Below are 132024 nucleotides of genomic sequence, written 5' to 3'. Positions count from 1 at the left end.
TCCAGGTATTGAGGTCATCTCAGACTGTGTCCGATACTCAAAACGTATGGGTATTTCCCTTTCCTCAGTCCATAGCCATCTGAGTAAATGATCATATGTCTTATTAGAGAATGGTCAAGGGAAACATTACAGTATCTATTTGCCATGGTGTTACTGGTATACTTCCTTTTAGGGAACCATCTACCTCTGTAGCCAATAGTTCTTGGGTATGAAAACTGGCTCAGGGGGTGCCTGGGTGGCTCAGTCAATTGAGCGTCCAACTTTGGCTCAGGTCATGATCTTGTGGTTTGTGAGTTTGAGCCCTGCATCGGGCTCTGTGCTGACAGCTGGGAGCCTGGAGCTTGCTTTGAATTCTGTGTCTCGCTCTCTCTCTGCCCCTCCCCTGCTCACACCCTATCTTTCTCTCAAAAATACACGTTTTTTAAAAAAAAAAAGAACACTGGCTCAGGTCAAGAAATTGAGCAACGTTCATGACTTCCTATTGGGGTGACCCTCAGCGTCCTGCTTATCCAGTCTTGCTTCTTTGATTGTGTATAATAAGTAGCACCGTCCTTATGTGCCTATTTTGTTCCTAGGGATATCGTGTTCTACTAAACATCTCCACAGCTTCTTGTGGGTCAGGCTGCCTTGGGTTCCTTTCTAATTTTATTGGCTGTGATGGTAATATGAGGGCCCCCTCATTTCTGGCAATTAAACACCACCACCTGGACTCTGTTGCTTTGAGTCCTCATCATTCTCACTGTTATTAATAAGCCAGGTTCTGTGACATATTTCCAACAGTCAACCCTAACCTGTAGAAGAAAACCACCACTGAATGTCTTAGTGATGCCAAGACCTGTCCCATCAGCACATCCCCGATGGCCTTGGGGAATAGTGTGTTCTCTTAGTCCTTCCACTGAACAAAATCTCTGATGGGGCTTTTCTCCGCATGTAATATATCTGATCCAATATGCCTCCTTTCCTGGGCCATTTAATCCCACTGTCTTCTATGGCATCTCAGGCATTACCACTTTGGTGTGCCCACACCCAAGGGTTCTTGCCAGGGCATTAAATCCCATGGCCTTGAAGAGTACTCCCAAGTAAGTGAATTTGTGCTTATCTTTTCCTGTGTTCTGTACTCCACCATGAGGGACCCTCGCAATCCAATCCAATGGGTACTTCTGTTGCTACAGGCTAACCAATTCTTACAGATCCACTGGGATTTGTCCTTTTGTTTCTTTATCAGACCCATCACTTCCTGAACTGGAATTTAAATCTAGCTATTGACCTGGCAGTGAGGACAGGTCTCGGGGCAAAGTCTTGAGGAAGACACCTGTTGTCTTGCAGTGGCCAGGCCTATGCTATATCTTCCCACAGAAGGGAGTTCTAGCCCTTCTAGGGACTACAGATCCATCCATCTCTGTAGGCCTGGAAGATTCAGGGGGAGTCAGTGGAACCTCAGTCTTTGGGAGCATCCATCTAGATGACTCAATCTTATGTTTAGGAGTTCACGTTTTTCCAGCCAGGGCCCTGATTTTAGCATAGTAGATCTGCTTTGATTAACCATCCAGCTCTCTTTGAAGCTTGGTGACAAAAAATATCAGAACCTGAGTTTGCTCCTCAGCTGTGTCCATTCTCCTGCAGGAGCTACCTAAGAGGACCGTTGTCTTTCACGAATAATTTTTAAGTCTGTTAATTGCCCTTAGTTTCTCATGATCCCTCTGTAGGCATCCATTCAGCTTAGTAATCAGCTGTTTCCATTGACCTTAAATGTGTTAATCCTCCATGATCAGAGGCCCGAATCATCATGGCAGCCAAGACTTTCCCCTCCCCCAGGATGTTCTTTTAAGTAACCACCTGTGAAATTTTTAGCAATTGGATTGTCATCCAGTGGTCATGCCAGGAAGTATCTGTGCCCCCAACACCATTTGGGATGGAGTCTTCTTTGCCAGCTGTGTGGTGAGTGAGGTGGAACCCACACCCGACCTTACCACCTCCTTTTTTTTCGGTCATTCCTGGTACCAGTTGCGTTGGTGGGTTCTCTAAGAAACAGACACCAAGCAGAATTAGAAGTGCAAGACAAATTGTTGGCGGTGAGGCCTGTGAAAAATAAATGGGAGAGGGGAGCAGAGTAGGCAGGGAGTGCTCTGCTGGTCTGACACTAAAAGGCAAGGGGAAACAAAGGAAGATTGAGGAAGATACAGCTGACTTGGGTAGGACCTGGATGAGAGCCTCAGACTGACACAGCTCTCAGGACTTTTTAGCCAGCCCAGTCGGGGCCCTAGTGTGAATATCACCTAAAGAGAAGTCCTGCATTGGGTAGAAATGCCAGCTCCCGTACCCTCATGGACCAGAGGCCGCCTGGGCATAGCACGGCCTCAATTCAAAGGCTAGAATTAGGGGCGGGTCCACACATACCCCCAAATTGTAGACAAGAATCAATATGTGTATATTTTGCTAGGACCTATAGCTTGTCACTAAATTCTCAAAGGATTTTCAATGCCCAGATGGTAATGTGATATTGTTATCAAGCTTCACTTGGTCATACCAACATTTTCTCCTGGTCTCTTTCATGCCCCCTCTTGTTAAAAGGGTTGGGCGTGTGCTTGTGTACCTGCTACCCTGGCTTTCCCTGTGTTCCGCACACAGGCGAGGCTCATTCCCACCCAGGGCCTTGGCACTAGCTGTCCTCTCTGCCGGGCACGCCCTTGCCTCAGATGCTCCCATGGCACTTTCCTTCGGGCTCGAAGTGTCACCTTCTCAGGAAGGCTTGTCCTGATTCCTTCCGCAGTCACTCCGTGGCGTACTTCTCTGCTTTGTTTCTAGCATGGCAACTCTCACCCTCTGATCTCCTTCGCTGCTTATATGCCTTTGCCCCATTGTGTGGAAGCTCCGTGAAGCAGGAATCATTCTGTCTTGCTCACCAAGCTGTCCCTGGTACCTAGAATGTGCCTGACACATAGGAGAGACTCCAAATGTTTCCCTAGACTGAAGAGTAAGTGCCTGCCTGCTCTGTCAGAAAATATTTTCCTATGTCCCCCTTTTATATCTCCCTATTGCGCCTTCTTTCTAGCACTATAAAATAGAGATCTACTTATCAACAATTCAAACATATCAAAATTTTTCAGAAAATAACAGGTACCTATGGGTTCTCCTCAAAAGATAAACCGATATTTACATTTTGCTCCCAATTGCTTCAGATTTGTCTTTCGCTTCCTTTGTATTTTAGCTACAATTGCATGCCCCGTGTTTTGTGACACCCTTCATTTTCAGTGATAACTGCTGTCTTGGAGGTAGTGTATGTCACTTCTGCATACGATTTAACCATTTAATGATTTGCATTTGTATTCATAAACCGTATATGCTATTTTTATGTGTCCTGGGATTTTTATATAATGGCTCTCGTGCCGTGCAACAGCATTGTTGTTGAGCCACAGAATTAAGTAACACTGAAGCTGCCCTACCTGTGGACTTCTTGCTATACAGGGTCGTAAAATACCCTATTGTCTACGCCACATGCATTGGTTTGTTGTTCCGTGCTGCTGACAGCCTCTGCGCTGTGGGGGTCTCATTCCACGGACACTTCTCACAGTGGCATCCTTAAGCCGGGGCTGGCTAGCAGTTTCCCTTTGGTCACAAGTGTACCAGGGTATAGACGGGTTTAGTTCCTCCTTTAACCCGGATTACCCAATTCAGAAACCTCTTGTATTGGTACCTGATTGCTGTGTAACAAATTTAGCAACTTAATACTACACGGTCGATGATCTCATCCAGTGTCTGAGAGTCACGAGTCTGGGAGCACTTAGCTGGGTGGATCTGGCTTGGAAGGTTCTCCTGAGGTTGCAGTCAAGTGCCGGCTGGAGCCGCAGCCATCCGGAGGGCTGGAGGGGCTGCTTCCAAGCTCATTCTCACCGCTGTTGCCAGAAGTTTCGCTTCCTTTCCATGTGAGACTCTCCAGAGGGCTGCTCTCACACAACATGGCGGCTGGGCACTTCTCCCAGAGCAAGTGGTCTGAGAGTGAGAACGAGGGGGCTTCTCCAGCACAGCCCCCTTGCACACCCCAGCATCCACGTGGTCATCAGCCGGGAGTCATCCTTGACTGCTGTCTCTCCGTTATTCTCCACGTACATCAGAATCACGGGCCCCATCTGGTTGACCTCCGCAGTGCCTCGCACACCTCCCACTGGTGCAGGCAGAGTCAGAGGTACAAACCTGATCCAGTCACTGGCCCTCAAACTGGTTCCCATTGCCCTTAGGATAAAGTTCACGGTTTTCATAGCCGGCCTGCATCTCTAGCCTCCTTATGACATGACCCTCCTCAGACCTTGTCCTCTCCTGTCCCTACCCTCTATTTTTCTTTAGATCTGAAGCTCAAAGGCACTTCCTCAGGGAAGCTTTTCTGACCCTCCAGCAAGATTCCCCTCTGCCTCTGCCAGTTAACATGCTTCTAGAATGTTCCATTCTTACACGTGCTGCTTTTCACATTTGCTCCACGTCTCATTGCTTTCGGGTCTGTAAATCCACAAGGGAGGGACCACACTGGTTTTGTTCAGAGCCATATTCCAAGGATTTGAAATGATGACTGGCACATAGCAGACAGGCAATAAACTGAACTGAATAAGGGAGCAAATGCTTTTTATCTGGTAAGTATTTGGGCTTTCTCCTTTGCTTCCTTCCATGGAAGAAGTCAACTTGCTTTACATACAAATCCTATTTATCCTAATGAACAATGTAGCAAGATTGAACCAGATAGTCAATGCACAGATCCCCCCCCCCCCCCCCGCCCACCCAGGCTTTTTTCTGGGTTCTGTGACAAAGACTGTTTCCTTAACCAAACCCTTTTTTTTTTCTCTTTTACTAGACCTCACCCGTGGGCCTTGTCCTCAAGAGCAAGAATCCCAGCTTAGTGAAAATCTCCCAACCTTGGTATCTGATCACCCAGGCCTACCTTCAGCAAGAATCCTGTCAAATTGGTTTAGCCAGAATATCCCCCTCTTATCCCTGAGTTTCCCCTTGATAATTTTCCATCCACTGATTTCTACCCTGTTCCTTGGCTATAAATCCCCACTTTTCCTTGTTGTATTCACAGTTGAGCCTGGTCTCTTCCGTCTACGGCAAAGCTCTATTGCAGTGGTCCCTTGAGTAAAGTCTTCCTTACTGTCTTTAACAAGCGTCAGAATACATTTTCCCCTAACGCTTGGATGGGGTCCATTCAGGTCGGGCCTCTCAACTTGTCTTCAAACAAATGCACCCCCTGTCCCGAGACCTCCAGCTGGAAGCAGAAATGTACAAGGCAATATATTTTTCAGACATGAATTTCTTTCAAATTAATATAGGAACATAACTGACGTCACTAGACCTGAGGAAAATGGTAGCTATTTAATTTCAGTTACATTTCTGAAGGGAGGGTTTTTTGAAAACTCTTAAGATCAGATGTCCACACATAGTTATAATAATAGTCACCACTAATTGAGCTACCGTTATGTTAGCCAGCCTCATTTTAATCTTCTCACCAAAATTATAAGGTAGCTATAACCTCCTTTTTTATAGATGAGCAAACCGAGGCTCAGAGAGACCAGTGAACTAGCCCAACTTCAGCTAGCCAGTAGGTGGTAGAACCTTGATCCATACTGGGGTCTGCTGACTACAGTGCCTTTTTGGTGCCAGGGTACCCTGGTGCCTTCCCTTGGAGTTATTCATTCTGCTTTTGTCCCCTTCCCCCCTCAAAATAGCTCAACTGCACAGAACTGTGGAGCTAGCCACTTGGACCGTGGTCAGAATTTTTGCCAGTATATTCTGTATAAAGCTTTGCAGTTCAGTTGCATAGCAGACAACATTTTTTTAAAAGTGGTTTATAAATATACTCGTCGAAGTCAAGAACAGGTTTCCCCAAGTGATTCAGGAGCCCTTCAACTATGAAGGAGGGAAGCTCCCTGGCTTTCAGCAATTTGCATGAAGAATGACATAGAGCAGGAAGAATGTGGCCAGAGAAAGCACCACGCACCTACCCCCTAGCCTGGCTCCCAGTGGAAAGGGAGCAGAGCTGTGCCAGACCTGGAGGCAGAACATTATTGCTCATTGTGTAGGTGAACAGCCGGGATTCATTAGGGCTGGAGGCTCCCATGGTGGGCAGGTTCTAGCAGGCTCCGGTGGGAGGGCCCTTTGTCTTTCCCACAGACCTACCCCTCTCCGTCTCGGGCCCTGGTTGACTTGAACTTTGCGTTTCGTGCGGCGGAGGAAAACCAAACGTAATTACCCCGTCAGTCTGCGATGTTTCTTTCAGGTTTGCAGACCGTTCTACCCTAGCCGTCTTTCCTCTGGCTTTCCCACCGCGTGGTGGCTGCTGGGTGCTGATCCCAAGGTACAGCTTGGAGACCGGGGAGCTGTTGGCATTCATTCACAAGGCAGCCTTCTCAGGGGTTTCTTCCTGTGTATTCACATGCAACCAGCCTCCCTGGTGGCACTGAAAAAGGTACAGGTTTTGCTAGAGTGCCTCATCCTTTCACGTGAAAATTAGTGGGTATTGTGACTTGTAATTAAATGGGTGGCTTGACTCCTTCTACTACAGCCCATTGTTGATTTCTGAGCGCTGATTATAAGTAGATAATTCGTAATTCCAGGCGTCTCTCCCTGCTTCCCAGCATGGCAATTTGCCTTTTTGCACCCATGCCTTTTTGGCGATTTACTTCTGCCAGAAGTAGGTGTCGAAGATAAGGGCAGAAGGGGGAGATAACGGCAATAAAAATAGCTAACATTTACTGCATGCTTGGTGTATTTTAGGCACTGTGCCGAGCACTTTACTTCAACCTTCTGGGGGCAGATATTATTCTTCCCATTTAACAGATGACGAAACTAAGGCCATCACAGCTGAGAGAACCTGCCCAGGTGTACATGGGATAGTAAGTGCTCCAGCCAGACTCAACAGTAGCCAGTGATCCAAGGCAAGTGCTTTTAAGGCAGAAATCAGGGAAAAGCTAGGGGGAAGGCTGGTCCTTCAAATATCCACCGTGTAGTTTGTAGCCTAGACTCAACAATTGTACACATAAAACCACTTTCCCCAAACCCAACAAATATTTCCTCAACTTTTCAGTGTCAGCTTTTGAATACCAGTGATTCTGAAATGAGTTGGAAGTTTGTAGATCCTCTTGAGGCTTGGAAGAAGGCTATGGCTCCCTCTTACTCCAAACTGCATGCAAAATTTTGCATATAATTTGGGGAGGTTTGAAGGCCCTCCAAAAACCCCCTCCCAAGAGAGCCCATGGGATCCAGGTTAAGAAGCCCTGATTTAGGACAGTACTGAACTCTATTGCTATGAAAAGTTGAGTTGACCATAATGGGAAGAGAGGAAATTAGACTTGTGTAGGAAAAATCGAAATTTGTGTAGGGCTGTACAGCCTCAGGCAAACCACTGAGCTTTTCTGTATCATAGTCCTGGCTTCCCTCTCCCTCTATGAGCCCAGGTTTATCGTGAAGTTCAACAAGGAAATACTGGATCATGCATGGCTTTGAGTTCCCCACAGAAATGTGTCCTGCTTCTTTCTGAGAATTCCTTTCCAGACTCTGTAGCCCTAGGAAATCTGCAAACCCAAATAAGACAACAAATTAGCAGGGAGCAATTACTACTGTGGGCATTCCAGGAAGAGCAGTGAGGGCCTGTTTCCAGGTTTCTAAGCCTGGAGGAGCAAAGACCTGGCACTAGGGACTCCTTTAGGTTCATCATCTGGAGTCCTGCCCTGTGGGGGTATAGTTGCTGTAGGGGTGAGGCTGCTGGGTTATCAACCCAGGGAGGTTGAATGTGTGTGTGTGGCAGGGGTGGGGGTGGGGGGGCGGCGGCTGGAGATGCAGGATCATGGAAGAAGGAAGTGCTACTGTCAGCTGGTAGTAAGAACAGACTCTTGAGAGGCTCTAACACCTACCATTATTTGGAAACTAAGTCACCTCCTCCCCAGTCCCATCATCGAAGGACTGGGGCTGGTTGACCAGACATAAAGTGAACCTCCCCTCTTCTCACCTCCACCTTCCACCCCTTAGATATGCTGCTCTTTGGTATTTCCCACCTTTTTAAGGCTTTTTTTTTTTTTTGGTGCTTTTTTTAAAATAATTTTTTAATGTTTATTTATTTTTGAGAGCGAGAGGAAGAGAATGAGTGGGGGAGGGCAGAGAGAGACGGAGACGCAGAATCTGAAGCAGGCTCCAGGCTCTGAGCTCTCAGCACAGAGCCCGATGTGGGGCCTGAACCCAGGAGCCGCGAGATCATGACCTGAGCTAAAGTCAGACGCTTAACTGACTGAGTCACCCAGGTGCCCCGGCGCTTGTTTTAATCAGATTTCACCCGGACAGGGAAGTTGAGGGTGAGGAAGAAGGTCCATACCATAGGATTTCCTTGGTGTTAGACTCAGGCCCATAATGCAGATAATGATTACTATTTAAAAAAAAAATTTTTTTTTAGTCTTTATTTTTGAGAGAGAGGGAGACAGTGAGTGCGAGCAGGGGAAGAACAGAGGGAGAGGGAGACACAGAATCCAAAGCAGGCGCCAGGCTCTGAGCTGTCAGCACAAAGCCTGACGGGGGCTCGAACTCATGAACCGTGTGATCATGAGCTAAGCTGAAGTCAGATGCTTAACCAACAGAGCCACCCAGGCGTCCCAATGATTACTATTCATTGAGCATTTAGTATGAGGTAGGCACTGTGCTAAGGGCCTTATATACCCAGTCTCCCTAAATTCTCCCGTCTACAAAGTTTGATGATTATTTCCATTCTACAGATGAGAAGACTGAGATTCAAAGAGTCAGCTAGCTTGGTTTAGGTCATTGTATTAGGAAAAAAACCCCAAACCCCTGCCCTTCCTTCTTCTGGGTGTGTCCCCTACTCTTGGACTACTACCATAGTCATTTTGGACACTTCTGATACCAGGTATGTGTGGGTTTTCCCCGCACCACGCAAGTCTGCAACACCAGCTGGGTGTTCTATAAGTTTACTCAATCCTGACACTGCCTGGGGGGAGTGCCACATCCCACAGGTTAAGGGCTCAGTCTCATGAGACTGTCCCCCACTTCAGACATCAACCGCAAGTACTAGGTCCCCAAGTTACCCACAACTCCTGTCCCACTTGGCTGCAAATCTGGAGCGTCCCGTGACTTCCTCCTCGTTAGATTCGATTACTTGCTTGAGGGGCTCACAGAGCTCAGGGAAGCCCTTACATTTACCAGTTTATTAAAGGGTATGACGAAGGATACAAATGAAGAGATACGTAGGGGAGGTCTGGGAGGGTCCCAAGTCAGGAGCTTCTCTGCCCCCATGGAGTTGGGGTATATCATCCCCCCATGGAGTTGGGGTGTATCATCCCCCCATGGAGTTGGGGTATATCATGCTACTGGTACATGGTTGTGTTCCCCAAGCTGGAAGCCCTCCAAACCTCGTACCATTGGGATTTTTCCGGAAGCTTTGTCATTTTAGGCATGACGGGCCATTAAGTCCATTTTCACCCCTTTTCCCTTCTCAAGAGAATAGGGGGTGGGACTGAAAATTCCAAGCTTTCAGTCATGGCTTGATCTTTCTAGTGACCAGCCCTATCCTGGAGCCCACCCAGAGTTGCCTCATTAGGACCAAAGACGTCCGTATCACCCAGGAGACGCAAGGGTGTCAGCGCTCTGTGCCAGGAGCTCGGGGCAGAGACCAGCATGTATTTTGTGTGATCTCACAGACATAGAGTCAGAAAGTGGTGAATCAAGGTTTTGAACACAGGGCTCTGACTGCCGAGTTCCTGTTCACGGTCACTTCCCTGCAATAGGCCCCAGGAGCAGGGCTGGGACTTAGGAGTTTCTCTCTGAGAGGAGTGCCTGGGCCAGGCCCCTGCCTATCCAGTCTAGCCTGAGCCCTGGGGGCTCTCCCTTCCCTAAGTTTCGCCCATCCTTCTTTCCTTCCACTCCATTGCTTACTGTTTACTCCGAGTCTGTCAACAGTCTCAGATGTGCTCCCAATGCCAGCCTTGGCCTCCTCCTTCCCTCGGTCTGGATGCCAAGGTGGCTTTTCTTCCTAGAAATTTGCTTCGGGCTCAGCACCCCTGCTCCTAAACCGCCAGAGCCCCTCATTCGTTCCAGAATAAAATCCAAACACCCTAACCACTTGCTTCCTCTTTTCCTGCTCTCTGCCCCATCCACGCGACACACATTGTCTATCCTCCTGAGTTGGCTTTTGTTCTGATACTGATATTATTTATCCAAACCGTTAAAGATGTATTTTAATGGTACACATTGCCATGGATCCTTTGGGGACAAGAATAAATATAAAGTTGTACTACACGCAGGCAAATAGTGATTATTTCCCGGTGACCCTGGTCAAATTTAGTCCTTCCTCCTAGAAAGGCCTCCCCACGCCCCTGCCTGGGTTGACATCCTCCCTGTCTCCCAGGCTCTAGGCGAAGCTTCCCCGGTTCAGGTAAACCTCCCGCTGCCCTGGGCCTGAATGAACACTCACTTCTCCCAACATGGGTTCTTCATGTGAGAGTGCAAACCGGGACCAGGCATGGCCTGAAGCCCCAACGCTTCCCTGAGTTAGACCTGGCTGTGAATCCTGCCCTGCTGCTTCCGGCTGAGTGACCTTGAGCACGTCACTTCCTCTCGGAGGCTTGGGTTTCTGTGTGCGTGCTGTGTGGACAGGACCGTCTGTTGCACACGCACACAGTGCCTGCGGCACTTTAGCTCCATATTCACAGCATCCTAGGGAGTGGTAGAGCCCGACGGCTACGACTGCTGCCTTTGGACCTGGGTTCAAACCCTGGCTGTGCCACTTACCCACAGCGTGGCCTTGGATGAGCTGTTGAGTGCTCATCCACTCAGTCTGCCTCCCTGTAAAGCGGAGATGATAGGTTAATTACGAGGAATGAATGAGTTGATACGTGTAAGGTACTTAGATCCCTGGTACAGAGAGATTGATGTTAAAAATCAGCTATTGTCTAGGGGCGCCTGGGTGGCTCAGTCGGTTGGGCGTCCGACTTCGGCTCAGGTCATGATCTCGTGGTCCGTGAGTTCGAGCCCCACGTCGGGCTCTGTGCTGACAGCTCGGAGCCTGGAGCCTGCTTCCGATCCTGTGTCTCTCTCTCTCTCTCTCTCTGATCTTCCCCCATTCATGCTCTGTCTCTCTGTGTCTCAAAAATGAATAAATGTTAAAAAAAATTTTTTTAAAAAATCAGCTATTGTCTAATAAGTGTTCTTTCTCCTCATTCGAGATGTCATTTGCTATTCCTGTGTCTAGACTGCTGCTCTCACAACGGAGGCGGCAGGGTCCTCTGTGTTCTTTTATCCCTGAGCCTACTTCCCTGCCTGGCACACACTTTATGCTCCTGAACACTCCATGATTGGGCATCAGGGGAAGATGCCTGTGATGCAGAGGATAAGGTTTTCAAATTGTGATCACCTGGAGGAGCTGCTGGGGGGGAGGGAAGCAGAACTCGGGGATAGAGGTGGGTGGGGGGCAGGGTTGTCTCCCTTTCTCCCCGGTCAAGGCCGCGTTCTTAGTCAGACTGAGTCTGTAGTCCTGGCAGGGTTCCTGTGGGATGATGGTGGAGTGGGGGTGGGGTTTCGGGCCTCACCTGAGCTGCCCCACCGTCCCGCCTACCTTTACCCCCATCAGGGGTGCTACCAGCTCTCCCCCAGCATCACCCCCCCACCCCTGCCCCCGCAGCTCCAACCCGGCTCTGGGCATTCAGCCTGACTCAGGCTGGCCTCCTGCCCCGGGCGTCCCTTGGCGTGACCACACCTCCCGGGCCCCGCAAGGGTTAAGGCAGCGGAGAGGAGAGGTTTGGGCTGACGTCGCTCTGGCTGAAGGTGGTTCCCCTCGGACGAGGATGGGAGAGCCTGGCGAGCTGAAACCCGAGCTCCCGCTCAGCTGGGGCTTGGGGAGGTCCCTGTAAGAGCCGCCTGCCCCAGCCTCCCTTCGGTCCCTCCCCAGCAGTCACTCTGGCACCGGCGCGGGAACGATGGAGCTGGGCTGCTGGACGCAGTTGGGGCTCACTTTCCTGCAGCTCCTTCTCATCTCATCCTTGCCTAGAGGTACTGTGAGTAGCGTTCAGGGCCCCCCAGGGGCACTTCCCTCCTGGGTATGGTAGGGAGCCCCCCCCCGCCCCTCGGTGGGGGGGAGCCCCAAGAGGTGGTGGTGCTAGGTGGGGGACTGGGGGGAGCAGAGGCAGCGCTGGTGTAATTTGGGGGGCTTGGCTGCTGGTGCTGGAGCGTCTGTCCTCCCTGAGAATGGGGCACCGTTTTATTATCCCAACTGGTGGGACCGGACTGCCTCAGAAAGGGGTACCAGCTCCGGTGCATTTTCCTAGTTTTCATTTTATCTTCGTAAAGCACAGAAGTACCTCCGGGAATCTATCCGGTCTGATTCACCCCCTCTGACTAGCAAGAGGGAGAAGTTTCCCCTGGAAAGAGCCCCCCCAGAGGTGAAGCGGGAAGGAGAAAAACGAACCAAGAGCAAGGCTCGCAGCAAGGGTGTTCCTCCTGGTGGATGTAGCTTGCTGAAATCCTGCAGTCCCAGCCTTCAGAACAGAGCCCCAGCCTGGGAGATTCACCCACTCAGCATATATACACTTCCTTCCCATAAGAATGAGAAAGAAGAGAAAAAAAAAAAAAGCAAGCAAAAAACGGCCGGGGTTAAAAGTGCAGAATCGTTTCTGGGGACACACAGTGTTTGTTTGGAAAGAGCTTTGGCTTCTGTGTTTTTCACTATCATTTTCTGAGCCGCAAACCCCATGTAAAATGGGCTCCCGGGACAACTGAGGCTGAAATGTGACCCAGAGCTCCTGTGGGGCCTCTTGACCCCGCGAGGGAATGGCAGGCTTGTCTTGTAACTGTTCGATGGCAGGCAGAGAAGCAGGGACTTCTGGGTGCATCTGTCCTTACCTGGCTCGAGCGGGGCCAGGAGTCAGGAGGTAGGTGAGACGTCCTGAGGGAAGGGCAGGCTGACGTGTGCAGATGTGACAAAACAGGGCAGCTTGGGGAGGAACAGGGAGTGTGTGAGCATTTGCTACTCGCCTTCTGTGCTGGTTACCTGTCACCTTGCTGGTTACTTGTCACCTGTGTTCTACTTAAGAGGTGGGCGCCCCGTTGCTGCAGGTAGCTGGCGAGTGTCCGGGAATGAATCAGGGTTCAGTGGGGGTGCTGAGGGCCTAAAGTCAATAGCCTGCTGTATAGATAGGGGACTCGGCCATAGGCACGTCCCTTCATGATGAACAAAAAGCCAGGACACATGAAAAACAAACCAACCAACCATTTTGGTCAGAACTTTCCACCTGTAGCCTGCCGGCCCCAGGTGAAATCTTCCTTGGCGCTCTGCTCTCAAGCGGGGGTGTTTCATTGGAGTTTTGCCTCAGTGGCATCTGGGGACAATAAATATTGAAGGAAGAAGGAGCCCACGAGGGGCCTGATAATCCATAAACACAAGTGCTCGCCCAGGGGTAAGTCACCAACTTTCTTTTTTTTTTTTTTTTTTAATTTTTTTTTTCAACGTTTATTTATTTTTGGGACAGAGAGAGACAGAGCATGAACGGGGGAGGGGCAGAGAGAGAGGGAGACACAGAATCGGAAGCAGGCTCCAGGCTCTGAGCCATCAGCCCAGAGCCTGACGCGGGGCTCGAACTCCCGGACCGCGAGATCGTGACCTGGCTGAAGTCGGACGCTTAACCGACTGCGCCACCCAGGCGCCCCGAAGTCACCAACTTTCATTAGGATTCCTCCCTGTTCGTCTCTGCCTTTTGGTGGCCCTAGCCCAACTCCATCGGGGGGTTCCTTCCCAGAGCACCAGGGCTCCGAGGACTAGTTCCTCGTGGCTGCATCAACCCTCCCCTGCTTCCTTTTTTGTAACACAGCAGGTAAGATGGCTCAAACCCACGCCAGTTAAAAAACAAAGGTCAGCTGCCCCTCTCTTCTTGCCCGGGATCTGGAAAACCAAACCCATTTACTCCTGACCCGAGAATCTCTTTTACCTTTGGCTACGGAAAAGCTTCGGGAAGGGTGCCTGGCAGTCACGCTGTTGACGGAACCCCGTAGCACCCTCCAGCAGCCTCACGTGCGTAGTGAGGCTATTTTGGTGGTTGAACGTCCACCGTCAGAGGGGAGAGGGAGGAACAGAGTGGAGAAGGGAAATAATTCCTCAAAGAGTGAGTGAGTCCACTCCCGGCTGGAATGCTGAATCTGGCCCCGTCTAGAAGAGCCTGGAAGCAGATTTCCTCTAATTGCTTTTCTAAAACGAGCGTTTGATGAACTGTCAACATCCACTGGATGTTGTGCGGATGGCACAGGAGGTGGTTGTGGCTCATCGACACGGGACACATGCTGCAGGGTGAGAATGCAAACATTAGGCCAAGTGACAACCCAACATAAACAGCATGTGGGGGAGAAACCCGACTCCAGTGACTCCACCAGACAGCAGTGGCTTTGCCAGCAGGATTCTGCCTAAGAGGAAGAACTCATGTAAAATATGTGACTCTTGGGAATGAAACCTTAATGTGGATAATTTTGCAAGTGTTGCTTCCAAAAGACATTAGCTTGCGGAGAACGAACGTAGAAGCAACCGGGGAAGATAATTTGAAGCCCAGATATCCAGTGGGCAGGAACAACCAGCCGAGAAAGGGAATGTGGAAAGAGAGCAAGGGGAAAGGAGTGGCAAGAAAAATGAGATGTTGGTTTATGATGGGATGTGTTAGCAAACTCCAAGGAGAGAGCTTTGGAAATTGGGCCATCTGGGCTGGGGTGGATTCTCGTGGGGACCACGAAGACAGTGTTCCCCTGGTTGATAACTAAGAGCTGTGGCTTCTCCACCGGGAAAATAATTTGATGGTGGGGTCATGGATTTTTGGAGCTGGGAGCGACTTTGGAGATCACTTAGTTTTGAGCACCTTAATTTCCGACGGCAACGTGATGAAACATCTGTGGACCTTTATGTTGTGCCCAGTCTTTGAGCCAAATTCCGTGCATGCATGAATTCTCAGGCCACCCTAATAAGGTAGGGGCTGTTATTATCCTTATTTTACAAACGGGGTTTAGAGAGGTTCTGTGACCTGTTCAAGGATGCACTGGCCTGGTTTCTCAAAAAAAAAAAAAAAAAAAACCTAAACGGTTGACCCAGCAATTCCATTTCTGGGTGTATACGCAAAAGAAATGAAAGCGGGGACTCGAACAGGTATTTGTATACCAGTGTCCGTCGCAGCCTTATTTCCAATAGCCAAAAGGTGGAAACAACCCCAGATGTCCATCCACGGACAAAGTGTGGTATCTATACCCACTGGAATACCATTCAGCCTTGAAAAGGAACGAAGTGCTGACACTGACTATAGCAGGGCTGAATTTTGAAGACATTACATGCTAAGTGGAAGAAGCCAGACACAAAGGAAAAATAAATACTGTGTGGTTTTACTCATAGAAGGTGCACAGAGCAGGGAGATCCAGGAGGGGCGGGGGGGGAGGGGAGGAGAGTTGGGCGAGTTCACGTTTAGTGGGCGTGGAGTTTCACTGTGAGATCATGAAAAAGTTCTGGAGATGAATAGTGGTGTTGTTTGCACGAGCCACTGAACGGAACACTGAAAAGTGACTGAAATGGTAAATTTTGCATTACTTAAAGTTTGCTGCAATCATGATGAAAAAGACAAAGAATGCACAGGCAGATGAGTGGAGCCTGGGGTGAGCTCAGACTGTCTAATTCCTGAGCTCAAACTCGCCTGGTACCTGAGTGACTTAAATTCCCGCATCTAACGGGTGGATCGATTATGCTGACGTACGTCTCCGCTTGGCACGGCTTCAGGACCCGTGTGGTAGGGGAGAGTCCTTGCTAGCCCCAGTTTCGGTGGCACTGGTCGCCTGCGGCAAAGAGGGAGACTCGTAGAGCTGAAGGTCTGGCAGTCTTTGGGTCGAAATGCCTGCAAAAGTATTTAGGTAGGATTTGAAGGTAGGTTGGTCCTCTCTATGGCCAGACACCCCACCTTTTCAACCTACGTGTATGTTCCTGGCTACTTCCTACTGGCAAGTGAGATTTTGACTGTGTTCCTGAGAGGGGCGGGGCGGAAAGGGAGAGTGAAAGCCAGAAGGCAGAGCGCTCGGTGCTGGTTGGGGAGAAACACATGAGAGGATTGAGTAGCTTGACAGGACTCTTTTTTTTTTAATTTAATTTAATTTAATTTAATTTTTTATTTTATTTTACTTTATTTTATTTTTAATGTTTTTATGTATTTTTGAGACAGAGCATGAACAGTGGGGGGGGGGGAGGGGATGGGGGGGAGGGAAGAGGGAGACACAGAATCCAAAACAGGCTCCAGGCTCCGAGCTGTCAGCACAGAGCCTGATTCGGGGCTCCAACTCATGGACGGTGAGATCATGACCTGAGCCGAAGTAGGATGCTCAACCGACTGAGCCACCCAGGTGCCCCTTGACAGGACTTTGAAAAGAAGGAATGTGAATATAAACTTGGGGGTTTTGTAGAACATGTAGAACCTCTGTGACCACCAACACTTCAGTAAAATGTTTTATTCCCGTGAGCTCTCAAGAGTGAGCGTTTGATGGAAACAGAGGATGAAGCTGGGTAGTATGTCTGGGTCAATAAGCTGGGGACAAAACACCTTTGGACATGGGAGCCCAAAGGCAGAAGTGGCTTAAAGCATGTGAGTCTCTCAGAAATACCCAGAAGTCTTAGGGAAGGCTTTGGAATACCACTGGCATGGACTGAGGGTTTGATTTAAACTTACCTACATCTGAGTTACACTGGCTAGACAGAAATGGCTGAGATAATGGTGTCTGGGGGGATTTAGTGACTGGCCTTAGGTCAGAAATTATTTCCACCTGTCCCACGAGGAGCGGCCAATCCCCATGCAAGAGAAACGTCTCTACCTGCCTCCCCTGAGACCAGCTCTAGAAGCTGCGATTGATTTGTTGTATGTGTGGATTGGGGGAGGTGCCATTTCAGTGATAAATGAGGGAAGTTGGTGCCCCATTTCCCCCCAAATGTGGGAGGACCTGTCACCCTCACTCTGGGATATCTGAAAGTCACAAGAGCCCAGCTCCCTCCCCTCTTTTTTTTTTTTTTTTTAACTTGAGAGAAGAGGGAAATGCAGTGTTTACATTTTCCAGTTCCTGAATTCCAGGGTAAAGGGGCCAGAGGCCAGCTGGAGCTTTGAAAGCTACCAGATCAGTGGCAAAACGTCTACCAGCTTCCAAGCCTGGTCTGTGTTTAAGGAATTCTGCTTGTCAGCCATCATAAGATCTGGGCTGAGGCATTAGGTTGACAGTGAAATGTGTAGGAAAAAACAAACCTTGTACCTATAAGCAAAACTACTCAAGGAAGGCAGAGAATTAGAGTTGGTATTGTACTCTCTTAGTCAATGGGACCTTCCACTGCTCCCGGCTCAGCTCCACTCCTTTCATTTTTCTGGGGTACAGTCATCTGTGAGACAGACCCAGAGCCCGTGTGGTTGACAGCAGAGTGGGTAGGGGTTGTACCTCAAACCCTTCACCCTTGATGATGGAAGCACCAAATAGCCTCCCATCCTCTCGTGTATAAGGGACCTGACCGTAAGTTTGGCCACCCAGATAATTAATGGCGTTTGTGGTAAATACCAGGCTCTGTCCTATGTGCCTTACGTTTAATTTATTTAATGACACATGGAGGAACTTAGGTAGAGAGTACTCGCCCTGGCCACATGGCTGGACATCCATGTTGGAGCCCAGACAGTCTGGCTCCGTAACACACACTGAAGCCCTCCATGACACTGACCATGGTAGGTAGATGTGCTGGCTGTATTTTGGCTGACTCATAAAAGAACACGGTGTCAGTAAAGAAATCTGGTTATCCCTTGGGCATTGAAAGTGCTCAGAATGGCAGAAGTGAGGCCGTATACTCACCACTGCGGAGACGGAGAGGATGCGGGAGGAGGGAGAGAGGCATCAAAAGCCCCCATGGGCCCATGTGGGATCTAGGACTGGGGGGGAGCCGTTCCCTGAAGGAAACTGAGGCACTGAGCAGAGACCCAAAACTTTAACCAGTTGCTGGGAGCGCTGTCCACAAGATCATGTGTCTTATTCTGAATCGGCATAGAAAGTGAGACTTTCTTTGTCTCGTGGTTAACTTTTATCATCGGAATCATGTGTCTGTTCACAAAGGGATAGAGTTAAGGATGAGCCGTGTTTCATGTCCAGCCCTGATACTATGTAGCCTATCTCCTTTATGGATTTATTCTGTCAAGATCATCAGTGTGTAAACCCTTAATGCTTTGGAATGGGAGAAGCAGGCCTGGAATAAATAAAGGCAAGCATTTTTTCCCCTTCTTTTTTGGCATAACACAGTTGATGGATATAGCAGGGGATGGAGACACCATCCCCTTCCAGTAAAATTAAGATGGGCTTTAACCAATTCATTTCAACCATGAATAAGGATCTACTGTCTACCAGACAGTAACGTGAAACAGTTAAGAGAAGTGCCCCCATCGTCTGGGCAGCAAATGAAGACACCTATTTCTGTCACCCTTCTGCCTCTGGAGCTGGGGAAATGCCTTTATTCCTGCGGTGTGGGTGTCTGTGTCACCACCCTCCCTGAGGTTCTGGCCGTTTCAGAGGGCTGCGTTAGTGGTTTGGCAGTGAGTCTCCGTGTGAGTAGAAGTCTGGTCAGTGGGTTTGGTGATTGGAAAACCGGGGCTGCCGCCAGAACAGAGTGAGGAACGCATTCAGGCAACGTTAGCTCATGGGGAGACAAGGCAGTTGTCCTCATAAGCTGAATCCACGATTGGTTTAAAAAAAGTTTTGTCAGCCAGTTGAATGGAAAACCACTAAATGGAGGGGATGTTGACCCAGTTTGCTTCAAGTCAAATGAATCATTTGAAGACTGAGGAGCTGAAGGGTCAGTGTTTTTCAGAGCCCCCTCTCCACTTCCTTCATAGGATTCCTTTGCATGTGATCAGTGAATCGCCCTCATGCTGGGATCTTCCCTCCGGATCAGCACTGAAGGTGGAGAGCACCTGAGGTGTCCCAGGACACGTTGCCTGAGTTTAGCTTCTAGCTGGTCACTTCTACTCCCATACTTTGCCACATCCCCTTGGCTCACCTGGTTGTGAACAGAAGCGGGGGTTTGGGTGCCAGTAAAGAATGTTTGTTGCAGGATTTCTTGGTCTGGCTTTCTGCCTCCCAGTGGGTGGTTGGCTGCCTGCTTCTACGTGGTGCTCAGCCTTCCTTCTGTGCAAGCCCGGCTCCCCTGGCCAACCCACTGGTGGAACAGAACAAGCGAGCATCCCTAGTCTTTGTAGAAGTGAGATACACACTGCAGTTAACAAAGATATTCACAGTAATAGACCCAATGGATTCCTCATACTGCACCATCGAGACTCCCGTGTGACAGCAAGAGCCGTTTCTAACCTCACTCTTTGTCAGAACTAACCTTTCCCTGGGAATCACACGTGCTTCACGTGTCCACATTCAGGTATTTATTCAGCAAACTTGATCACGCACCTACCCCGGGGCCAGGCGCGATCCTAGGTACTTGGGGATGTCATGATGAACAAGACAGAGTTCTTTTCCTTAAGGCACTTGAACAATCTATCGAAAGAGCTGTTGGTCCAGTCTGACATTTTTCCAAAGTGGGTTTCATGGCACTCTAATGCTGGAAGATATTCAGCAAAAAAAACAAAAAAACAAAAAAACAAAAAAACCAAAAAAAACCAAAACAAAACCGAGGGCGTTATGATGAAAAATGTCTGGGGAATGTGGAGATTAACTGTGCACAAAGCATTTATAGACACTGCTAAGCCCTGCAATAAAGAAAGCAGTGATTAGCATTTTATAAGGTTAAGCACAGAATGTCTTTTCACACAATACCTTATACCACCAGTGGAGTTACTGCTCCTTAGAATATAGTTTGGCAAACTACTCCTTTGCCCATAAGGAACGCAACGCTGAAGAATACCTCACCATTATGGAGGATAAGGGAAGAAGGGAATTTGAAAGTCTGTAAAACAGGGGCTTCTCATTAGCCTTCTGCTGAGGGCAGGGCAGGAAGTCTGATGTCCTAGTCACTTACCAGTCCCTGAGAGAGTGAAAGAGCCATGGATTTGGCCCCGTTCATGTTGAGAAACATCCTTGCCAGCATTGACCTGCATGGTTCATTGAGAAAACTCATTTCTCATAGTCAGGTTGCCTACAGTAATGCAGTCGGTCTGGGATCATTGGACAAACTGAATCTGATTAACAGGTGCCCACGGTGACACAGCAGTTCTGGGGAGTGATGGAGCTGTGGCTTGACTCCCCAACTAGACTGTATCCTTGACTGTCACCAAGTCTCCCCTTCACAAGGATGCTACTTGAGCATCCTTCGAATCCCTGGAGGCACTGAGTCCCAGGACTGTTCATCACCAGTTACCCTCTCTTCTCCACTCCTCCTTCCCCCACCCTGCACACCCGGAGGCTTGTCTCCAATCCCTTGTTATTTACCCTGGTAGCTCGGGAATAGCCCAGTCACTGTGACCGAGATTTGCACACCCTGAAGTGGTCTGAGCTGTTTACACTGGGGCTGTATCCCAAAGAGACAGCACGTGAGTTTGAGCTGCTCATCAACCCACTGTTTGCTGCTTCTGGGAACTTCTTTGTTCCTGCCTTTGCTAAATATTGTTCTTGTTGTCATGCAACATGGCTTCTCTCTTGGCCCTAGCATTGCCTGCTCCTTCTCTCTGCCCTGACTTGTTTCAGATTGGATAACTGCAGTGGCAATGGGTAAGGGAGAAGACCTGTTGTTCCCTTAAGGGGTATCTTGCCAGAGTAGACTCAAGTCATCCATGACCTCAGCAAAGATCCAGCCTTTACTTGCCATAATTCTGGAATTCACCTTTGATGTAGATATCTTGGTATGGATGTGTCCAAGTTTGAATACACACGTACACAGAAGAGTAGAGATGTGGATGTGTGTTTGTATGAATATGTATATACACGGGGTGTAGAGTATTACGGTTTAAAGGATGGGGCAGGGTTTGAGTCCTGGCTCTGTTGTTCGTGGCTGCTTTTCTCTGGCAAGTTACTTAACCTTTTTCATGTGGCCTTACCACCTTCCAACCTGTAGACTGAGGATTGTAGTGTATTATGGGTTTATTGCAGGTGTTAAATGAGAATCTACTTAAAGTAGATTAGTGAAACGCCTCGCAAAACAGGAGTGCTCAGGAAGTGACAGTCGTCTCCTTCTCTCCCTTCTACTGTACTTCCCACCAGCACACATTTCACAGGGTATCGAGAGGAAACACTGGCGGTTCTGTGTGTAGTAGGGTGGGAGTTACAAGGTCCCCTTGAGGCCCTCTTTGCTTCAGTCCACAGTCCTATCCTCTTTCCCTGTGGCTCTGTCAGAAAAAAAAATCCCCTAAAGATTCACCGTAAGTTTCTCTCTTTGAGCCTTGCTACCTTCCCTTGGTTTTAGCATGCATCCACCTTACAACCTTAGAGGAAATGCCCTTCCGCACAGTGCCTTAGTTTCTCTGTGTTTGCACCAGGGCGAACGGTAGTTTCTTGCAGGGGCTGAGAGGTCAGTGTTTTTCAGAGCAGGTGATTCTGGATCCATAATGTTGGTGTCCCAAACAGGAGATGCTCCTGACCCCCTGTTGCCATTCGAAGGTGGAGCCAGGCAGGAAGCCTCAGGCAAAAAGAAGTTCCCCTTCTCTTGTTCTAGCCCACAGAGCTGGGAGAGGTAGCTATAATGAAGGCTAGCCTGCCTGAAGCTGCTGCCAGCTTAGGGTTCCGTGAACAGGACATACCATCATAAACGCATCATCCTCACTCAACTTCCCTCCACATTCGACCAGTGCTGTTGGCCAGCTGGCTCTGGCAGGAGGAAAATCTGGCTTCTGCCGGGCATCAGTGACCCTGGATCTGAAGACAGTAACACTAACCCTGGAAGCTATTGGCAAGGAGGGAGATGTGGCCGACCAAGACTCCTGTGTAGCCTTGACGTGCTCCGATTCAGAAAGAAGGGTTTGAAAGTGTGGAAGATTGGGGGCAGGTGGGGTGGTTGGTAGAATTCTTGGATCCAGGGAAATCCAGATTGGATTTTTAGGGTAGAGCTTAAGTTTTATTGTTTTTAACTTGGCCATTCTGATGTTTCGGTTGATGTAATAATTTGCTGAATTCGATTGCCAAGTGCTTTTAGATGCATTATTAAATTTTTTTTTTTGTAGTAGCCAATCCTACTGAGAAAATAAGACCCAGTCAGCTCGCTCGTTTTCCAACAATGGAAGTAACCCAGAAGCAGCTGTCCTTCAAGGATTTCCAGCACCACAGTTGTTGAGGATAATGGCAACTGGGGGCCCTTCCAAATGCCAGAGTTTAGGTTTTGTTCCCTTTGGCTATGGATGTCGAATTTCTATTTCTAGAAGAGAAGCAGCAGGAGGTGAGGTATGTCCTATTTAAATGGGTGTCTGAAGAGGGAGTATTAGGAAAAAGAGACGAAGAAATCTAGAAGCAAGGCAAGGAATTCAGAATGCCATGATTTAAACATGAGCCTACTGCTGAAAAATGCCATGTATGTGTGGGCCTCAGGAGAAGACATTATTACTCACCCCCTTCACTCCCTTCGCCATCTGTGTCTTAGCCAAAGACGTGATGGCTCTTTATCCTGCAGAGGATATTGGTAATGTCTTGACAAATCTGTACTTTTTCTTTCAAAGCCCTTTCTGCTCATCGCCTTCTTCCACCGCAATGACGTCGACAACACCATCGGCCTACACCTCTCCGCTTGAAGCTTTGGGGGAAGGTGTCTTGTCTGCGATTGTCCAGCAGCATAAAAGAGGGACAGATTTCAGGATTAAAAGTTGGGTGGTCTGTTTCCCAAACGTGTCCATTTCGTCACTGCCGAATTTTTAATCTGCAAAGTCAGGGGAGTGAACTCTCTAGAATGAAGCTAGTGTGTTGGAAGGAATCTGTTTCTAGGCTCCGGCTCTAGAAAGAGGTGGGTTCTGATCTTCCTTCTTTCACCTGAAAACTGTGCCGCCCGGGGCAGTTTATTTACCCTGTCTGTTCCTCAGTTTCCTCATCTGTCAAGCGAAGAAAATAATACTTACTTTGAGGGGTGGCTCTGAGGGTTCGGCGAGCTGGTGTGGGCATGCCCTGCGGGTATCGGGGCCCAGGGTGCAGAGGAGGGAATGAAGAACCACAGCGGAGAACAGTGTGCTTAATAAAGGGTGAGTAGGGACAGCTCGTGACACACTGACTTTCACCTCCCCGTCCCTCCCCATTGTGCGCATGCCTACAAACCAGATTTCTACAGAATCCCTGAGAAGTTTTCTCACTCCTGATACCCAGAGGCGGTGACGAAAACCTTGACTCCACAGCTGTCATTATCTCATTAACAAGAGGAGCTGTAAAAAGGGGCAGCCAGAGGTCACCGAGTTGGGGAACCCAGCCAGGCTGGGACCGAGGGTCTCTGGCTGACAGGTTGGTTCTCAAAGGCTTAGGAGGAGACAAGGAGTCCCCGAGGGCCCAGTCCCCTGACTCACCATCCTGCCTGCCTGGGGTTTGCCTGTCATGGATCCCGATCCCGCAAGCAGGAGCTCTGACCCTGGGGGAGTCAGGAAAGGCGTGTGCTGCCCCGAACTCAGTATGGGGAATGCAGATCGCATTTTTTAAAGTTTATTTATTTTTTGAAGGAGAGAGACAGAGCACGAGTGGGGGAGGGGCGGAGAGCAAGGGAGACACAGAATCTGAAGCAGGCTCCGGGTTCTGAGCTGTCAGCACAGAGCCCGACGTGGGGCCTGAACCCACGAGACATGAGATCATGATCTGAGCCGCAGTCAGACGCTTAACTGGCTGAGCCCCCCAGGCACCCCCGAGTTATGCGTCTTTTCTCCCCCTTCTGGTCTCGGAAGGTTTACGGAATGCAGGACAGTAAAGGCTCAGTAGAAATTTTAGTTACATGCGGTTACACGGGAGGACCTGGAGGTTTCGGGGGCCAGAAAGGAGGGCTCTAACATCAAGGAGGAGTGAGCACCTGACAAAAGTGCCTTTCTTTGCCACCTTCTGGGGTGGTCTCCACCAGGGCCTTTCGTCTGACAACTGATGTTTCCATCTTGCAAGGAACAGGCTGACCCTTGTTTTCGTGGAGAATCCTCTGGGTTTTTTCAGATGGACTTTAATGGCCATCAGTTTCAAGTTATTTCCTTAAAATGTCGTGTTGAGAACACAGTACTTGAAGGCTATGGGGACACAGTCCCCCACCATCCTGTGGAGGTTAGCACCTGCTGTTTGAGGGATTATGGGCTCTCCATCTTGTCAGCAGGAGGGAGAGATCAGAGCTGGACAGCCTTCAAGCAGACACTCAGTCTGCCGAGGGACCCTGCAAAATAACGATGGTGACAATGACATCAGCCAGCTTTCTTTCATTGATTCATTCATTCGACCTCCATGTATATGAAAGCTGAACTTGGGCCAGCTGGTCAGCATTGTCCTCATTGCCTTGGTATTCCCACTGATAGAGCAGGACTGAGAGCTCGAGTGCCTTCCATTTTCCACAGTGAGTTCTGGAAGAACCAAAGCTGGACCAAAACAATGGACTCTCTCCTCTGGATAGGAGCTGCTAGGATGGCTTATGCCTCTAAACATGGCAGCTGAGAGGACAGAGCTTATGATACCAAAGTACTTTGCAACTCTCTTGCTTTTATTTGCCCTGATTTAAAACAGAGGGGAGCAGGGGCACCTGGGTGGCTCAGTCAGTTGAGCATCCAACTCTTGATTTCAGCTCAGGTCATGATCCCAGGGTCATGGGATTGGGCCTCGTGTCAGGCTCCACACAGAGCATGGAGCCTGCTTAAGATTCTGGGGCACCTGGGGGCTCAGTCGGTTAAGTGTCGGACTCTTGGTTTTGGCTCAGGTCATGATCTCACAGTTTGTGAGTTCGAGCCCCACATGGGGCTTGCTGCTGTTAGCCTGTCGCCTGCTTTGGATTCCCTGTCCCGCTCTCTCTCTGCCCCTTTAATTAAAAAAAAAATTTTTTTTAAATGTTTATTCATTTTTTGAAAGACAAAGAGAGACAGAGCGTGAGGGGGGGAGGGGCAGAGAGAGGAAGACACAGAATCCGAAGCAGGCTCCAGGCCCTGAGCTGTCAGCACAGAGCCTGATGTGGGGCTTGAACTCACGAACCGCGAGATCATGACCTGAGCTGAAGTCGGACACTTAACTGACTGAGCCACTCAGGCGCCCCATCTGCCCCTTTAATTTTGATGAAAAAATTAAAAAAGAGGGGAGAGGGCACCAGCACACATGAGATAATTATGCAGCAATTTAAAATCACTTTTGGAGACTCCTAAGTGTCAAGAGAAGACATCCATGATTGAAGTAAAGAAAAAGAAACAGTGGTTTTTAACCGGAAACGTTATATATGTCACCAGTTTCCAGAAGACTATGTGTGCACACGTATCAGTATCTGTATGTGTATGTATATGTCCGTGGGAATAAGACAACTTGAAGCTTGCTGTCTATCCAGACAGCAAAAATATTAAAGATATTCCTCAATATTTTTCCTTCCTTTATGATTTTATTGTTGAAGCTTTCATAAGGAATCTTTGATATTAAAATGTGTAGTGTTTCATAAAAAAAAAGAGAACCGTAAATATTTTACCCAGTGGAAGAGCTCGGCATGAACAAGTGTGAGTGGCACGCAGAACTCTCGGAGCTCGATTTCGTCATGGATGTGTGTTCTCAGTGCCTTGGTTTATCCCAGGCGAGTTCTTTGTGCTTTGTGCTTCCTTCCTGGGAAGCGCTGACGGGATAAGGCGCATTTGCAGCTTATATAAGGTTTTGTTCTTAAATGTGGACGGCAGAGTAAAATTTGCTCACCTTCCGTAGCTGCTCATGCTGGGGGCGGTCCTGGCCCGTTGCCCTCTGAGCAGTGGGTTTTTCACCCCCTCCCTAGGCCCACACGTCTGTATTGGCCTCCCGTCCTCCCAGAATTAATTGCCCAGAGAAGCTTTGGCATTTCTCTTTACTTCTTCTCCTACCTAGCTCTTTTCCTCCTTTTCCTCACTGGTAAAGTGAAGAAGTGAGGCTACATCATTTTAACTTAAAAGAAAAACCTACTTCCCTGGGTCATGTTGAAGATTAAATTGCATGAACAATATAAAAGCACTTTAGGTAAACACATGCTGACATGCTTTAGTGTTCACACGTACATCCAGTAACTTCTGCTATTGGAGAGGTTTCTCTCAACCGTACTTTCTGGAACTGGCCTCTAGCACCATACTGAAATTCCCTGAAATCTATACAGCAAAAGCCAAATGACCAATATGCCTTTTCTGCAAATGTAATTCTAAGAAATGGAGGGAGGAAAAGTCCAGGAGATTGCTTTTGTCTGCTTACCGCGTTTTAAAATCTCTTCAGCTGGTCAACTTTAATTATTTCTTACAGAATATTTCACTTATCTATTTATTTCTTACACATGTATTTTGAGGGTACCTTCTCGTCTCTGTTAAAGCTGGGGAGAAAGAAGGGTGATGGATTTGCCAGACCAGAGGGAACAGGTCGAGTCACAAAACCATTAAAACCATTGCCTCCTCCGGCACTTACACGGATTTCTGAGTTCTTGGTTTTGTTTTGTTTTTTAAGATTTATTTACTCATGTATTTATTCAACCCCGAGATCAAGAGTCATATGTTTCACTGACTGATCCAGCCAGGTGCCCCTCTACCTGTGGTTGTATTTAACGTCCTCCCCCCCAGCAACCCTGTGAGCCCCATAGATTTGGTACTAATGTCCCTTCATGACCACCCATTTGTTCTCAGAGCACCCTGAAGTTTCCTTACCACAGTTAGTGATTATGTGTTTGTGAGGTCATTTGCCCTTAGTCTCCTCTTCTACAAAACAGTGACTTCTGTAAGGCTGGAAGGGTGTCTGTTTTTCTCTCCATCATGTCCCAGCACCCAGCCTCCTACAGGACACAAGCAGACACTTGGTAAACACTTGTGCAATGAAAGAATGAATTTGTCAGTTCACCCGTATTCTTGGCACTGTGTTCAGTGGGGAAACTGAGGGACGGGGTGGTTAAACCTTTATTCATTTATTTTTTCTGAGAAGACGCAGCATGTTAGTTCTGTTAGTATGTTACCGCAGTAACAAATTACCACAGATTTACTAGTAGTAACTTAGAACAGCACACCTTTATTTCTTCCAGTTCTGGCGGTCAGGAGTTTGAAATGAGTTTCCTGAGGCTAAAATCGAGGCGTCGGCCGGCCTGCATTCCTTCAGGAGGCTCCAGGGGAGGGTCTGTTCCCGTGCCTTGTCCAGCTTCCAGAAGCTGCCTGTGTTCCGTGGCTCGTCGTCCCTTCCTCCATCTTCAGAGCACGTCAGTCCAGTCTCTGCTTCTGTTGTCACATCTTTCTGAGCATCCTACCTCCCTCTTACAAGGGTCCTTGCAATGATGCTGGGCCCAGCTGGACAATCCAGCATACTCTTCCCTTCTCAAGATCCTTAAATTAGTTATATCTACAAAATCCCTTTTGCCTTGTAAGGCAACATTTTCATAGTTTTGGGGGGTTAGGATGTGGCCATCTTTGGGAGGGCCATTATTCTGTTTGCTACCCACAGAATCCTCGAAAAGGAGCAAGTTGGTGGACCTGGCAGACAGAATAGCTTCCCGGGATCATTCCCTTTGGTGAAGACGATACGGTGCCTGAGACGTTACCTATGAAGTTAATATGATGGGCTTGGGAGGGCAGAGGTGGACTTGCGCATTGAAGTTAAAAGAAATGTCAATGAAGGCATTTTAGGGAATTAATTTCTGGGTAAAAAGGAGGCCAGAATATTCCATGGCTGGGCCAGAGGTGTTGCCTGCTGCTTAGGGGGAAATGGACGTCACTCTCTGTTGGAGTAGAGCCGACCTCGCTTGGCCTTCTTAAGTTTAAAGGCTTGTAAAAGTTGCAAATTACTTTTATCCTGCCATTGCCCTCCCAGGAGTTACTCGTGCTTATAAATTCTTAGAAAAGCCTGAAGGATGTAGGGCTTACCCTAAGGTGAACAGAGGGAGGGCTAAGACACGAACCACACCCCACAGGCATATTTGCTGTTCCCGGGGATTCAGATTGTGCACAGCTGGACAAGGTGGGGGCTGGACCCAAGGCAGGCAGCCTGGACCCACTGTCCCGGGCACTTCTCTACAGATGGAAAGTGCCTTAGTTCCAACAGCAAATTATGGGATGAAGCCAGCTCCCCTGGTTTGTAGCTCCAAGCTGGACCTACTGGATGGAAATACTGGACTATTGAAGAGAGGTAGCTCGGGTGTTAAGGCGGATTCATTCAATAAGCATTTATTGAGCACCTTTTGTGTGCCAGACCCTTCCCTAGCAGCCGTGAACAAGTTAGATGTGGCTCCTACCAGCGTATGGTCATGTAAGGGATGCAGACAATAGGCAAGTAAATGGAAATGCAGAAAATGAGTATAAGTTGTGGTAAGGGCTAGACAAGGGAACACTTAGTAGAGATTATCATGGGGGGGGGTGGAGCTATGCACTTCCGGGGGAGAAGTCAGTGAGAACCTCTCTGAGCAGGTGTCATTTATCATAAGGCCTAAAAGGGTGAAATAGAGGCAGTGGGAAAAGCAAATGTGAAGGCCCGGAGGTAGACAAGAGCTTGGTGGTTTTGAGAAACTTCTAGAAAGTGGGAGACCATGGCCAAGAAAACGTTTGGAGGGGTAGGGAGTGGTGGGTTCTCAAAGGCCTGTGGGCCATGACGGAGCATTTGGGCTTTGTTCCAAACGCAGTGGGAGCCAACATGAACATTTTAAGTAAGGAACTGGTATGCTATATAGTAAAACCTTGGACTGTGAGTGTTGTGCAAAACAAGCAAGCATTTCTAATAAATTTTGACTTGAGAAACGAGCCGTGTCTTGCAATATGAGTAGTATGTGACGCCGAATGTCACATGATCACAGCTGAGCCAATGGCTCTTCTGTCTCTTCTCTCGCTGTGGGATGGTGGGCGATCATCTCCCGTGCTTGGATGCTCGGTCTCAGGCCGTGGTGTTTGGCAGAAATCAGGGATTTTTCAGAACATTGGAGGGTGCCCACAGCCGGTACTGGTGTATTTTTTGTCACTTCGAAGCACCCGTGGACAGTCCTTTGCTTTTCCATACAAGAGTAAGCTCAGGAATGCTTTGCCTCATTCTAGGTCCGGCTGCCTGCAGATAGAGACCCGTTCCTCTGCTCCCTTATTGCCAGTTACATTAAATACGGTGTATGACAAGAGTTTATTAATACTGTACTGTAGTCAACATCGGTCAGTGATAGTGGAAGTCGTCCCACACAACAACCCTCCTTTCTTGTCTCCCTCACACCAGCCATGAAGGTTTTCAAAGGCAAGTGCAGGTTAATTTGTTTATTTTTCTCCATATCTTGTCCATACTGGGCACCTGCAGGTAGCAGCCGTGCTGCGTGCCTTTTCATGGCTGAGTAATATTCCACGGTCTGAGTACCACTGTATCCTGCACCACATTTTATTTACTCACTGATCTCCTGATGGACACTTGGGTTGTTTCCACCTTTTGACTCCGAGGAATAATGCTGCAATGAACATTGGCCTACACACATCTGTTTTGAGTCTCTGTTTTTGATTTTTTGGGAAGATAGGTGGGAGTAGAATCGCTGGGCCTCAGTGATATTTCGATGTCTGCCTTTGAAGGAACCGCCACCCTGGTTTCCATTGCACCCACCTTACCTTCCCACCAGCAGCACACGAGGGTTCCAGTCCCTCGACATCTTTGCCACCTCTTATTTTTCTTTTTTGTAGCCACCCCGGTACTGTGAGCTGGTATCTCTTCATGGTTTTATTTTGCATTTCCTCAGTGATGCCTGTTTGTCTTTCTGAGGTGGAGTCGTAGGAGTTCTTTATGTATTTTTGATACGAAGCCCTTATCAAATATTTCATTTGCAGATCTTTCCCCCCGTTTTGTAGGCTCTTTTTACTTTCTTGACATGTCCTTTGTTGCAGAAAATTTATTAATTGTGATAAAGCCCCATCTATCTGTTTTTTCTCTGTTGTTCATGTTTAAGGGTCGTATTTAAGGACTCGTTGCCAAATACGATGGAGATTTACCTTTGTGTTTTCTCCTGCTCTTTCTCATTTTTAACCATTATGTTCTCATCTGCATTTTCTTTTATTTAAGTTATTTTTTTAATGTTTATTTATTTTTGAGAGAGAACGAGCAAGCAGGGGAGGGGCAGAGAGAGGGGGAGACACAGAATCCGAAGCAGGCTTCAGGCACCAAGCTGTCAGCACAGAGCCTGACGTGGGGCTTGAACCCACAAACCGTGAGATCATGACCTGAGCCGAAGTCGGACACTTAACTGACTGAGCCACACAGGCGCCCCTTGTCTACACTTTAGAAGTCATTCACTTCATCCAGCCAACATCAGAAACGTGGGAAGCCGAGTATCTATCCCGGTGTCTGTCCTGGTGGGGCCCGCAAACTAGTGGGGGAAACAAAACCTCACTAGTGACATTACAGTAATCTCTACCAATCACTCCCAAATGCCATCGTGGGGACCTTTGCTGGCTGGCCAAAGTTTGTGGGGGGAAAATTAGAAAATTTTTCAAAAAGCTAAATTTATTCCATGTCAGGAACCATCTCTTATTATGCAAGTGGTTCCTTGCTATGATGCTAGAATGTTCTTATGACCTGAGGCTGACAGGAGATGGTGATAGTTTCTCTGGATGGTTCTACCTGGCAGGTTAAGGATGATCAACTCAGCGTCAGGCTTCCAAATTTAGGAGGGGAAAACAGAAAACTAAACTGTGAAATTCGAGAGGTCAGAAGCCACCACAGATCCTAGTGTTGGTTTATGTGGGCCTGCAAAGCATGTTGGGGGATCCTTGCCCAGGGTTTTCAGGGACGACTTCACAGAGAAGCCAGAATCGCTTTCTCCCTCAAATATCTGACCTATTTCTTCTTCAGTCATCGTCTTTGTGCAAAATTTTTAGAAACTGAGAGTGGATGAGAAAAAAGAGCCAATCAAAACTCAGTCTGTTTTTTAGGCTGGGTTCCTCTGGGCAGCCTCCAACCGAGTCCTCTTATAGATTTTACCAGATGGTTTTTCTTTTTCATTTACTTAAGGTATGTTTTAAAAAAGAAAGAAAGACAGAAGTTCTACCCAGAAATACTTTTCTCTCTCTCTCTCTCTCTCTCTCATGGGAAAGAACGCTCAGTTGTATTTGGGGACTGAATGAAGTTTTGCCAATGAGTTCACCCTGGTAAAACATTGAAATTCTCCCAGACATACTAATTAAGATACTTTTTGTCTTTTTTGTTGGTGTTAGCTTTGAAGATACGATAAAAATGGCATGCTGCAAAATCGAGGAGCCAAGTTTGGAGGAAATGACATGGTCTCTGCTTGGCAATTAGCCTTGAACTTGAATGGCCTCGTCTAGAGAGCAGTCTCCAAACTTTTTTGATGGCCCAAATGTCTGGGCTATGCTATACAGGTGTTCAGTTGAGTGGTTCCTCCTGGAGTTGTGCAGTGTACAACCTATGTAGCTGTAAGCAGTAGCCGGATGCACCCCAGCAAAAATAGAAACGAGCATAGACACTCAAGAAATGTATACTTGTTTATATTATTTTTGTGTATTCGCACAGGCTATATACTGATAAAGCATCAGTTCTTAGCTTTTTTTTTTAAGAAATAAAAATGAATAATACTTCTAACACAATTTCATCTGTGCCCCGGTGGATGGTTTTGAACACCCTTCAGGTCAGGCCACCCCACTTTGGAGACACTGGCCTAGGAAGAATCCCCACGGCCTTCTCTATCGTTCAGGCAGGATGAGGCATTTATAGGGCAAGGTTGCATCGTCCCAGTAGAGCCCTCATGGGTCTTACCCCTTCCTACCAGAACCCCTGTGCTCAGCTGCCGGTTTCCATTTCAGAGTACACGGTCATTAATGAGGCCTGCCCGGGAGCCGAGTGGAATATCATGTGTCGGGAGTGCTGTGAATACGATCAGATCGAATGCGTCTGCCCTGGAAAGAAGGAGGTAGTGGGCTACACCATCCCTTGCTGCAGGAACGAGGAGAATGAGTGCGACTCCTGCCTCATTCACCCAGGTGAGCATGGAATGCGAGACCTCAGGCTGCCTTCGGCTTTCCTGAGGTCGTGAATGGGAAGAGGCTTAACATCCTGGCCGACAGATACCAGGAGGCTGTGATGCCGCGACGTGAAAAGTGGCATGATTCTGCCCTGTTCTAACGTCAGGCCAGGGAAGTGGAGGAATTAGAACCCTCTTCACCGCTAACATGGGAAAGCTGTGAATCCATCCACTTTTTCGGTCATTTAATGAAAGACTCAGCAGCTCCTATGGACCATAGCAGATACTGGGAATACAATGATGTTTTTTAAAAAAAAGACATATTCCCTGCATTCCCAGAGCTTGTAGCCTGGCGGGGGCGATGGACGAGTAAACAGGCAGCTACAGGACACAGCGTGGGGAGTGCTGTGATAGAGAAGCACCAGGTGCCATGGGAGCGGGGATGGCGACGGAGGGTGGCCGTGGAGCTTACTGGAGGAGGTGATAGGTGTGCCGAAGGTGGAAGCAGCAAACTGAACGGGGTGGAGGGGGTGTGGTAGAGAGCTCAAGCCGTAGCCGAGAACATGTGCTAAGTCCCTGTGGCAAGAGAAAGCATGGGGTTTGGGAATTGCATGTTCCTCGTCTGGCCAAAGGAAGCTCTGTGTGTGTGTGTGTGTGTGTGTGTGTGTGTGTGTGTGTGTGTGAGAGAGAGAGAGAGAGAGAGAGATGAGAAACATGAAGAGTGATAAACAGACAAAGAGAAAAGATTCTAAGAGAGCTATCTGAGGGTCCAAGCCCCGATAGGCTTTGCACGTTGTGCTTTGACTTTAGGCTATATCCTGAAGAAATTTTAGCAACATTGGAGATCTTTGAGTAAAGACATGAAACACGATTTTCTCTTTGGCTGAGGTATGGAGAAGGATTAGAGGAAGGGCAGGCCAGGAGGCGGGGGGGGGGGGGGTGCGGGGAGGGGGGGGAGTAACGGAGACCTTAATGAATGCTGAAGCCTTGCAGATGGAGAGAGGTGGCGGGATTTCAGAGCAATGCAAGGGAGTGGAATTGACAACAGTTTGGGATTGGCTGGATGGGGAAGGGAAGGGAAAAGCAGAAGTCAAGGATGACGCTCTGGCTCTGAGCTGGACATTTAGGAGGGGGTCCCAGTAATATAAGAGCATCTGAAGGTGAGACGGGACCTTCCCAGGCCACCGTGTACCATTCTTTGCCTTCTTCCGAGCCACCGTATCCCCACCACTGAGGGGACAGTGATTGTCGTTTTTCACTGCAGTGCCTGTCTGCCCAGAGGCCCGTGAACACCCTGAGCCTCAGACTGAAGATGTTTCCAATGTGATTAGCAAGCCACCGAACAATTTCTAGGCGTTTTCCTGTCTGCTCCCTGGCGCGTCTGGCTTTTCCCAGGGGCGTCTTACCTTTTCCCTCGTAGGCCAGATCAAAAGGAAGACGTAGAGAGTTTCCAACACGCTTTCCTCGGGCTGAAGACCGAAAGGATGTCAAAAGTGCGTTTGGGGAATTTCTCTCGTTTCTGCTTTTCCCCCCTCTTTGACAAACACCCAGAATGATGCACGTAACTACCAGGAAGTTTCTTTTGTGGGAAGCTATAGAAGTGGAAAGAAAATGGGGCTCAAGTAAACAAGTGATATTTCTAAACTGTCTTCCTTCTTAGAAGAGAGCAATGCTGAGTTTGGAAATTCGAGTGACCTCAGTATAGCCTTTGTCCATTTGATCTAGAAAAGAAACCAACGGCCCCAATTTTCTGGTGGTTAGTGTGGTTTGGAGGGAAATACTTGAGTAATGCTTCCAGATTTTCTAAGGAAATTTTGAGAACGAAACCAGGGTCTCTCAACCCGGGATCCTTGGTAGTGGCATCAGTCTTTGGATGATTTTTCAGTATTTCCAAAAGCCTGGTGGTCACTGTTGGGGTGAGGGCGGGGCTTTGATTTCATGGTAAGTAAGAGAACTTCATAAGTGGTGCTTTGTGCTTCCTGCTACATTGTACAGACGGCAGTCAACAACCTGTCTCAGCCGTACCAACATCTTCCTGTTACGTCACACAAGAGGCACCCGGTGTCGCCCCCCTGAGGAATGCTAGGAATGATCTTTGGACCTAAGCGGTGACCAGCTGGTTGTTCCTGAAAGGGCCGGTTACATAAAGGCTTGTTTTCTTTTTCTCATTTTCAGAATAGTGAGTTGATGCCCTAGCAGTTCCTACTGGTGATCAAAGAAACGTGTGCATGGTGTGTGTCAGTGTGAAATTATGAACTTAGGTGCTTCTACTTATGTGGTTTAATCTATTTCAGTCATGATTCATTTTCATGCATACATCCCCCTATCTCAGGACACTGGGGGGGCCCCCCTCCATGTCCATCTGTGTTCTTCTGACATGACCACTCTAGTGTTTGAGATCTTACTTGATTTCAGGCCCTTCTTGTGTATTTTCTGCCCCACATCTGGAATCAGCCATCCCTCCAAGGAATTCTGGGCTTGACGCCATAATCTGGGCTCCAAACATGTTCCTTGTTCCTGGACTGTCCTTGTTGTACTAGGCTATCATTTATTTATTTAAAGTGGATGGGGCTAGGAAATATGTATTTTTAAACAAAGAGAAAAAGGAGTTTATGCCGGTAGTCAAGTGCAAATGTAATATTCCGAGGTGGTTTAATTAACTTTGCTAATTTTATATTTGCGTGTCTTTTCTGTCATGGTGAAGACAGTTTCTTAATGGTATTAACCTAATCACTTATTGGCTTTATCTTATAGCATAATATCATTGTACAAAATAGCAATAGCACTATTTTTTTTTTTTTTTGCGATAGCACCATTAATACTAACAAGGCCACTGATTATTACGGTTTTTATTGACCTTAGGCTACATCCCCCTAAATATAGTCGTTCTTTCGTCTGTGGTGTTACACCACGTACTTGATATATAGGCAGGTTTTTTGTTTCCATCTGTGTTCTGTATTTGACAACAGGAGCAAATACACATTTGTATATACATTTATATATCTCTCCCCTGGCACAAAAGACAGCCTACGATAAACACCGCTAACTACCTTGCTTTTTGTTTTCCTCTTAACACCATATGCTGGAGATCACTCACTGACCGGATGGATAAAGCCATTTTTTTTCCACTTCTTTTTACGGTTGCATGTAACTGCATTGTGTGGACTCCTATAGTTTATGAGTATTTGGGTTGTTTCCAGCCTTTTGCTATTATAAATAATACTACAGCGAAGAGCCTTAGACATACATCACTTAGCATTTTGCAGTGTTCTTTGGGGTAGGTTCCTGGAAGAGAGGTTGCTGAGTCAAAGAGAGGTGCCTATGTCATGTTGCCGGCCTTTGTATCGTCCCCCGTGCACTCGGCATTCTCAGCAGCCGGGTATGAGGGTGCTGTTTTCCCAAAGCCTTGCGACACAAATCATTGTGGATTTTTGCCAGTCTCAAAGGTGAGAGATGGGATCGCAGCACAGCCTTAGAATCTCTATTCTTTTCCTCATTATGGTAGACAACCATCTCCTCTGGTGGCAGTGGTTACAGGCATCCACACCCAGGCACATGGTGGTGGGATGTCAGTAGTGATGTCCCACGGTGTCCTGCAGCACTCGGGCCCTCCCTGGATCGAGTGTGCCGTGTATTTTCGTGTGGCTTGAGGCTAGGTAGCTCTGAACTCAGTCCTCTGGCTTTTCTGGCAATGCCGTGAGCTACTTGGTGTCTTTGCGTCATCGCCTTGCTCATCTTGATCACCTGGCCGTTTTTTGTGCCTTGCACCCAAAGGCCTTGAAGTTACTGTGCCCAGAGAGAGAGTTGGCGGGGTAGTTAGGGGCAGACTCGGAGTCCGTTTGCCTCCTCAGTGGCAGAGTGGATAAGGAACCAAAGCGGGGAAAGTGGCACATGGGTGAAGATGGCCTTTGGAAAGCACGGTGACTCCCCTGGGACCCGGTTGTGGGCCACATGACCCACTGGGATTTGATGAATCATATCAGCAGCTCTTCTTCTCTGGTGGGAGGAAGCACTAGGACAGGGAAGCCGCATCAGGGTGGTGTGCAAAGAGAGGGCTACAAGTGCACACTACGGGCGGATGAAAACCCAGTTTCAGCCCAGATCACAGAGGTGTGCTATCAGCTCAAGGAAACGCTGGTTGTCTCAAATGGTTGAGAAACCTGGGATTAGCAGTTCATCTCTCCATCCACCCACCCATCCCTCCCTCCATCCGTCCATCCCCTCCATTTATTCATTCATTCAAATAGTACTTATTGAACACTTGCTATGTTCCAGATATCACATTAAGTGCTGGGAATATATTGTTGAACAAGATGCAGTTCCTGACCTCAGTCCGTCATAGGCGAACAGACAGGCAGTTAAACATTGAGCAGGTTATGTGCAGTGGTAGGATAAGCCACGTGCAGGTATGGGAGTGCAGAGTAAGAATTATAGTTCATATTTGGGGGGTATGTACTATGTGCCGAGTCCTTTATATGTATGTGTTCGTTTAATTTTTAAAATAACCCTTAGGGGCAGGTACAGTTTTTACCCCCTGTTTTACAGATGATAACATGAGGGCACGGAGAGCTTCAGCAGTTTGCTCAGGGAAATACAGCCGGAGAACTTAGCTCTCCATTTTGATAAGTGGGATCGAATTATCTCTATCTTTCATCACTGCCCCCCTCCCCTCAAGAGACTGTGTTTTAAAAATGACCCTTAACTGGGAGCTGCTCAACCTTCTGGTGTGGCCTGCTGGTGGGGGCAGGGCGACACGTTCTGGGGTGAGCCCCTTATTAGGCGTTAAGGTTGTTTCCCTGGCATACTTGGGTTATGGAAGTATATGGTATAGAAGACTATTTAACAGAACTGGAAGATACTATCTATTATTAACTGAAAAAGTAAGTTACAAAAACAGAATGTACAGTCTATGACACAAGCTTAATTTTAAGAAAATGTGTTTTTGTATATACACAGAGAGGGTGTGTTACCAATCGTTGTTCCTGGATGATGGACTGTTAGGTGTTTTTAATTTAATTCTCTTTGCCTGTCTGAATTTTCTAAATATTCCACAATATGGACATAATACTTTTAGAAAGAGAAATAAATATGCTACGTTGATAGACAGATTCTAGCTTTTACTAGAAGTAGTTTCATGTTACTTCAAAATGTCAGCCACTAACTTGGAAGATGGTTCAGACCACCCCCCCGCTTGGACTCCTCGCTGGGGATTCTGGTGACTCTGGCATTTTCCTAGGAATGAGTATCTTTTCCCAAGGGCTCAGGCACCTTTCTAGGCCCAGAGGCCTTCATCTGAGATGGGCCCTGAGAAGTTACGGTGTCTCTCTCCTGCTGTCCATTAGAGCCCGTAAGTGCTTTTTTTTTTTTTAATTTTTTAAACATTTATTCATTTTTGAGAGAGAGAGAGGGAGACAGAGTGCAAGCGGGGGAGGGGCAGAGAGAGAGAGGGAGGCACAGAATCTGAAGCGGACTCCAGGCTCTGAGCTGTCGGCGCAGAGCCCGACGCGGGGCTCGAACTCACGAACTGTGAGATCGTGACCTGAGCCGAAGCCGGACAATCAACCGACTGAGCCACCCAGGAGCCCCAGAACCCATAAGTGCCTAATCTAACATCCTTCTGCTGGGGAATTTTCCAGGCTGTACCATCTTTGAAAACTGCAAGGCCTGCCGGAACGGCTCGTGGGGGGGCACGCTGGACGACTTCTACGTGAAGGGCATCTACTGCGCAGAGTGCCGGGCGGGCTGGTACGGAGGAGACTGCATGCGTGAGTAGACCCCGACGCGGCCCCCTCCCTGTGCATGCTGTGTTCACGTGGCAGCTTGCAACACACTAAGGTTTGTCTGTTGGAATCTGAGTTCTGGAAAGCTGTGGCCAGAGGGCTTTCTAGGTAAGACTATTAAAAAAAACAAAAAAACAAAGGCGTGTTTCCATCTGCTGGGTGTGGATGGTGGACATCTGTTTAGAATTGGCGACCAGGGGTTTATATCTGCTCTTAAATCTTCTCCTTTCTCCTAAATGAAGCCAAGACATTCTGCACCCAGCACGCCTCGTGTCTGTTAACACAGAAGCAGTTGTGTGTTAGCAGTGGTCAGCAACCGGTGAATGAGGCTTCAACCATGCCGAGTTCTGTAGTGCATTTTAAATATCAAGTTCTATTGGTGAATTTCTTGAATCCTGAGTTAAATTCCTGGCACCCACATCAAATTGTCGGCATGCCGCTTCTCCCAGGGAAGGGATTCTTTCTGGGTTTGACTTCGTCTCTAAGAATTACTTAATCTTTATTAGGGTTCCCCTCTGAGTTTCAATAAGCCCTTGAAAACGGAGTGGAAATCTAACCTCTCAGTTTAAAACTCCCCTCCGCAGTGCCCTGACAGTGACTGTCCCTCTGAGAGTCTGGAGCCACCGACTGTTATCTTGTTAAGCCTCTGTTACGTGCTCCCTATTTGTGTTTTGTTTTTAGATGTTTATTTTTGAGAGAGAGGGAGCCAGAGCGTGAGTGGGGGAGGGGCAGAGAGAGAGGGAGACACAGAGTCCGAAGCAGGCTCCAGGCTCCGAGCGGTCAGCACAGAGCCCGACGCGGGGCTCGAACTCACAAACTGCAAGATCATGACCTGAACTGAAGTCGGACGCCCAACCGACTGAGCCACCCGGGCGCCCCGACATGCTCCCTATTTGAGTCAGAAACAGGATGAGTTGACAGTCCGAGCGAATTTGCTCTTATGAATGATAGTCCCAGTTTGCAGAGATGAGTATAGAGTACTGTTGCTTTTTTTGCCTGACCCCACCTGCAGCAAAATGCCATGAGCTTCGAGAGTCTCAGGCAAAGGATTCTCTGTGTGGTCTGCAGCTGAGGGACTCCGCTCTATCTGGAGGAAAATTGGTGTATTAGGATTTTCGGATGAACCTGGATGTTAAATTATCCAGAATACGGATAAATTTATTTTATGTATTCATTTTTAAATGTTTTTTTATTTTAAGAGAGAGAGAGAGAGAGAGAGAGAGAGAGAGAGAGAGAGAGCACGAGCAGGGGAGGGGCAGAGAGAGAGGGAGACAGAGAATCTGAAGCAGGCTCTTCACTATCACTGCAAAGCCCAACGTGGGTGGGGCTCGAACTCACGAACCCTGAGATCAGGACCTTAACCAAAGTCAGAGGCTCAACCAACTGAGCCACTGGGGCACCCCCAGAATACAGATACTTTTAAAAGTGCTGGGTTTTGGTTGCAGATTTAAAAACTTCAATGTCATTTTAGGTGGGTTCTAGGTGGATTAGCTGTGGGATTTAACCCTGGTCTGCCTTTGGCCGCTGTTCTCTGAGGATGGTGTAGCATAAAGGTCAAGACTACAAGCTCTGGAATGACGCAGACCTGTAATTTTGCCAGTCACTAGCACCGTGGCCTTTGCCAAGTCGCTTAACCTTGCTAAGCTCAGTTTCCTTTTCTTTACGGTGGGAGTAATGCTACCTCCTAGGGTTAGTTCAAGAATTCACAATGCATATGAAGCACTTAATGCTTTATCTGGTACATAGTAAAAGCTCAACAAATACATAAATACATCATTATTGTTCTATATGCTCCTTAATTGCCAAGCTGGTAGGTGGCCCAGAAATAAAAACTACTTTCAATAAAAGGGTTTTTAAAAAAAAATTTTAATGTTTATTTATTTCTGAGACAGAGAGAGACAGAGCATGAGTGGGGGAGGGGCAGAGACTGAGGGAGACACAGAATCCGAATCAGGTTCCAGGCTCTGAGCTGTCAGGACAGACCCCAATGCGGGGCTCGAACTCACAAACCGTGAGATCATGACCTAAGCCGAAGTTGGACACTCAACGGACTGAGCCACCCAGGCGCCCTCAATAAAAGTTTAAGAAAGAAGAGATATGGGGCGCCTGGGTGGCTTGGTCGGTTAAGGGTCCGACTTCGGCTCAGGTCATGATCTCATGGTCCGTGAGTTCGAGCCCTGCGTCGGGCTTGGTGCTGACAGCTCAGAGCCTGGAGCCTATTTCGGATTCTGTGACTCCCTCTCTCTCTGCCCCTCCCCTGCTCATGCTCTGTCTCTCTCTGTCTCAAAAATAAATAAACGTTTAAAAAAAAAAAAGAAAAAAAAAAGAAAGAAGAGATATAATGTACATGGTTAGATTTCACATTGACCTTTGGAGTAATGAGACAACTTTGGGGTTTTCTCCCCTTTGGATATGGGAAGTTGCTCTTTTTCTTTGTGAGTGAACAGAGAAGTGGTATGAGATGGGGTGGAGCCATCTGCCGGAGTCGGCTCACATATGACCTTAGAGTCAGGGAAAGTAGGTAAAGAGTTTAGATGTTTTTATATTTTATTTTATTTTATTTTATTTTATTATTTTATTTTATTTTTATTTTATTTTTAATTTTATTTCATTTTATTTATTTTATTTAAAAACTTTTTTAATGTGTATTTATTTGAGAGAGAGGCAGAGACAGGATGCAAGTGGGTCAGGGGCAGAGAGAGAGGAGACACAGAATCTGAAGCAGGCTCCAGGCTCCGAGCCGTCAGCGCAGAGCTTGATGCAGGGCTCAAGCTCACTGAGAGAGCTGTGAGATCATGACCTGAGCTGAAGTGGGTCACTCAACTGACTGAGCCACCCAGGCATCCCTTTAACTTGATTTTATTTTAGACAGTACACCCAAGTGGGGGAAAGGAGCAGAGGGAGAGAGAGAGAACCTTAAGCAGGCTCCACACTCAGTGTGGAGCTTGACCTGGTCCTTAATCCCACCATCCTGGAATCAAGAGTTGGATGCTCAACTGACTGAGTCGCCCAGGTGCCCCAAGAGTTTAGATGTTATTCTAAGAGCAATGGGAAGCCAAGAAAAATCTGTGAACCAGGTATGGCTAAGTGCTCTGAGAACATAGATAAAAGGACAATTAATCCCAGGGAGTCGGGGACAGGGGAGGTAATGGTTGAGCTATGCCTTTGTTCACCTGTGGGTAAAACAGGAAGGTGCCTAGGTCTGTGTGATTCTAGACCCCTTGTTTTTTTTTTTTATTTTAATTTTTTTAATGTTTATTTATTTTTGAGAGAGAGAAAGAGACAGAGCGTGAGTAGGAAAGGGGCAGAGGGAGGGAGACACAGGATCTGAAGCAGGCTCCAGGCTCTGAGCTGTCAGCACAGAGCCCGTTGTGGGGCTTGAACCCTTGAACTAAGAGATCATGACCTGACCCAAAGTCGGATGCTTAACTGACTGAGCCACCCAGGCGCCCCTAGACCCCTTGTTCTTTTTTTTTTTTTAAGTTTATTTATTTTAGAGAGAGAAAGTTTATTTATTTTAGAGATTGAGCACGAGTGGGGGAGGGGCAGAGACAGAGAGAGACAGAGAGAGACAGAGAGAGAGATAATCCCAAGCAGGCTCTGCACTGTCAGCATACAGCCTGATGCCGGGCTCGATCTCTCAAACCGTGAGATCATGACCTGAGCTGAAATCAAGAGTTGGACGCTTAACCCACTGAGCCCCCCAAGTGCCCCTAGACCCCTCATCCTTAAGCACAGTGCCATCCTACCTCTGCTGGCAAGGCCCCATCGGACAGCTCTGTTTTCCGCTGAGAAGTGGGAAGTGAAATCCTGCTGACAGCAGAGTGCACGTGCGTCTGCGACTGGGCAGGACCGAAGGTTTGGGACAGCCGCAGGAGGACTAAGGAAAGGCACCAGCTCGTGGCAAAGTAAAGCTTGTCCAAGCAGACTAAGGACCCCGCTGTAGCTGGATCCCCTGTGTAGGTGGTACAGTCCACACGGTTGGGCAGTGCTCGGGCAGCAGGGCAGCAGAGGGGAATAAAACCAGTCATCTGGCAGGTCCACGCGTTGGCTAAGACATGATGGTCCAGATTGGGGACCACATGAAACCGGAAAGAGGCTGGAGAAAGGGCAGTGACCAGAGGTGTCAGTGAGGTGGAAAAGCAGGTGCAGTGTCAATAGAGTAGCGGAACGTGTAGGAGGGAGGGGTACTGTGATCATAGAGCAGAATTTCCAAGTGGAAGCTTCCAGGAGTAGTGGTGATAAGGTGTTCATCTGTATTAGTCATTTGTGTGTGTGTGTGTGTGTGTGTGTGTGTAACAAACCATCTCAAAGGGACAAATGTTTATTTTCCTTTGTCATGCGTCTGTGGGTTGGCTGAGGTTCAACTGATTTCAGCGGGGTTGGCCTGGGTTGCGCTCCGGCTTCAGGGCTCAGCCCCAAAAGAGCAGCAGCTACTTGGGACGTCCTCTGCTCAGGGTGGGTTGCAAAAACACTAGAGGCCGCGCCAAACACACAGGCACATTTAAGGCCTCTGCTCCCGTCACATCCACTAACTTCCCCAAAAAAGTCACACGGCCAAGCCCCCGATCAGTCAAGTAGGGAAGTGTACACCATCCCAAGGAGGAGGGGTACAATTATTTCCTAAATGGTTCTCCAGTCCCTGCATATAAATAAGTGAGTTGTTTAGGGACAGGACAGGGAAAGAGAAGAATATTTGGATACAGGAGAGTGCTAAAGCAAGTAGTAACAAGACAGAAGGAGAGCAGTTGCCCAAAGAAATCCTGTGCGTGAGCCTTTCCAAATAACATCTATTGGTTGAGTCTTGGCTTTAGCCTCAGTATAAAAGTTGGCTGTATATGGAATCTGACTGGTTGGATAGTGAGAGTGCCCATGTGTAGGATCAAGGGTTTCTTGAGGATAGCAGATAACAGGGCAACTGGTCATGAACCCTAGGAAAGAGAGCGGAGAGCATCATTTGTTAATCTACCCATCCATTCAAAAAAGATTTCTTTTTAATGTTTATTTATTTTTGAGAGAGAGAGAGAGAGAGACAGAGCGTGAGCAGAGCAGAGCAGAGAAGGGACAGAGAGAGAGGGAGACACGGAATCAGAAGCAGGCTCCAGTCTCTGAGCTGTCAGCCCAGAGCCCAACGCAGGGCTTGAACTCACAAAACCCGAGATCATAAGCTGAGTCCAAGTTGGACACTCAACCGACTGAGCCACCCAGGCACCCCCCAAAATATTTCTTTAAAAAATTTTTTTTAATTACATTTATTTATTTTTGAAAGAGCGAAGCGTGTGAGCAGGGGAGGGGCAGAGAGAGAAGGAGACACAGAATCTGAAGCAGGCCCCAGGCTCTGAGCAAGCGTTCAGCACAGAGCCTGACGCAGGGCTCAAACCCAGGAACCATGAGATCATGACCTGAGCCAAAGTCAGACACTCAACCGACTGAGCCACCCAGGCGCCCCCTAAAAATATTTCTTAAATAGATGCTCCTAGGTCCTGGACATACAACGGCAAGACAGATATGGTCCCTGTAATTTTGGATCTTGCAATATAGAGAGGAGAGACCAAAAAAAAAAAAAAATTGGAATGTGGTCAGCGCTATGAAACAAACAGAATAATGGCCAGATTCCTATCTCATTCTGTGTTGGTTCGGTTATGCTTGTTCAATTTCATTATGCTTGTTCTGAAAGCCTCTTTTCGCACATTGTATGTTGTTTGATCACAGTCATAAGCATTTATGAAGCATTTCTTAGGGGTCGGTCACCAGGGAGAACAATGAGCCCTCAATGAGTTTACAATCCAACTTATGGAAACAGGGCTTGACTGTGAGAAGACTAGGTTCTTATCACCTGCACCTCATACTGGCATAAAATAAATGTGAAGGGAATTCAAAGGAGGAAGTAATTCATTTCGCTGTTTGCTGAGCGCTTGCCTACTGCTGGGCACTATGCTGCCTGCCTGTATAAAGAAGGAGCTGAACGCTTGGTGCCCTGTTCCTGGCTGGAGCAATGCAAGCATTTACCCAGTAGATGGCACCCAAGTGATCCTTTCAGGTTGTTTAATTCAGAAGGAGGGCTTCCTGCTGAGTAAGAACTGTGGAGCCCTGGCATTTTTTTCCTGAGTGCCATATAGAACCTTGGAAAGAGAAGAGACAGGCAAATGCCACAAAGGATCAGAATATTTCATATTTGAATTATAGAGCATTCAGTATTGAGCAGATGCTATAGCACCTTTATTTGCTCACTGTCCTTGACAGTATTCTTAATAATTAGTATGACAGTCTTAAAACTCGTTAGGTGATTGATTCATTCATAACAATTGACAGATTATATTAACCAAGTTCATAGGAGAAGGGCCTGAGGTCAGTGAGCCCAGGAGAGGACTTTCTTCACATCCTCTTGCCTGCGGAAGATTGGTTTAGTAAGCTCAGAGTATTCCAGGCTTCAGAAAGGAGCTGATTCTTTCTTCCTTCCTCCAACTTTTTATTTTGAAAAATTTTATATTCACGGAGAGCTGAAAGAATAGTACGTTCATATGCCCTTCACCTGGATCCACCAATGATCATTTTCTCACATCTGACTTTCTCTTTTACAGCACTATGAACGCATGAATTTAAATTTTTTCCATATTTTGCAATGTTATCCTCATTTTTCTTTCTGATGCTCAAATTGTCCCAGAATTGACCAGTGAAGACCTTTCAAGCCAACTCTATAGCATTATTCTCTAGGCACTTCCTTGCTTTCCTTCTGCCCGCCCCTCAACCAGATGTTTCAAGTTCACCTTGATTGTTTATGTCCAAGTCCTGGCGCCAGCCATTTCTCCATGAATCCTGGTTCCTTTTGTAGGGAGTGGTTATTATGAACTGTGAGCTGGACGGTGGCTAAAAAGGCACTGATATCTCAAGTCAACATTAAGGCTTCCCAAGTCTTCATAAACTGGAAAGTTGACTTCTTATGAAGCCTCCCAAGGCTTCATAAACTGGAAAGTTGACTTCTTAAGTGGAACCACTTCATTGTACTTCAGAGTGGAATTTGTTTGCTTGTTTAATTTACTTACTTTTAGTTTGTTTTAATTTTTTTAATGTTTATTTTTGAGAGAGAGAGTCAGAGTGTGAGTGGGGAGGGACAGAGAGGGAGAATCAGAAGCACGGAACCCTACACGGGGCTCGCACTCATGAACTACGAGATCATGACCTGAGCCAAAGTCAGATGCTTAACTGACTGAGCCACCCAGGTGCCCCAGAGTGGAGCTTATTTAACGTGGCCCTCAGGCTGAGTTCTTTAGCCACCGAATGAGATGAGCAATGAGAGGACAGAAGAGCCACCCAGGATGCCATACCTTCAGCTCACATTGCAGTGGCCCAGACTTTCAGGCTATGGAGAATCTAGGGGATGGAAGGTTAGGAAGTCAACCCAGATGAGAGAGGATTTATGAGGAGAGATTATGGACCCTTAATACATTTTATCTTCTTAGCCATATTTTGGATAGAACAGAGGAACTGGCCACGAGCCATGCCTAAAAACATGGGCTAGAATATGAGACAGGAGGACGATTTGTGTAGCCTTGTTCTTGAGCCATAATGTGGAATGATCAAGAGCAAATTTTGAGAGAGAGAGCGTGAGCAAGAAGGCTCACAAATCTATGTGCTACTGATATATGGAGCTGTCTTCCTAGGGAACCATAGAATCACCAAGGAGGAGTCCCTGAAAACTGCCTCATCTTGTTCTGGACTTATGTGTCCTGAAACTTCCAGGGAAGGAAAGATGCCCATGTGGATCCAAACTGGGAACTGTATTCTGTGGTGGTTACCAACTGGGCTTGGAACTAGTAGGACCTGGATTTGAATCTCTCCTCCCTCTGTGACTTGGGGCAAAGTGACTCAATCTTTGTAAATCTGTTTCCTCATTTACAAAATGGGATCATAATAGTGGGCCCTTTGTGGATTTTTGTGAGGGAGGGTTAAATGAAGCACTATCTGTAAATCCCTTAATATGGAGCCTGAGTCATAGTAAATGCTCAATAAATGGTGGTTGCCATTCTTATCATTACTAAGCAAGAGACAGCAAGAGAGCTCTTGTTTTTCTTTTTTTTTTCTTTTGTTTGGGAAAGAAATGAATGTAGGGCCAGAGAGCAAAAATAGTAAAGTAGAATTCCCTAAGGAACAAGAAAATATATACCAGGCATGAGGAGGTAATCTTCCCAGAACAAGTATTATATGGTAAGTAGTATTTTACATCTCATATAAAATTATATGAAAGTTATATATATATTATATATATATACTATATATATATTTATATATATACTATATATATTTACATATATTTTATATTGCTAAAGTTGTGACTGCAGGGAATTCATGTCTGAACCTTTGAAGAGGATTTTATTTTATTTTATTTAAAAAAAATTTTTTTTAACGTTTATTTATTTTTGAGACAGAGAGAGACAGAGCATGAACGGGGGAGGGTCAGAGAGAGGGAGACACAGAATCTGAAATAGGCTCCAGGCTCTGAGCTGTCAGCACAGAGCCCGACGCGGGGCTCGAACTCACGGACCGCGAGATCATGACCTGAGCCGAAGTCGGCCACTTAACCGACTGAGCCACCCAGGCGCCCCTGAAGAGGATTTTATATTGTCAAAGAACTCATCAATCATTGCTCAGTTTCTGGTGAGGGTGTAGGAGGACATGAAAAAGGCCTTCCTTCCTGCTCAAATAGCAAGAAATCACTTGATAAACCAAAGAAAATCCACAGTTTTCTTTAAAGCTGTCAAGTATCCGTGAACACAAAATCTAAAAGAATCTAAATTCCAGAGGAATAAGTTCTTCCTGGGTAGGCGGGTCATCCAGGATACCTTAGACCAGGGCTAGCTATGAAGCTGAGGGCAGGGCAGGTGGAAGAGGTGGGTGGGTGGGGGGGCTAGCCAGACTTGTGATGAACCTGTGGGCCAGCCTGCTGAACTTGTATCTAAAGGAGACCCCAAAGTAAAGGCAATTCAAGTATTTTCTTAAATGAAATTGCGCCGAGCAAGCAGAGTCTCGGGCAAGACTGCAAAGCAGAAGATCTCGGGATGCTGGAGTTTTGCAACTTCAAAAACTTGGTGATTTCAAAGTCTCAAAAGCTCACAGTTTCCCAGTCTTACAATTATGGAGGTGGAGGAAGCTGAGGGGGGGAGGTTCAGGGGGAGTGTTGAAAATCAAAGACAGACTTTTTTTTAGGTTTCTGGTGCTTCAATTTCAAGATCCCTCTAGAAGAATCATATATCCCGTCCTGCTTCATACTAGTTTAATTTCTGATTGGTTCCAAATGATCAGCCCCTCATCTTCCCTGCCTAATAGAGGAAAGGATATTACCAGTCAAAAGAAAAATATGTATTTTCTATTGTGAAGAAGCAAGAGAATATAGCCTTCAGTGTAGAGAAAAAATCAGTCAAAAGAAACAGACCATGCATGATCAAATACTGGAATTTTCGGTTAAGGAATAAAAAAAAAAACGCTTTTTAATAGGGGCACCCAGCGGGCTTAGTTGGTAGTAAAGCATGCAACTCTTGATCTCAGGGTCATGAGTTTAAGCCCCATGTTGGGCGTAGAGCTTACATAAAAATAAATAAATAAATGAAATAAAATAACTTTAAATATACTAAAGGTTCCACAGGAAAGAAGAGATGAGAAATTTCAGGATATATTTGGAAAGTGTTAAAAAGAAATTTCATAACCGAAAACCAGTCTACACACACACACACACACACACACACACACACACACACACACACTACTGTATTCATTGGAGGGGATTAACAGTTGATTGGTCACAATGAAGAAAGGACTGGGGAACTTAAACACATATTTAATAGAAATCAGCCAAACTAAAGCACAGAGAAATCCTTTTTTTTTTTTTTTATTCAGCAGTTGAAGTTCTCTGTGCTACCCAAGCCCAGATCCTCTCTTTTGAGTTGGATTGGCAGAGTTCAATCTCTACTATTTTTGCAAAGATCCTGATGACTTTGGGGAGGACAGACTTTCTACAGCAAAGTGGCAGACACTGTTCTTGCTGGCCAGTTGTTTCAACTAAGTGGACAGACCGCTTAGTACAGAGATGAGGGGCTTTCAGAATGGTTTGATTGGGCGGGGAGATGTTTGAGTTTATCTGGTATAGGCATTCATTCAGTTAACAATTATTTGGACACCTACTCCATGCATATAAAGGTGTGAACAAGACAGACAAGGCCCCTGCTCTCACAGAACTGTGTCATGGGGCGGGGGGAGGCAAACAATTCAGTAAACCATCACTCTAATGTATCAAATTAGTTGAGATTATAGGCCAAATCATAAGGTGAGCCATGGAGTTATTCCTAGACATCTGACGGTTCCTGATTAAGATCTGAGCCCCTGATAAAAGCCATCTTTTAGCACTTATTATGAACCAGGCATTGTTCTAAGTGCCTTCATGTCTTAAGCCATCATTCCGCATCAAAGCTGTTTTATAGGTGAGGACACTGAGGCACAGGGAGGTGAAGTAACTTCCCTATTGTCATGTAGCTTGTAAGTAGCAGAGGGAAGATGCCAATTCAGAAGCCAGGCCCCAGAGCCCAGTCTCTCACCCCCTATCCTAAATCGTTTCTTGTTGTGGGAGGCACTTGAGGTCCTCACTCCGAGTTCCTGTGCAGGGGCCTAGCAGGTCATGGTAGGATGATACAAGTCACGTGAAAGGTGTGAGCTCCCCCACGGCTCCTGGCCTGGAACGTGGGTCGTCCCCATGTCATCATCCAGGCATTTCTTCTGCCATCAGTGTCTGGGTTCCTGGGTCTAAATGGGTTTAGGGATGTAGCCAATGCTGTCAGGAGGCCCTTAGGAGCCTTGGAGCAGGCTGGGGCATCCCCAGCGAGTCTTGCGCCAAAATAGCGTCTCAGATCCAGACAGGACTCGAGAAATAACACAATTAGTTGCCATTTATTGAGCATTTTACCTATCGGGTACTATGCTAAATGCTTTACAAAATGATCTATCTTGTTTAATCCTTACAACAAATAAGAAAACAACAACATGGTGGAAGGAACATTCTCATTTCCAAAGGAGGAAGTCTTGGCCTTGAGAATCTGGAGAACTTGTCTGGGGTCACACAGCTAGTAAAAGGCTGAGCGGAAGCGGACCCAGCCTGACTTCACGACTGCCCCTTAATCATTTTGAGTCTTGCCCTGGAGTCCTCTCAGAAGGAGGGAAGAACATGCAAATGTCTCTGTCTGAATGCTTGCTTTCTTTACTCCTTTCTGCACCCCCCCCCCACCACTCCCAAGAGGAAAGATTTAAGAAATAAAACAAACACAACAAAACCCCAACCATGTCTCAGAAGCTTGTTGTGTCTGTCTCTTGCTCCTCCTTCCCCACCCTCCATGCTGGAGATAGCAAGACTTTTGTCTGAGTGCTGCGGTGTTCATTTTTGTTGGGAACCTTCCAGCTCTCTTGCCGGTTTAGAAATTAATGGAGATTTCCCTTCGGCTCTGCAGCAGTAGGGTCTCTCCAGCTAACTCTCCTATTTTGGCTCATAGCAACAGAGAAGGGTCGGGGGGTGGCGGGGTTGGAGAGGAGTCCAGGATTTGAGAGCCCAGGGGACAGTGTGGCTTCGCTGGCAAACACCCCTACACGCATACACACACGCCCCACTTCCCCCTGCAACAAGACATCGTCGGGGAATCTGAGCACGTTTCCGGGCCCACTGCCTGCTCTGGTCTTTCAGACTCAGGACCACCTGCTTGGTTGGCCAGCAGTGCCTCCTTGGCGGGAACACTCAGCTGTGTTCACTGTTCTGCTCTAGACAGAGAGGTGCACTGAGTCCGCCTTGCACCCAGGCCCGCCAGTTCCCGGGGAGGAGGCAAGAGTGGAAAGGGAGCTGAAGGAGCCCCTTGGGGTGGGCAGGGGGTAGGGCTCCTTCCTCCTCTCCCCTGTGCCCAGCACCCCTCCCCTGAGCACATTTCTGAGAAGTGGCCTCTTTGTGTCTGTTTGGTTGGAACTTGTCCGCCGTCTTGGGGTCAACTCCTCCCTTCCCCCCAGAGGGAGAAGGAAAACATCAGGAAGAACCGAGGCATGGCATGTGCTTTGGAGTCCTGGCTACTTCTGAAGGACAGCCCCGGGCCTGCAGGACCAAGTGGTCTTGCATTTCACATGGCCAGGGGCCAGCACCCGGGTGGGAATGGAGCCCCCAGCCTCTCCAGAGGCTGCATGAGATCCTGGGTCTGGCTAAAGCCTGAATGGTCCTGCCAAGGAGACCTGACTGGGATGGGCACCGGCACCCCCGGCCATGAGGAGAGGCCCGGTTTCCCTGCTGCCTGAGTCCAGCTTCCATATGCAGGGAAGCAGGCAGGCAGCATTTGCTGCTGGTTCTCACTCAGGGTCCCTGCAGGAGGTTTGCTGTGGGAGCTGGGATTTAACACCTTGCAGGCTGGGAAGCTGCCAGTCCCCAAAGGGTGGAGGCTGTGCAGGCAGGTTTCTTTTTTTGTCTCTCACACCCAACGTATCACTTCCGTAGCCGGGCAGCAGATGGGCGGATGGGGGCGATGGCGTGTGAGGTGTGCAGGAAGGAGGAACGTGCACTTCAGAAAACACGGCTGAGGGTGGGGGTGAGGGGAGATTCAATGTCTCTTTTTCAGGGCAGTGGAAAAATCCTACTGCTTCGAAATGTGAGTGGGACAGAGCTACCCTAGAAAGCCCCCAAGACAGTTGAACATACCAGCCAAGACCCAGCACTGGTACTAGACGGATCCAAGTTCAAATCCCGGTTCTGCCACCAACCAGCAGCAGCTAACATTTACTGATGTCTCTGCTTAGGGCTTTCCGCCCATAACCTGATTCAAGTCTCACAAAATCACATGACGTAGGTGCCAGTTTTATTCCCATTTGGTTCCGGTTTCCTGAGGTTCTGAGAGAGGAGGTAACTTGCCCCAAGCCACACAGCCAATGAAGATAAAGCTGAGTCTCAAACCGAGGGCAGTGGGGGCTCTGAAGTCTCCATTCTTAACCAGTACTGTAGAGTTAAAACACTCGATTGCAGACTTTGACCTCCTGGCCTTCTGGCCTTGAGGAAGTCACCTAACTTCTATCCTCAGTGTTCGGCATCTGGGAAATGGAGAGATGAATGGTGTTCTCCTAGGTTTCTCAAGAGCATTAAATGAGAGGGTGTTTGTAAATGTTTCAGCCAGTGCCTGGCCTGTGATAGTATCATCATTCATTCATTCATTCATTCGTTCAACCTATTACATACCTGGCTCCATTCCAGGTGTACGAGCTAGAAAAGGTCCCAGCTCTACTAAAGTGAGTGAGCAGATAAGCTAGATAATTCCAAATAGTGATGTGTGTTATGAAGAAAACAAAAGTAGAATAAAGGCAGTTCCTGTAGAGACATGGGGTCTCTTTGAAGCAATGGCATTTGAACTGAATTCGCAAAGAACAGAGATGTGGAAGAAGACAAACCTGCCAGGCTAAGAGCAGCAAGGGCAAGGCCCAGAGTTGGGGACAGAAATGAGGCTGGTGTCCCTGGGGCAGTGTGAGGAGACAGATGAGCGGGAGTGGGGACCGGGCAGAGGGTGGGCTTGGGCACTCAGTGAGGCCGGGCCATGAACATCTGTGGGAAGGTATTTGCATAGCGGGAAGCCTTTGGAGGGTCAAGAAAGCCTTTGGAGGAATCAAGAAAGCAATGTGATCTAATTTATCTCTTTAAGAGGTGGCTTTGGCTGCTGTGCGGAGACTCAAATATTGGTGAAACGGATTGCAGAGAGGGATGGCGGAGGCTGGGCGGGACGAGGACCCCCAGTGGAAAGAGGTGGACCATGCTTCTCCCTGGCAGACCAGGACAGCAGCAAAAGTGAAAGTCCGAGCAAAGACATGACTTGTGCAACCAGCCTGGCAGTAGGTGTCACAAAAGCCGAAGGCTCACACCTCACAGCTCATCGGAAGCAGAATCTGAGCTCTTTCCCTGACATTGTAGAAACGTCACCACCACCATCTTGCCATGGAGCAGTGTCCACTGACGTTAATATTTTTCTTCTAAGCGATGAGAATTTATACTTTGGGGGGAGGAGCTATTGAGTGTAACTGCATACCTAGAGTTTATGAGGTCAAACTGGATTTCTGTATAGAGCAGGGTTAGATAAACTTTTTCTGTGAAGGAGCAGCTAGTAAATATTTTCATTTTTGTGGGCCCCGCTGTCTGTTTCTTGTCAGAACTGCTCAACTCTGACATTATAATTTGAAAGCAACCATAGACCATGAATAAAAAATGGGTGTGGCTCTGTTCCAATAAAACTTTATGGGCAAAAACAGGCAGTGAGCCACATTTGGCCCATGGATTGTAGTTTGACAACTCTGGTAGAAAATAGTGTTTACTTACATGACCCAGATAATTTTATTCCTATAAACCAATTCAAGACATTTTCCCCAAACTCTTTTGTGAAACTAGGGTGCATCTTGCACACCTGTGCTTATCTTAACACTAGAGAATATGACGTATTTTAATGAAGACTTAGTCCAGTGGTTTTCAAATCTTAGTGATTCCTGGGAGGTAACTCAAGGAACCAGGGCGATAGTGAGGGTGGAGGGCTTTTGACCCCCAGTTTCAAGCAGGAGAACCTCTTGGATCCATGTTTTCTAATTGGTGGTTTTCATGAAAGTTTGTCTGGAAAAAAGGGGTTGGGGGCTAGGAAAAAAATAGAAAACCAGTAATGCAGCCCAGCTGGTGGAGAGCATGTCCCCCTTCTGGTGTCATGTGTTAAAGAGGCATTTATTACATAATTGCACGTAGAACAAAAATTGACACATAAATGTTCTAAGTGGATAGAAAGAGGTCAGGAAAGAGTTGCTTTGGGGTTGTATTTGTGGAGTAGAGCATGTTCAGGGAACACAGACCAAGGGTCTTATGCAGATTTAGGCTTCAGACAAAGGCCACTGTGTCTACTTTCAAAGCCTTTTAGGGTGGGGGATCCTGGGTGGCTCAGTTGGTTAAGCATAAGTCTTCAGCTCAGGTCTTGATCTCACAGTCTGTGGGTTCAAGTCCCAAGTTGGGCTCTATGCTGATGGTGCAAAGCCTGCTTAGGATTCTCTCTCTCCCACTCTGTCTCTCTGTCTCTCTCTCCCTCCCTCCTCCTCTCGCCCTCTCTCTACCCCTGCCCCACTCATGCTCTCTCTCTCTCTCTCTAAATAGTTAAAAATAAAGCCTTTCAGGGTGGAGTCAGCAGGTTGGCATATGGAAGTCTTGGGGAGGCAGAATGATAGAGTGGCTTGGACTTTATATTCAGATACAGTTAGGTTTGAACCTCTGCTCTGTCACTTAGTGGCTCGACAAGCTATTTCTTTTTTTTTTTTAATTTCTTTATGTTTATTTTTTTTATTTTATTTTTTTTGCATTTTATTTTTTTTTATTTTTTTTTTATGAAATTTATTGACAAATTGGTTTCCATACAACACCCAGTGCTCATCCCAAAAGGTGCCCTCCTCAATACCCATCACCCACCCTCCCCTCCCTCCCACCCCCCATCAACCCTCAGTTTGTTCTCAGTTTTTAACAGTCTCTTATGCTTTGGCTCTCTCCCACTCTAACCTCTTTTTTTTTTTTTTTTCCTTCCCCTCCCCCATGGGTTCCTGTTAAGTTTCTCAGGATCCACATAAGAGTGAAACCATATGGTATCTGTCTTTCTCTGTATGGCTTATTTCACTTAGCATTACACTCTCCAGTTCCATCCACGTTGCTACAAAGGGCCATATTTCATTTTTTCTCATTGCCACATAGTACTCCATTGTGTATATATACCACAATTTCTTTATCCATTCATCAGTTGATGGACATTTAGGCTCTTTCCATAATTTGGCTATTGTTGAGAGTGCTGCTATGAACATTGGGGTACAAGTGCCCCTATGCATCAGTACTCCTGTATCCCTTGGATAAATTCCTTTATGTTTATTTTTGAGAGAGCAAGAAGAGCACAGATAGGGAAGGGGCAGAGAGAGAGGGAGACACAGAATCTGAAACAGGCTCCAGGCTCTGAGCTGTCAGCACAGAGCCCGATGTGAGGCTCGAACCCATGAACCGTGAGATCATGACCTGAGCCAAAGTCAGGTGCTTAACTGATTGAGCCACCCAGGAGCTCCTCAACAAGCTATTTCTTTAACTCTCTTGTTATACATTTTCCCAGATGGAAAACTGGAATGATATTACTTCCCTTTTCAAGCTGTTGAGTAGATTAAGTGAATTAACCTATGCAAATTTCCTAGCACATTGCCAGGTGCTTGAGAAAGTAATTTCCTTCTCCATTCTGCTCTCAGGGGTGTGGGATGAGCACAAAGGCTCTTTGAGACCTTCTGCCATCTCTTTCCTGTTTATTCCAATTTCCATGCCCCAATCTTCTCTTCCCAGGATGTGGCCAGGTTCTGCGAGCCTCAAAGGGTCAGATTTTGTTGGAGAGCTACCCTCTAAATGCTCACTGTGAATGGACCATTCATGCCAAACCTGGGTTCATCATCCAGCTAAGGTAAGGGAAGGGGCTGGGATCAGAATTATGGAGTTTGAGGTTATACGGAAACACAGTAAGAGGACTGAGTGCCCTGGATCCTAGTGACCAAAGGCTAACCATCAGAAAATTCAGAAAATGTACCGTATTCAGAAAATGTACAATGGAGCCTTTTGTTTGTTTGTTTGTTTGTTTTTAACGTCTTGGCAATTCCATGGAATAAACCTGGTCAAAACTACGACCAATGAAATGTTTGTCATTCACTGCCCTAGAACAGGGGTTGCTTAGGTAATTTTGAACCAAGGATAACACCAACAAAACAGAATACTGATAGCAGTCTACCCATCCACAAATCTTTACCAAGTCTTCCTGTTCACCCAGTACTGGGCTGGGTTCTATGGGAGGAAAGTGAAAAAATTAAAAGGCACGGATCTAACCTTCAAGGAATTTATACTCATCAGCTCCTTTCGCTGATGTCCTCAGAAAACAACAACCACATCTGTAACAAATAAACCAATTTTTTTCACTTGCATGGAAGATAAGTCATCTCTTCTTATGAAGCTTTGGGGTCCTCACAAATATGCAATTTATGCCATAGTACAAAGTGTAGATCCAGTCTTGTTGTAACTGTAGATAAATAACACAAGAGAGAACTGTTCACTGCTGCATCCTAGTGCTGGGTACAGTACGCGGTACACATCATAGGTGCTTGATAGATACTTGTTGCATGAATGAACATTGAAAGAACTTCTCCCTGCCTCCAGTGTATCTCCTTTTTCCTGGCAAACACCTCTCCTTTAACTCTCTAGGGAATCAGAGTGACCCACTCACCCCTAGGATTTCTAGGGATATTGTCCACTTAGCTCTTCCTTTTCTAACCAGGGGGGGAGGTTGGCAGTAATGGAAATTTCTAATCTTCTAGGGCATGGGTTTTCAATAAGTATTTTCTGGATGGATCAGTGGAAGTTTCCACATTCCAGCTGGCTCCTCAGATGGCTTTCTATCCTCTAGGAGGGACCGCATGGTACCCTGCCCGGGAAGGATCCAGCAAAACAGGTCCCCTTCTCAGTTCTCCTCATCAAGGCTGGCCCTCAGTGGCTGGTCTCCCCATTCCTGTAGGATCTGGGGTTGGGAGTGAGTCTCATCAATTGGACTTTTCTAGAGGAAGGTTAGCACAAGGAACATCTGAAGGCCCACACCCTTCTGCTTCAGGTGCTTCAGGTGGGGTCTGCCAGAGATGGTGAGGGGAGGTGTTAAATGCTGCATATTATTTCAGCACCTCAGGGACCAGGCCAGATGGTCCCCTTAAAGGGTCCCCTTAAAGGAGGAGCTTCTCCAAGATCCAGGATATAAAGGAAATCTGTCCCCAAGCAAAAACCCAAAATGGTGGAGGGATTGGAGAAGCACATCACCTGCCTGGGAACGCCCCTAGGGAGGCCTGCAAATAGGTAGATTTCTTTCCTTCTAGTCAAATCTGGACCTGCTGCCCAGTGATAATAATAATAATAGGAAACACTGATGCATATGTACAGTGTTCAGACCAAAAGCCAAGCGGTCATCCCTGATGCCCCTCTTTCTATCACCTACCACAGCCAGACCACCACAAAATCTATTTTATTACCTGTAAAGTAATCTCAAATCCATCCGCATCTGACTCTAGTGTCACTATTCCACTTTATACCACCACAGTCTCACCTCAGTTCTCTCACGGCTTCCTAACTGGCTCATGTTTCCACTCTTGTCAGCTCTGCTCCTTTCTCTCCTCAGTGACAAGAGTGACCCTTTAAAATCCTAAGTCCAGTTCTGTTGTCGAAACCTTCCAGTTTTTTCCTATGAGGCTTGGAATCAAATCTGGATTCAGGATGCTGGATCTAGATCCTGCTCTCCTCCTCAGTTCATTCCAGTCTCCTCTTTACACTCCATCATGCAGCATCCCTGACCTTCTTTCAGTTCCTCAAATGCACCAAACTCATTACTGCTTCAGGGCCTTTGCACTTGCAGAGCCCCCTGCCTGGGCCTCTCTTCCCCATGACCTTCACATGACTGGCTCTGTTTCATCATGTAAGTGTCTGCCCAGATATCAAGTTCAGAGAGGTCTTCCTTGACCACATTGCATAAAAAGCTTACCCTCCCCAGTTACTCTTCATGCTCTTACCCAGTTTATTTTATTCACAGTGCTTAATACTCTATGAGATTACCTTGTATTCTGGTTTCCTTGCTTATTATTTGTTCACCAAATCAGAACTACTCTCCATTAGGGCAGGCACTAGTTGGGTGTATTTAGTTGGGTCACTGCTGTGCTTTCAGCACCTAGAACAGCGCCAGCCACAGAGCAGGCCTGCCACAGATAGATGTTAACTACATGAATGAACGAGGGTATGAACATAAATACAACTTGGACTGTCTCATATTTTGGTCTCAGAAAAAGCTGTGGTCTCTTTTGGGTGGTGGCCTTGTCCCTCCTCCTTCCCTTTTCAGACAGAGTTACTAAAGTCTGGAGAAAGAACTCATCTGTCAAGGCCCACTGTGACCTAGCAGTGGCATCTGGATGAGAAGTCAGGTCCTTAGATATCAGACCACGTTTCACAAAGCATGATTAGTGGCCCTTACAGTCCTTTACAAAAAGTTTTGTGATAAAAACTTTGTAAAACAAACACTAGCCATACGTAGTTAGAGGGCTTCTTTTTCGTAAGATCCTTAGGTGCATTTAAAATATACTGATTCACTATGTTCTAGTGTTCTCTAATCCTGACTATTGAACATTTCACCCCAAGTGGTAGAAATAGACCCTTGTCCCAGCTTTTCAGGTGGCAGTTGTGCACTCTTCTGTCTTTTCCTGCTTCTTCTCCAAAACTCGGAGGAGAAGATAAAGATGTATATTCTGTGAACTCAGTACCCAGGCATTCCCTTGGGAATATTTTGAAAAATGGCTTTTCCTCTCTTGCTCTGGGATGTGGCTGCCTCCTGTCTTGTCTGTTGGCAGTGGAAGCTTGCGTTCATCTTCTGCTTTTTTGATCTGACGTATTCCAGTATTTCCAAACCTGAGACCCTTTTAGGCAAACACACGTTTATCAGATCTCCCCCGTTTCTGAAATTCTGATATAGTGCTACCTTTTCTACTGTTTGGGGTAAGAATTATTGCTACCCAGAGGATAATTACCTTCATATTCTTCCATTAAAATAGAAGAATGTGCAGAGATTTTGTTCTTTTATTGAGTTTTGCAAGGCAATGTATACTTTTTCCATTCTTCAGTTGTAAAATTATACTATAGTATCTATTCAACCATATCTTCATCAATATTTGCTTGGCATCTCTATATGCCAGGCACTGTGTTAGGCACAATGAAAACACTGATGGAATAAGACAGATGTTCTCTCCTACACTCAAGAAATTTGCAGTCTAGTGGAGAAGATAGGGATTCATGCATGTGAACGCGTGCGCGCGCACACATACACACATACACACACACACACACACACACAATCAAGAAGATAAATTTGAGGAGTTAAAATTAGTATCCTCACTATGAAGAGAACAGAGGATCTCCTTTAGAAAAGTTGTCAGGGAAGTGTCTTTGAGGAGAGAATATTTAAGGTGAGGCCTGAGGATAGGAAGGAACCAGCCAGGCAGAATGGGTGGAAAAGTACCCCTGTAAGAGAGGCCAGCTATGTGCAGAGATTTTCTGAATGGAATAGGTACTCCCTCTGTCTGGGCATGCACATACACATGGGGACAGCAGACGTATACATGCCCCTCTGTTAAAAGAAATTCATCTCATCTCACATTGTCCAGGACCCTTTTTCTATCAGATCAGGCCAGTGGTACCACTCTTCTGAGACCTGTTCATCATCTGGTCTGGAACTTGCTCAGGGGCCTCAGGAGTCTCAGGATGGTCAGGGTCCACCTGTTTTGTGCTGTCACTCTCTCCACCCACAGGTTCATCATGTTGAGTCTGGAGTTCGACTACATGTGCCAGTATGACTATGTTGAGGTCCGTGACGGGGACAGCAGCAATGGCCGGATCATCAAACGCTTCTGTGGCAATGAGCGGCCAGCTCCTATCCGGAGCACAGACTCTTCGCTCCACATCCTCTTCCATTCAGATGGCTCCAAGAATTTTGATGGCTTCCATGCTGTATTTGAGGAGATCACAGGTAAAGGCCGTGGAGACAAGTGTAGCATCTTATGGCTATGCTCCAGACGAACATCTCCTTTCTGTGCACGTCTCCTTCTCCCTGCTCAGCCTTATTAAAACCCAGTGGGCTGAGTTCTCAGAAGCAACCTACACATCGAGAAGGAAGAAAGAAATGGCGAGGTATATTTCACAGATGTTCACCAGAAGCATAGCTAGGAATTATGGACGCCCTCGTATGCTGGAGCAGGGAGAGGGTAGGTAATTTGTCCAAGGTCACAAAGCGGTTGGCTCTATGGATCACACTGTGGGGGGGGATCTCATGGTTAAGAGCATTAGCTTTGGAGCTCTGGCAGATTAAGCCGTGTGACCTGGGGTAAATTCTACTTCTCTGGGCCTCAGTTTCCTAATCAGCACATAAGGGAATATGCCTAGATCCTGCTCCATTATGGAGGCTCTGGGAGATGGAGTGGACGAAGAATGTAGCCTAGTGTCTGGTACATAGGATGCACTCAATAGCTGCCCAACCCTAGGCCTGCCCTGAGCCTCCCTGTGTCATCTGCAAGATAGGCATCAAAAGTGTTTAACTCAGTGGTGAGGGCCACTTACTTTGTGAGCAACTCTGAGCTTGACTTTAACTCCTGCCCTATTCATATCAGGAAGTAGGATTTGACCAAAATGCGCAAAACGCTCCATCCTAAGGAAGCCCCCTCAGCTCTCACTGTTCTGAGATTGAATTGCATCAGGTTTTACAAACTAAGCCCAGGCTTAAAGTTCTGGGGTTTTTTAAGTACCCAATTAGGCATTGTTGTGGCATTTTGATCGCTGTGGCTTCCTACGGAAGGTATGATACGAAAGACTCAGGAAGAGTGATGGTGGCAGTGGGATCATCCTTCTGCAGCCTTGTCCTTTTGGTGAGACTGGGAGACCCCCCCCCCCCCGCCCACCTGCCCATCCCTTGGAATGTCTCCACGTGAGCTCTCAGCAGCTGCGGCTCCCCTGTGTGCCCGCTGCCTTCACAGAGGATGTCCCCTGTAGAGCTGTGCGGGCCTGGGGGTTCTGGAAGTGTGCTTCTGTGGTGTGGTGTGGTGTGGTCAGCCTCCGGCTGATCCACCCCCTTGGTAATACGTGGCTGGCCGAGGCTGGGCAGGGGGTGGAGGGGTCACACTTGAGATACTTATGTGGGTACTCGTGACAGACAGCAGGCTGGCTGTCAGGGAAGCCAGGTAGAAGCAGTGGCAGCTTGCCAGCTTGTGACCCTGTGACTAAGGGGAGGGCCAGGAGGGTCTTTTCCTCCCCCGAAGTGGACTCCTCAGCCCCCTCTGGAGAATTTGGGAAATTCTGGTCTGCGTCGTCAAGTCGAGAGTAGCACTCGTGGCTTCTCACACACCCTGTTTGCATGTGTGTACTTGAATTTTCTCCTCAGGCTAATGTCACCTCCTCTACACCTGTGCATCAAATCCCAACCTTCAGGGTTTGTCTCCCATTCATCCTCCTCTGCTGAACCTTCTCTCTTGGTCCAACGGGTTGTGACTTTGCCCTATTTTGAACGTCTTACAACACTCTCTCCCCTTTCCCAACGCTAAGTGAATTATGCTTCAGGTGATAGTCATATATTTTTTGTCAAAAAGCCCTGATTTGGTAAACACGTGTCCTGTTCATCTTTCTGTCTCTCCAGTTGCCTCACACAGAGCAAGCACTCAGTTTGGGCTTGTGGAACCGGACCCAGCGATCTATTTCCATGTCAGGGTAAATGAATGGAGGGTTAGTGGTTAGGACACAGACCTCTGTTTCCCAAAGTATTCTCTGCAGAAGAATAGTTCCCTGTAAAATGTAGGTTCTGAGGCCAGATAAGCTTGGGAAAGGCCAGACATGATGTGCCTTCTTAGATATCTGCAGTGCGCATTAGGACATGGAACATTCTGAGAAGTTCTGCAGTAAAGAAATCTGGTTCGTTGCATTTAATACCAGTAGCACTTGCCCACCATATTTGAGCTTAGAACCCTTTCTTAATTGAACGTATCAACATCTCAAGAGACTAATGTTTACAGAATGTATGTTAGGAAATTCTCAAGTACGCTTTTGACAGTGTCATGGAGATCTTCCAGTTCCTTCCCCTAGTACCCAGGACCCTGAGCTTTCTTAAAAAAAAAAAAAAAAAAGGATCTAAAGCTGCCTGAGGACGCCTGTCTCCCCTGGAGTCTTTATGGGAGGGGTAAAGGCATGCTTCCACTTTAATCCTGTGGTGTGCCTGTTTATGTTGGCTTTAGGCTTTTCAGACCATAGAAGCATACTTCTGGGGCCTTTGAAAATATCAAATAACATCAGATAAGCACCGATTTTAGGCATTCTCAAGTGACGGTAACGTGGATCCAGTAATAGAAGTAAAAATATTGCAAGAAGACTGCAAAAGGCAAGTGAAAGACCCTGGTCGAGGCTCCAGGCGTGAGGAAACTGACTCACCGCAGTGACGCTGAGGGAAATTGCCTTTTCTCTTACAGCATGTTCCTCTTCTCCCTGTTTCCATGATGGCACTTGCCTCCTTGACAAAACCGGATCTTACAAATGTGCCTGCCTGGCAGGCTACACCGGGCAGCACTGTGAAAATCGTGAGTATGCTTCTGGAGTGAGGGTTGGGGAGTCACATGGGGCTGGCATGAAGAAGGCTCTGGGAGCTTATGAAGTATGTTGTTTCTTGGTGTTTAGGACGGTGTGTCCAGGGTGGCACATAATGTGGACATTCCCGCCGAGTGGTTCCCGGGGCTGGGCTGCCTCTGAGTCAGGATATTTGGAACCACTTAGGTCTTCCCGTTGACATTTCCACATCTCCCCCGCTGCATGTAGTTCTCAAAAAGATATGCCTTCAAGGGCTTGAATAATATTCAGAGCTCAAAAACACGGAAGAAGTGCCAACAGGAGAAAGCCACCATCATAAAATCTCCTGTGGCTCTCAGTCTGAACTCCCTGTCCTTTGCAAGATCTGAATTTTGGAGTTGTGCCCCAGGGAAGCATCTATAGATTCCAGTATGTTGTTGCATGGTCTGAAGCCATCAGCAGAGAGGAACTCAACATCATGACCAGCAATCATTTATCAAGGGTCACTGGTCACCAAGCCTTGTGTGACATGTGTCACAACCAAAGTTTGAGACCTGAAACAGGTGTCATGGACTGCAACTATCAGCATAGAATGAGATGCGCACAAGAATAAGAAGAATCAAAATTTGGGGAGGGGGGCAGGGGAGGAAACAAAGGAGGGCAGATAATGGCATAGGCAGGGCTTCCCCCCAGCAGATCCTGTGTGGTGAGTATGAGTCAGGAGATGTATTAGGACGTGCTCCCAGAGAAGCTGGCAAGGGAGTGGGGAAGCCGGACTGGGAAGGGAGGGAAGCCAAGCAAAGGTGTGATTTTAGGCAAAATCCAGCCTCAGTGGAATCTGGAATGTAATTTATACCTCTGCGTGTATCCTGGCTTTATAGCAAGGAGCTGGGCTTCCATATCCCCCTTGCAATCAGCCATTGACCCGGGGCTGCCCTGGATGAGCGGGAGAACATGACTGACGTTCTGTGTATGTGGGATGAGTGGTTCCAGTAGCCCTTGAATAGTCAAGGAGATCTCAGGTGCAGGCCAATGAAAGCAAAACCATATAGACTAGCATGCACGGGTACTTTGGGGTCGTCCTATAAGGTGCCTGGTCTGATGGCATTCTATAAAGTTCAGACATTTTCCAGTCAGTTTCATCAGTCGTCCTTATCAACAAGGCAGACGGAAGCCGTGGCGTCAATAGTGTACCCTTGAGTGTGTCATTGCGTGGTGCTGAAACCATCCCTTGATTTGGCTTGGCACGGCTGACCTGAGCATGGTTATGCTGGGGGCTTAGAAAAAGATGTTCTGCTTCATGGCTCCTGCCTCGTTGGAACCTGCTGTGTTGTGTGTAGGGCAGGGAAGAGAAATGCTGCTTTCTCTTTGTTTTGAAATTGCGTGTAGAGAGTGAATCTGGAATCTCGACAATGGCAGATCCTGAGCTTTAAAGGGTTCAATTCAGAGCGAGAAACAAGAAAAGGGGGGAAGGCTTAATTTCTTGATGAACTAATTACACAATACTAGAGCTTTGAAAAACAAGGTAAAATTGGAGAGAAGGGAAGTATTATCGAAGAAGCCAAAATGCATTAAGAAGCTGGGTCAAATCAGGGCACAGTGAGGATTTGGGGGCGGGGGGAGGGAAGGGTAGAAATTGATCAAAAGTTGTGACTAAAATATTTATGAGTTGCTTATGAGTCAAACATCGACTTTTCAACATTTCCATTTTGTCCAGAACACAAAGCAAAACAAAACAAATACATATAATGAGAAAGAATGGAAACTATGTCATTACACACTGATTCATATCTTGAGTCACAAACTGGCTCAAATCACATCTGATCTCAAAACACCAGCATAGATGCACAAGAGAATTCTTCCTAGCTACTTTTTAAAATGTCCTTAAAAAACCATAGTTCCCTTCGTACCTTGTAGTTGTAACTGGGTGAAGGTACCGGGTATTGGTGGTGGGTATCTGATACATCATTTGCTGGCATTCATGTGGGGGACCAAATGTTTTATTATTTTTTTAAATAAGATTTAGGTTTGTTTTTCCTTCTAGGAAATTCAGCAGGAGTCCCCACTAACTCAATGAGGGGAACGTCACAAAAATTAGCTGTGACAGTTTACCTTGTAATTTCTGAACAAACCATAGCAGATTTCTAGAATAGCCTATTAGTTAGAAAAACCAAGAAGGAAAAAAAAAAAAAGATTTACGTTATTGTTTTCCTCCTGAGTATACCACTGAACTGGAATAATCTCCCTGGAGGAAATTCCTTCAAAATGAACAAGAAACTCAAGCATTCTGGGATTCTTTGTACATTTTGAAATGCCTAAATTGGAGTAGACATTTGTTTTACAAAATAGCTTTAAAAGCACCGAGTCAAATATTAATGAGAATTCCATCTTTTATTTATGTAGTACCAAATCTGATGAGGGGCAACCACATCATAGATGCTGCTTTAATGGTCTGCCCTCCTGAAGGCTTTGTGAAAAGGTGGATGCCCCTTTTAACAGATGAAGGATTTGAAGCAGAGAGCGCGAGGCACTGAAATTCAAAACGAGACGCTAGAATGCCACATTTCCCATGTTGGTCACGGTCTCCCAGACATGGTTCTCGCCATGTGGCTCAGTGGAACTGTGGGTGAACAATTGATAAGCTCTGGTCGTGGCCTCATGGTCCATTATGTATTCCTCTCAAAGGACTTACCTTCCCAGGTAAGCTCTGCCTGTCACTCTTTTCTAAAGAGCATCTTGACTCCCTGTCTCTCGATAGAAGCTATTCTCATTCTTTTCTTTGTGTATATTTAAGAATGTGAGTGGGACTGGAATAGAAATAGATTTTATACTGACTTACAGAAGAAATATGTGCCTATAAAAATAATCAAATAGTCCAGAGGTGTTTAAAATAAAGAGAACATGACTTTCCCTAACCGACCCTAGTAGACTGTTACTATGGTCCTTCTGGACTTTTTGCTGTAATGTACAAACCTAAGTTGTTGAGAAACCAGTATTTTAAACCAGTGATTCTCAGTTAGGGATGATTTTGCCCCCAACTTCCACCCTCAGGGGCGTTTGGCAACCTCTAGAAACATTGTTGGTTGTCATCATGGACGGGGGTGGGACGCGGGGGGATGTCACGGGCTTCTAGTGGGTGGAGGCCAGGGATGCCACTAAATATCCTACAACGCGTGGACCCAGACCACAGAGTTATCTGGCCCAAATGTCAGTCATGCCAAGGTTAAGAAGGCCTGTTTCAAACGAAAGTTTGTTTTCAGTGTGCTGTTTTCAGTGCCTGTATCATGGATATTTTTTCCAGGCCACTCCATGTTGGTCTACCTCATTAAAAAAAGGGGGGGGGGTGATTTTCTGTGTATTCCATCGTAGGGATATATACACAATTGTATTCATCTAATCCCTTAAGATGGACTTGATGCCGTATTTAATATATTATTATAAAGAGAGCTTCAGTGAATATCCTAACATCTACCTGGTTGGTTCATATGGAGAGGAATTTTTGTAAGATAAATTCCTAGATTGTCGAGCTGTTAGTTCAAAGGGCACACATATTTAAACTTGGGAGAGCTGTTGCTGAAACTGTCACTAAGAGGTTTCACCAGTTTACGAGATGAGCTGTTAGAAACACCAGTCCTCAGATTAAGAATTAGGACTCGCATTTGAGAGACAAGGGTCTGCTCTTGTCAAGTTGAAAATGGGTTTCTTCTCCAAGGGAGACAAGTGGGTCTGAGGGAAGATCTCATGGCCGGACTTCCTGGGGCTGTGAAGACAGAGGAGGAAGCAAGCACCCGCGCAGGCGGGCGCCTTCAGTTGTGGAGACGCTGTGAGAGCCCCCAGTGCAGTTGGACCATAGGTGCTGCCCCCTCGCCCCCAGGTGTCTCCTCAGACTGTTTCCCAAGGAGGAGTGACTTTCCCCTACTCTCGGGTGACCTCCTCTGAGAGCAAAAAACGGGAGTGGCCCCCTCCTCAGCATTGGGGCCAAGCTAGCCTCCTGCCAGCACCCTCAGTGACCCCAACCTCCCTGGGCCACCGCGTAAGAAACTGCTCCCCCCACCTCTTTTCCCTCTGAAGTTTCCTGTTTCTTTGTATGGGACACAAGGACAAACTAAGTTCTTGAGTAAATGGTGGGAATCTTGTTCTGTAAAAGTGAAGAGCGAGGGCTTCATTGCCCCGTTCCAGTTTCCATGTTGCCTTTGTTCCTCTGGCCCAGTTGCCGATGCCCGGGCTCTCCCCTGCATCCTAATGAAGGACGATGAAATGGGCTGAATCTTGGGGCACAATGCTCACACTGCGGGCTCTGATGCGCTTTGAACAAAACAAACCGGCTTCCACCAATTAAAGAAAACGGGGGAATCTGGATTCGTTTGGGGTTTGGAGCATCAGAAGGTTTCCCGCTAGCCTGTCCCAAGGACTGGGAAGAAAGAGCCCCAGATGAGAGGCACACTTTATACTTTAGCTTCAAAGGGGCAACCGCATTTCTCATCAGAATAAGTGATTGGGAACTTGGGGGTTTTCATGGAAACGGTAATGCTGATGCAGTGAGAATGTGCCGAGGCCAACAGTGGGTCATGATCACCTCTCCGGTCAGAGATGTAAGATGCGGGGCTTTGGTGGAAGTCGTGCAGATTGTCCCAAGATCACTCAGGGGAGGCACTGTTAAAATGGAATAGTTGCCTGGATTTTTCACCGTTCCAAGGGCCTGTCTTGTCCTTAATTTATGGAAGACAGGTGCACCTTTGTCTGTAGTCTGGAGATGGTACATCCCGGGGTGGAGAGCTTGGGCTCTGTGGCCAGAAAGACCTTGGTTTGACTCTTAGCCTGCAATTTACCAGCCAGAGGACCTTGAGCAGGTCGTTTAACTCCAGCCTCATTCTCCCTGTTTACAAAGTTCAGAAAAATAATGCCAAGTATTTCTCAGAGCGTTTGTGAGGGTGCAATGAAACAATCCATGTAAGGTGCTGAGTTGAGTAATAGGAGCCATTATGTTTTTTAAATTTTTTTAAATTTGAGCGTAGCTGACGCATGATGTTATATTAGTTTCAGGTGTATGACATAGTGATTCAGTTTCTTTATGGGTCACGCTATGCTCGCCACAACTGTGGCCACCATCTGCCACCCTACGCTGCTATTACGGTATCATTGACTGTCTTCCCTATGCTGAGCCTTTTGTCCCTGTGGCTTATTTATTCCATAACTGGAAGCCTGTATCTCCCACTCCCCTTCGCCCATTTTGCCCATCCCCTACTTCCTTCCTTCTAGCAACCACGAGCTCGTTCTCTGTAGTTATAGGTCTGTTTCTACTTTCCATTTGTTTATTCGTTTGTTATGGCCACTTAAAAGTTTGGCAGAAAGCAGGGGACTCTCCAGATAAGGGGTAAGGGGAACAGCACCAGTTTCTACAAACTAGATGATTATGACACACCTTTCTCGGGGCTCCAGGGCTTAGGAACATTCTCCCTTCGACTTTCTAAGTTTCCTCTGTGAACTGCTGTTTGTAAATCATTGCCAGATACTAAGAACTGCTCCCTCTGCGTTTGCATACAGGCAAGAAGGATCTGGTTTTATCAGGGCAAGTAGACACTTCCAGTGTCGTTGTCATGGAGGAATCCTAGATCCCAGGAGAAGACACCCACACTGGGCATGAGGGATAAGGAGCCTTTGTAACCAGGGCAGCTCAGAGTGGGGGCTTTGAGAAATGATGGATGGAGTAATGCCCCGGGAGGAACTGGATTTGGAAACTCCAGGGCAAGTTGCCCAAGCATCAGTGTTATCTGGTCAACCTCCCTTTTTCTTATGGGGATTTTCAGAAGTCACTCACTTCACATGTGGCGGGCCCTATGTCAGTCCCCTGGTGGTCATATAGGAGACTGCTGCCCCAGGGCATCCCTTAAATGTTTCATTATATGTTTCGAGCAGTCTGGCTTGAGATGGTATGAGACGCAGAAGGATAATTTCATGAAGAGTCCTGGGGAAATCCATAGTTGTTACCCACAAGCACTTGATGGCCCAGAGCCTTCAGAGATTTCAGGGGCCCCAAGAAGACCATCAGCTAGTGGGCTGCTAACTCCTCATACACTTCCTTACACCTGTGCCTCCCATCCACTTCTGTCCCTAACATGGAGATGAATCTCTGACATCCTTCTTGGTGTATTTAGAGGGATGCCATCCCGTTTAGATTAAGATCTGAAAAGCAAAAGCTATAACTGAACACAATAGAAACTGCCTTTATGTAGTTATCAAGGTATTTGTTTGTTTAATAATTCAGGAGAAAGTTTCCTTTTCGTTTGGATCATTCCTTGTTGGGCGAACCTGAGTCTACATAGACGACATGACGCTTTAGCATCAACTCTGATGGGCTCTGCGGGCCTCCAGCCTCTTAGCCAGAGTGTTGCCATATCCCATTCGGGGTAAGATGCTTTGTGGTCGGCATACAGGGGATATATTTTGCGAGTCAGCCATCCCTCTCCTTATGGACAGCATTCTAGCAAGTAACAAGAGGACAAGTGAGGCCACATGGTCAACTTTCCAGTCTGACCGTCTCTAAGAGCTTGGGATGGAGCACCCATCAGTGTGGAGAGCGCCAGGCCCACCACTGGTTTACCAAGAATTTGCTTCCATTCGCCTGCCCCTGACGGGGCCCTCTTGGCTTTTGCTTTGGCAGATGAGGTCACTGACGCAGGACTTATCACGGGAGGCAGATTTGATTTTGGGTCTGAAGAGGTGAAGAGGCAATCCATTAGAGCGGGGACGGGCTGTGTGCCAATGAGGGAAGACACTGGAGGAGGCAAAGAGTAGAAGAGCATGAGAGCAAAGCGGAATGAGCTTCTGGTGGGAGCAAATATCCCTGCCTTTCTGGACCCTGAGACTGACCCCAGCCCCCTGACAGAGGCTAGAGGGGGGCCCCACTTTTCTCTACAGGCTCCTGCCTTGTGGGATATCAGCACTTGTCCCTCACCCTGCTTCGGAAGATGAAAGCTTCCTCTCTGCAAAATGTAAGACCTTGTCACTGGCCTCCAAATACGGAAAATGACAACGGTAGTTGCTCTTATTTGTGTCCTCGGCACAGGCCAGGCTCTGTGCTTTATGTGACATTGTCTCATTCCATTGTCTCAACATCTCCACGGGGTGGGCACTATTATCCACGCCACTTTATATATTCATGTAGCCGAACATTTTTGAGCGTCTGTTACGCTCTAGGCACTCAGGAGCTTGGACAGGGCTATACCGTATGTTTTTTCCCTTCTATTTGGCAGAACCAATCTTAGCCTTTCTCAAGTGCAGAGGAGAACATCCCATGCCACACAGTTCCCGGTCACAGCTTCCTCTAGTAAGGCCTTTGGTGATGGTGATGGTGGCGATGAGAATTAGTAAGTGGGCAGATTCTCTTAGGACTCTTCTGCAAGGTCATTCTCTTCATCCCCAAGGCTAAGCAGAACCAAATTGCCTAGCCTGGGCCATTTTCATGGTGAGTGTTTCTTATATGTTGAAAAGTTGACAATCAATACTGCTGGGAGACATTTTCCCTGGGAGTTTAGCATTAGGACCCACCTTCTACCACAAACCCAGCAGCTGACTCAGAAGCCTGAGATTTGGGGAGGCCCCTAGAAGACTATCACCAAGCAGGTCCACTAGGTAGAGGGCAGCTAAGTTTCTACCAGTGACGTAGGTTACTCAGTCACTCTACCAAATGAGTGTGTGTCAGGTTGATTTTGAACAAAAGTAAAATGACTCGTACTTTCTGAACATCTTTCAAAGCCGACCTGTCTCTTAGACACAGGCAGTGTCAGCTAAGTAAATAGGCCATCCAAACACCGGAAAAAGGGTATCCGAAAGACACAGTGTACCAGGGGCCAAGGACAATACTGATTAAGATCAAATAGCTAATTGTAAGCCTCAGCCTCCAAATTGCTGCCGGATGAATAAACAGCAGTGTGTGCAATCCAAGCATAATTTCACATGGATACTGTCTCATTCACACCCGCAGAGGGCTGGAAAGCATCAGGGGGACAGAATACCATTGGCTGGAAAGAGATAAAAAAGGGTTTGTAGTGGGAATTACATCGCCGGTGGGTGTCATTATGCCTGTTTGGGGAAGACTTTTGTGGAGGTAAGAGATAATTGGTTCGGTCCAAAGGCACTGAACTCAAATATAAGCTGAACAGGAAGAGAGGAGACCAGAGTCCATCCGGTGGTCATCTCTGGGCGTTGGTCTTATGTTCATTCAGATTTCCAGGATGAACAAAGCCCCAGTGGGAAAGTTAATGCCTTTTCCAAACAGAATGTAAATTCTGTCACAAACTGTTCCCTTGATTTTGGTGACAAGTGAGAATGGGCGGGTACCAAGGGTATGCTAAGAATTGAGACCAACAGCCTCCACCACCCAGCCCCCAACATCAGCCAGGTGCTGGGGTCACGAATTGTGTTGACTTTGGATCTGTTTTCTTTGCTGAAATTCTCAGATAATCTCCCAGCTCTGAAACTCAGCTCCTATTTAAAGAGACAAAATAGTACCCCGGTTTAGTTTTTTCCTCGCGCGGCTATCTGGCTACCATAACCAGTTCATTCATATACGATTCGACCAAAGAAATGTATGCTTCTTGATGGGCAGTTTTGTAAATGACATCAAACCGTTGCCGGAAGCCAGGAGGATGTAAATAATAGTAATTAGAAGGAATCCAAGTGATTTAGAAGCCGGGCACGAACAAGTGAAAGAGAACACTAGATCAGATGAGGGAGTTGAATGCAGCTTCCACGTTTGCATTAGGTGAAATGCAGCTGCAGATGTCTCTGATTCTGAGTGTTCTGGCAGCAAAGGCAAAAAGGGAAATGCCTTAGATGGTACGGCTCTAATTGTATATCAAGTGAAAGTGGACGCAAGTTCATTGGGAGATGCAAATATCACCCATCCTGTTACAACCCCTACTCCCTTTTGCTCCTTATCTAAAGATGGGTGCTGGGGAAATGTTTTCCACTTCAGTTTTGTAAACAACAGAAATCTAATCTTTTTTTTTTTTTACACCAAATATTTCTAAAAGCTAAATCCATCCACGTCTCCTGAAAAACAGAGGTAGCTGGACTTTATTATGTTTACACCATCACTGTGTATACTGACCCACTGGCTTCCAATCCCAGGCTCCTGCAACTGTGCCTCAGGGTTTTCTTGGGCTTCCAAAGCCCACTGACTCATATATATGGGCAGACTGGAGGTGCGGAGGAATTAATGTTTATCTCGTCATCCTTCAACAAATGATTGATTGCGTTTGGTAGGTAATTACTCATACCTCTTACTCCTTCTGTAGAATAATTCTGAGGTAGGTTCCGCACAGTCTCTCAGAATTTGCCAATGGCATTGAGCCTCAGTTGTCCCCAGTAGTAGCTTTCTTGGTAACGTGAACTTCCCTGTCTCACTTCCCCTACACTACCATTGGTCCTTCCCGGGATCACCACCTAAATAAACTACCTGCATTCAAATCTCTTCCTCGCCGTCTGCTTCTGGAGGGACCCAACTGAAAGTACCTCATGAAAATATTTATTTGAGAAGCTAACTTAATAGAGGGCTGGAGCTCAGGTCAGCTAGATTAGCATTTGATTATTTCTTTAAAATATTAGGTAAGCCTTCCATCAGTGCTGAATAATGTGTATTTCAGGATTGCACTGTCTGAAGGATGCTCAAAATATGATTGTATGGTTGATTTTAAAAGGTCCAGTGTTAGACCCAAGAATTGATCTCTCTCTCTGTCTCTTTGTCTCACGTTTGTGTGTGTGCATGCACACACATTCTCTGTGCATAAGAGCCAGCCCTGTCCTTTATTTGGTGGGGTGGTGAAAGTGAGTGGAGACTCCAGTGGTGATAGCTTATAGTACCTCCCAAAGGACTTGAAATCTTCTGAAGGATTTGAGCAAACTTTGCCACCTAGCATTTCCAGACAGGGGCTAGAAAGTGAGTGGTCCCACCCTCAGGAAACATCATTGGGCCTTCACTAATGGTCTTGTCTTTGGTTATTGTGCCCTTGATTGACTGGTCATACTGCACTAACTTCAACGTGTGCCCTGGTTAAATGGTGATCTCTATGTCAACAGCTCTGCCTAGTAACCCAAGGGGAACACAAATGTGCTAAGACATTCCAACAAGTCCCCAGTGGTTATTCTTAGCAGAAGCATCTGAAATTAGAACCCGGTTCCACCTGCCCCGGGTTCTCTGTCTGGATTTACAAGTTTTCTTTCAGGTGACACAGCAGGCTAAGGGCTATCAACCCAGTTCAATCAATGGTGCCTGATGAAATCTTTGTTGCAACTCAGACTATAGTCAACTGCTGGGGTCGGTTAGTGTTTGCTGAGACCTCACAATGCATTCAAATTCATTTAAGGCCCCGGTGATTACCTTTGTTTTATTCCTTGGTCAGGGCCCTACATTCTTTTGTAATTTTAGAAGCAAAGTTAGGAAAAGCACTAGTCACTTAGGATGAATTGGTGCTAATAAAAAAAAGAAAAAATATATGACAACACTATACATAGTATATATATATTCCTCTGAATATTTTGTTTGGTAAAAATCTGACCTGGGGAATAGGTAGTTGGAAGGAAGTCCCCAAACCATTCCTAACAAGTACTAAGTGAGGCCAGGGAGAACCTTCAGGTACCTCAAGTACTTTAGTACAATAAGCCTTAACTGACATCACTTCTATTTCTGGGTTTAAATAAAAACGTTTCCATATTAAAGATGTAGGAAAACATCTTCCAGTGCCTTATTCTCCTGGGCACAGAGGAAGCACTCATTCAATATGTGGTGCAAGAAAATTAGTCCATGAAATCAATAGAGCTCAGCACTCCCCCAGGTCTTTCTCTACAGAGAGGCATGCTGGACTTCTAAAAGGCAAAGCAGTGATTGGATTCTCTGGTTCCTAGGGGTTTTTTGATAGATCTTGTCTTCAAATTTGAACTTGTAACTTCAAGAACAAAGCAAAAGGAAAAGACAAATATTCGTGGGTGTTTGGTATATCGTATTGAAATTCTGGCCTTATTCATGAAAAGATTATTTTTGTGGGCAAGGATATACTGGTGGACACTGAAATAATGGAAGAAGAGGTCTGGGTTTTTGTTTGTTTGTTTGTTTGTCACAGCTGGGAACTGCCCCCACTCCCGAGTTTTGTGATTATCAGGGGGATGGGGAGGTGGTTCCACTTCCTAAATTAGGGATGAAGAGTGTGGACTTTGTCGTATTCAATATAATTGACTGAGCAGAGAACACAAAAAAATTGGTGTTACTTGTGTGTACTGAAGAGCCCCCATTCCTAAAAATGTCTCCACATTATCTTGACATGCTCTCTGATATCTCCATCATCATGTCCATTTCCTGTAGAGCTTCTGGACCTGGTCACCTCAGCTACCTTCTGTCGAGTATGAATCTTAGTGTATCAATCAGGGGAGAGAAAGCCGTAACTTTATTTGCTTTAGGTCAACCTAAAGCCAAGTCTAAGACTCATCATTCAGACTTGTGAGAAATTCAGTCTGGCATTGTTGGGGCCTTGTCTGTACCTTTGGGGGGTAAACAAGTTGCTGGCTTTACAAAGACAGCACCAAATCATCAGGGAGAAGCTTCACGTGGATTCTGGGTCCACGCTGTTTAGCGCGCAAGGAAGCCTCTTGTCTCAGAGCACCTGATCTCTTCAGGTCAAACACCTCTGCTGACGTGGGGCTGGCCAGCCGCTAGAGGATCTGTGGAGGCTGGAGGCCCCTCTGACGAGAGCTGGCCTCTCTAGATGACAATCATCCTCTCCAAGATCTCCCAGGAGTGCTGAAAGGCATGCAGAGCTTCATGCCCAGGGCTGAGATGACCGCCGCTCTGGGGTCTTGTCACCTCCCGGGAGTGCCACCGTGGGGAGGCATGAGGGGCCCTAAAGTCCAGAGCTAAGAAAATAGCAGACCTGTCCTTGGTAACTTTTTCCCAAGCCAGTCAGTGAGCTAAGCATTTGCGTCCAAATGATTTATTAAAGGAGGTAGGGGATCAACCAGTTGATCCCAGGATCGACCAGTAAGGGAGTTGGGGAAGCGAGATGGGAAAGAGGAGGAAACCAAGCAAGAGTGATTTCACCTGAACTCCCAGACTCAGTCCGATCCTGTGGGGGTGCTGGGGAGTATAAATGATGCCTTGAGGAATAGGAGTTGAGCTTTTGTGTTTATACACCTAGCAGTCATTGTCTATAGGCAACCCTGGGGTGGGCATGAGGGGACAAAAGTCTAGGCATTTTTCAGCTTTTCATATGGGCAAGACGGTGCCCGTGCCTGTGCCCAGGGCAGTCCTCTGAAGGTGGCAGGTGTCAGCTCTCAGCAGTAAAGCGCACATGTGGAAGCTGAGCTGGTAAAAGGGGATGAGGGGACCTGGGTGGGGCACCGATAGACTTCACTACAAGAGCCATCTCAAAACCATCATGTGTCCTTCATAAAGTGGCATCACAGCGAACCACCTTGTACTGTTGCCCTGAGAAAACAAGAAAACAAGGTTAGAGAGTCTTTCTTTAAACGTTTGTCTGAAACAGCAATGCACCTCGAGGTACTGTTTTTTGTTCATGAAATGGCAGGTAAGGTCATGCTAAACTTAACGTGTTTAGCATCCCCAGACTGAGTCCCAAAAGTAACAGGGAGATGTGCTATTTATTATTAATCATGGAGTATATTACTTAGCAAAGCAGAAGCTTGGTGCTTCTTCAGGCCAGGGATTCAGATGTTTTACATTCTCATTTGGCTTTGTGTGGCAACATCCATCCCACTGAGGAGAAAGGAAGCACAAAGCCCTTGAAAAATCAAATAGAAAAGAATCATGGATCTGTTCAACGGGGAGATACAAAGGATTCTAAAAAGAGAACCCACAGGTGAAGTGAAGAGATAGTTTTTGAAATGTAACCCTGGGGAGGTGCTCTAATGAGATGCAGATGGTCTATAGACCCAACACGTAGATGTCTAAACTGGGAGAGAAAAGGATGGGTGGAGGAAGTCCTAGAATTCTCTTCAAAAGCATCCTAGGAGAGTGTACAGCTTTGGATAGTATGGGAAATAAATGAGAGGGAAAAGGAAATGATGCCCACTGGATGTTTGAGACAAGAATACAATTCTGAGGCTTCATGTTGCTTGATTAAAAGAGATGAGACAGAGACCATGGCTGATACCCAGAAGTCTGAGTCAACATCCTGGGCCCAGGTCTCCAGCGCATCACTCATAGACATTACCAAGAAGCTAGACAATAGAGTGGCATATTGTTTTATATTCAAATAGACCCAATAATAGGTCTTTAGATTTCCTCGTGGGTTTTCTTTAAAGTGTATGAATTTGGGGAATTGAGTTTTAGAAGTTGCGTACTTTGTAAATAAAGGCAAACAGGAGAAAAGGAAACTACGTGTTATAGAAATTATTCCTCAAAACAAGCCCAGCCAGATAAGTGCTATTATCCCATTTTTCAGGCCAAAAAAAGCAAGGTTTGGAAAATTATGTCATTTTCCCACACCCTAGTTCATTAAATGGAAGAATGAATAAATTTTACCCTTTATCCCCTCCACCTACTAACAAATATTAATTGAGGACCTCTGGTGTACTTATTCTGGACACTGGGGACCCAAATAATTATTTCAACCTATATCTGTCTGATTCTGGAGGCCCTTCTTTCCCCCCCAGATTCTAGTGACCAAGCTCATTTAAATCTGAGCTCACAGTAGGTTGGATTATTCTGTGATTATGCAAGATGGTAATGAGATTTACAGGGAGGGGAGAGAGTATGGGAACATAAAACAATGCATGGCCCAGTTCATGCTAGGTTTATAGGCTGAGCAGGGAGGACCCAAACCATTTTGCCTGCTATTTTAAAAAATAAAAATAACGAATGACCACAAAAATAATAAACACCAAACTTTTATGGCTACAGTTTCTGATTGTCAAACATGGGGAAAAAATGATAGAGGCAAAACTCCTTTTTGATGTTACAAGCCAGAGAATGACTATAATTATTTTAAAGTATGTTTTTCCCATCCGTTTTTTTTTTTTTTTTTTTTTTTTTTTTTTTTTTTTTTTTTTACCCCTTTGGCTGCTTAAAATTTTTTCTTTGATTTTGGTTTTTAACAGTTTTGTGTAATAGGTCTGTGCCTGGTTTTCTTCATATGTATCCATCTTGGGACTTTGTGAATCTGTAGGTTGATGTCTTTTATCAGTCTTTTTCAGCCATTATCTCTATATACTGAGATGCTAGGTGCATGTATTTGTTAACCTTCTCTGTATTCTTACATGTTCCTGTACATTTTCACTTTTTTTGTCTCTCGGGCTTCATCCTGAATTTTTTCTTGCGAGTTATATTTCAGTTTATTAATACACATAAGCTGTATCTGACTTGCTATTAAACTCAATTTAAATTAAGCTTTAAATTTCTGTCACTGTAACTTTTCTGTTCTACCTTTCTCCTTTGGTTAGTTTCTCAGGTTTCCAGTCTTCTACTGAGGTTCTCAATTTTCTGTTTTATTTCCTTGAGCACATTGAGCATATTTATTTGCAAGTGGTGTCCTAAAACTACACATCTGAATCCTTCCTGAATCTGTTTCTATTGCTTGTATTTCTCTTGAATTTTAGCCATAGAGTTTTTTTTCCTAAGATTGAATTTGTAAGTAATCTCTACACCCAATTTGGGGCTCGAACTTATAATCCTGAGATCAAGAGTCACATGCTCCATTGACTGAGCCAGCCGGGTGCCCCAGCCATATAGGTTTCATTGGACCTAACTCGGAAGCATCATTCAGCACTAGGAAGCTCCATCCTGCCGACCATTCATGAGCAATAACTTAAAATCAAATAATAGTTCTCTGTTATAAGATCTCATCAAGTTTAAGGTGCATTGTTGATTTAATTATAGCTTCTTTGAGAATTCGAAGTAAAGACATACTACATGAAATGTATACATGTGACCTGATTCAGACATGTCACTTAAAAAAGAGTAGCATCTAAGAATTCTAGAAATATGGCAGAACTCCTCAGCCTTGGGCAGACCTGTTTGTATATCCTGACTCAGTTTCTCTTGGAGTCTCCCTTTAAATCCTCCTCAGGGAGAAAGGCAGATAACCTAAATTGTCCCAAGGCTTTGTTACCTCCAAAGGCTTGAGAACTTTCCAGTGCATTCCTGCTGGTTAAACCCACATTAAATGGGGAATTGGAAATATGATCCACAAGAATGCTGCCATTAGGAAATCACAGGGCAGGAGCCTGGTGGACCACAGAAGTCCTTACTTCTAAAAGGGGAGAAACCCAACTATCAGGCTCACGGTAGAAGGGATTTCTTATCTGCTGTTGAAACTGCTGTGATTCAACTATAGTTCATTTTCTTTCAGTATTCCAGGACTGGTGTTACGTATCACCAGAATTTTTCTTGGCTGTGAGCTATAGGAAGCAAAACTCAAAATGGAGGAGAAACTGCCCTGGTGTTGCACAAATCATGCCCTTTGCACAAAGCATGGCCCTTTGATAGGCTAACTAACCACAGAGTGGAGCCCCTGCCAGGGCCAGGCAATGGGGGCTGTGACCAAAATGAAGAATGCAGCCCCCATTAAACAGAAGCCACTTCTCAACGCCAGTTGATTGTGGCCATGTGGGAACACAGGCCCAGGGTTTCCGGATCTGAATTTTGCTCAGAAATCAGTAATATGGATTTCTCTGAGCAATCTCCTGATTTTTATGTTGGCAGTGAATTCCATTTTCTAACACTTGCAGGTATGACGCACCATACCTTTTTGAGATGATTGCAGACTGTAGGCTCAGGTTCAGGCTACACGTTCTGGGCATTAAGTGATCTCCGCTCTAAGAAGGGAGTCCCATCACTGGAGCAATATGGAATGCTTTCTCTGCCTCTCCCTCCTACATCATAGAGGCATTCCTGGGAATATAAGCACTGGGGATTTCTAAGGCCGCTTGAAGTTTCAAAAAGTGCATTGCTCTCCATATGCCATGTTGCGAAAGCTCTCTCAGGTTCATTTCTTAAGTTAAGGTGGGGTTTTGGAGTTCCCCATTGTGGAAACTGCTCCTAGTATGTAGCCCAAAAGCATACAGAAGATCCTTGAAATCATCTGCCACATGGTCTATGGGCAGTCTTAAAGCAGACAAACCAGAAATTTGGTTAATATTAGCAACCCTGCCAAATTGGCACAAAGGGAAATTTACTCATTTTTACTCCTCAAGTATTTTAGAAGTGCTATATGAATGGAATGGAGATTCTTTTCTTGCCTGGAGGCAGGCAAGCAGGTTGCTTGAAAGGTAATTGGGACGGTTAAGGGAAGAAAAGCATGTCAGATGCATGATCACATTGCGTGGGGACTGTTTCATAGGGATGAGACTGTGTCTGAGAAGAAATGATTAAAAAGAGACCAGGGAGGCTGACGGAGCGATTGGTGCCCAAGTGCAGTAATTAAAGGTCAAATTCCTCAGGGGACTCCCTCTGCGTCCTTACGCAAGCAGGATTCACCTTTGTGCCATAATCCATTTGAGAAAAATATGTTACCTGATAGAATCTTTCCAGGAATTGTCTGATACCCTGTTCAGTGCTCGGACACTGGTGTTATAGCTGGTGTTGACATTTCTGCTCTCCATTGCTGTCCCATGTGAGTTAGAGAATAGAAATGCCTTTGGAGTGGACATTAAGTGTTTAGTTAGTTAGAAAGTATATAGTTGGAGATCGGGGGAACTTTGTTTTATCTCTGAATCTATATAGTTTCTAGTATTTTTTCACCATAACTTTCAGCACACTTGGGTTCCTGAAGATGAAACATAGCATCTAAATTCATTTCACACATAAGGCTTTGTTTCTAGTAAGTTCTACATTCTGGGTATAATACAAATGGGAAACTGAATCGTCTTGTTGAATTGTGCAAGCTTTAGGGAATGGAAGAGACAGCACAACACTGAAAAGCAATAACCCCTGGGTACTGGTCATAAAATCTAGGTGCAATGTTTATTTTGCCCAGGCCTGCCCAGCTCCCACAGTTTGAGAAAGAAATGAACAAGATCACAGGAGAGCCAGTGGCGATGTCAAATTTATTTATATACGGGATGAAATACTTCTCAAGGAAAGACATGTCTAACGCATGCATTTTCTATTACGAGTTTTCTCTTGGTGATTCCTCCGGGTACCGTCCATAGCAGGCTCCACCTCACTGCATTTTTAATTCAGTGAAACATGAAAAGATTTGGTTCTAAAATGGAATACTCCACACTTTTAACAGCTCCTCCCCCCACCCCCTTTTATTTCTTCTTTTAGTCCTTGAAGAAAGAAACTGCTCGGACCCTGGGGGCCCAGTCAATGGGTACAAGAAGATAGCAGGTGGCCCTGGGCTTATCAACGGGCACTATGCGAAAATCGGCACTGTCGTGTCCTTCTTTTGTAATAACTCCTACGTTCTTAGTGGCAACGAGAAGAGAACTTGCCAGCAGAATGGAGAGTGGTCGGGGAAACAGCCAATCTGCATAAAAGGTAACCTACAAGTATTTGCGAGAGCCACAGAAGGAGACAGAGCTGCGGACTTTTTGGTAGTTCCCATACATGGGTGTTTGTGAGCCCCTGAAAAAAGAAAATGCCTTTCCCTCTTAGGTTCTCCCTGGAACCATCCATAACTCCCAGGTGGGAAGCCATCTCTGAAAACATTTGCTCCTTTTCTGGACCTCCAGAGGACCTGCTTATCCTAATCACAGCTTCTTGCTGTGATCAAGATAGTTATCAGAGCAGTTTAGGAAAGATGACAGGACTGATTTAGATATGCAGACCCAAGAACAAAATTGAGGCAACCAGTGTGCTTCAATATAGCTGTGTTTATCTACTGTCTATGAAATACAAAGTTAACACAGGAAGCAAAACAAAATAGACACACCGTCCTGCCAGCCTATGTGGCAGTAAGTTTAAGATGTTAACATAGTGGGGACACCTGGGTGGCTCAGTCAGTTAAGCGTCCAGCTCTTGATTTCGGCTCAGGTCATGATCTCATGGTTTGTGAGTTCGAGCCCCTCATTGGGCTCTGTGCTGGCAGCGCGGATCCTGCTTGGGATTCTGTCTTTCTCTCCCTCTCTCTGCCCCTCCCCTGCTGGCGCTGTCTCTGTCTCTCTTTAAATAAATAAACATTAAAAAAAGATGTTAACATGGTGAAAGACATCTTAACAAGATGTCAAGTCCTTGAGCATTCAAGGCAGAGTTAGAGGAAACAGATGAGCAATGTATGTTCAGAGAAGGGAACGATCAATATTGCTTGAAATGGGGATAGCTGCACACCGCAAGTCAGAGGAGAGCCAATCTGGGGAGCTGGGAAGGGTTGGCAGAGATAAAGAGCAATCGGGACGATATTGCCATCATGAGACAACGGAAAACAAGGAAGTATAGGCAGGAGGGAATGGATCATGCTAAACTCAAAGTGGGGCCAACTGGGAATCTGGGAGGAAGATGGAAAAGGTTGGTTTGGGACCAGAAAAAAATGGAACCTTGTACAGAGAAGCCTGAAACTTCCCCCTTGGCACTGGGGGTGGGTAGTTTCTTACTGAACCAGGTCAACAGCCCCTGTATTTCAGGGGCAGGTCACAATCATCTGGCTGTTTCCTAGGAAGAAAAGCATGTCCTTGGCCTAGATTATCCAGATAATTGCCTTAATCCTCCACTTTCCCTTCTGGGTGTTTGTCAACAACCCAACTCCTGGGAAAAGAAATAAAAGAGAATTGGTTTGTGAAAGGAATAAATCACTTTAGACTTTAGCCAGAAGCGACCTTCGTCCCCACCAGCACAGACTCTGATTCTTGATTTCATTAAGTATGGACACGGTGTTACATATGTCCTTGGAGATTTTTGTCAACTTTTCTCTTACGAATTAATAACAACCAAAGTTCTCTAGTTTGCTAATTAGACGAATGTTGGCTGCCTGATTGGGAAAGTGGAACGAGAAGGATTGCTTTTCACTTGTGAAGAAAGAGACACTTCAGCAAAATTACGCTGGGCTTTGAGGTGTCCTTAAATGGTCATCAGGAGCCTCAATTTCAGAGAAAGGACATGAGGGAATCAGCTACCCAAGACTTCCCCATGGTGGACACTGACATCTGGTCCTAAAGGAGAACCTTGTAGTTCCCTGCGTGGGGCTTTAACTTAGAACCTTCATTTTGACCTTGACTCCATTTTCCATCAAGGTCACTAATGCTGTCGTGTGAACAGAGAGTGCCAGTGTGTTGACTGCCAGGGTTCCACATCACCTAGGTAGAGCGGCTTTTCAGAGGTGCGTGCTCTACGTGGCTTCTTCAGAGGGGCTTGTCAATTTAGATGGAAGGCGGCGAGCTCTTTCGCTAGGGAGCTGTCCAAGCTTGGCCGGCATGCCTCCCCTCAGAGACCCCTGGGGGTGTCCAGAAAGGGCGGTCAGGGATGAATCTGAACGGAATGATGGGAGCAGGTAATATGGGAAGAGATTATGCAGTGTTGTCTCCTTCGTTCTAGCCTGCCGAGAACCAAAGATCTCAGACCTGGTGAGACGCAAAGTTCTTCCAATGCAGGTTCAGTCAAGGTGAGGTGGAGACACCCGAGCTCTGCTTTAAAGGCAAATGCATGCTTTCCCCTCCCGCCCCTTTTCTCGACTTGCGTTTGGCCAAAGACACTCTGGGGTTTCTTAGGGACACTCAGAGCTGCCTGCTCATGAAAGAACAGGGCCTATTAGAGGGAGGCTGATAAGCCAGCTGCCTTTGGCCAAGAGGTAGCAACAGCTGGAACGTGTACACAGTTCACTGGATCGTGGGAAAGCAGGTGGTTGATGGGAAGTAAGGCTTGAAGATGATCCGTGAGGGACTGGATTTTAATACTCGAGTCTTCGTGAAATTGCTCTGTGTTTACTAGGGTACCTTCTACAGGGATGGCCCTCCTGCCAGACTCAAGAAGATGTTTTCTGTAGTAATCAACCAGAGGAGGCACGCCGGTGGCACCCAGGAACTAGAGACAAACGATCAGTCCCGATGAGGGACGCGGGCCCTCAGATGTGCCCACCCAGCCTTCCTCCAGGGAAGACAGATGTGGAGGCCACCGGTGGGGATGGAATAGGCCCATTTCTACCACTTCTCGCCTCATTTTGCAGGAAACACCGTTTCATCTCATCTCCTGCCATTCTTCTCCTCACCCTCCGCTCCGGCCACACGGGCTGCGTGGCTTGTCCTCTCTACCCCTCCACGCACGATGCCGCTTCAGAGCCTCACAGCTCTGGCTGGACCCTGCTTCCACTGGATTTCAGTGAGGCTTCATGCCTCCCTTCCTTCACCTCTCTCTCAGCTTTTTAACCTGGCAGAGAGACCTTCCCTGGCTGTGCTTTTGAAAATAGCAACCCCCCAAAATGACAACCATGTTGTGGTACCATTTAATGTTTTCTCTTTTTACACCTTATATAAAATTAAGCCACAGTCAACCGGATAAATAAGTAAATAAGCAAATAAAATAAAGGTAGTAATGTCACTACCACCCAGACCGCAGAGCCGACTTCTCTACTCTCTGGCATTTGCCGTGATTCCGTCTTCGGCTTGGCTTCTATCCCCACCTGTCGTCTCGCATCCATTTTTTTATTTGTTCAAGTTCTATCTCCCCTCCTAGCCCACGAAAATAAGTAAATACAGGTTACAAGCGCAGGAACATTTTGTGTCTTGTTCATGCTCGAGTTCTCCTGCCAAGAACAATGCTTGCCACACAGGGGGCACGCAAGAAAACATAACCACCCCGAACATGGACTGAATGAATGGGACTGACAAACAATGGCTCGAGACCGGCTTCTGTCTCTCTTTAGGGCTGTATTTAGTATTCTTGGGCAAGCTCCTACGCTTGCTAAGCCTTTAGTTACCTCTTTTGAAAAATGAGGACGATCATAATAACATGTGTCTCTGGGGATTGCTGAACAGATTAGACGCAGCCCCGATAGACAGCATTTATCGAATGCTATGTGCCCAGTTACTCTTCTGAGCGCTTCCCATGCATTAGCTCGTTTACTCTTTGTTACGACCTCTGAGGTAGGGATTATCATTATTACCATTTTATTATAGATTTTATTACCAATTTTATTACGGATGGGTAAACCGAGGCTCAGAGAAATTGATTAACTTGCTCAAAGTCACATTGCAAAATGCGGATCCAGGATGCAAATCCAGGACCTTCACGGTCTTCAGGGTCTTCAGGGCTTGCTCCCTTATGCACTAAGCTCTAACTAAGTCCTACGTAAAGGCTTTAGCAGAACACTTGCCCGGATGAACACCTGTCACTGGTAGCTATTGCTTTTAGGATTGGTAACAGTGCATCCCAGTGACCGGAACTGGCCACAGCCAAGTGACCTGAAATACTCACAAAGCAGGATATTCCTCAGTCTCTCACCCTTCCTCTGGATATCTCCTATTTCTGTCTTTCCCTTTTCAGGCAAGGCATTCCCTTGGGAACAGTGGCTGTAGAAGACAAATTCCGCTCCCTTTCCTGATCTTTATGACCTACCTGGAGCTGGACTCTCCGCTCAGTGGGATAAACCTGTTCTTTCCAAGGAGACGTCTTGTAGAGCAGCCCCTGAGCTATTGAAAAAGACCACGGGGCTTTGCATTTTTAAAGCGATTATAATGGGAGGTTAGGTGACAAGGTGCCCGGTAGCTCATGTAGATGAAAAAGCAAGCCTAAAACTTGGTTTTAAGGATCTTTCTGGAAGATAGGCTGCTGGCAAGTGGATATACATATCTCCAGCAGCCTAGTCACCCAAGAACCCCCAAAGGCAGTGTAGTCTTTCAACAGAGGGACCAAAAGATGAGCTCGTTGGCCAATTCAGAAGCTCCTTGAACTGCAGACCTTGTTCTAAACTGGGCTCAAGATTTGTTGAATGAAATCAGTGTGGGTGGAATATTTGCTCTGAGTGAAGTGCCGTGCAGACACATGACACAGATTTCTTCAGATGACATCAAATGGCCCAGTGGAGACACCAGGTTGGGAACCATAACTGCTCAGTGCTGCCTTGGGTACCAACTTAGCTTCCCGTGTACCCTTCTGTGTACTCTCACTCCCCTCTCTGGGCTTCCTCTCCCCATTCATTCAACAGAGATGAAAACATTGTTTCCTAAAAGAATTCTAACTTTGCAGTGATCGTTAGCACTGATGCACCATGAACGCAAGCTCTCCAATGTGTGTGCGTCTCCCCCAAGAACCCCTGAGTGGTCTCTGGGGGCTTTAGCTCCAAGTGCTCATTTGAAAGGCCTTTTTGCATTTACACACAGTACGCTGTGTTTCTGCCAATCACTGTGCCCTGAGAAAGCTCTATTCTCTGAGGTGTACTAATTATATACGCTGATTGCTAAATCAAACTACTGTATCAACACAGTTTAGTTCAAGTCAATTCCTAATGTTACCCCATTATGATAATGTTTGGAGGAAAAAAGACGCCTGGATTTCTCTCATTCAAATGAACTTCCTTTCCTGTTTAATTTCACAGTTAATTTTTCTCTGTGTGCACGTATAACGTACCCTTGGATCGCAGCTATTACACCAGATACTATCCTTTGGTTAAAATCCTAGGCAGCCGGAGGCATGCCAGAAATGGAAATGGATGAACAGAATGAAGGTTGAGGTGTGCAAGAGAATTTGCTCAGTGGCAGAAGGGAAGTGTGTGTGTGTGCATGTGTGTGTGTGTGTGTGTGTGTGTGTGTAAGTGAGAGAGAGAGAGGAAAGACAGGGTGGGGGAGGTGAGCGGGAGGGATAGAGAGAATGAGATAGACTTTTCATTTTCTGCTCTAACCAAATATCTACGTGGGGGGCTGGCATGGATACCATAGGGGCCGCCATGACTGTCTCTCACCCTGTTTTCTCTGGGCCCGTGGGCCCCAATGCAGGGAGACGCCGTTACACCAGCTCTACTCAGCGTCCTTCAGCAAGCAGAAACTGCAGGGCACCCCCACCAAGAAGCCAGCCCTTCCCTTTGGCGATCTGCCCCCCGGGTTCCAACACCTGCACACCCAGCTCCAGTACGAGTGTGTCTCACCCTTCTACCGTCGCCTGGGCAGCAGCCGCCGGACATGCCTCAGGACCGGGAAGTGGAGTGGACGTGCCCCGTCCTGCATCCCTAGTGAGTCAAGGCTTGTCCTGGGGCTGGAGCCCCTTACATCTTCCATGGTTACTTGTGAAAAGCCCTCAACCCTCTTGAAGACTTTTTGGGAAAGGTTTCTCATCCAATGGTCTTAGGTGAATTTTTTTGGAGGGGGCATACTTCCTTCTGAATAACTCTCTTATGTTTCCTTGGATAAAAGGGAGAGAACCGTCATTACACACAGGTGGGGAAAGGAGTTAACAATTCCAGAAGGCTTCTAATTATGTCATCTTGGATATCCCGTCTAAGCCCGTTTTCATGCTCATCATCCAGTGGTATTGAGTAAGTAATTGTTACTAATTAGGTGATGAGCTTTTAATTACCCATAAGGCTAAGATGATGATTACTGAAGTAGTTTGTGGAAGTTTCTGGAATAGGGTCTTGCGCATAGTAAACTACCTTCCCCACCCTCTTTGTCAAAGGAGAACAGTATGGCTTAATTCTTTGTGGTCAAGTTTATAATGATAGTCATTGGTATTTTGAGTCTAACCGTTTACATACATGATCATCCGGCCTCCTCAAGAATTGGGTGAGACACGTGTGATCCCTGTATCCATTTTGTAGGCAAGAAGACTGAGGATTTAAGAGATTAGGCAATTTGCCCAAAGTCCTATTGATAGTAAGTGCCTGGGATCCAAAGCCTTCAATCTTCACCCTAGACTTTATAGCCAGCCATGACAAGGTGGTTGGCAACTCTTTAGTGGGAAAGGAAAAACAGCTTAGATGCTTAGTGGTCATCACGCGCACGGTGCTTACCTTTCCAGGTTTGTGTTTTCTTGACTGAGTAACACATTCCCCTTTGGATGGGATAGTCTGAGTTTATCTCACTGAGCCAATGCTTTCTCCATAGTCTGTGGGAAAACTGAGAACATCGCCGCTCCAAAGACCCAGGGGATGCGCTGGCCGTGGCAGGCGGCCATCTACAGGAGGGCCAGCGGGGTGCACGGTGGCAGCCTGCACAAGGACGCGTGGTTCCTGGTCTGCAGCGGCGCCCTGGTGAATGAGCGCACCGTGGTGGTGGCTGCCCACTGTGTAACTGACCTGGGGAGGGTCACCATGATCAAGACAGCAGACCTCAGAGTCGTCCTGGGGAAGTTCTACCGGGATGATGACCGAGAGGAGAAGACCATCCAGAGCTTGCGGGTGAGAGAGGGTTGTCCCCTGGAGACTAGGCCTCGCCTCAGCAAACTCCACACCAGGAGAGCAGCAGGTGTGCCTGTGCCGACACCTTGGCACTGTAGCACCCAGCCAGAGGCTGGCATGTAGCAGGTGCCCAATATTTCACGTAGACAGATACTAGAAAGGGGCACCTAGAGAGACTAGGGAGTCTTTTTTCCCTTTGTTTTCAAAATAAGATTGTAACAACTATCATCTATCATGGAGATCATCAAAAGTTAATCACCCATTATGTTTAGGTCACTGTACAAGGTAGGCTTTGAGGACATAGAAAGATTTTATCCAAGGTACTCCTGACCAATTTATAATATACATCTGTCTTTATTTGCCTCTTTCCCTCCCTTCCTCTCTTCCATCCACCTACCCACCTCCCTCTCTATCTATCCATCCATCCATCCATCCATTTATCCATCTTATCCATCTATCCATTCGTTGTTGATCTCCCATAGTACGCCATTCACAGGGAATAGATACAGAACTGATACATAAGAATAGATACATGAGGCATGGTTTTTGCCCTGAGGAGTCCACAGGCTACTGGAAGTGACGGACCAGTATGTTATGATTAGTTTGACACAAGAGAAGCCCTGAGGAAATGTGCCCAAAGGTAGTTGCAGTACTAGAACACGAACATAAAAATGTTAGAGCATATCACAGACGTAGGCTCCTAGAAGCTCCCATCAAAGTGAATGATCAGCAAGGATTGGGACAATCAGCAAAGACTGTGGAAAAGTCTTGTGGAGCATTCTGGGTCGAGCTCTGTCTTACTGGCTTACAGATGAACGTGTATGGTGGGCCAGAGGTTGCAAACTGGTCGCCTTGAGGGGTTTGTGTTTGGATGGCGCTAACATACATTTTTTTTTAAGCCAGTTCTGTGCCAGCATTTAAAAATCAGGAGGTTCAGATGAAGGTCTGGAGTCTATTCTCTGGCCAGGTTAGAATGCTGCCCCCTTTCGGCTGGGCAGTGGTCAGCCGGAGCAAAGTGGCCGCTACCCGCTTTAGATGGGTTGTGCCACACTGTTGTCGGCAGCCCCGTCTGCCACCCTCACTTAGTTAACCCCACCTACCAGGCAGCAGTGGGCTTTTCACTTTGCAGCCCCCGAAAGAGAGCTGATGTTTCCCAGGACCCCTTAAGCAAAGCGTCTCCAAATAATTACGTGTGTCCCTAAGACATTTGCTCCGAATTTTATTTGGCCCCAGGGCTTGCCTGTTCTTGTTCACCGTGCAGCTCGTGGCTCACCACTACTGTCCATTTCTTGCGTTTGTAGATTTCTGCAGTCATCCTGCATCCCAACTACGACCCCATCCTGCTGGACACGGACATCGCCATCCTGAAGCTCCTGGACAAGGCTCGTGTCAGCACCCGCGTCCAGCCCATCTGCCTCGCCGCCCCGCGGGACCTCAGCACCTCCTTCCAGGAGTCCCGCATCACCGTGGCCGGCTGGAACGTCCTGTCCGATGACAGAAGCCCGGGCTTCAAGAACGACACGCTGCGCTCAGGGGTGGTCAGGGTGGTGGACTCGCTGCTGTGTGAGGAGCAGCACGAGGACCACGGCATCCCCGTGAGCATCACGGACAACATGTTCTGTGCCAGCCGGGACCCCGCTGCCCCTTCGGATATCTGCACGGCGGAGACGGGAGGCATCGCGGCTGTGTCCTTTCCGGGGCGGGCGTCCCCCGAGCCACGCTGGCATCTGGTGGGGCTGGTCAGCTGGAGCTATGACAAAACATGCAGCCACGGCCTCTACACGGCCTTCAGCAAGGTACTGCCTTTTAAAGACTGGATCGAGAGAAACATGAAATGAGCCTCGGCGCCACTGAGGTGCTTTTCGTGGGTCCATCTCTACGTGGGTTGCCTGAGGCAGTGTGGACCTGAAGTTTGATTCTGCCTGTGAATTCGGCTGGGCCAGAGCTTCTGACTTCAAGCTCGAAACTCAGTGGAGAGTGAGTAGAGCTCACTTTTTGGTAGACCGCTGCCTTCCTGGCTGCTGAGACCATTTGGAAGACACCACGGCTGCTTTGCAAGGACGGGGTCTCCTCCAAAAAGACTATGGGAATAGCAGAGAAGTGGTCCCCGTTCCACCAGCCCAGTGGCTTTGCCCACCTGCCCTATGGTGGTGTGAATGTCATGGCCAGCTCTGGCGGAGACAGCATTGGCCAAGAAGTCTGGGTTTCATGAGGTCTCTTCCAAGACTCTAGCCAGACCACGTTCCAAAGAGCCGCCCGTGGGACAGCCCGGGACAGCGGAGCTTGGATGTGGCTCTGGCTTTTGTGTACATTGCCACCGTAAAGTGTGGTCCTTCTCTTTCTCAATCCCCTGTCCATATTTTAATAAAACGAGGGTTGGCTTCTGACCTACAGAACCGCTGTGCTATGGCTCTCATTTCAAACGCTACCTGGCTCTCACTGGATAGCGGCGGGAAAAAAATATGAATTCAGTCCCTAAAGTGATCTTTTCAGTAACTTTCACTTTTGTGTGTGTTTGGGGGGGGGGCTCACTCTTTTATTCTTTCTTTCCTGCTCTCCTGGCCAGTCTCCTCTCCTCCAAGAGGGTGCCGTGGAGGCTACCCTTCAAGTACTGGGGCACAATGAGACTCCAGAGTCCCTGCTGGCTCTTGGGTGTGTGTGGTGGGTCCTTCCCATCCCTGGCCGTCCTGCCGACATTGACCTCGAGTGCCACAGCGGTAACCACTGAAACTTGTGCCATGTTCTCTCTGCTACCCTGGGGCCCAGCAGCCCTCCCTCTTGACATGGTACTCCTGAGTCGTGGGGGTGACTCCCTTTTGACCCTGGTTTGGATCACTCGGCCTCATTGCCACAGCGACAACCTTCTCTGGTATCCTGCCAGACTCTCAGTGACCTCCCCTTCTACCCTTGGGGCCTTTGCGAGAATATCTCGGTCTTTTCTACACTTCATGAGGGCTGAGAGCCCAGGGTTGGTACAGGGACCTCCAGAAGATACTCATCTCCTATAGACCCAAATAGGAACATTACTCTTTCTCAACCTACTGGAGAGAACTTCGACCTTCAGCTCTTGGGCCGCAACACAGGAGATTAGGATACACTTGTCTCCCAACCTGCCTACTATCTCTGTGTCTTTACATAATTCCCTGAGCCAGGAGACAGTTTCTGGTACTTTATCATCTTGTCGGACTTTCCTGGGGCTTTCCAGAATCCACACCCACCTCCTTTCTCATGGCTTAGTCGAAGAGCAATGTATTAGTTATCAACTTCTGAGTAACAAGCATCTAATGTTTAGTGGTTAAAACAAGCAATAGTATTCTCTCCTAGCCTCAGTGGGTCAGGAACTGGGGAGCTGAGCCTGGCATGATGCCGTAATCATCTGAGACCTTAACTAGGGCTGCGGCATCGGGTTCGACAGATATTGTTACCAAATTGCTGCAAGGTTTTTTCGTTTTCTTTTTTCTTTTTTTTTTCTAAGCCTAGAAAACTTGGATTTTGAGAGGTATAATGGGAGTCTGAGCAAAGAAATCTAGATTCAACTTCCTGCCTCTCAACTTCTTTTCTAAGTGACCCGGGGCAAGTCACCTAACATAGCTGCCTCAGTTTCCCAACTGTTAGGTTGACATAATAAAATCCATCTTTTGTGGTGACTGTGATGATTAAGTCAGATACCGTGTAAAGTGCTGAGCATAGTACATGGCTTATAGCTCGGTGCTTGTAATACGAGGCGGGGGCTAGGCTGTCCAGCTGGGCACAGCTCCATAGAGCCTGCATCTGTGCCTCGTGGGCATATCCCACATGGGTGCCCATGTGCATAACCTGTTCTCTCTGTCCTGACCCCCCCCCCGCCCCACACCACTCCCCAGACCATCAGTTCCCTACTTTCTTGACATCCTTTCCGTCCTTGCCCCGTCATTCAGACTTGGTTCACATTTATGTCATCTCAGCTACGACTTTGATCCCCTCAGAAGTTGAAACGGGCCTGAAATCCTGGCAGCCCTGCCTTGGCATACTTGGTTAATGAGCCCCATGCCCATTTCTCCACCACCCCCAAGATCTTCCCGTCCCGGCATTGCCCTCGTGGGCTGCAAGCACTCTGCCATGCTGACCGAAATCTCTAGGTCTGGACAAGAGAGTCAGACACCAGCCTGTCCCTTGGCCACATCTGGCACCATAGGAATGCCATCCATATCTTCATAACATGGCCTTCACATCCTAGCATGGGGCTGTGAGGATGAGAGATCTCTTTCTCAGCTGGGAATCTGGAGTGGCCCATCAGTCAGGGGTTTTGATCAGAGAATCAGAACTTCTAAGAGTCTTATAGAATAGGGGATAGTAATGAAAACATACAGTTGTGGGCACTGGCAGGGAAGTCTGTGGGAGGCTCTTGCCTTGGCATCTGGTGTTGAACCTGGAATCAACAGGGCCAGCAGTCGGGAAGGAAAGCCGGCTGGGAAGTTGGCCGAGCAAGGACAAGCTGAGACCCCCCAAGGATGAAGGGAAGCCCATGTTTTCCCTTGCCGTCCCCAGCCGTCCTGACACCCTTAGCATGTAGCTGTACACACACCTGATCCAGGACACTCAGAGAAGCTTGAAGAGCATTTCCAGCAGGTGGGCCTGGGTGCTGTCCCCCTCACCCCCCAGCAAGGTGAGCCGGTGGATCAGTGACCTTGAGTGTGAACTATCACAGTGACTGGTGTGCTACCAGCTTTCAGAGCAGGGAGGTACTGCTCCACTCCCCTCTTCAGATCCCATGGAAGTTCCTCTTGTGCCCACCTGCAATCACATAAGGAAGGGAATTTTGCATAGTTCCAGCTTCCCTTAGGTTGACCTGGAACAAAAGCCATTGCAAATTATGGGATACGAATGCTGGACAAATGTTTGTCCATTCAGGATGCATTCGGGGGGAGCCCGAGAAGACTCCTGCCTCGCCCAAAACAGTTTGGTTCTGATTCGTTTTGAAGTAGTTCTTTTTGTCTTTTATGCACAGGCAGCCCCCACTGTGGAACGTTCTGTTGGCGAGGCCTTGAGGAGCTGGCCTGGCACTCGCAGCTAGGCTATGGTGTTCTCTTGTTGAAGGTCAGTAATTTCACAGGATGCCAGTAGCAGTCAAGATCATTCTGTGACTGTGATGGAGCAAAACACCAAGACCCCATTATCTTGTCAATGAACAGACAAAAGCAGGGTCACCATACAAACCACAAAAACACCAATGACTCCCTCTTCAGCTCATGTGTGTGACTGGCTGCTTCTACCAATTGCTGTTTTAGCTTTGGCCAGTTTTCCTTTTAGGTAAGATTTATTGAGATCGCTATTACAGAATGACCTCCACTTACTGATAGTACCTGAGCTAGAATAAAGTCCCACTTCCTTGCAACCTCTCCCAGAGAACCTAATAGAAGCCCAAATCCAGTAAGTTCTTTCTAATACTATCTAGGTGAGATACCCTACAGTTCCCCAGGATATACACTCTCTTTTATATCAAAGAGCAGTTAAATCCAACTTGCCTAGCTATTGGTGTATTTCTGGTGGTCCTTGGCTGGAGGTCACTGAAAAAAAAAATGTATATGCCCACATATGCTTCCATGTGTATAGTAAGAGTTTTGCCTAAATCATATAGAACTTACTTAGATTTTGTATATCATACGATAAAATGTATATGATATATAAAATGTAAGTAAAGTCTATATGATTTAGGCAAGCCTCTTGCCTTCCTTAAGAGTGGCCAGGCTTACACATCAAGAGGACTTTTCAAGAGTAATGGGGTAGTTGACTCACACTGTATTCTCTCATATCCACTCCAACAGGAATTGAGATGACGGGGCAATCCAAGCAGGCTAGCATTTCCAGTTAACTTGACATTCACAGGGTAGTTAGCACTTCAACTGAGTCTTTGGAGTGGTGGATGGGAAGGAAGTAGTATATAAGAACTTGGCAAGTGCATAGGTTTAAGCACGGAAAGGGATGGCCTGGAGAAGGACCAATTATTGCCCATGAGCGCTTTATTGCAGTGACAGGTCAGGTTGGCCAGCCAAGGCAAGGCCAGTCCAGGCGAAGCCAGTTGGTGGTGGATTTCAAAAGCTGGGGTGAATAATTTGGCTTCTTTATTGCCCATCGGCAAGTTTCAAACTCCTGTCGATGTTTCCAGGAGTGAAAGGGTTGAAGTGGAATTCTAGACAGGCCTCTCAGGCTGACTGTGCAGACAGAGGCAGTGGTTAGAAGACCCAGCCTGAGCTCAAATTCCATCTCTGTCAATTTGCACTCTGTGACCTTGAGTGTGACACTCGATCTCTATTCTGCAGTGGCCTCTTCTGTAAATGGGACTGGTGTGATGCGTATGTGAGTTCGGCATGGAAGACGGTGTCTGATCCATTGCACTTGGTCAATAATGGCCACTGTTATGGCTGTTGTTTAGCTGTTCTTGAGGAGGAGGAGATTGGACGTCTGGGAACCAGTTATGGGAAACCTTACAAGGGGTGGAGAGGAGAAGAGAAGTCTTTCAATGCGGCTGAGGTCCCAGCATGTAGAAATAAGTTCAAAAATCTGCAGAGTGGGGTTGACAACAGGAAAGGGTGGGCAGAAATAAATAGGGGCCTGGGTTAGAAAAACCAAAAAGTCTGAGAGCAAGGAGCAATGGGATTGTGTAAGTGGAAGGTGTCTGGATAAATTTCTGAGACAAAGTGCTAGGCTTGCAGTGATTTTTTTTATACGTTTCCCATCTGCGTGTGTGTGCATGCGTGTGTGTATGTGTGTGTGTTGGGATGGAGTGGGGTAGGGGGGCTATATATATTGAAAGGGACCAGGCTGAGCTGGCCAGTAGAAAATATAGAGCTATTTCACCCCCTCCTTTCCAGCATAACACACATTGTCCTCTGAAGTTATGCGTGTGGGGGCTGAATATGAATCTTTACACTTCTTTGGGATTTCAGATTTTTTCTGCGGCCAGATTTGTCACCTACTCAAAACTTAATGGGCCTTCCACATTCACCTCCTATATCAGAACATCAGTCAATAAAATCTCTTCTATCTCTAATTCAATCAAGAGTTGTGAGTTCATTGATTTTCTACCTGCCTTTCATTCATCAACAAAAATGAATAGAGTGCTTACTACGTGCAAAGGACCGAAACACTACAGGGGGGCGAGACAGGCTTGGTGCTTGCTCTTGGTCATATAATCCCAGAAATAAGAAATCACGGTAAGTACTAGGAAGGAAGACACAGGGTGCTGTGAGACCCTCTAGCAAGGGTGGCTGATTTAATCTGGAGGGTGGGGTAAAAGCTTGCCTCCCCCCAGTTGGCTAGCAAATGGAGCCCGGGCCGTGGGGAAGAGCGTTCCAGATAGGGAGAAAAGTATGTGCCAAGGTGTTGAGAAGCAGGGCTCCCGGCCCTTTTGAGGCACTTCAAGAAACCAGTAAGTCTGCGGTGGGAAGCGTGAGGAGAACAGTGGTGCGGTGTGTGGCTAGGGATGGAGTCCCATGGGCCATGACCACCTGGGGAGGTTGGAGGATGAGGTGAGTGGGCATGGCCGGGACCACCCAGCACGTATCAAACCCTATGAATTCCTACCTGTGCCCTCGGAATTAGTGAGATGATCAACCCAATCAAGTGTAGCCCTTGGCTTTGACGTGGGGTTTTTCCATGGCACTTCTAACCTGGACAGGAAGACCTTGAGTGTCATTGCTCTGACACCATCCCATATTGTTTGGACAGCGAATGATCGTAGATGAAGAGGAGCTAAAAGAAGGCTGACGGCCAATGCAAGATGCAAAGAACTGAGACCCTTAGATCTCAGCTCTGGCCTGCCTTCTATTTTTCTCCTTCTTTAGGATCCTGTGAAAATGTTGAGTGAAACTGTTCGGATCCCCAGGGCTTGGGGGAAGTTTATCTTTTCAGGGCTGCTGGAAAGACGAGAACATTCTGGAGTGGTTTGGTAGCCATTTGTGGTTTCTCTCTGCTTTTCCTGGCAGCAGGACCTGCCTTCCCTGGCAGGGCTCTGCCCGGATGTGCCGTTGAGGCCCAGCATTTTAAGAAGAGCGTCTCAATGGCTGAGTTTTTCAGGGCTCGCTTCACATTTGTATTTCAATTCACCGAGTGTTTCTACAGAGGCTTGTAGTCTAGGTTTGATGGAGAGTTTTGTCAACAAAGGAAAAAAAAAAGTAGGTAAAATTAGCGAATAGCTTTCTCAGGTGAAGAATAATATTAGCGATTGAATTCTCAGAGAAGAAAAACAACAGTGCTCCGTTCCTGAATTTATGGTCTCTAGGAAAAGGTAATTCCAGACCAAAGAGAAAGAAAGGATGTTATTAATCCCTGTTTGCAAAGGGGAACAGGGTGTTGCAAATACAACATCCATGTGCTAATAAATGAAACCTTCAAGTGGACTAGAATGGTTCTACTTTACCTGTTATGCAAAGGCATAATTCAGCCTTCGATTTGAAGAAGAAAAGATCTCTGAATCTATAGTCTTCGGTTAGAAGAACCAAATTACCTGGTTGCTCTCTCTTATTCTCTTAAAAAGGAAAATAACCTTATAAGAAAAAATACTTTTGGGATTTGATACAAAGCCTCCCTCGGAATAATCATGTAATTTCATTAGGAGGTGAATACAGGAAATAGAACAAATCACGTCGCTGGATTTTCTGAGGTCACGAGAGCCTGCCTTGGGCTCCTAATTCACTCCTTTAGCCAAATCATTTAGCATTTAACCACCACGAGCCGGTGTCAAGCAGAGAAATCATCTCAAATATAAACAGTGTTCACCCTTTGCCCATCAGAAGGATGTCACTAGGGAATATTGTAATGTGCCGGCAGAACAAAGGGAAACACGCATAACAGGCATTCTTTGCCAGGATTAGGAAAAATGGGGGTAGAAATGAAAACACCAGCAATCGCTCTCCAAAAAATATTTCCGCTTTATCCAGGATCAAGCTACTAAAAAAGAGACAGACACTCTAATTCAGATTTTATGGTTTTTACGGCAGGCGTAAAAGAATTTGTGCCAACCCTGACATTTAGCCTCAAGCCATCTTGTAGTAGAAGATGCTGACATACAGGAATGATATACCAAGAACTCAGTTCATTTTTTTCCCCATTGTCTCCTTTCCTCTTTCATCTCTACTGAGTAAATGGAACGAAGTCACACTCTTTCCATTAGAATTCATCAGGAAATAAGTGTAGCTAGCAAACGTTTTAGTCTCCCTGAGCTCTCTACTTAATGAGACGCTTTCTGCCTCAAGAATGGATTATATTTAGACCAAATTCTCAGTCTGAATTGAGATTTCTATGAAGTAACAACTCTTTCCCATCAGCGTGGAGAGTGAGTAAAAATAGAACTCTCTTCTCTCCTGCTAATGTGTGTTAACAAGGAGAGAGTGAACGAACTCAACGTGTATCTTACCGCTCCAAACACAGGGGAGATGATGATTTCCTTTATTCTCTATCTAGTGACCACGCTGGGACAAACGGAACCACAGGCAGGCTCATCTCTAGCTGTCCTGTGTTGTTGGCTCCAAAGTGTCACCACTGTTACCACTTTCAAGTAGAGCAGCCGCAGCCAGGAGACTGACATAATACAGATGATGATAGCCTTCACCTCATGCCAAGAATTGAGCTAAGTGCTTTATATGATGTTGCCTCACTGCGTTCTCATCCAAGCCCAGTAGATGGGGTCATTACCACCCCACTGATGTCCAGAGGGTTAAGTGACCTACTCAAGGTCATTCAAAATGGCGAGAGAGATGATGAACTCAACTGGAAACTCACTGGTCCAAAACCAGATGGGGTGGTTCCCAGGTTAGTCTAATTCTGAAGCCCATGTTCTAGCTTTTGCTGTGACCATCTCAGCATTCTTAGTACACTGAACTGGGGCTGCTGCTGTGAAAATTCTCCCCCTACCAGTTATCTCTTTAAGCACCCCCTCTGTTTCCAAAACCTTTTCATTTTCTTTTTTTAAATTTTTTAATGTTTTATTTATTTATTTATTTATTTATTTATGAGAGAGAGAGAGAGAGAGAGAGAGAGAGAGAGCATGAATGGGAGAGGAGTGGGGGGGAGACACAGAATCCGAAGGAGGCTCCATGCTCTGAGCTGTCACTGCAGAGCCTGACGTGGGGCTCGAACTGAAGAACCTCGAGATCATGACCTGAGCCGAAGTCAGACGCTTAACTGACCGAGCCACCCAGGGGCCTTAAAACCTTTCATTTTCGATTTCATTTCAGACTTCTCCATTTTCTCTTGCTGATGCTCTTGGCTTCAGGGACAATGCTGTTGAGAATACTATCTTTCCCCTAAAATCAGAAGGAACGTTATACAATAATTTTCACTCGTCCTAAAAGTAGCTCACATATTTGAAAAATTAGCACATGCACATTAATTGTCAGGGTGAAAGGGCCCCGATATCTTCCTCTGTTTTATTGCTTTTTAAAAAACCTAAAGATGTCTAGTCTCATAGTCTTTATCAGGCCAAACTTTTAAAAGACAGATCAGACATGCAGCTTCCGTTTCCTCCGCTACTTAGGAAGGTAGGAGGCAGACATCCAGTGTGTGATCCCCGCTTTATAGGTATCACTTTCACAGCGACAAGAATGGCTTCCATTTTATAGAGGAGGGAGTTCAGTGTTCGAGGGATTAGGGGGCCCACTCGATGTCCTGGGGGAAGGAGCTGGGCTTTGAACACAGGCCTGCTCGACTCCAAGACCCATACAAGTTTTATCAGAACAACTACACGGAACCTGAAAAGACAGATTTGTTCACTGGGTGGTTCTGACTTGGCAAAGAACCGTAAGAGTGAATGTCCCACCGAATGAACCAAGGGTGGGTGGTTTTCTCATTCCTAAATTCTGGACAACATCAATAATCTTTAAGAGCAAGTGTGATGAAATGGTTATTGCATTCAGGGGGAATCAAATTTAGATTTCTCAGACATTACTAAATGACAGTCCCTTTCGGAGAGGGCACCCCTTCGGTCACTTGGCAGCTAGTTCTCGCTCTAGGTCACTTTCTTCTGATAAACTTTGAACATTGAAACATCTCTCCTCTGTTGTCATCATGGGAGGGAATGGACTTATTTAACAGCCTTTTATGGGAAATTGTAGGACTTTTTTTTTTTTTCCTTTTCTATATTAGGAGCCTCCCCCACCCCTCACCCTCCATCGAGATGCAGTAACCAATCTCAAGCAATCTGAAAGAGAACCAAGACAGGAAATGAATCCTTTACAAGAACATAACAGGAGGAGGGAGAGTCTTTACCTCTCCTTTGGTCCAACTAAGCTCCAATAACGAGGCTAATGATCGGGAAAGAATGTTAAACACTGTGGAAGTTAGGACTGGAGACTTGGGGCCATTTCGTGATTTTTTTTCTAGAAAAGGGTCTAGTTGAATCTTCTCTTCTGAAAGATGCTCCAGGTGGAGAGGTCCCCGCATGTCAGGGGGCAGCCTGTTCCAGTAACAATGGCATCATTATTACCATAGGTTGCACAGCAGAAGGGTTAAAAGCCAAGTTCTACAGGAAGATTGCCTACACTCAAATCTCAGCTCCACCCCCGCTTTATCCAATGGCCCTGGAGCTCCATCGTCCACCCTTCTCCAGCCTGCTGTGCTCCCCAGGGAGGCTGGGCTGCAAGGACAGCCCCGGAGTTGCAACAATGCAGCTCCCCGCTTTGGCCAGTAGGGAGCCCCAAAGGGGAGAGAAGAACCGGAGGGAAGTGGGATCAAATTATTTATTCCCAGCACCCATCCAGCAGGTTGTTGTGGCAACAAAGCTCTCTGGTCCTGTTCTGCATGGGGCACTCCCCTCTAGATTCTAGTAGCCTCCCTTCAAGAGTAAGGTAGGTAAGGGGTGCTTTACAACTTCCAGCCCAGGGGGTCTGCACTATCCCTTGGAATTTTCCTACACCCTTCTCATACAATCCTTTTATCAAGTGCACAACTTACTTAATTTGAACATGCCATCGTTTTCTAGCTAGCACCTGGACTGATACAGCCACTCACTATCTGTGTAACGTTGGGCAAGTTCTTTAGTCTCTGTTGGCCTCAGTTTTCTCCTCTGTAAAATGGAGGTAATAATAATAATACTATCTTCTGTAGAAGGCCATCTAGAGGATCAAATGAGGTTAGACATATTATGATACTTTGAACACACAGTAAGGATTCAGTAAGTGTTAGGGGAATACCACAAATACCCTGCAGTCCCCAGTCACTACCTGAATTCAACCATGGTAAGTCACTTCTCATAGCGTGGGTTAGACCTGGAGTAAACAATCAGTAGGCAAAAGAAAAAAGATCCTTTTTGGTAAAAATTAACTTTGAAAGCCTCTTAAGTCACCTATCAGAGCAGGGTACAGAAAAACGTTGGCATTCAGTGCTACAGAGTGGTTCTTCAAGCGAACTTTGAGAACGCTCGCGCTAGATCTGAGAAAGAAAAATCTATGTGCAAACCTCAGAGCATCCCATCCCTTCTGCTTTGGCCATAACCATGGCATCCCTGGAGGAGACAGATACTGGACAATTCACAAGTGTTCCTGCTAGCTTGTTGGGTTGACCTGGTTCTGTTCTATCAAGTCTCTATCAACTTCATGCTGCTGGCTAGGAGACTTACGGTTCGTTGTGAGGATAGAGGAGTTTATGGGATCATACTTGAGGTGACTTTAGCAGAGGCAAGGCTTGCAAGCGAGCTCCGTGGTAAACGGTCTGTGTCTAGGGTGACCCTTTATTGAGCACTCAAGAGGTGCCAGGCTTAGAGCTAAGCATTTCCCACATAGAATCCCACTGAATCTCACAATGATCCTGAGGTGGGTGTCATTACGTTCTCCAGTGTTTAGATGGGAAAGCCGAGAACCTAAAGTGCCCAGCCTAAGGTAACACAAGAGTCTAATACAGGTTCAGGGAAGTATTTAATGCGGGTCTGCCTGACCCAGAGCTGAGTTCTTATCTAGCACTGAACTGGTGGGTACAGTGACTCACTCCCAATATTCCCTGTGTGCACAACCTAAGAAGAGAGCTCTGCGTTTGCCAGGAGAGAGTTTTTAGAATTTATTTATTTATATTTTGAGAGAGAGAGAGAGAGGGAGAGAGAGAGAGATGTGGGGCTCGAACTCATGAATGGAGAGATCATGACCTGAGTGGAAACCAAGAGTCAGATGCTTAACCCACTGAGCTGCCCAAGTGCCCCTGCCAGGAAATATTTTGTTGATGCCCTGTGTTTGAAGAGAGGAGGGTCAGCCTTGTATCATGTCCTTCTTAGTTTTGTCTTTCCAAAGGCTAAACACACCAATTAATTCCGTCTATTTCTGGGCGCCATTTTGTTGAACCGTCTCTAGTCTATCTCTGATGCTGCCTGTACAGAATTGATCACCGGGGGAGAGGGATGTTTTAAAAAATACTGTAGGGGCGCCTGGGTGGCGCAGTCGGTTAAGCGTCCGACTTCAGCCAGGTCACGGTCTCGCGGTCCGTGAGTTCGAGCCCCGAGTCAGGCTCTGGGCTGATGGCTCGGAGCCTGGAGCCTGTTTCCGTTTCTGTGTCTCCCTCTCTCTCTGCCCCTCCCCCGTTCATGCTCTGTCTCTCTCTGTCCCCCCCCCCCAAAAAAAGTTGGAAAAAAAAGAAAAGAAAAAAAATACTGTAAGTTAAGGCCCCCACTGTAGGCTGATGGACCCAACATTGCTGGCAGGTAGCCTGAGCAGTTTTTTTTAATTAAAGATTTTTTTGTAATGTTTATTTTTATTTTGTATGTTTATTTTGAGAGAGAGAGAGACCCAGCTGCCCTGGGTGAGAGACCCATCCCACAAACCCACAGGCAACTATTTTTAAATGAAATATAATTGGCCTGCAACACGGTGTAAGTTTAAGATGTACACCGTGTTAATTTGATACACTTATATATGGCAAAATGATTACCACCATCGGTGAGCTAACACCTCTATCATGTCACATAATTATCATTTCTTTTTTTGTGTGGTGGAAACAACTTATACTTAGTCTCTTAGCAACTCACAATTTTTAATACAGTATTGCTGTCTATAATAACTTGGCTGTGCATTAGATCTCCAGGTTATTTACCTACTGGTTGCGGGTTTGTACCCTTTAATAACATCTTCCTGATTCCCTCACCCCCGAATCCCTGGTAACCACCATTCTACTCTGTGTTTATGAGTTCTGCTTTTTTAGATTCCACCTGCAAACTATAATCATACAGTATTTGCCTTTCTATGTCTGACTTGTCTCACTCTGCATAATGCCCGAAGAGTATTTTTTAACTGGATGGTTTAAAAAGTGAAAACAATCCCAGCCCCCTTTCTCTTTCCTTTTAGTTACTCTGCGTTTACATACCACCCGGTGCCCTGCTCTCTGGGCAGTGAGTGCTAACGAATGATGCCACTCAGCCCTCGGCGCCTGTGTGCAAACAATGAGGGGTTATAATGGTGGAGTTCATTCACACTCATCTTCAGAGGGGTGTTGCAGTGTGGCTGGGATCGTTAATATCTCGGTCTGGGATAGATTTCCAGCTGCCGCCTCAGCAGGAAAGTGAACGCCCTAAAATTGTAAAGAGAAAATGAGACTGTAAAGATTCTAAGCCCCACCGCTTCCCATACAAAACCACACATCTACCCCCGGTAGGGCTAAAGTGTCAAATATAACACCAAGGTGTAAGAAGGTAGTTTTTCACCTACGAATTATTTTTAAATGCACGTGCCAGATTGCATTAATTTAAATACAGATTAATAACATGAGTAACTACAATTTAGAAATGCAAGATTAGAAAGGCTGTTAAGTAGAGGGTGATAGGCTGATTAACATATAGATCTGGTTGATGTAAGGCAGACGAGAAGAGAGGAGGGGAGAGGGAAAGCAAGATACAGAGCAAGGTATGGACGGAGGAAGATGTTTGGGCTCAGATTTGGGGAGGGGGCGGGGTGAAGGGAGGAGGTGAGCAGAGATTTTTTTTTTAACTTCTATTTAGTTCTTTTCTCTTTTTCGTGTTATTTCTCTCATCTGCCTTCATCCTTGGATATTGAGCCCAAGAAACTATCCTCTGGGGACCCTTAGATTTAACTGAGCAATTTTTGAGGTTTTTACCGGGTGCCAGACTTTAAAGCGCTTTGCATATCTTTTATATTTTATTTGGTTCCGGGGAGGGGGGGTGGTTGGGAACGTAACTCTCCTGTTGCCTATGGGATGAGAAGACGTTGAGGAATTTGCATCCCCCCCACCCATATTCCACCGGCACGTGGTGACGGTCTCAGGCTCTGGCATAACCACTAAGCCATCCTTGTGGGACTCCGCTCCCCTGGCACGGTCCCCGGGATGAACTCCTGGAGATTCCAGGTGGCCAGCGGTACCCCGGCGTCGGACAAGGGTCAGCACAGCCGCGGCACTGAAGGGCACCTCCCTAGGGCAGAAAACTGGGGAGGCAGTGAGGAGCGGACACTATTAGAGCGCTGGGGTTCCGTGACCCCGCTCGGAGGAGCCTGGCACGTTCCTAGCGACAAGCCAAGCACCGCTGACATCTCCCGGGGCGCGTTTACACTTTGCAAATCTCTCCGTCTAGAGAGCCTGTTTAATTCTCACCGCGGCCCTGCAAAGGGGGTTATTTTTGGTCCCATTTTCCAGACGCAGAAAGTGAGGCTTCCGCTCCCAGGCAGTCACAGCGTCCGGCAGGTGGTGGAGCTGTAGGTGTCTGCTGTGTCCCAAAGATAATAAAGTCGGCACGGATTTCGTCATTATTATGCAAAGCCGGCGGGGAGGCTCCGACCCTCCCCTGCAGAAGCCCATCTGTCTCCGTGCGCCGCCCCCGGGGCTCAGAAGCCGAAGGCGCGCGGGAGCGGGTGGAGACGCGTCCCCAGCCGCTAGCCTGGGCCACCTCCCAGCGCCCTGCGGGCCAGCGCCCCCGAAGCCGACCTCCCAAGGCTTAAAAAAACCACAGCCTCCCCAGCACCCCGCCCGCCGGCCGCCCCCTGGGAGCTGCATTAATATTAATCCCGATGAATAATTGAAGGCCAGAGATTTATTCGGGCCGCGGCGGGGGAGGGCGCGCAGCTGGGTTCGGCTGGGCCCGGCACCCGGCACACCCGGCACCCGGGACGCCGGAGGCTGGGGTGGGTGTGTCGCCGGTGAGGGTGAGCTTGCTGGTGTGCGTAGAGCCCGAGCTAGTGTGCCAAGGAGCGAGGCGGAGCGCCGGGGGGATGCTCGAGGGCGGCGGGGACGGAGGGGCATCCCAGGTCTCCGCGCCCCGGCCTGCGCTTCGCCCCGCGCGGGGTGACCCGGGGCCACGCGGGCTTGAGGAGGAACAATAGCGACTCCTTAGATCCTGGGCTCCTGCCACGGGCTGCCCAGGCCTTCCCGGCGACCAGCGGGGCCTCCTTTCTTATTTCGCTAATTTATGGCGAGAGGCCGGGGGGGTGGGGGGTGGGGGTTGGCATGGCAGAGGGGGGAGCGCGTCTGGGGACGGGGGGCGAGGGGGCGGCAGTTAAAGGAGTCTCCCGAGGCGGCGGCGCGGGTGATGTCAGCTCTCGACGAAAATAGAGAGGGATCGCCTGCAAATCCCCAGCTGCGGCGGGGCTAAACCTCGCAATCCCTCCCCGGCGGCGGCGAGCCAGGGCGCAGCGGCCGCCACCGCCTCCCCCGGCGCGCACACACCCGCACACGCGCGCACGCACGCACACACTTCCCCTGCACACCCGCGGCACACCCCCTCCCGGGCCTCCCCCGCCGCCCGCCCCCGAGCCCCCGCAGCGCACGCGGGTGGCGGCCGCGGCCCGGCGGCCCGGGGGCGGCGCTGGCTCGGGGAAGCCACCCCCAGCCCCCCGAGCGCCCCGCCGAGCGCCGGCGAGGCGGGACGCGCGCGGAGGAGAGCCCAGCCGGGGCTTAGCGCCCGCCGGAGCCTCCCGCGCGGGCTGAGGCGCTAAAGGGCTTACCCGGGAGGGGGGGTGGGAGGCGGGGAGAGGCTCCCCCTTAAATAGCGCGCTCCGCCACTCTCCGGCGCTCACGCCGCGCCCGCCGCCGCCGCCGGACCGTGCCGAAGAGGAGGGGGCGTTCCCCGGACCATGGCATCCACCGAAGGGTGAGGGGGCTTTTCTGCGGACCCGGGGGGAGCGGGCGGGCGGGGCGGGGGGGAGGGTGGCCCCTCATCCCGGATGGGGACGCGGAGACGTCGGCGCCGGGCCTCGGAGACGGTGGCGGAGCGGTGGCTCGGCTGGGGGTGGGATGGTGGGCAGGGGATTGATTTTTCTTTGGCGAAGCTAGCTGCTTAACCCTTTGGAGATGCGGGAGGCAGACGCTGCGTTTCTTTTAATCGAAAGGGCACCGGTGGAGGTGTGAAGAAGAGTCCGACGGGGTGGAGGGGAAGAAAAACCCTCTTGACGTTACTTGTGAGATTTAGAAGCAATACGGGATTGGGCACGATGTGAGCGGCAGGCATTGCCCGGGGAAGCGGCGCTTGGAGCGCGGCGCGGGCTGGAGCGTGGGGACCGGCCCGGAATGAATGAGCCGGGACCAGGACCGGGGCGGGGCGAGGACCGGCGCGCGCGGCCTTGAATGTCAGATTTGCTGCAGAGTCCCGGGGTAGATGCCCGGCCTGTGGAGATCGCACTCTGTCCTTGGATGGTGGAATCTCCCTGGCCAGCTCAAAGGAAGAGTGGAAGAGATTTGGGTACTTCCCGGGAAGAGGCGGGGAAAGAAGTAGTTTTGGGCAAGGACAGGAGTCCCCAGATTCCACTGGGTAAAAACGCTGGCCTCCCCATTCCGCCCCGGGGCAGTGCAGTCCGCTCCAGCCTTCTGAGGCAGCAGTTGGAGGGGCGGATGTTCCCAGTGATAGATGACAGCTATCTTTGGCAAGAGGGGACAGGGGCTGCAAGAGGCAAGAGGATCTCTTGAATACTCACACCTCAAAGGAAGGGTCCAGAACAACGTCCCTGGAATCAGGATCTCCCAGGAAACTTTTCTGGCTTGGTAGAACCTGGTTCTGGTTGGGGAGCTCAGCTCTTTGGTTAATACACAAAATTGCCCTAGCCACTTGCCAGAAATCACCAAGTGTAGAAAGCCACTGTCAGCACCTCCTCGGGGCACGGGTGGAAAATCCTCGGTGCTGGCACTGTCCATAATTTCTGTCTAGTAAATTTTCCAAACACCACAGGCTTCTTTGGGGGGAAGGAGTCTCTAGGAGTAAAAAACTGGTTCCCAAGTTAGATCTTCAGATTCCTACCTCCGACAAAAGGAAGATAGTTCTACAACCGTCTCTCTGTGTTCAGGGAAGGAGCTCATCCCTTTGCTGTCCCCAGGACTCTTTCCGAAGGAGTCTGGCACCTTGTGCTAGCGTGAGATTTCTTCTCTCTTTTCATCCTAACATTTCGGCAGTGTGGACTATTTTGATTATTATTTCGCCAAGAAAGATGTACACACGTGTACAAGGAGGGTATCACATTGTGCTAAAACAGAGCTCTGGAATTAAATATTAAGAGCCCAGATGGCTCAACCTCAAAGCCTTTCCCTGTTAAATCAGTCTTTCAAATTAGAAAGGGTCCTTCTAGACTTAGCCCTGCTTTTAAAAGCTAGGTTGCAAAACGTCTGTGAAAGAGGTGGATGATGGTAGTCTTTCAAATTCTGCACCCAACTCACCCCTCATTTTGATAGCCAGATAGTGAAGGCAAAGGTTAAAGCAACAACAAAGACCCCTAAAGGTTTTGTCTCACCTTTGTCCTAAATGAGAGTTGTCAAATGATTTGACATTAAATACAGAGTGGAAGTGATTTTCAGTGTTTTTAATGCCTTGTTTGTACACTGTGCATGTTAAGAAAAAAATGGCAAAAAAAAAAAAAACTTGTACTGAGAAGATGAATTGAAAAAAATGAAAGGCTGGGAAACATAGAGAAAGATCTATGAGCCGTTATCCCTTAAGAACAATAACTGATGAGCGGGTAACATTTTCAGAAGCCCTGGTCTGTCTTTGTCTCTTCCTTTCTTCTACCTTTCCTTCCCGGAGCATCTCCTGGGTAGACCCCACATGCTAGGCACTCCTCGGAGATACAAACAAAAACAGTTTGAGAGCTGGCTTTTAGAATGCTGCCTCCAATCAATGACATTGATTGGTAAATTGTTCGTACGGTTTGGTGGGATTCTCCTGCGTCTTCTGATATCTTTGATTAATGTGCCTTATAAACACAAGTTCAAGTTCATGGGGAATTCTCAGACCAGTTGCCTTCATTAGCTTTTGCTTTCTACCCGTGTTGAAGCTGTTTCTTTGAAACACATTGCCGAGAAGGAAGCAAGACTAGCAACACAATTATATGTTTTCCATGCATGTATTTTCAGTTCAACTCTATTTGATCCAGAATGTTTGGGAAATGGGAGAGTATGGTGAACTGACCATTCTGGGTACCATTCATTTGGTGATACAGTTACCGTCAACTACTCATGCCGATTACCAGCTAGAAGCAATAGTGACATCTTATGTTTATTTAGTACGCCACTTGCATAGCTCATTTGTATACATCATCACATTTGCTTCTTCCAATGTCTGTGAAGTAGGTGGCCCAATGAAAATGGAATTTAAGAAGAAGATGGCGTAGAATGTAAAGTCATCTTTCCAGGAAGATTCCAGGACTTGGCAAAACTTTGGGGTTATCATCTGGAAATGTCAGTTATCATCAGAGAGTATACTAGGCATGTCTAGCTCAGAAGATCACCCGCTTTCTCTCAATCCTTTGGCATACACACCCTGCAGATTTGCCTTTTGGAATATTCTTATTATCAGCCTCTGCACTTGGTCTTTGCCTTTGCAAAACATACCCAAGACGCTTTGGTTATTTGAGGCTTCTAATTATTTGGAATGGGGATTATTAGTATCCAGTTGCCATAGAAGTCAACAGTGGACTCTTTGGTAGTTCCCAGGCCCGGAGAAGTATTTTCTTGCAAAGCGGCATCTAATTTGATAGTTGAGCGCTCTTTTTCTCTGGCTCCCCGGACATGGCTAGAATTACGGTTTTAGGTCTTTGACCCAAATTGGAAAGAGATTATAAGTAGTTGGTGGCAGACAGGCTAGTCAATTATGGTCTGAGTTATATTGGAGTGCCTCGCTGCTGTAGAGGTGGACGTTTTAGAGAGATGTTTGGGGGGTGAAAGACCGCTAAGTCTCCATGTCTGTCAGGAACCCACAGCGATCTGTCTTCTGATCAGTTCCCAGGAGCCAAGGGGTCGGGGCAAAAGTCAACCACAAGGCCTTGGGTTTCAGTTTGACTGAGAAAGCAAACGAAACAGAACTGCTGACAGCAGGAAAACCCTGGCAAGGGAGACCTCTGGATTTATTATTTCAAGCAAAACAAAAGCAAAACATAACGATTGCCTTCTCCCTCCTCCCCTCGGGACTGAGTTTGAGGTCAGTCGGAGGAAGAACCCACGAGTGGACTTATTGGAAGGCAAGTGGCGCGCACGGAGGTTTGGGGGCCAGAGGGGGTGCATATTGCACGCCTTGGGCTTTGCTGCCACTGTCATTTTTCATTTGAAGAATATAAAAACAGCCTCCTTGGGTAAAATAGATACTAGTGGAATTACGAAAAAGCCATTTCGTGTTCACTAAGACGGCCTCTTGTGAGTGATTGGAAGCTCAGTTCTCACAAGAAACAATTTCTAAATCCGAATGAAGCTGGATTTCCACCAAATGAAGTAAAAGAGCCAGGATGTTAAAAACCAAAAGACAGGTCTGTCCATCGGTATCAATAGCCCCTTTTGCTCTCTTACGCAACACGATTCGGCACTGTCTCTTTTCACTTCAAATTTAAGGAAATTGTCAGACAAGGAAAAGTCCTTAAGAGAGAGAGCTTCGGTTGCAGGAACAAGCGATATTTAACAGCCAAGTGTGAAATTTCTGGGTCATTGTGCCATAAATCCTAAAGATGCAGGATTGCAAAGCCTTTTCGCTGTTCGAAGCTCAACACAGGTTGATTTCAATGAAAATCCCCCCTCCCCACCCTCCTCTAGGACTGTGTCACCAATGCCCAGATGTCCGGTTTTCCCCCACGTGAAGGCAAACTAAATTGCTTTCCATGCTGATTTTTCTCCCCCATGGGACTGGCTTGTCCTAAGGAACTGAATCTACTCTTCATTTCAATTGCCTGCTATGATTGTTTTAATCGAATGAGACGCCAGTCATTTAAAATCTTCTAGCAACAGTAGGCAGGAACGTCACTCTCAAGATAAAATTTTAGTTTTCCTTGCATGTAAGAACTTGTCCTTGACGTCTGAAAACATCTGACAAATGCCATATATCACCTTGCTTGCGAGCTTCTCTTCATGCTCTTAACGGCTTGTTGGGGGCACGCAGGATGCTCCATAGCAAGGGTTTTAGAATCCAGATTATGACAAATCTCTTTATTTACCAGAGCCTGTGCTTGCCCTCTCCTCCCTCTGCCCGCCCCTCACCCCTCACCCCTCCGCGCCTCAAGTGCTTGGTCCTTGGATGAATTCATTAAAGGAGTGTTTAAAAATACCTCATTGCTCTGTCCCCACGTGCCCATCATTGATTGGAGGCAGATGGGCCACATATTTGTCAGTAGAGTAGAAAAGGACTAGCATCTTGTTATAAATCTGTCTGGTTGGCTTCTAGACGATGGCAGGAAAGACAATGGGCTGGAGACAAGGGAAGATCCTTAAACTTTAGAAAAGAATAACTCGGTTTCTAAGTGCTTTGCTTCCCCCCCCCCCCGCCCGCAAAACGGTGATTGTTGTTTTCTTTAACGGTGTGATATTTATTTACGTATCTTTCATTGATGTATGTATTTAATTTTCCACGTAGGTGAGCAGATATGACGGCTGTCTGCTGCACCGCCCTCTGGTGACGTGGGCAGTCTTGGTAGCTACTTTGGATTGCGGACTCATGGAGCAAGGGTTGTCCTTTAAAAATGGAATGAAGGGAATGGACTCCATTTTGGTGGCAGGACTTGGTCTGTGTCAATCCTGGCTCCCTCTAGGATACGTGATGGTACATGTTAAAGACCTTGAATGAAGTCCCTGGGGACAAGGAGGGAGATGGGCTCCCCTCCGCCCCCTCCCTTACATTAGAGGCTTCATTTAAATCACCGAGAGTACTTTCTCCTGTTACATTTGGTCAGGAATGCCATCTGTCACTCGCTCTTCATAATCTGGCCACGGGACTTTCTCTCGTGTGCCCCTGCCACCCCCGGCTCCCAGGCACTGTGTTTTCAGGATCACGGGGCTGGTGGCAGAGTTAGAAGTCAGTCTGAGACCTGTCTGCCTCCCAAGCATGGCTCTTCCCACATCACCAGACGTGAGGCACTGGATGCCTGTGGACCGTACATGGCCCACAGACATGTATGTTTTGGCTTACACAGGATTTTGAAACTCTTACAGTTATTTGCTCCTACTTAGACATATTTCACCTAAAAAAGGAATTGCGGGGCGCCTGGGTGGCGCAGTCGGTTAAGCGTCCGACTTCAGCCAGGTCACGATCTCGCGGTCCGGGAGTTCGAGCCCCGCGTCGGGCTCTGGGCTGATGGCTCAGAGCCTGGAGCCTGTTTCCGATTCTGTGTCTCCCTCTCTCTCTGCCCCTCCCCCATTCATGCTCTGTCTCTCTCTGTCCCAAAAATAAATAAACGTTGAAAAAAAAAATTAAAAAAAAAAAAAAGGAATTGCGATTCTGGCTTCTCTCAAACATTGGGAAAGCTGATGGCAAAGGATCTGTCCTTTTGTCTTGATACCCACTTATTGAGCGATGATAGCTCTGCATTGGTTTAAGCACTTTATATGTATTAATTTATTTAATCCTGCCAACAATGTGATGCACAAGGACTATTATTATCCCCGTTTGACAGGTATGGAAATGGAGGCGTAGAAAGATTCAGCAACTTACCCAAGGTTTCACAGTTAGTGAGTGGCAAAGCCAGGCTGTAAACCCAGGCAGCCTGGCTCTGCACCCTCACCCTAACCACCAGACTACACGGCTTAGTCCCAAAGGGCTGGGGTCAGCTGGGGCCAAGTGGCTGTCCCTCGAGATAGGGCATGTGCCTTTCAGCTTGGGCACAGTCTTTTCCGAGACGACTCACTCATGTTACCTCTTGACCCCTCACCTCTCTAAGGCCCTCTTGGAGAGAATGAGAGCTTGGGTTCTGTCCTCTTATGGAGTGCCACTCTAGTGGTTGTGGATTGGGAGAATTCTTCAAAACCCCATTTCTATGACATGAAAGGTAATTCCAGCGACTCTTTCTTGTTAGCCCTTTCACCACTACCTTCTTGTTATTTCCTTTCCCGTTCGTTGCTCTGGGTTATTCTTAATGATGAATTCTTTTGTAATTATTCATTGTCGGGACACCAGTAACACAGTCTTATCCAGATGCGGTGCTCTGCAACGGCCCAGGGCATGACCACATGGGTCCCATCCCTTAGAATGCTGAGCCTTGGGCGTGCACTTCTTAGTGGCAAATGTAGCTGAGCATTTTACAGCTCTGGGATTTATCCTTCCCTGTGTGATTTCAAGTGTAGCCATTCAGGGTTGTGACTTCACTTAGCCACTTTCCTGAATGAGCTACGAGCCCTACCCTTTTAGGAGCAGGGCTGATGTTGTTGTTGGGTGGTTTTTTTGTTTGTTTGTTTTTTGTTTGTTTTTGTTTTTTGCAACATACGCGAACAGTGATGACTAGAGATGCCCTTTTTTTTCCATAATTTTTTAATTTTTTTATTATTATTTTTTTCAATAGATGAAATTTATTGTCACATTGGTTTCCATACAACACCCAGTGCTCATCCCAAAAGGTGCCCTCCTCAATACCCATCACCCACCCTCCCCTCCCTCCCACCCCCCATCAACCCTCATTTCGTTCTCAGTTTTTAAGAGTCTCTTATGCTTTGTAGAGATGCCTTTAAAATTGAGGGCAAATTTTTTCAGAGGTCACGTTGCTGTGTATTTAAGCACAGTTTGCTGATCACTCCATAGGTGGCAGTAAATGACTGGTCTTTTGATTCCCTTTGGAAGCCCCTGGTGCTTAGGGACTCCCAATTCCTACAGCATTCCATTCTTTTTTGATTAAAGAAATATATCTCCACCAAGTATATCATTTAGTATTTGTGAGACAATCATCATAAATCAACAGTGTTCATAGATATCACCGTAAACAAATATAAATAGGACTATTCATTTCAATTTATTCCAAGTCTGGGTGACTATACATATATGATTTCATTAAATCCTTGGAAGATTACTATGGAATGTTAGGCTCATTTTACGGAGAGAGAAATTGAAGCTTTGAAAAATTTTGGTTTTATGCTGTTATCGGGTGCCTTTTTTTCCCATCTCATTCAACTCTGTTTCAAAGTATCCACATTTGCAGTTAATTCACATTTCCTTAAAATTTCACAGACCTTCTCTTTGTTTGTTTCAGCTCTAGTGAGTGTCTCCAATCATTTTGGTCAAAGGGAACAGGATAGCCGAGTGTCCTTGCAAAAGGAGATGATAAAGCATTTAAGAGACAATGCACAAGAAGGATGGCAATGATTACAGAGAAGTTAACTTATCTTTGAATGGAGATGCAACATTAAGGAAAATGCCTCCATTTAAAAAAAAAGTGGGAATAAGTTTAGGCAACTGAGAACAATGGCCAGACCCCGGCCTGTAGACATTAAGCCAAAGAATCTCAAATAGAAGAAGCAGTTGCAATGTACAAAGGGAGATAAAGTAAAAGAAGACAGATAAAACAAGAAAAGCATTCTTTTTCTATTAGGTATCAGACAAAGCCAACTGCTGCAGACCAAATTGTATTTTTGTTTTTATCTCAGTCTTTACTTAAAAGGATGGTTGGGATCTGATAACCAGCTTTGTTAGGAAAGTGGATAGAAGTCAACATGAACAAAACACAAGCAGATAAACTCGGCTAGAGATCAAATGGATGGATGTCAGCTGACAACACTCATTTCAGGCACTCGGGACGTTCATCTATTGTTTTTTATATTTAGATGCAACATATGGTCTAGAAAAAATAAATTTTGTACGAATGTATAAGAATAGAGTAGGGAGTAATGGAATTATAGACCGAATCTGTTTCCCTGGTGTTTCTCTGGGATTCAGCGTCATCAATCAGCAGACATTAATAAAATCATCATAGAATAGAAGCTCTGAAGGGATCATCGATTTTTTGATCATGATTAATTGCTGACATTTCAGATGAAGAACTGATCATTTGTAGAAGTTTGTCTATTAGTCTGAGAAGATTCAAATTTGCGTTCTTTCAGGACATTGATACATTGGGTTTGAGGCATTGTTGCTGGTTGGTCCGTCCTGGGAGGGCACTCCGAGGTGGAGACTTGTGTTCATAAAGTTTATTGAGGGGAGCTGTCAGCATAAATCCCCGTGGAAGAGGGAAGGAAGCAAGGTGTGGGCAGAGGGAGAAATTGAAACGGTCACATCAAAGGGCTCAGCCCATCCCACAGGAAGCTCATTTCTTCTGAATGATCCTGAATTGAGGAAAGAGGTGTGGCCTTTCTACCCCTGCGTCAACCAGCGGCTGGGCAGTGGGTAGTGTGGCCCTGGGTGAGTACAGGGCAAGGCTCTAGAGGGCGCTATAGCTGGTGTCAATATCGACACTGCCAGCAGGTAGGGGAAGAAATCTTAAGAGTTCTGAAGGTGGGAGCGTGGGAGTCTCAGTGGCACACCACAGCATCCATTATTGACTCCAAATTCGAACATTCGCGAGAGAATCAAATAATGGGTACAGTTGCCTTCCATCTGAATGTCCAGGCCTCCACAAAGCCATTGTCTGTAATAAAATACGATATCTTAAAAGAGTAGGTGGTTGGGGGAAAGGGCAGGGAGAAGATGGAGTCTAATGGGCACGATGGGCAGAGTTAGCAGGCATCCTTTTACTTAGTTTTAGCCGTGACCCACACGGTCGCCAAAGACGGACGACCAAAGACCTTCTCTTCAGTCCAGACCTTCCAGAAGTATCTGGTGCAACGGGAGGATGGTTATCTGAAATTGCCTAGGAAAGGGTTATCACCTCTAGTTAGTGGAAGGGGCCAGAAAGAGCAATAGATAAATATACAGGGAACCAGAGTATAGCTATTGTTGGTAATCCCAGGGTCGACAGCAGCTTTTTCTGTACTCCCACTAGTGTGTTGCCCGTGGAGTCCTTACCTTGGGAAAAGGTGGCCAGTGAGCTGGACAACCCCTTTCTGGAATATCCACTGCTTTGTTCTATTGATTCAGGAACTCGTGCATTCTGTCAGTCTGCAGCCAAAGGTGCTTTTAGGTTGATATGTCTCAGCTCCGTTCCCTTGGCAAATATTAAGATATGTTCAGAGATGAAAGAGAACTTTCATACATAATCTAAGGCCTCGGAGGTTGCACATCTATGGACATTTCCCCTTCTTCTCTCACATTAGTTGACTCTGCTTTCTGAGACTAGGACATTGATTATCAATGTTTGAGTTTTTATTAGCATGACAACTTAATCCAAATGGCTCAATTGCAGGGCAATAGATGATAAAGCAAGCCAACATTGAAAATTGCCTTTCTTTCTTTTTACTTGTTTACATTATTTACTATGGAAAACAGATACTGTACATGTTTCCAGTATTTGGGTAAATACAACACTGTATTCAGTCAACATTGAGAAAATCCATTTTTTACAAAGAATTTACCAGCTAAATAAAGGGATGTTCAGAAATTACATGAATAATTTCTGTCAAAGGAATTATTTTTAACAAAAATTTTTAACTTTTTGTCCTCTGGATCAGTGACTCTTAGCCCCATAACAGTAACAGCGGCAACAGCACAAAGTGGCATTATTAAAAAACAGAAACCAAAAAACCCCCAAATTTTAAATATTACAGAATGGCATAAAATGAAGAAGTAAGAGAATGCCTCCTACCTCAACCCTGTTCTCTAGAATTACTTATTTTTTGGTCTGACCTTCGAGATAGTTTTCTTTTCTTTTTTTTTTTTAATGTTTATTTTTGAGAGAGAGAGACAGAGAGAGAGAATGAACGAGTGGGGCCGGGGCAGAGAGAGAGGGAGACACAGAATCCAAAGCAGGCTCCAGGTCTAAGCTGTCAGCACAGAGTCCAACACAGGGCTCGAACTCACGAACCGTGAGATGACCTGAGCCAAGGTCAGACACTTAGTGGCCTCCCTGGTGCCCTGAGACATTTTTCTGTGCCCATGTAAACATCCTATTGTTAAGATGCAAATTTTACCATCCTATACAGACGGTTGTACAACTTGATTTTCACTTGACACTTGTAAGTGTATGTACATGTGTTATATTTATCTGATCATAGTCTATCGTATGTCCATATAGGTGGATATGAATTGGAGGAGAGGATGAGGCAGGGACACTGAGACCAGTTATGATTCAGGTGACAGCAGTGATTCACGTGGGAGATAACGGCCCAAATGAAGGTCCAGGGATGCATTCGCATTACCAGGTTCCAAGATGGTTAGAAGGACTCAGTGACCAAGCATCTATAGTGGGTGAGCAGAAGGGAGTCTCTTGGGTTTCTGGCTTAATCAAATAGAGGTGGAAGAGAGTGCAGAAAAGGAATTCAGGAGAGAGATGGCAAGTTTGAAGGAGAAGGTAATCAATTGGGTTCATCATAGTGGTTTAGAACTTTTTGGTGGACATCAGGTGGGGAATGCTCACAGAGCAGTCAGATACAGGAGAGTCTGGGGGGCCTCGATTTAGTGGCATTTATGATCACAGAAATAAATGAGCTCACTCAGACAGGTCATGAAGCTAGAAAGAAAAATGAGGGGGTGGTGCCGGGGAAGAATCCTGGGATGCTCTAATGTCTATAGATGAGCAGGGGTGGGGGGCAATTCACAGGGTGCTAAGAAATAGGGAGGGGAGTCAGGAGAGAGCAGGTGTCTTGGAATGGGAGACAGTGCTACATGCTATAGAGAGGTAAAATAACGTTAAGTACTGAAAAGTGTCATTGAATTAATTAGTTTCAAGGCCATCACTGACCTGTGCCAGAGTCAGCAACGTGGTGGCTCCTGTTGCCATGTTGGCATGGGTTGAGAATGGATGGAGGGAAAAGGCATGTGATTTTTTTTCAAGAGTGGCAATCAAGGGGAGGATGGGAATAGGAAATTAGGTTCTGAGGAGATTACATCTTGGCTTTTTTAGGATGGGTGCAATGTGAGCATGTTCATATGCTAAGAGAGAAGTTTGATTAGTGATGGTGATGTCTTGGGTGCCCTTTGTAGAAGCTGATGAAGAAAAGAATTAGAGGGGGCACCTGGGTGGCTCAGTCAGTTGGGCATCTGACTTCGGCTCAGGTCACGATCTCGCGGTTCGTGAGTTCGAGCCCCGCGTCGGGCTCTGGGCTGACAGCTCAGAGCCTGGAGCCTGTTTCAGATTCTGTGTCTCCCTCTCTCTCTGACCCTCCCCCATTCATGCTCTGTCTCTCTCTGTCTCAAAAATAAATAAAAGTTAACAAAAATTAAAAAAAAAAAAAAAGAATTAGAGCCAGAGCGTAGTTCATTGCTTGCTCTGGAGGTTCCTACGTGGGAGGGGAAGGTCGCTCTGTGAGTGCTTGGCCAGAATATTCCTGTTTGACCGATCCCACAGCCCACAGTATAGGGAAGGACACCTCAGGATGGAGAGGGAGGAAAAGGTCACCTGCTTAGACTGCGAGCTCTGTGCCTTCCACCCTGGTGATCCATGGAGTGACAGGCAGATGGGGCAGCCAGCTAGAGTTGGATAGATTTTAGTAGTCATTGGCATTATTTTTTAAGATTTAACTTCTGGAATCCTTTCTAAGTCTCCCTAGCTGGGATTTTTCTCTTTCCCTCCAACTGTTCATTTGTACTCTCGGGTAGCTGGTGAAATTTCCTTGGATTCATTCTTGATCTCCATTTCCTCAGCTCTGCATTCTCTTTGGATAACTTCTTGGGTACTTTCACACCACATATACATTGAAAACTTTAAAATGTGTGTATATATATAGTTTATTTATTTTTGGAAGAGAGTGGCAGAGAGATAGGGGACAGAGGATCCGAAGTGGGCTTTGCGCTGACAGCAGAGAGCCAGCTGTGGGGCTCAAACTCACGAACCGTGAGATCGTGACCTGAGCCAAAGTCAGACACCTAACCCACTGAGCCACCAGACACCCTCTAAAATGTATATTTCTAGCTCGGACCTTTCCTCCAAGCTCCAGATTCGCATATCCTGCCATCAAATTGACATCACCCTTTGTGCGATGCACAGACATCTCCAAATTACCGTGGGAACAATAGAACTCTTGATATTTCTTCATGTAGACCTCTCCCTTGGCCCACCCACTTTCTCCCATCTCAGTTAATGGCACTACCATCCATTTGGCCATTTGAAGCGAGCAGTATAGGTATTAGCCCTGTTTTTTTCCCTCTCTTCCATCAGCCCCACCCTACAAGCTTTCTCAGTTCCATCTCCAAAATGTACCTCAAGTCTGGCCTTTTCTCTCCATTGCCAGGGCCCTCACATCAGCTCAGACTACCATCATGGCCCCACTAGAAGCTCCATAACCTCCTAACTTTCAGTTCCTCAAATACCCCGTGGTCTTGCCCACCACCTTAGAGCGCATTCCTTCCGTCCGGACCACCTCCGGCCCTCCACCCGCTGCCACGCTTCAGTTGGCCCGCACCCTCTTATCCTAGAGCCTTCCGTTCTTGGTTCGTATGCCATTTCCCAGAGGGGTCTGCCCTCATCACTCCAAAAACTAGGTCCCCCTGTCGTGGCCCCACCTCATCCTCTGCGTTTGCTTCCTCCATGGCGTCAGTTACAGTTTTTCAGTATTTTATTTATTTACCCTTTTGTCCGTATCTACCCCCCACACCGGAATGTAAGCGCTCTGGCGGCTGGTCCATCACTGCACCCCCTAGACCCTGGCACCACGCACTCAGTAAGCACCTGTTGATTGAATGCTCATCCTCCAGGTCCAGCCTCGGGAGGCAGGGAAGGCCTCTCAGAAGAAGTGACATTTGAACTGTGTCTCTTCCAGGGAGTTTGTTCCCATTACACTTTGTTCAGACCTCTCTTCCGACAGTTCGTGATAATGGGGTGCGCTGAGTGCTTTCTTGTCTGTCTGCTCCCGTCCTGGTGTCTCTCTGGGGATCAGGGCTATATTAATTTCTTTGTGCCCCAACTTATTATCATTATCACAATGCATTTAGTGTAATTGAGTTGTCTAGCTTACAGAAGGCAGAGGGGGATGGCTTTAAGGGGCTTCAGGGCCATAGTGGAGAAAACGTGTCCTTTTGCTTCTTGGGACACGTCCTTTCTTAAGGTTCTGGTGGTCAGTTGCACTACCCTGCCCAGCAGTCAATAACCCGACTTTTGACCGCTAAGGGTTGATAGCGTCCAGGCAGTTTACAAGAATAACTAGCTGGGCAACAGCTCATCTTGTGAAGCCACCAATGTATTTATCACAGTCAGTCATGTTCCTGTGCTATTGTCTGGGGAAGATGACAAATCCCTATAGCGGCTGTTAGTTTAAATTTTTTTTAAATGTTTATTTATTTTTGAAGGAGAGAGAGAGACAGAGCACGAGTGGGGGGGGGGCAGAGGGAGGGAAACACAGAATCCGAAGCAGGTTCCAGGCTCTGAACTGTCAGCACAGAGCCTGATGGGGGCTCGAACTCACGAACCGTGAGTGACCTGAAGTGAAGTCGGACGCTTAACTGACTGAGCCATCCAGGCGCCCCTACGGCTGTTATTTTAGAATGCATTGAAGTTTAATCAGATGAGACTTTTGAGCCTTCCCTCCATCTTTCCCAAGACCACCTGCGTCCTGTCCTATGATGTCTTTCTGTTCCTTTCCTTGTTCCTTGTGAAGGAAAATAAGAAGTTACCATGAGTTTGATATTTAGATACACAGAGAAGGATTTCTTAAGTCCAAGATGATGTTTAAATTGCATCAGTGAGTAAAATCCAAGGCTCAAGAGTTCAAACCGCTCATAAAACTGATTTAGAAAAAGAGAAATCCAGAAGCTGACACCATTATTGTTAAGCTGAGGCTTTTTAACTTTTGAAGAGCTTCTGAGTGTATTTAATCATTCCCAATAGAGTTCTCCACTCTGGCTTCCTATTGTGGTTGGAAAAAAGAGCCATGAGTGAAGAAATAAAAAATCCTATAGTCGGTACGTGTGTTTTCTGGCCATCTAAATAAAAACGTTTGTTGTGTCTCTGTTTTCTAAAGTGAAATTCTTCTCTGGAGTTGTCTGGTGGCGGGACATCCTGAGGGGTATTTGTTGTGCCCCAGTGGGATAAGAGGATAACAACCCTGCCCAGAATCTTCTTTTCTTATCAGTGAGAATTCTGAGGTTGAGTGAAGGGCCAGTTTGTGAAACTGCCTTCCTGAGCCTTCACCCTGTAGCTGAAACCACCCTCATCGTCCTTATGGCAAATGCTGGATTCCTGCTGAATGCAGAGCCAGGGCCTTCAAACTGCTGTATTTGAGTTGAAAGTGGCTTCCTCAGGCATGGAAGTCACTGTTCATTGGGAGAACCAAGCATACACGGCTCATGGTTTTACTTTATTTGCTTTCTCTTTCCCTCTGAAGACGCTCAGTGGGTTTCTGGGAAAGTAAACTCCAGATCCCACACAATCTGCACGTAATTGTTCAGCCATCAGAAGGACCCATCCGGTTTTTCCAGGAGGGAGCACTGTGGAGCCCCGTGTAGGCTCGCTGCAGGGCAACGGTAATTTTCCTCCTCGGCTCTGAAGCAAGAGCCAGAGGGCCAGTTGCCTCTTTCCCAGGCCAACACCAGCTGTTGCCTTGGTTTTCAAGAAGGGAAACCCTATTGCTTTGGTTATTTACATTTCAAGCGACCTGGAGTTGTTAAGTCACTGAGGGGACCAGAGCTCCCTGGCACTCAGGGCTATCCCTGACACCACGGGCTGAGGTTGAGAGTGAGTTGACAGCAGTCGCCATTTACCATCCTGGTCCTGGGTCCTTGTCCCCATCATCAACCGCCTGGCTTCTCCGTGAGAGTCATCAGCGCCGATTGAAAAACATTTGCTGGTTCCAGAGCTCGGGTATGTCCAAACTGGTTTTGTCTGGGTTGTTGACTGACTTTTTAAGGTGACACAGGGGCAACCATGGGGAAAAGGAGAAGCCCTTAAAGAGGGAGAAAAAGACACTGGAGAGATTGAAGGGTACATTTTGAAAGGGTTGGAGAGGCCCCAACATGAGGAACTCAAGAATAGAAGTATGAACATAGTCATCTCTCTTCTCAAAAGGACTAACCAGCCGCCCCAGAGGTCTAGCTTGTGTCCCAGCCCAGTTGGAAGCAGGCAACAAAGTCAAGATGTGTGTGAAAATGCTGTGTGTTTGGTACAGGGCACACTCCCTCCGGAGGAGACCGGAGAGGAGTCAGGGACTTCTGTCCATATGTTTGTCTAAAGAGGACCTCCCTCTTCGCCTTTGAGCTAAGCTGTTGCGGCCGGCCAGTGAGATGAAGGCGTCCCCGTGGTGTCAAGGAGCAGGAAAATCACAGTTCCACCCAGCTGTGACTTTAGTGACTGGTCACAGGGCATTTTAAATTAACCTTTGAGTTTCCATGTCATGGAGTCCCAGGGTATGTGTTGAGTACATATATGAAAGCGGTAAAAAACTCACTGGGCGGGTTCTTTCCTGTAATGATTTCTGATTCCTCCTTCAAGAGAATCTTAGATTGGGTATGGACAAAGAAACACAGAGAAGCCGCCAGCTTCACGGGCATGTGACAGGTGGTAGCCAGGGCCTGAGCTCAGAAGGGCCCGTCTTTGGTTTAAGGCTCTGCGGTCACCATCTTGAAATTCTTAGTAACAAGAGACCTTGTGTTTTCAGTTTGCACCAGACCCTTGGAAAGTGCGGGGCCGGTCCTGCAGGGAAGCCACACGTGTGCAAGCCCAAGACGATAACCTTGGGGCTATCTGATCTCTTGCAGGGCACCAGAATGTTCCAGTAACGAGACGCTTTGCATAAAACGGCTTCCGGCAGCCAGTGTTGCCCAGTGGTTAAGGGGTGTGTTTTACACTCAGAAAGACCCAAGCAAAATTTCCCGTTCCACCACCTGTGAGCAGCGTCACTTCAGGGAAATTCATTAACTTTCTCCGAGACTCGGTTTGTTTCTCCATTACATAGGCACAATACCACCCACTCGACGGGGTTGGGAAAAGATTGAGGCGGGATGTGTGTGAAGCAGTCTGGCTGGTGTCTGGGACGTGGCAGACCTCCTGTAGTGGTGACTGTCCTTGGAATGGCATTACCGTACTGTTGAACTTAGCGGAGTCTATCCGTCATTCTCCTGGCTTTGCACATTGGATTGCTAACACTCAGCGCATACCTGCAGGTATGTTTGCTAATTCGTTCTCCCAGAGGCCCCTGGTGATAAGATTAGAAAGTGGGTCCTGGCCGTCTTTGATCTTCTGAGCGGTGTATTTGCACTAGCGTAGGTTTGAAGACTTTTCTCCTATGTGCTTTTAACCCTTGAACTCACAACACTGCTGACTCGAAACGCATGGTGACTTTTCCAGCGTGCCTCCAACTCTCCGACACCAGCCGGGTGCCCTACGATGCCATTCCATTCTGACACCATCTACCTGGAGTTGGCGTCACTCCCATAAGCTAAGGGCTCGGTCCCACCAAACTGCGCCCACCTCAGTACCGGTTGGAAGCCCGTGTTGCGCTTCTCCCTGATTGGCTGAACATCCGGGGGGTTTGCACAACCCCCGCCTCAGGTTTGATAATGTGCTGGGATGACTCGAAGAACTCAGGGGAACACTTTACTTACGCTTCCCAGTTTATTATAAAGATACCGCTCAGCAGAAGACGGAAGAGGTGCATCGGGGCAAGGTACTGGGGGAGGGACCTGGTACCCTCTCTGGGTGCACCACCCTCCCAGCCCTTGGATGTGCTCACCAACCCAGAAGCTCCCAAAGCATCATTTAGGGGTTTCTGTAGAGGTTTCCCTACATACAGCTGATTAAATCGCTACCCATTGGTTGTTAACTCTGTCCAGCTCCTCTCTCTCCCCAGAAGTCGAGGGTTGGGGCTGAGACATAAATAAGTAAAACATAAAAAAATCATATGCAGCTGAGTGCCGTAAGATTTCTATATGATTATTTTTAAGGGAAATCAAGTCTTTTAGAAAGACTTCTGTGTTTTGGGGTCTTTTTTTTTTTTAATGTTATCTCTGCTAAATTTTCATGGGACTCTGGCTTTTCAGGGATGCACCTGTGTGATATCGTGGCAGCAGTAAGCCCTATGAAGGCACTGTTCTGTAAAGGTAGAGAGTTTATCCGTAACTGAGGTATTCGTGATGCGTGAAGTCCATACTGGTTAGACACAGACGAGATTAAAATACCCCAAACTATAACACCTATTCTCCCACTAGCCAGCGATAAATATCTTTGCCATTGGTGTATTTCATTTCAGACTAAATGCATATTTACTTATCAATACATTTTTACTAAAAATGGAAGCATAACCTACAGATTGTCTTATAAACTAATTTTTGACTCGACAATGGGTTGTGAACCTCTGTTAATAAGTAAATCGATACACTTATTTAATCGCAGTAGTTTCCATTTTGTGGATGTATTATAACTTTTAGAAGCAGTCTCCACTTGTCAGATACTTAGGTTGTTTCCGATTTTTCATTATTATGAACGTCTTTGTGTATACCCCTATGCAAACCCGTTTCATCATTTCCTTAGGGTAGGTTCCTAGAAGTTGAATCACTGGGTCAAACGGTACATATGTTTATCGTTTGGACACCTGTTTCCCATCTGTGCAGTGTCTGGTGGGGACAGGAGATTTGAACGACCAAATGCAGTTGTCTTTTTGAGTTGACTTCACTGCAGTGTCTATTATTGTAGTTGTAATATAGAATGGCTCTGAGGTTAACTTTAATTCCTGGCAAACACCTGAAACATTCCTGAGCAAACACCATTTCTTTAGACTAAGAAACGTCTTTTCTTTGCACTTGGTTAAACATTTTTTTTTTCCTGTCTTGGCTTTTTTTTTTTTTTTAAATATTTATTTATTTTTGAGAGAAAGAGAGAGACGGAATATAAGCGGGCGAGGGGCAGAGAGAGAGGGAGACACAGAATCCGAAGCAGGATCCAGGCTCAGCCGTCAGCACAGAGCCTGACGTGGGGCTCGAACTCACCCACCGTGAGATCATGACCTGAGCCAGAGTAGGACGCTTAACCGACTGAGCCACCCAGAAGCCCCGTGTCTTGGCTATTTATATGTATGTTTTCTCTGTTACATTCCACATCAGAGCTTTTGTGGAACATTCTCACGGTTTCTTTATCTGTTACTGTGCAGAGTTCACGCTGCGTTCCTAAGGGGCTAGCTTTCCTCTAACAAGTGCTTTTTGTAAAAAAAAAAAAAAAAAAAAAAAAAAAAAAAAAAAAAAAAAAAAAAAGTGGCTCCCGATGTTACTGGGGCTGGCTTCTTCTTTTTTGCCTTGTCTTTTCGCTGCACCTTGAAGGAGCCGAATATCCGCTCTGTTTTGAGTACAAATAGGTGGTCCGACAAGCTGTGTACAACTGGAAAAGGCATCTTCTAGAGTGCAGGCATCATCACACAAGGTTTGCCTCCCACATCCTTAACCTTCTTGTCTCGAGATCCAGTTCTGCCCCTCACCCCAGCCACCCCCTGACCTCCAGTTGTGCTCATCTGGATCTTGTACCCAAGCTTTATGGAGGTGACACGTGTGTAACAATCAAACAGGGAGAATCATCCAGTTTGGTTTCATCACTGAATACGTCAAGCTCAAGGTCAAGGTGTTGGGTCCAAGTAATTAAAAGTGCTTGCTCTGGTTTCCCGTCTTAGAAGTCCACAGGGGGCTCAGTGTCTGTTAAAGGCCAACTCTCGGCTTCCTTAGGGACGAAGGGGGACTATGTGGGGAGGACAGAGATTCGGGGAGCAGGGGAGGAAGAGAGGGGAGTACTGAGGACATGCTGAAGGTCAACGTGGATGGGGTTGCTCTTTCCAGGCTGGTAGGAACGGATTGTAGTTGAAAATTTTTATTTTGTGAGCAATTTGCAGGCTGCAAATAAATGCTCACAAAGTCTCTCCTCTAACTGGATGGTGACCCGGGCAGGGGCAGGCTCTGCAGGGCTGGCGTGGGGTCCTTCCTTCCAGTTCACGAGGCTCTGAAGGAGCCCTCTCTAAAATGCGACACACTCTGTTCTCATCTCACGTGTTTCCCAGCCCTGTGGAGCTGAGTCGGAGGCTAAGCCTCCTGCCGCTTAGGGTAAGACTTTGCCTTTATTTAGCTCTCTTAAGATTAGATAACTCGCATCACCTCTTAGAGTCCGGAGGTGGCATTGCTTTTTATTACCCGACAAACTGTGGACCCCAGATATCTTTGAGCAGGTTTTACTTCATGCAACGTGTAGTCACCGTAGGCTTAATGTCCTTTGGACTACTCAGTATGGTAGCGCTCCAAGTCTGTGCCCTGTTTCCTTGGCCAGGTGTCTGCGTTTTGTTTTTTGTTTTTTGTTTTCGTTTTTGTTTTTTTGTTCCATCCCCTTCAAAAGTGACAGTGGTCAGTGCATGTGAAATTGCGCTGGAAATGAATGCCGAATGGGCTTTAATGTCATGTGAAAGATAATTGTTTCTCCTTGTGGTCATCATGGACTCAGAACATTCCAGAACATTTGGCTCAGCCCCCTCATTATGTTGAAGCCCACAGTCAAAGAGGGTTGAGAGACCTGGGTTTTAGGCCTTGCTCTGCCATTGGCTTCTGGATGAGAAATCTATCATTATCTCATTCTTTTTCCTGCTCCCTATGTGAGCTTTAGAAGGCCTGTTGCCTATTGTACCTGTGTTCTTCGCTGTACCTTGGACCTCTGGTCCCCATATGCTGGCTGTTCTGGGGCCCCTGGGACTGTTGCCCCTTGACACTGTGCTGCTCACTCCGAGGTCTTGGTGCAGAGGTGAGGTGGGGAAAGCCGAACTTCCCTTAGTTTCTCTGTCCTTAATTCCCCAGAACCTCTCACATTCAAGGGGGTTGTGGACGTACAGACTTTATCCAAGATAAGGGAACAACGAGAGGGAATGATGATGTGAAAAAAAGATAACCATAAAAATCACTATTCTCAGTGCTTAAGAGGAAAAGAATCCTAAACATTTGACAGGAGGCCTCCTAAGAGATGAACTCATCCCTGGTGCCGGCTTGAGGTCTGAACTCAGAGAAAGAGCCTCCTCCTCCAGTCCTCCTCCAGGCTAACCGCCACTCGCTTCTGGAAAACCACCCCGCTCCTGCCCACAGTATACTGGGTGTTGTCCTTCGATCTCTGTCGCCCTCCCCGCCCCAGGACAGCTCAGAAGTGTTCACTATGGAGTGTTCCAGAAGTCATGGTGAATCATGGTGGAAGGCACAGCTGCAGCGTGTGCCGGAGCTCACGTCCTCCTGGGTCTCCAGGGTCTCTGGGGGCCTTTTAGTAACCGTAGGCCACAGCGTGTGCTTCCACACGAGGCCCCCGGGTTCTCGGGGACAGCACGGTCCTCGTGGGCAGCGCACCCTCCATACCTACCAACGAGAGAGGTATTTGGCTCAAGATGTGACAAGCTCTGCACTCCGTCCTCCATCGATCACAGAGACTTTGCCTACCTGGGCATCACCTTTGCTCATCTTCCATGTCATGCCTGGCGGCCTAACTGTGCATTCGGAACAGGACTCTGTACTGTGCCGGTCCAAGCCCAGGGCCGTTGGGCCCTGGTCGGTTCTGCTAACTAGATCAGAATCTATGGGCTGGGATTTTTCCCGGAATTCTGTCCTGTTCCTGGCCGGTGGCACGGAGGCCTTCCAGCAAATGAAGAGGAAGAGAGGGTGCAGGGGTGTTACGGCCTCTCCCGGGAGAAGAGAAGGCCGCGTGGCCTGCCTTGCCTGTGCTGGCTTCTTCAGCTGAGCCGCTCGGCCGTTTTCTGCAGGCTAGAAAGTTTATGCTCCGTGGATGGAAGGGAAGGAATTTTATTTTTAATTAGCACGCTTACATTAGCTGTTTGCACTCCCCTATATTTGAAAAGTGGCCTTTTGCTCCGGGAGGTACGGGCTGTAAAATCTGCACGTGCACCGTCCAAGGGCACGCAGGTCATGGGGGGCCAGAGTGAGGCCGTTGTCCGTGGTGCCTGAGCAGCCGGCTGAGGCTTTGACCCAGCTCGTGTGTCTCTGATGCCCCACACCTGGCCCCGGGCATGTTCGGGGGACCAGCGTGGACGTCAGGCTTTCACTGCAATGCTGTGAGCAGACCAGGTCCGGGTCACCACCGCTGTAGCAGGTGTGTGTGTGTGTGTGTGTGTGTGTGTGTGTGTGGCAGGAAGGATCACATCCTGAGGCCCTTAGACAAGTCAAAGGAGTTGACCTCCCCCAACGAGCCAGATCCCAGGGTTTGGCTGGGGCAGGAGCTGGTGACAGAAGGGGAGTAGTAAGCTTGCAATTGCTGAGGCAGGAAGGGCTCCACCAAGCGGGCTGGAAAGTGCTGGGTCATGGTTAGAAAGAGTCTCAAGGGCCCCTTCTAGCTGTTGTCATGAGAATGAAGCCCTGGGGGATGAAAAGAAAATGTGTGGAAACACGAGTTAATGGAAGGGAGTCTCTATTCTCTCCCTTCTCTTAAAACCAGAACATTTAAAGTTTGTGTTTGTTTATTCATTTAGAGAGCATGTGCAGGGTAGGGGCAGAGAGAGAGGGGCAGAGAGAATCCCAAGCAGGCCCTGTGCTGTCAGGCACAGAGCCCTACGTGGGGCTCGAACCCACAAACTGTAAGATCATGACCTGAGCTGAAACAACGAGTCAGACGCTGAACCAACTGAGCCACCCAGGTGCCCCTAAAACAAGAACATTTTAGACAACAAACCTTGTTGATGTCTTTTAAATATCCACATGCCATTTTAAGATGAGTGTTTTATTCATATTTATAATGCTTTTCGGGGTTTTTTTTTTTTTGGTGGTGGGGGGGTTTCACAAATTATTAAAGGGAATGTTTAAAACTCAGAGGAAAAGCGGTTGGTGACTTTTTTTTTTTTTCAAATTTGTAAAACATCATTTACATTTTATCTGAATGCTTCTTTCTGATTACCAAATCCTAATTTGGTTAAAGGCTTAGCCACGAATACCAGTTTTGGAGTGATTTTTGCCATCTCTGCTCGGGACAGTAGGGCGGCAGGAAGGATGGAAGGGTAGGCTGTGCATGTAGCCATTGCAGTGACCAGGGAAGGGGCCCCTGTAGTAGCAGTGGGGGTAGGGGCAAGGGCAGGGGCTAGACTGGCCTCTGTCTTCAACAAGGCAGCTTCAGAAGTCAAGGCCCTCCTGGAATACCACACGGACCCCTGGCTCAAGTCACAGTAAAATGTGGTGCCATTCACTGATTTAACAGATGCTCGCGGGGACTGGCCCTCTGCGAAGTGTCAAGGGTGGCCTTCTCCCAGTCGAGTCAGATACAGCCACTGTCTGGCCGCCACGTGGAGCCTGACAGCCTGGAGCCCTGGAGGCAATGCACCTTAGTCTTCTGGTCCCTGCTGTCCTCGTGCCCTGACCAGAACCTTAGCATGAGACATCTGGAACGAAGGAGCTGAAGACGCTTGGACCTAGGACCGGCTGCATACTGGATGGGTGACCTAGCCTTAGAGCTAGAGGTTCCTTCTCTGTCCCTGCTATAAAGTAGGAATAATAGCATCTACCCTGTAGTGTGATAATGAAGGTCATCTGTCAGTTGACCAGTGCTGGAACAAATAGGTGCTCAAGAAAAGGTAGCCGTTTTATGACATATTAGCATTCAAGCACAGTTGTGCTTCTGTCCCTCTGGAACACCTCAAACGGAGCCCCAAGATAGATAAAACCTTCAAAATGTGTCAATGCTGCATTTATGCACGGTCCCCCTCCAAGTACACATGTGTACCTCACTGTGGCTGAATCTTCCAGAAAGGGAGATCCTGAGGATGCCGAGTCTAGACGGACACTGTGAAGGACTCAGGGTATCCCTTCCAGATGGCTTTCCAAGCCCCCCCATTGCTACTGGGAGAAGACTTGGGGAGCCCTGGCGGCCTTTATTCGCAGCTCAGATGTGGCACTTAGGAGCCCAGAGTCTCTGACGTGCCTGGTCTGGCAAGCAGAAGTGGAACAACAAACTCAAAAAGACAAATACTCTGTTCCTGGGAATTCAGAATAGTCGGGATGGAATGGTCCAAAGCAGCAGGGAGGCAGGCTTCCTCGGCCCACTGCTGGTGACTTCCACCACCCGGACGCGGGGGGGCGCTGCAGCCCCACTTTTCCTCAAAGACGGAGGGCAGCTGTCCCTGGGTTTCCCCACCCAGCCTTGAAAGATCCCCCATTTCCTCTATACTTGCATGATTGCCCATTCTCTGTGCCTCCCTACGTGGAATTCTGCAGTGCCCTAAACAACAACAACAACAACAAAAACCAAAACCCCCAGAAAATGTGCATGGCTTATTCAACCAGGAAACTTAACAAATTAGCAAGAAATAGCTTTTCATTGTCACAAAAATTTAAAAGTACACATCAGCCGAAAGAATTCCATACACCCCTTGATAATAGTCTTCAACTCACGTACACTCACACACACAAAATAGAAGAATTATAAATGATTTTTATATATTTACTAAAATAAGGTAGCACTCTGCAACCTATTTTGTTACTTGCTTTTTCACATAACAATAGCCCTAGGAAGCTTTTCAGAGTTGACTCTGTTTAGATAATCTGGGACCATCAAATCTGAGGTTCAAAGCCCTAAGGTATTAAGATTAAAAACAAAAATCAGGGCATCTCAAATGCAAATTTCTAATTAAAGTGAAGAGAGGCTTAACGTGATTATGTTTTGGTCACTCCATGAGCAGCATCTAACAGTATTTATTTGCATGATGGGTAGAAGGCAGGTGATGTTTCCTAAAGCTAGAAGAGCAGTTACGGCCCTTAAATACCCTGAGGAGAGGAGGCCTTGTTCCCCAGACCTGTCCCCGTTTCCTCCTGGACTGCTTGGCGGTCACGTGGGCCAGTTGGTTTTCCCAGAGACAGAGGTGGAATTTAGCGCTACGTCCAGCTGGGAAGGCGATGGTTTGGGTAGGGAGAGATGCACAGGGAGTAGAAATGATAGCACAGGCTTTGTTGTCGGACTAGCACAGGTTCAAATCTCAGCTCTGTTACATGCTGCCCAGCTGGGGGGCCTTGGGTCAGTTACTTAATCCCTCACTGCCTCATTTGTAAAACGTGGTAAGAAAACTGCTTGCGGGATTGCCGGGAAGATCAAGCCAAAGAGCAGAGCGAGCGAGCGAGCGACGGACCGAGCGAGCCCGAGCGAGCGAGAGCGAGAGCGAGAGCGAGAAGCGAGAGCGAGAGCGAGAGCAGCGAGAGCGAGCGGCGCGAGCCCGAGGAGCGAGAGCGCGAGAGCGACGAGGACAGCCGAGCGAGCGAGGAGGAGCGGAGCGAGGGCGACGGAGCGAGGGGCGACTGAGCGAGAGAGATGAGAGCGAGAGCGAGGCGAGAGCGAGAGCGAGAGCGAGGGAGCGACGGAGCGAGCGAGCCCGAGCGAGCGCGAGCGACGGCGAGCGAGCGAGGACGGGCGGGAGCGCGAGCGAGCGACGGAGCGAGAGACCGAGCGGCGAGAGCGGGAGAGCGAGAGCGAGCGCGAGGAGCGAGCGAGAGGGGAGAGCGAGAGCGAGAGCGAGAGCGAGAGCGAGCGGCGCGAGCACCGAGCGAGCGAGGCGCGAGAGCGACGGAGCGACGAGAGGACGACGAGCGAGAGCGAGCGCGAGCGAGGGAGCGACGGAGCGGGCCCGAGCGGAGCGAGCAGCGAGAGCGAGAGCGAGAGCGAAGCGAGAGCGAGAGCGGAGGGAGGACGGAGCGAGCGAGCCCGAGCGAGCGCGAGCGACCGGAGCGACGAACGGACCGAGCGCGAGCGGGAGCGAGGGATCGAGCGGGAGCGAAAGCGAAGCACTAGAGAGGTGGGACGGAAGCAGAGCGACGAGCGGCGCGAGCTAGAGCCCGAGCGAGCCGGGCGAGCGAGAGCGCGACCGAGCGACGGAGCGAGCGGGCCGGATCGAGCGAGAGCGAGCGCGAGCGAGGAGCGAGCGAGAGCGATAGCGAGAGAGGGAGAGCGAGAGCGAGAGCGAGAGCGGGAGCGAGAGCGAGCGAGGAGGAGCGAGCGAGAGCCAGCGGGCGGGCGAGCGAGCCGAGCGAGCTAGAGCAGAGCGAGATCTAGATCTAGAGCGAGATCTATCTTCTATATCTATCCCTATCTATCCCTGTCTATCTATATCTCTACTTATCTATCTATCCTTATCTATCTATATCTATCTATATCTATCTACTGATCTATCTATCCCTATCTATCTATATCCATCTATGTCTATCTATCTATCTATCTATCTATCATCTACATAACCTTGGATGGTGACTGGCAGGTATAAGCACCCAGTGCGGTCAGCAAACATTAACAGAAACAGAATGCAGGGTGGGTTTGACCCAAGGGCAGTCGTTGGTGGTCCCCGCTGTACATCAGTGCCATCCACTGGCAATACAACGTGAGTCTCATAGGGAATAAGTGTTCTCGTAGCCACAGCACAAAAAGAGAGACAGGGGAAATTAGTTTCAGCGATAGATTTTATTGACTTGAAATGATCCCAACTATGATTGCCTCAACATGGAAACAACATGAGAAATCATTAATGAGGTCCTTTCCTTTCATTTTTGGTATTATTATTTTTTTAATCTGCTGTGTATTTTGAACTTACGGCACCTCTTATGTCATACTGGTCACATTTCACGTATTCAGTAGCTGAACTGGTTGGCACAGCCTTGGGTAGCGATTCTCCATCTGCAGGTCATGCTATGAAGTGGGTCCAGAAATCAATTTATTAGAAAAAAGTCTGGCTACAAAGATGAAATAAAGGGGAACAGAAACTATCAGAGAGCATATAACTTACAGAAAGTATATGGGCTGTTTCCTGCAGCTGTGTGTGTGTGTGTGTGTGTGTGTGTGTGTGTGTGCTGGACCACGATGAGAAGGATAAGACGATTTCTTTCTGTGGCTTGTTGTCAAACAGGGTTGAAACTCACTGCTTTACCTACTGACGTGTGCTGGTTTTGTTTTAAATCAGGCTAACTGTGGCATATAGCTGCTTTCTGACTCAGGCTGCGCTGGGGCCGGGCCAAAGCTATCTGTGTTCCAGTGAATGAATGTCCGAAACCGGCCAAACCAGTTACTGAATGTCATGCTGACCATTTAACATGTATAAACCAGGGGTACCTGGGTGGCTCAGTCTGTTGCGCATCTGACTTCAAGCTCAGGTGTGATGATCTCAAGGTTCATGAGTTTGAGCCCCACATCGGGCTCACTGCTGTCAGCGCAGAGCCCACTTCGGGTCCTCAGTACCCCCTCTCTCTGCCCCTCCTCTGCTCACGCTCTCTCAAAAATAAATAAAAAAAAAAACAACTTTAAAATGGGCAAATCACAATCCCCAACTTTAAACTCTATGACCTCTATATTTGTTTCAAAGAATCCTCATTTTACAGATAGTGAATGGAAACCCAGAGAGGTGAAATGCTCAGTCAAGACCCAAACCCGCAGCAGTGCTTTGGGATAAGAATAAGGCAATGTGGGAACCCGGCCTGAGAAGAGCTCCTCCCTCCCCTGCCGGCGCTCAACCTCTGTGCATGAACGGAAAACTGGATTAATTCCCTCAGTGGTTTAAGCATCACGAGTCATTTTTGCTTGGCAGTTTTGAACATATAAAACAAAGTTAAAGAGATATTGCTTTAAAGTGTTTCATTCTCTTGATTTTTTTTCTATTTTAGAAAGAGAGAGTGAGTGGGAGAGGGGCAGAGAGAGAGAGGGAGAGAGAGAATCCCAAGCAGGCTCCACACTCAGCACAGGGCCCGACTCGGGGTTACAACTCAACGAACCGTGAGATCCTGACCTGAGCTGAAATGGAGAATCGGATCCTTGACCTACTGAGCCACCCAAGTGCACCTCTGTTGATTTTTTCACGGATTCCTCCACAAATTTTTCTGAGCCTCTAAAAACAAGGGTTCAGGCTCTGTGCCCAAACAGTTCACAGTGGAGGGGGCGGATGGTATGATACCCTTCTATAAAAACCTAAGATTATTCAGAGTGAAGTGGAAAAGAGTTTGTTGTTGTGTCTGGCTCATAATTCCCTAAAAGATGAAAAGTAGGAAACGGGGAAAACTCACTTGTCTCCCTCCTATTCTTTAGCTAAGTGTTGAAAGACATTTTAAATAATTTTTATAGCGAAAAGTCTTTAAGGTCCCGTTTCCCGAAATAAATTCTGAGTAAATCCCACTCGCCACATGGATTCAGTTTTTCCCTTTCCCGCAGGATTGGTGTGTAGGGACCAAACAGACTTTGGAGTTAGGCTGACTTGGATATAGAGCCCACCTGCACCGTTTCCAGGCTTTGCCTTGACCATGGTCTCTAAGGACTCGGTTTCCTCATCTGTATAATGGGGATGATCTTGGCCTCATAAAGTTGTGGTGAAGATGAGCTGGGGGACACGTGTGTTAAAAGGAAAATAGTTAAAGTGTGGGACCATACGTTTCCGTATGCAATTTTTGATATGAATCAGTTTTCCGAACATAGCAAATGGAGTATAGAGGTGATGTAATTTTGTCACTTCCTCCTCCTTCCAGAAGGGTGCAGTGTGGAGCCAAGAAATGCCCCCTTTCCCCGCGATTTTCATACGCGGGCAGTTAGTGACTTAGAGACTGCATTTTTAAGATGTTTTCCTCCACCCGTTCACGTATCACTCTCACACAGACACGGTTGCTGTCGGGAATTCGACATTCCTGAAAAAACAGCCACATTTTTTGGACACTTTTTTTTTTTTTTTTAAACAAGTAAGGGCTTTCTGTTGTTGCCATGACAGCCAAACGCTCTCCTGTCAGTTATCCAGGGCTGAATCATTAATGGTCTTTGTTGAGGACATCAGCAGTAAACACACTCAGTGTCCTCCAGGGCAAGGTAATAGGACACTAACAGCAAGAGCGGTCCCAGTGCCGGGAACTCGGGGGATGTGCTTGCCGTGTCCCGTCCACGGGAAAAGACCTGCATGAACCAGCTGCCTGCCCGGGATCCTTTTCAGTGGCCACAGACCCTATTCTCCTGGCATTTCAGGTTGTGTAAAAGGCTGGTGCCTGAGTCACTTTTCCAGAAGCAGGATGCTTACACTGGCACTTTCTTTCGTTCCCAGAAAGATTTCACCCATTCCTGCTCAGATAATTCTTCCCGCAAATTAAGACAGCCACGTATGGGGGGATTGGTTGACCAGGAACAAATTCATATCCCAGTTTCGTGGGAGAATGGGGAGGCCACTGAAAGAGGAGAGGATCAGAAAGTGTCGGTTTGGAAATTACGGGGATATAAATGGCTGCCCTTATTTGTATTTAAAAATAAGAAGCACTGGGCGCCTGGGCGGCTCAGTTGTTAAGCATCTGACTTTGGCTCAAGTTATGATCTCAGTTGGTGAGTTTGAGTTCCTTATTGGATGAGCACAAGCCCCGCTTCGGGGAAAAACACGAGCCCGGATGAGCCCTGCTTCTCTCTCTCTCTCTGCCCCTCACTCACTTGTGCCCTTCTCTGTCTCTAAAAAAAATAAATAAAATAAAATGTCCCACAGGGCACCTGGGTTGGCTCAGTTGGTTGAGCATCTGACTTTAGCTCAGGTCATGATCTCACGGTTCGTAGGTTCGAGCCCCACGTCGGGTTTTGTGCTGGCAGCACAGCGCTCCTTCAGATTCCGTCTCGCTCTCTCTCTGCCCCTCCTCCACTCTCCCTCTCTCTCAGAAATAAAACATTAAAAAAATTTTTTTTAAATAAGCACTGAGTGTTAGTCATGGATAAGCTTCTCTGAGGGTAATTTTAAGGCAACTTAACCTTTCTGACCCTTAGTTTCCACCTATATAAAATGGGTTTAATAATAGAACCCAATATCTTAGGGGTGGTTGTGAGGGTAAATGCATAGAAAGTGCGTGGGGCAGTTTCCGGAGCGCGGCGAGCCCCTTACTGTGTTAGCTGTGTTATAAAATGCTTGAGCTCTAAGTCATGTATCAGTATTTCCTTAATGTAGCCAGATCCCCTGAAATCTATTAGGAGATTCAGGAGACTGCCATCCAAGTCACATCTCACGGACGTCTTTGCTTTAGGGTTGAGATTTGGTTTTCACAAACATCCTTGAATTTCGTGGCAACGGTGTCTGAGGGCATCCACGTCTGAAAGTATCTAGAAAATGTATACGCTTTAAAAGAGACATTCCTCTTCGGACACAGCGAAAGGGTGGGGAGAGAAGGCAAGACGGGTCTCAGAATTCAGGTGTTCCTTGGGGAGAAGAGCCAGATCGTGTGCAAAACGTGCAGCCAGGAACGTAATTAAGGCCCAGAGACAGTTCTTAAAGGTGCTTTTTTGCCTTTCTTTGGGTCTTCTCTGCCTGAATGCTTCTAATTCCGATGAGACAAATTCCTCTAGGGACAAGATTGAAAAAGAAAAAACTTATTATAGAAGTTCCGTTAGAAGATGTGAAGGAGAATCCAAGGAGCCCAGCCAGGAAAGCAGATGGCTGGCTCACCGTGGGATTGGCGTGCGGGGATAACTTACGGGTCCCAAACAGTACGCCTCTAAGGTATTGCGAAAAGATCGTTTCACTGCCCGTTATGCCCCTCTGTAGGATCTTCTCCTGGGAGGATGGGAGGCGCAGCACTGTGAAACCTGTAGGCTGTAGAACCAAGAGACT

At 47.2% G+C, this 132024-nt stretch overlaps 2 protein-coding genes across 3 annotated transcripts in view; both read left to right on the top strand.

Moving 5' to 3' along the window:
• Positions 1 to 11806: 11806 nt before the first annotated feature.
• PAMR1 (peptidase domain containing associated with muscle regeneration 1) lies at positions 11807 to 87682 on the top strand. Its single transcript, XM_030332874.1, has 11 exons — positions 11807 to 12030; positions 31887 to 32063; positions 37681 to 37809; positions 54209 to 54323; positions 58240 to 58457; positions 60937 to 61044; positions 78309 to 78521; positions 80511 to 80577; positions 83903 to 84135; positions 85007 to 85299; positions 86601 to 87682. The coding sequence occupies exons 1-11, from the start codon at positions 11958 to 11960 to the stop codon at positions 87135 to 87137; spliced, it is 2163 nt and encodes a 720-aa protein (XP_030188734.1). The 5' UTR covers positions 11807 to 11957; the 3' UTR covers positions 87138 to 87682.
• A 14472-nt stretch (positions 87683 to 102154) lies between these two features.
• SLC1A2 (solute carrier family 1 member 2) overlaps positions 102155 to 132024 on the top strand; it is a 138125-nt gene continuing 108255 nt past the window's right edge. The window contains exon 1 of one of the 2 annotated variants that reach the window (XM_030332762.1): positions 102155 to 102349. In XM_030332762.1, coding sequence (XP_030188622.1) covers positions 102333 to 102349 — 17 coding nt within the window. In that variant the 5' untranslated portion in view covers positions 102155 to 102332. Of the gene's footprint in view, positions 102350 to 117021; positions 117306 to 132024 lie in introns of those variants that run through there. The other variant, XM_030332764.1, reaches the window with a different exon arrangement.

Source organism: Lynx canadensis, chromosome D1 (genome assembly GCF_007474595.2).
Source record: "Lynx canadensis isolate LIC74 chromosome D1, mLynCan4.pri.v2, whole genome shotgun sequence".
Taxonomy (NCBI): Eukaryota; Metazoa; Chordata; class Mammalia; order Carnivora; family Felidae; genus Lynx; species Lynx canadensis.
This window is presented reverse-complemented; position numbering and strand designations above follow the sequence as displayed.

Excerpts from the sequence above, each read along its gene's own strand:
- PAMR1 (XM_030332874.1), top strand. The coding sequence starts at position 11,958 with ATGGAGCTGGGCTGCTGGACGCAGTTGGGGCTCACTTTCCTGCAGCTC. Across the intron at positions 61,045-78,308 it reads CGGGCAGCACTGTGAAAATC|TCCTTGAAGAAAGAAACTGC; the intron begins GTGAGTATGCTT and ends TTCTTCTTTTAG. Across the intron at positions 80,578-83,902 it reads CCAATGCAGGTTCAGTCAAG|GGAGACGCCGTTACACCAGC; the intron begins GTGAGGTGGAGA and ends GCCCCAATGCAG.